Source organism: Bos grunniens, chromosome X, assembly GCF_055505025.1.
Source record: "Bos grunniens cultivar Pamir isolate PY7600 chromosome X, Bosgru_T2T1.0, whole genome shotgun sequence".
NCBI lineage: Eukaryota > Metazoa > Chordata > Mammalia > Artiodactyla > Bovidae > Bos > Bos grunniens.
The window spans coordinates 690,053-816,143 of NC_141194.1; the positions used below are offsets into that span (position 1 = coordinate 690,053).

At 54.1% G+C, this 126,091-nt stretch overlaps 4 protein-coding genes and 2 long non-coding RNA genes across 17 annotated transcripts; 3 read left to right on the top strand and 3 right to left on the bottom strand.

Annotated features, from left to right (window-relative positions):
* Positions 1–4,537: 4,537 nt before the first annotated feature.
* IL3RA (interleukin 3 receptor subunit alpha) lies at positions 4,538–24,457 on the top strand. 9 transcript variants are annotated; one of them, XM_086386041.1, is made up of 13 exons: positions 4,538–4,709; positions 5,533–5,654; positions 9,717–9,815; positions 15,028–15,155; positions 15,692–15,806; positions 16,517–16,646; positions 17,088–17,266; positions 18,009–18,127; positions 19,855–19,881; positions 20,454–20,574; positions 22,068–22,167; positions 23,710–23,791; positions 24,115–24,457. In XM_086386041.1, the coding sequence occupies exons 3-13, from the start codon at positions 9,752–9,754 to the stop codon at positions 24,187–24,189; spliced, it is 1,140 nt and encodes a 379-aa protein (XP_086242167.1). In that variant the 5' UTR covers positions 4,538–4,709; positions 5,533–5,654; positions 9,717–9,751; the 3' UTR covers positions 24,190–24,457. The 9 variants fall into 9 exon arrangements, with proteins under 9 accessions (XP_086242167.1, XP_086242174.1, XP_086242165.1 ...); XM_086386039.1 differs by lacking the exon at positions 4,538–4,709 and having other exon boundaries at positions 5,445–5,654; positions 22,014–22,167; XM_086386040.1 differs by lacking the exon at positions 4,538–4,709 and having other exon boundaries at positions 5,445–5,654.
* Positions 24,458–26,574: 2,117 nt separating this feature from the next.
* Positions 26,575–31,110, bottom strand: SLC25A6 (solute carrier family 25 member 6). Its single transcript, XM_086386049.1, has 4 exons — positions 30,901–31,110; positions 28,723–29,209; positions 27,594–27,734; positions 26,575–27,122 (listed from the first exon to the last, which is right to left on the bottom strand). Exons 1-4 carry the CDS (start codon positions 31,009–31,011, stop codon positions 26,965–26,967), a joined length of 897 nt encoding a protein of 298 aa, XP_086242175.1. The 5' UTR covers positions 31,012–31,110; the 3' UTR covers positions 26,575–26,964.
* Positions 31,111–36,516: 5,406 nt separating this feature from the next.
* Positions 36,517–54,609, bottom strand: ASMTL (acetylserotonin O-methyltransferase like). Of its 3 annotated transcripts, none has more exons than XM_086386010.1 (13): positions 54,442–54,609; positions 52,757–52,888; positions 51,464–51,511; positions 48,627–48,691; positions 47,950–48,011; positions 46,584–46,692; positions 45,074–45,455; positions 43,986–44,148; positions 41,452–41,615; positions 40,076–40,208; positions 38,931–39,074; positions 37,469–37,591; positions 36,517–36,838 (listed from the first exon to the last, which is right to left on the bottom strand). In XM_086386010.1, the coding sequence occupies exons 1-13, from the start codon at positions 54,532–54,534 to the stop codon at positions 36,618–36,620; spliced, it is 1,839 nt and encodes a 612-aa protein (XP_086242136.1). In that variant the 5' UTR covers positions 54,535–54,609; the 3' UTR covers positions 36,517–36,617. The 3 variants fall into 3 exon arrangements, 2 of the variants coding, with proteins under 2 accessions (XP_086242136.1, XP_086242135.1); XM_086386009.1 differs by having other exon boundaries at positions 43,986–44,322; XR_015158294.1 differs by lacking the exon at positions 40,076–40,208.
* Positions 39,074–40,719, top strand: LOC147339673 (uncharacterized). The gene is made up of 2 exons (XR_015158299.1): positions 39,074–39,268; positions 39,362–40,719. It is a non-coding gene; the product is annotated as an uncharacterized LOC147339673 (long non-coding RNA).
* Positions 54,610–55,141: 532 nt separating the features above from the next.
* Positions 55,142–58,015, top strand: LOC147339674 (uncharacterized). The gene is made up of 4 exons (XR_015158300.1): positions 55,142–55,242; positions 55,818–55,928; positions 56,399–56,467; positions 57,383–58,015. It is a non-coding gene; the product is annotated as an uncharacterized LOC147339674 (long non-coding RNA).
* P2RY8 (P2Y receptor family member 8) lies at positions 57,068–106,161 on the bottom strand. Of its 2 annotated transcripts, XM_086386050.1 has the most exons (3): positions 105,844–106,153; positions 80,189–80,530; positions 57,068–60,662 (listed from the first exon to the last, which is right to left on the bottom strand). In XM_086386050.1, the coding sequence occupies exon 3, from the start codon at positions 60,618–60,620 to the stop codon at positions 59,556–59,558; it is 1,065 nt and encodes a 354-aa protein (XP_086242176.1). In that variant the 5' UTR covers positions 60,621–60,662; positions 80,189–80,530; positions 105,844–106,153; the 3' UTR covers positions 57,068–59,555. The 2 variants fall into 2 exon arrangements, with proteins under 2 accessions (XP_086242176.1, XP_086242177.1); XM_086386051.1 differs by lacking the exon at positions 80,189–80,530 and having other exon boundaries at positions 105,844–106,161.
* Positions 106,162–126,091: the final 19,930 nt, after the last annotated feature.

Consider the following 126,091-nt stretch of genomic DNA (forward strand, 5'->3'; position numbering starts at 1 on the left):
GTCAGTTCTTTGCATCAGGTGGCCAAAGGATTGGAGCTTCAGCTTCAACATCAGTCCTTCCAGTGCAGCAGCAATGGGGTTTGCTGTAATGGGATTCATTGGCTTGGCTTTTTTTTCTGTGAAACTGATCCATATCCCTATGAATACCATCATTGTTGGTGGCCGAGTACCTTTTTAGAAAAGTTATCTTAAAAAAAAGAAAAGAAAAGAAGAGGTATCTTTGATCTTGCAGACTGGTGAACAAGTGAGGATTTGAGAAGCTCGGGGAGCAAAAACTGGTTGATGTGTTTTCTGTTTGTCTTTATTTTATTTGGTCTTCCAAGATGTTTTCTATTTGTAAATGAAAATAATTTCACAGTAGGGTTGGGGGAAAAATGCAGCAAAAATCTACCTCCTCAGACAGGGAGCTGGGGAATCATAAGTGCCTCGTGCCCAGAAGCCAGGCTTGGAGCCACTCTGGGGGTGGGGGTGGGGGGATAGGTATGCAAGTTCCCGGAGGTCACAGAGGGCAAACCTGGGGGATCTTAGAGCAAGGAGCCCCCCCCCCCCGCCACCCCCCCATCAACACACACGAGGAAGATGGCTTGGCCACTGTGGCGGGAAGTGTTATTTGCTGGATAATCAGGGAAGCCCCTTGTCTCGGGGGAACCCCCCGGGCGAAGGTTGGGGAGATACAAAATGAGAGTATCTCCTGCCATCTCAGTAAACAAGAAACGTCTCAGCCAGCAGCAAGTTCTGGGCTCCAGATGTGAAGGCGGGCTCCTGAAACTTTGTTCCGCCGCTCCCAGTAGTGATGGCCCTGGGGGCTGTGGGGCAGGGAATGCAAGAATCAGACATCTGTCACTCCTGAAGGCGAACAAGGGAACAGCCTTGGCCCCAGAGAGCTGAGATGCATGTGAAAGGAATGACCTCCGTGAGCCCAGAGGCCCGCACCTTCCCGAACGCAGAACCATCAGTTCGTCAAAGACATCTCATCTTGCATGTCTATGCTGCCTGCCCCCCAAACTTGGGTATCGCTTGGCTCCCCTCCCGCCTCCTCGGAGCAGTGTTCTCAGAGCTAAGTTTTCTAAGAGCGAAGTCTCAGAGCTAAGACTAAGATGCTGTCTCCCGGAGCTCCGAGTCCTAAACATGCCCGAATAGAAAGTACTGGCTACTTGCAGGTCGAGGCTGTATTATTATTTTTTTTTCAGTTGACAGAGAGCAGGCTGGCCTGACTCCCAAGGGCAAGGCCAGGGAGTGTCCTCTGGTCTGCGTTCTGGGCACGTCGTCCCCACCTGAGGCTGAGTGGGAGGGGGTTTTAGGGGCTGTGCTTCTGGGAATACAGAGGGAGACCCCTCCCCACCTCCCGTCTTGGAAACTGACCCACCGGTCCGGCATCTGCATGGACGCTCAGAACCGCCCGTCTGGCTGGGATCCCAGAGAGACAGCGAGCTGTCGTCCAGCCCCCGATGGACTTGTGGCCTTGGGATGATGTCCGTCAGCCGTGGGGTCACGGGCTTCCCAGGATCCGCCCATTAGAGGAAACACTGGAGCGAAACCTCGGGCCCTGACCGGGGCACCCTGGTGACCGTGCGCCTGCGTTATTTTTGTACGACGAGAGGTCCTGAGAAGGGACACGGAACTGACGGGCCACCACGCACTGGAAGAGTTCAAGAAAGGTCTCCTTCAGCCTTTCGGTGTCTCGCGGGCACCCTTCTGGGCTGCACGATGGGAAGGACCCCGATTCAGAGCGATTGGCCGGAGGTAACCTGCAAACGCGCGCTCTCGGCGGCTGCCCTCCCCGACGCGACGGACGCGAGTCTGAGAAAGCGCCGGGAGTCAGTGATGGACAGGGAGGCCCGGCGTGTGCGCGGTCCCCGGGGCCGCAGAGAGTCGGACAGGCCCGCGCGGCCGAACCACAAAGCTCGTCTGCATGAAAGCCGGGAGCGTGAGCCACGGCGCAGAGCAGTCGTCCTGGGTTCCCTTACCCCCGTGTTCCCCGCCCGGGGGACCCCCACCCTGGACCTGTGAAACCTCTTGCTTTCTCAGCACGCGTGTCTCCTCGGACGGTTCGTTCCTGAGCGTCGGAGGAGAGCCCGCTCTCGGCCCCGGGCAAGGCGTCCCCCCGCTCCCCACACCTGCTTCCTGTACCGTGGCTGCTCCGCCCTGCTGGCTGCACCCTCGGGAGGCAGGGGGTGAGGGGAGGCAGGGGCACAGCTGCCCAGCGCCGGGGCTTGAGAAGCCGCGATTCTGGCCTCCCTCCCGGCCCAGCTGCTCGGAGCCCCGGGCTCGCCCAGTCCCACTCGCGGTTCCCCGTTTCTGTTCCCTGCGGACCCCGCCCCACCTCGAGGGCCGGATCCCGGCCGCACGGTGAACACGCGCGTCCTTCTCTGGCGCTCCTGGTTCTGTGCCGGCTGTTTTGAAGGTGAGGATGGAGCCAGGGTCCCCGGAGTTGGGGACCAACGGGTCTGCGATGCCGGGGAGGCTCAGGCTCAGCGCACACGTGCCCACAGGCCTCTGCGCCGCAGACCCAGATGCTGAACCTCAGCACCCCCCACTCTGTGGGGACCTGGCGGGGCTGTGAGCAGATCTGGGTGTACAGTTCCTGAAACAGGCCTGGCACTGGCAGCTCCCAGCTCAGCACGTCCAGGCTTCGCTGGTGGCTCAGACGGTAAAGAATCCGCCTGCCATGCGGGAGACCCGGGGTCGATCCCTGGGTGGGGAAGATCCCCTGGAGGAGGGCATGGCAACCCACTCCAGTGTTCTTGCCTGGAGAATCCCCATGGACAGAGGAGCCTGGTGGGCTACAGTCCACCGGAAAACAAAGAGTCGGACACGACTGAGTGACTGAATGAGAATGCCAACACGGGGACTGTGCCCCCATCACATTGTCCAAATAAAACATGTCTTATTTAAAAAAAGAAGAAGAAAAGAAAAAGGGAAAGAAAGAAAACAAATGAAAAAAAATAAAGAAAAGACAGAATATAAAGATGGAAGGACAGAAAGGAAGAAAAAAGAAAGGGGAAAAAGAAAAAAGAAAGAAAGGGTGGAAAATAAAGAGAAATAGAAAAGAAAGATGGAAAGCCAGAAAGGAAGAAAGAAACGAATGTGGGAAAAAGAAAGGGGAAAAAACAGATTAAAAGAAATAAGACAGAAAAGAAAGATGGAAATGAAGAAAGGAAAGGGAAAAGGAACAAAGAAACAAAGGGAAAAAACAAATATAAATAAGACAGAAAAGAAAGAGAAATAAGACAGAAAAGAAAGAGAAATAAGACAGAAAAGAAAGTTGGAAAGACAGGAAATGAGAGAGAGAAATAAAGGAAGAAAGAAAAGAAAGGGGGAAAGAAAAAAGAGAGGGAAAAAAGAAATAAAGATAGATAAGACAGAAGAGAAAGAACAGAATGCCAGAAAGGAAGAAAGAAACGAATGTGGAAAAAAGAAAGAGAAATAAGAAAAGAAAAGATGGAAAGACAGAAAAGAAGCAAGAAAGAAAAGCAAAATAAAAAGAAAGCAAAGAGAAGGAAAGGAAAGAGGAAAAAAGGGGAGGGAAAAGAGGGTGAAGGTCGAAGCCGGGCAGTCCCCGCGAGGCCCTTCCCTTGGCCCCCTCGGTGGAGCTGACGCTGGAACTCGGGAATGTCCGTGTCTGCACGTCCAGCGCTCACCCCTGCTCCATGGCGGCCGCACCTCCTTGTCAGAGCCCGGGACAGTGGGAGGGCCAGCTGGCGTGTGTCATAACCGCGGGGCCAGCACAGAGGTCAGCGTGGCCTCCTTATCTCCGTGGGCCCCTGCTGCCCCCGCTTCTGCAGAAACCACCGGGTTCCTCCCCCCGCCCCAGCTCCGTGTCGGGGCGCAGAGCAGACACGCTGCCCGGAAAGGGGTCCACTCGGGGCTCAGCGCCGTGCGGGCCATGTCTGCTGTGGACTGACTGCGATCCCCTCACTTGGGTCATCTGTCCCCCTCCTCCGTCTCCCTGGAACCCCCCTCGCAGCTCCCCTTCATCCTACTTCCATCCTAGACCAAGTGGGGCCTGAGACAAGAGGTGTGCACCCCAGGTGGTCATTGTCCATTAGGCATTCTGGAATCGCCCCGGGCTTAGCAAGACGGTCATCATCCCCGAGGGGGACTAAGGGACCAAGGATCCGACCTTTTCCCTTGGGATGGGGGACAGTGGCTTTTGGGTACTCTGGAACCAAGACTCCTGCTCTGTGGCAGGTGGGTGGCTGTCACAGAGGACTCCACGCTGGACGGCTGCAATACACATGTGCAATCCACATGTCTGAGGTCCTCGGGTCCCAGGACAGTTCAAGGGGTCCCAGGACTGAGATCCCTCCAAAAAGTCTCCTGGGGAGGGTCCTCCCTGCCTCTTCCAGCTCCTGGGGGCTCCAAGCATCTGTCCCTGGGCGGGGGGCCGCCCCGCTCCCATCTCTGCCTCTATCTACAAGCGGCCGTGTCCTATCTACAGGCCCATGTACGAGCAGCCGTCTGCTCAGGACGGCGGCCCCATGGGACATGGGGACTGCCCTGTCTGAGCTGGACTCTGTGTTACCCTCATCCTTAGCCCTGCGAGAAAGCCCCGCTTCCACAAGAGGTCAGGCTCTGAGATTCCAGGTGGACGTGCAAGACCTAGGTGGGAGGAAAGGAGACAAGGAGGCAGACGGGAGGACCCGGCCCACGACATCAGACCCCGTCTGATGGGGTGGAGGCCCGTCAGACTCTGCTCTGCACCCCGGGTAAGACCCCCACACACAGCCCCACCCAAGAGGTGGGGAAGGCAGACGGCTGCCCCTGGAGACGCAGTCCTGAGCAGCACCTCCTGGGGGACTCCGGGATTTGGCACGCATCTCCTGGCCGCTGAGATGTGTCGTCCGGGGTCCATCATGAGGAGGGACAAGCGAGTGGGGCTGGAACCCAGAAGCTGTGACAGACACACAGGCAAGTGACCTGTGTTGAGCGGGGGCATGGAGGAGGCCCCGGGCACGGGGAAGTCAGAGACGGCGCCTGGGAGCATCTTGGTGGGTGTTCTCGGCTGAAAGGTAGACGTGGGGGACCGAGACTCAGGCATTCAGCGCGTAGGGGTACCCGGGGGCACCTCCTTGTCCCCGCGGGCACGAGCAGTCACTCCCACAGGGACCTTGACAAAGGGGGGTGGCATCCAGGCGACCAGGGCCCCCCAGACATTCGTTCTGGCCGGCTCCAGGAAATTGCCCAAGACTGAGGTGGAGCGGTGGGCAGCCACTGGGGTCCTGACAAAGCAGAAGCTGCAAACGAGAAGTGAGAACAGGAAAAGAAATACTTTGAAAGAGAAAGTGTTTCTTCCAGGAAAAACCCAGGGCTGTTGCCAGGGTCCTGACCCCCAGATTCTAATTCTGACTCGAGGGCAGGGGAGGAGGGGCCAGATGCCAGACTCGGTCACACCCTCATGGGGTTGATGATTCTTATTTTTTTTTCCTGATGAGGTGGAGCCGCCCCCTGCCCCACCCGGAGATTATAAAAAACACTGAATGGGGGAGAAAATACACACCCACACCCATAGAAGTTTTGTTTCTCCTTCAGGAAGCAGACCGCAGCACACGGCCGGGAAATCAAGCCCAGGGTCCACCCCCATGCCAGCAGGACAGGCACAAAGGAGCTGCTGCCTGTCTCCCACTGACGTCAGACTCTGCTCTGCATCCCAGGTAAGACCCCCACACGCACTCCTCACCCAGGAGGTGGGGAAGGCAGACAGCTGCCCCTGGAGACTCAGTCCTGAGCAGCACCTCCTGGGGGACACCGGGATTCGGAACGCATCTTGTGGCCGCTGAGATATGTCGTCTGAGGTCCATGGCAGGCTGGATCCAAAGGCTTTATGCCCGAGAAACAATGATAGAGGGTCTATCTAACCAACCCAAGTGATGCAGGTTCGATCCCTGGGTCAGGGAAGATCCCCTGGAGGGGCGCATGGCAACCCACTCCAGTATCCTTGCCTGGAGAATCCCATGGACGGAGGAGACCGGTGGGCTACAGTTCACGGGGTCGCAAGGAGTCAGACACGACTGAGTGACTAACACATACACATTTCAGAGAGCCGTTTCATATGTACGGAGTCACAAGTGGCTTCAGTGGGAAAGAACCCACCTGCCAAGGCAGGAGATGTGGGTACCATCCCCTGCTGGAGGAACTGGCAACCCACTCCAGTATCCTGGCCTGGAAAATCCCATGGACGGAGGAGCCTGGTGGGGCTACAGTCCAGGGGGTCGCAGAGAGTCGGACATGACTGAGCGCAGGACAGGACGCTGGTTTCAGCCTTGTACGAGCCTGGATGTGTGGTGTATTTTCACCGGTTCTGTGTTTCGTGCTGGGTCTTACGGTTGAACGAATGAGCTGGTCGGAGTGGCCTTCCCAGGACGAGAGGTGCCCGGTAATCACAGTGCCCACCAACGCTTTCTGGCTCAAATTCCTGCCACCTCCAACCCAAGCAAGGTGGGCTGCTAATGTCGAGAGCTCCACCGTCTCCCTCTTCCAATTCTGTGGACCCCAGCCCCCAGCCTCTGGGGGCCCAGGTCTGTCCAGACAGGCCCCGTCCCTTCGTCCTTTGGGGTCACCAGCATACGATGACCACGTTCATGCCGTTTGGGTCTTTAAAGATGTGAGCGCCTCCAAGTGAGGGTGGAAGCCTGTGGGTGGATACGGATGTCACGGGACTGGAGCCCGGTATATGCTGCAGCAGGGTGGGGAGGGGGGAGCAGGGAGCTTGGCTTACCTGAGCAGAAGCCAGGAGCCCACCGCCGTCCTTCCAGGGACATCCCCGAGGGCTGTCTGCATGGATGAAGACGAGCCCCACCCCCTCCTCGTCGGATCGTGATGAGTGAGAGTTGCCCAGTCGTGTCCGACTCTTTGTGGGCCATACAGCCCATGGGATTCTCCAGGCTGGAATACTGGAGTGGGTTGCCGTTCCCTTCTCCAGGGCATCTTCCTGACCCAGGGATGGAACCCAGGTCTCCCGCATTGCAGGCGAATTCTTTACCAGCTGAGCCATCAGGCAAGCCCAAGAATACTGGACTGGATAGCCGTTCCCTTCTCCAGCAGATCTTCCTGACCCAGGGATCAAAACCCAGGTCTCCCGCGTTGCAGGCGGATTCTTTACCAGCTGAGCCACCAGGGAAGCCCCCTCATCTGATACTTGTTCAGTGTTCAGAATTTTTTTTTCTCCCCATGAGCTTGCTACCTGAACCACTCGTCGTTCAGTCGTGTCCCACTCTTTGCGGTCCCATGGACGGTAGCCCCCCAGGCTCCTCTGTCCATGGGGATTCTCCCAGGCAAGAAGACTGGAGTGGGTTGCCGTTTTGTCCTCCAGGGGAATCTTCCCTACCCAGGGATTGAACCTGCCTCTCCTACACGGGCAGGCGGACTCTGTCACTGAGCCACCCGGGAAGCCAGAACTCTCGTGGGCAGGGCATGGATTGTGACGCTGGGCTTGTAGGCAGCCTCCTCTCAAACTTGGTGCCTCATGCGTCACTCTCCACACCCTGATCCTTGTTCTTTAACTGGATTGCCAAGCGTCCGTCCCTGTATACCTCCCTGTGATACCGAGTCTTGGGTCTTCCCTGTTGACCTGTCCTGAGAAGGAGTCTCTCCCGGCTTCACCCCGAGTTCAGGGAGAACCACAAGAGTCAGCCTCTGGGATTGAATGTGTGTGAAAGGTGGCACTTTGCGGGGGGGCACAGATCAGTCCTGGGGAGTCTCGTGGGAGCCTCGGACCAGGCTGGGGGAGCAGGCAAGGTCCTGGATGGCTGGAGTCTGGGCTGGGTGTTGTGATGGAGAAGCTGAGAAGGCCCTGAAGGATGTGGGGGAGAGTCATCACCCCTCCTCATCAGTTCCCAGGCTAGATTCTCAAGGTGAGGTGCCCTGGGAGGGGGGCACATTGGGGGAGCAATCCTGAGGCCCTGGGGAGGGGCGGCCCCCAGGCAGGGGAGCATCCGAGGCTCCATCTGTGTGGCCGCCGCCCACTGGCCTGCAGGGACCGATGGCGGTTGCGTGAATGACATAAGCAGGTGGGGAGGGGTGGGTGGGCTCCACCAGGAAACCCCGCGGCTGGGACCTGGGAGGTGCGGAATGCAGAGCCCCTGGGGAAGGTTCAGGAGAACCAGACTGCTGAGGTGGGGGGTGCTTCCTGGGGACTCCGGGGCAGAATTCTGGTGGGGGTGGTGAGACAGCATGGATTGCGTTACCGTAACTCATTCTGAGCAGGAAACTGAGTCAATGTGATTTCATGCGTTTAACTGCACTTCCTTCCACTGTTTGTGAGTCCAGCATTTCCCGGCACTGCCTGGAAGGTGCTTTCTGGGCTCCTGTATGGGGTGGTGCCAAGGGCGAGTGATAACCCAGGGCGGGAGCGCCGTAGAGACAGGCTGATACACACGCAGGCACGCAGACATACAGGTGCACACATGTGGACATGTATGCAGACATGCACACAGACATGCAAACACATGTGTGCACACAGATGCACAGACACATGAATGAGATGCTCACACAGATACATGTGTGTGCATGCAAGGCCCACAGAGAATGTGTATGCACACATGCACACCTGCATGTACACAGGCACACACAGTGTGCACACAGACGCAGACAGATACACACAGATACACACACGCCATGCATGCACATAAACACAGGTGATGTGTGCTCACATGTGTGCATATACAGAGACATGCAGTTTGCACAGATGTACACACAAGACACATACACAGATGCACACAGGCACCAGACACATAAACACAAGTAGTGTGTGTACACATGCGTACACAGGCACACACGTACAGTGCACACAGATGCACATATAAGACATGCACACACGTGCACTCATGCACACGCACACATGCACACAGATATGCACAGACACACACGGGCACATGTATGCACGCTCAGTGCACAAACACGTGAATGCATGCATGCACACATGCACACAGGCATGCACATACACACGTGCGTATAGACAGACACACACATGTGACATATATGTATACACACTCTGCACAGACACATGAACACATGCGCACACACAGACATGCGGAGCACACAGGTGCATGTATGCGACACATGTACACATGTGCACTCACACATATACACACTTGCACACAGAAATATACACAGATACACACGTGCACATATATGCACACTCAGTGCACAGACATAAACACATACATGCATACACGTGTGCACACAGACATATTCACAGAGATACACCCATGCACATATATGCATGCAGAGCCACGTAAACACAAGTAATGGGTACACACATCCATACACATGCACAGACATATACACAGATATCCATCCATGCCACACACACACATAGACACAGGTAATGTGTGGTCACATGTCTGGATATACATATAAAGAGACGTGTAGTTTTCACAGATGCATATACAAGACACATACACACATGTGCACACACAGACATATACACACATGTACACAGACATACACACGCACATATAGGCACAGTGAGCACATAAACACATGGATGCACATGCACACGTAGGCATGCGCTATACACAGATACACACAGGTACACACGTACACGCACATGCATACACACACATGTGCACACATGCACACACATGGGAGGCTCCCCTCCCGAAGCGGCTCCTTGCCCTTCCACCAGGACACCCCCGGGGGGTTCAGTCCCCTCCTGCCCCCTCCCCCAGCCGTCCCCGCAGCCACCCCACTGGTCACTGTATCTTCTCCTGCAGCTGACAACCGCCGTCCTGTGGGAACTGCCTCGCCCATGGCCCTCCCCTGGCTGGCCGTGCTCCTGACACTCATCTGCTGCTCGATGACCACGGACCACGGTAGGAAAAGCCGGAGGGAAAACGGCCCCGTGCGGTGTGCCGGGGTCCCTGGGGCTGTGCTGCTTTTCAGTTAAACGGCCGTCGCTGGGGTCACGGCCGCGCCGCTGGGCCGCCGTACGAGATAATCAGCCGCTTCCCGTTGTAGCCCTCTTCTCAGCCGCCTTGGCGGGTACATCTTGCAAGACTCGGACCTCAGAGCCAAGATGTTCATACTGATACGGTCACGAGGCTACGGCCAGAGCTGCTGGTGTAGCTGGGGCGCCGGGATCCGTCTCTTATCTTTGATTTCCTGTCATCCTCTTCCTGGGTCGGGAGATGTCCCTGGGAAAATGAGGGTGACGGGCTGAACCCTGTCCTCAGCAAGTCCATGGGCTCAAGTCTTAACCAACAGAACCCCAGAACGGGAGTTGTTTGGAAATAGAGTCTTGACACGCGCTGTTTTTTAAATATAATATTATGTATACATATTGGCTGTTTGGGGTCTTCGTTTCAGCATGCAGGCTTTTCTCTAATTTCGGTGAGCGGGGGGCCTTCTCTCTAGTTGCCGTGTGCAGGCTTCTCATTGCCGTGGCTTCTCTTCTTGTGGATCACGGGCTCTAGGGCGTGGGTTAAAGGACAGAGTTTGGGACTTCCCTGGCCAGCCAGTGGTTAAGGCTTTGCCTTCTGATGCAGAGGACGCGGGTTCCATCCCTGGTCGGGGAGGTAAGATTTTTGGCCTTTGTGGCCAAAAATCCAAAAAGTAAAATGTCACAATATTGTAACAAATTCAATAAAGACTTAAAAACTGGTCCACATGAAAAAAGAAAATGATTAAAAAAAATGATGCTTTGGGGGTAACTCCATCCTGTTCTTCTGAAGTTCCTCCTGGAGATTTAAGGGAGGTAGGGGGCAGACCAGGGTCAGTTCCCAGGATCCACTGATGGTGGATAGTGAGAATTTACGAAACCATCGTAAGACTCCTCGGGGGTAACAGTTGATCAAGACGTGAGAATGGGTGACGGAGATTGTCACGCTGCGTGCCCATCTCTGACAGTCTGGCTGATTTTGGGTGGCGGTTGTGGCTGAAGAGAACATTCAGAGTGGGGATTAGGGGGGCTAGCCAGATGCTGCAGGAGAGGTTCCCCTGGGGGATGCCCCCACCCTCAGCTTCCCCAGGTACAGAAATCGTACGTTGCTTCGGCACCCCACAGTAAGCACACCCGGCTCCAGCTGCAAACCCGGGGATGCTAGTGGAATTCAAGGACACATGGAGCCCACCAGGCAGGCGTGTGCCCTGGTGAGGGTCTGCACTGGAAGCCCCGCCCATGCGGACTTCTCTGGCTGACCAGCGGACCCCACACAGGGGCCAAGGGGGCGATGTACTCCTCGGGTTCCTGTCCGACTCCCCCTGCATGCAGATGGGGACCAGGCTTTGGGTGACAGAAGGGCGCGGAGCCGGGCCAGTTGCTCACCACAGACGCTCTGTGATTGCGTCAGACAGGGTGACCTGCCTGCGGTGACAGCCACAATGTTGCGTAACTGAGAGAGGTTTGTTCCTTCCGCAAAGGGTGGTGGAACGGAGGTGTGCGTGTGGCTGTGCATATGTGTGTGTGTGTGTCTCTGTGTGTTTGCACATATATGTGTGTATGTGTGTATACGTGTGTCTGTATCTGAGTATATGTGTGTGTATACATATACACCCACCCCACGCGTGCATGTGTATGCCGTGTGTATACATGTGTGTATGTGTACATGCCTGTGTATATGGATGTGTGTATATGCGTGTACACGCATGTTCACCTACCCCCATACACGCATGTGTGTATTGTGTGCATACATGTGTGGACATGGATGCACGTGTGTGTGTGTACATATACAGTCACCCCCATACATGCATGTGTGTGTTGTGTGTGTGTGTGTCTCTATGGGTCTTGTGTGTATGGCTGTGTGTGCATGTGTTAAGGTGTTCGTGTGTGTGTGTGTGCCTGCATGCATGTATGTGTATAGGTGTATCCGTGTGCATCTGTGTATTGTATGTGTGTGTGCATATGTGCATATGTGTCCATGTGCCTTTGTGTGTACATGTGTATGTGTGTGTATATATGTGTATATGTGTGTTGGGGGCGTATGTCTCCCTGGGGCCTACTGGCTTACGCAGCTTTGCATTGAGTTAATAAAATACCATAGTCTCGGGGATTAAGTGACAGATTTATTTATCATAGCCCTGGAGACCAGACATCTGAGGTCAAGGTGTCCCAGGGCTGAGCTCCCTGCAGAGTCTCCAGGGGAGGGTCCTTCCCGCCTCTTCCAGCTTCTGGGGGCTCCAGGCGTCCATCCCTGGGCTGATGGCCACCTCCCTCCCGTCTCTGCCTCCATGTGGCTTCTCCTCTGTGTCCGTGTCTCTGCTTTTCTGTCTCTTACAAGGACCCTGTCCTTGGGTTTAGGGCCACCCCCATCCAGGAGGACCTTAATTCAGACCCTTCACTCCATCACGTCTGCAAAGAACCTTGTTTCCAGAGAAGGTCCAATTCTCTGGTCCTCTGATGGTTTGTCGGGGAGGCTGGAGAGAGACCAGCGTTCATTCCACGCCAGCTGGCTCCATCATCTCCTCGGAGCAGTGTGTAGAGGCCTCCCAGGGCGGTTTTCAGGGGCCGCAACTGCAAGGACCGCAGGTTGCTTCCGTCCGTCTCTCCGTGTCGATATCAGTCCCATGACCACAGCTGGTGACCAGAGGGGCTGGGAGATGCGGGAGCTGTAGAAGGGGAGGGGGCTTCCTTCACATCTCAGGATGCTGCCCCGCCCCCCACGTCCTGCCTCTTGTCTGCCCCCACTGTCCTGGGGCCCAGGCTGCTGCCCACTCTGGGATCACATCAGGCCCTTTGTAAGGAGGGGTCACTGACCACAGGCAGGAAGTGACCTCCTCTCTAGGAGACACAGTGAAGGAAGCGGGCTGCAAGCTGCAACATTGTAACATGACCCACCCTTCAAGCCCTCCTAAAAATACAACCTTGGTGGAACTGCATCGGAGGGGCTTGTGGGTATAGGAGACAGTGGAAGAGAAGGAAGCACCAAGGCATATGGAGAAGTGGTTAGTCTTTCACCACTGAGTCTTAATTAGCGCATGGATTTTTCATAGCTTTATCAGGGGAAGGACGTGTTCTTCTATTTCTAGTTTGCTGAGAGCTGTTAATCTCCAGGGGTGTTAAAACGCTGTCAAAATATTCAGAAAGGAAAAACAAATGCTGTGACTTCCCTGAGGGTCCACTGGTTAAGACTCCGTGTTTTCAGTGTAGGAGACATGGGTTTGATCCCTGCTCTGGGTCCGAACATCCCGCATGCCATGTGGTATGCCCAGAAGAGAAAAAAGTAAATGAAACAAGGGGCAAAATATTTCCTGCTTCTGTTGAGGAGATCATCAGTTTTCTGTTTAAAAAGGGTGAATCAAAAAAAATTAAAAATAAAAGGGTGAATCATAGTGATGGTTAAAATAACCTTGCCTTCTTAGAGTAAGTGTCTGGGGTCAAGAGGTATTACCAGCTTTATATGTTGCCCTGTTTTATGTACTCGCATTGTGTAAAGGAATTTTGTATCTATGTGATATTGGTCTCTAGTTTAAGTTCAGTTCAGTTGCTCAGTCGTGTCTGACTCTTTGCAACCCCATGGACTGCAGCACACCAGGCTTCCCTGTCCATCACCAACTCCCGGAGCTTGCTCAATCTCATGATCATTAAGTTGGTGATGCCATCCAACCATCTCCTCCTCTGTCGTCCCCTTCTCCTCCCACCTTCAGTCTTTCCCAGAATCAGGGTCTTTTCCAGTGACTCAGCTCTTCGCATCAAGTGGCCAAAGGATTGGAGCCTGAGCTTCAGCTTCAGTCCTTCCAATGAATATTTGGGACTGATCTCCTTTAGGATGGACTGGTTGGATCTCCTTGCAGTCCAAGGGACTCTCAAGAGTCTTCTCCAACACCACAGTTCAAAAGCATCAATTCTTCAGCGCTCAGCTTTCTTCATAGCCCAACTCTCACATCCATACATGACTACTGGAAAAACCATAGCTTTGACTAGAGGGTCTCTAGTTTACTTATATTATTATTATTTATTTTGGGCTTCCTTGGTGGCTCAGACAGTAAAGAATCTGCCTGCAATACAGAAGACCTGGGTTCAATCCCTGGGTCAGTAAGATTTCCTGGAAAAGGGAACGGCAACCCGCTCCAGTATCCTTGCCTGGAGTATCCCATGGACAGAGAGAGGAGCCTGGCGGGCTACAGTCTATGGGGTCACAAAGATTCGGACACGACTGAGTGACTGAACCGAACTGACTGCCCTGAACGGCTGTTTTAACAGACTTCTCTATTACTTTCATCGTCTGCCATTTATGGCGCGACTTTTTTCTTTAACATTTATTTGGGTCTTGGTTGTGGCACTCGGGTTTCTCTATAGTTGTGCTGTGCGGGCTCCGTTGCCCCGAAGCATGTGAGATCTTAGTTCCGCGACCAGGGATAGAACTCACGTCCGCTGTACTGGAAGGTGGATTCTTAACCACTGGGCCACCAGGGAGGTCCCAACGGGACGGTTTCTAAGCCCTGATACTTCTGTTCAGAGACAACATATTCCCGCTTCTCTTGTGTGTCTAGGAACATTTTATCCAGTGCCATCCCGTAAACCCATCCTGTAAACCCATCCCGTAAACCCATCCCGTAAACCCATCCCGTAAACCCATCCCGTAAACCCATCCTGTAAACCCGTCAAAGCTGGAGATGTAAGAGACGTGGGTCCCATCCCTGGGGAAGGGCCCTGGAGGAGGGTATGGCAGCCCACTCTAGTACTCTGGCCTGGAGAATCCCATGGACAGAGGAGCCTGGCAGGCTGCAGTCCACGGGGTCGCTAAGAGCCGGACACGACTGAAGCAACTTACACGCACGCGTGCGGTGTTGCTTTCAGCTGTAGAGCAAAGTGGATCAGCCATATGAACACAGCTTTCTTCAACATGTGTGGCTGACAAAGGTACATTTCCCAACCACAAGGATGGGAGAGGTGACCTGCTTTCCTGTTGTTTCCCCCCACATCATTGGTGAGAAGCTGGGATCACTAAGATGCTACAAATTCCTGACTTTGAATTTGTACAAATTCGTGGTTGCTCCTGGCAATCACGTCTCCGCCTAGAACTCAGCTTCCCAAAGGCTGACTCCCCACACGCAGTTTATGCCTTGTGTGTCTCTCCCACTCTGTAGCCATCTCTGATCCAGACCCACCGATTAAGAACTTAAGGATAGATCCAGAAAGAAAAAGATTGGTCTGGGACCAGCACGAAAATGTTTCTGAAATTGGGTGTTACGTCAATTCGAAAATTTTAAGAAAGGTAAGCCGTCTTCCCTGTACTTAGCCTCACAGAGACATGGGTTCCACCCTTGGGCCCAAGGGTCATTTATGGGCACCACGGCTCAAGACATCCACAGTGGTACCTACTGGACAGGATTGGTGTGAAAAGGAGCTGAGATATTGCAGCTGGACAGACAAGCCCAGTTGAAAGTGGTGTTGTTGTTCAGTCGCTCAGTCGTGTCTGAGTCTTTGCAACCCCATGGACTGCATCACGCCAGGCTTCCCTGCCCATCACCAACTCCTGGGGCTTGCTCAAACTCATGTCCATCGAGGCAGTGATGCCATCCAACCATCTCATCCTCTGTCGTCCCCTTCTCCTCCTGCCCTCAACCTTTCCCGGCATCGGGGTCTTTGCCAATGAGTCAGTTCTTCACATCAGGTGGCCAAAGTATTGGAGTTTCATCTTCAGCCTCAGTCCTCCCAGTGAAAGTTCGGGGTTGATTTCCTTTAGGATGGATTGGTTGGATGTCCAGGTGACTTGATTTTATTGTGAATAAGTGGCTTCATCTCTCTCAGGCAATACAGAAGCCCTACTGCAGTCTTGGCGACTTGTCATGCGAAGTGAAAAACTATACTGTGAAGGTGATAAAAGGTCAACCGTTCTCTGCTTGGATTCAGTATCCAAAGCAAGGTGAGGGGTAGATGCTCTCTTGGGGTTCCGTTTGCTTTTGATCACCCGTTAGCATTCTGAATACCGAGGTAATGACTTTTAACTTGGATGGATGGGTCTGCAGTGACGTAGCTTTGTGGGAAAAAGGCCATTTCTTGAGAGTCCCTTGCACAGCAAGGAGATCCAACCAGTCCATCCTAAAGGAAATCAGTCCCCAGTGTTCACTGGAAGGACTGATGTTGAAGCTGAAGCTCCAATATTTTGACCACTTGATGCAAAGAACTGACTCATTTGAAACGACCCTGATGCTGGGAACGACTGAAGGCGGGAGGAGTAGGGAACGACAGAGGATGAGATGGTTGGATGGCATCACCGACTTGATGGACATGAGTTTATGATGGACAGGGAGCTGGTGATGGACAGGGAGGCCTGGCGTGCTGCAGTCCATGGGGTCGCAAAGAGTCAGACGCGACTGAGTGACTGAACTGCATTGAACTGAGGTTCAAATTCGTGTCCACTGAGTCCTTGAGGATTGACTGGTTCTCTCTCCTTGCCGTCCAAGTTAATGTCCGCTGACAGCTCAGTGACTCCGTGGTATATACGTGTATTCTTTCTCATATCCTTTTGCATGACGGTTTTTCCCGGAAGAGAGGGTAGGTGGTCTACAGAGCCGGACCCTGTATCGAGGAGCTCACTTTCCCTACCCCTCCCTCTTCTTTGCGAACCCCAAGGCAACCCCCTGGCGGCCGCGGACAACCTGACCTGCCGGGTGCACGACGTGGATCAGCTCAGCTGCAGCTGGGCGGTGGGCGAGGAGGCCCCGGCGAACGTTCAATACCATTTCTATCTGAAGCACCCCTTGTAGGTGTGACCTCGCGCTCCGCCGGGCTCCTACCCCAAGCCCACCCCCGCAAAAACCCAGGGGCGGGCTTCAGGACGGGGCTTTAGGGGGCGGGCCTTCGGGGCGGGGCTTCAGGGGCGAAGCTTCAGAGGCCAGGCTTTGGGGTTGGGGCGTGCTTTCAGGGCGGGTCTTCAGGGGCGAGGGTTTGGGGGCGGGTCTTCAGGGGCGGGCCTTTGGGGAGAAACTTCAGGGGCGAGGGTTTGGGGGCGGGGCTTCAGGGGCTTTGGGTTGGGGCGGGGCTTCAGGGCGGGGCGGGGCTTTGGGACGGGGTTTCAGGGGCGGGGCTTCATGATGGGGCTTTGGGGGCGGGCCTTCGGGGCGGGGCTTTGGGGCGGGGCTTTTAGGGGCGGGGCTTCAGGTTCGCCCCCTGACCCTGCCCCACGCGCCTGCTGCCCGGCCAGGAAGACGTGGCCATGTCCCAAGTACATGCAGAACCAGCAGGGCGTCAACGTCCAGTGCCATTTTGACGGCCTCTCCCTTCAACCTGAACGCCAAAGTCAGTTCCGTTTCCTGGTGAATGGTACCAGCGGTGGCTCCAAAATCCCCTGCCGCCAAATGACCCATAGATTGGAAGAAATTGGTGAGAAAACGTGAAAACCTCCCTCACGTGCCCCCCCACCCCCGAAGTTCCTTGGCTTTGCGATCCTGGCATCTTGTGGCGGAGAGTGGGGCAGGGTACCCCACCCTTGGAACCAAATGCCTCAAGCTGGGGGCTGTGTGTTACTCGCTCAGCCGTGTCCGGCTCTTTGCGACCCCATGGGCTGCAGCACGCCGGCCCTCCCTGTCCATCACCAACTCTCGAAGTTTACCCAAACTCATGTCCATTGAGTCCATGATGCCATCCAACCATCTCATCCTCTGTTGTCCCTTTCTCCTCCCGCCTTCAATCTTTCCCAGCATCAGGGTCTTTTCAAGTGAGTCAGTTCTTTGCATCAGGTGGCCCAAGGATTGGAGTTTCAGCTTCAGCATCAGTCCTACCAATGAATATTCAGGGTTGATTTCCACAGGCTCTAGGGCGCTCGGATTTCAGTCCTTGCCGCTCATGGGCTCACTGGTTCTGGCTCCCTGGCTCCAGAGCACAGTCTCAACAATTGTAGCCCATGGGTGTAGCTGCTCCAGGGCATGTGGGATCTTCCTGGACCAGGGATTGAACTCCTGTCTTCTGCACTGGCAGATGGATTTGTATCCACTGGATGGGTCCACAGGGAAGGAAGTCCTAGGAGGCCTGTTTTAAAAGTATCTCTGGGAAACAATTTTTGTTTGTTTACTTTTCCTGTGCTTTACTCATTGAAGTGTTGTTGTTTTTTTTTTCCCTCCTGTAGAAATATTAGCTGCCCCGAACATCACAAAAAAGTGGTGTAACGAAAACTACTCATTCATGGAATGGGAAGTAAGGAGTCTCTTTACTGAAGACATCAAGTATGAACTTGAGATACAGAAGGTAAGCATGCCGCCTCCCAGGTGGGCATCTCTTGTGGTTTGATGCCCAGGACTCTGGAGTTTTCGGGGTAGTCAAAGCGTCTGAAGAAAAGAGGAACCGTAAGATAAGTGACTGCGGTGAAACCCGAAGTGATTGGTTGTTTGGGACTCCCCCGGCCGTCTGTCGGTTAAGACGTCCCCTTCAGTGCTGGGGGTGTTAGTTCAAAGCCTGGTTGGGGACCTAAGATCCCACGTGCCCTGAGGCCAAAAAAACCCCCAAAAAACAGAACGTAAGAGAGAAGCAATATTGAAACAGATTCAATAAGGGCTTTAAGAATGGTCCACAAAAAAAAAAAAAAAATTGAGACAGCAACAACAAAAAAAGCGTTTGGGTGTTTGAAGGACAACGCTGACCTTGGAAAAGAAGTCAGAACGTGCAGGGAAGTTTTCTGTCGTGTTTGGGGTGGAGGACGCATGCTCAGCTGTCGTTCAGGAGACAAATGATGTGATAGACAAGGCTGAAACAGACACTGGAGAAACCCTCTGAGTGCATGTCACGTGCACGCGTCTGGGCTAACTCCCGGCAGTCATATCCGACACTTTGCGCCCCCACGGACTGCAGCCTGCCAGGCTCCTCTGTCCATGGGATGCTCCAGGCAAGAACACTGGAGTGGGTTTGCTCGTCCTCCTGTAAGGGATCTTTCTGACCCGGGATCGAACCCGAGTGTCTTACATCCCCTGCACTGGCAAGCAGCTTCTTTACCACTAGCACCACCTGGTCATATGTCACAGAGCTTGCAATTTCCGTGTGAGAAATGAAATCCCTCCTCCCCACCAAAGATGGTACCCAGGCGTTCATAGACCCTATGTGTATAATGGTCCCCAAGTTCGACACCACTTGAGGGATGGGATGACTGAAATATGGCCACAGAGTGGAATCCTATCCACCAAGAACCGGAGGGTCCTATTTTACAATAGCCTGGACATGGAAGCCACCTAGATGTCCATTGACAGAGGAATGGATAAAGAAGATGTGGTCCACATGTAGACGATGGACTGTTACTCAGTCACAAAGAGGAATGCATTTGAGTCAGGTCTAATGAGGCGCGCAAACCTAGAACTGCTCATACAGAGCAAAGTAAGTCAGAAAGAGAAAAGCAAATGTACATTAACGCCTGTGTAGGGGAGGAGTTTGTCTCAGATGGTACCGAATCAGCCTGCAATGCAGGAGACCTGGGTTCAGTCCCTGGGTCGGGAAGATCCCCTGGAGGAGGAAATGGCAACCCACTCCAGTATCCTTGCCTGGAGAATCCCACAGACAGAGGAGCCTGGTGGGCTACAGTCCATGGGGTCACAGAGTTGGACATGACCAAATGCACACACACGGCCATAGTGTGTGTATATAAATCCCAAACTCCTAATTTGTCCTTCCCCCAGGTACTTTTTCATCCATTGACACGTTATATGCAGTTACCTCTATTTATTATTTTCGTGGGCTTCCCTGGTGGCTCAGACGGTAAAGAATCCGCCTGCCAGAACAGGAGACCCAGCTTCGATCCCTGGGTCGGGAAGATCCCCTGGCAACGCACTCCAGTCTTGTTGCCTGGAGCGTCTCATACGTATGACATCTGTGATTTCTGTTCAGTGAGTGATTAGTGCCGACTTTTCTGTGACTGTGAAACCGCTCGGACCAATGAGAGCCTTTCTTGGGTCTGGATCAGACTCCCACGCCCTCCTGTTCTCTTACAGGGCGCGGACCTCGCCTACAAAGAGGAGGTGGGTATCCATCCCGTGCGGCCCCCGCAATCTGCCGTCCCAAGCACAGGCTCCTTATTTCCATCAGTGTCCAGACCCTCTGAGACGAAGCTCCCCAGTGCACAGACTGGGCGTTATCACCTACATACCCTCCTTCGCGGCTGCATCCCTCGGGACGTGGTGACAGCATCCTCACGCCCAACTGACCGAATCTAACCCGCAGAGGCGGCTGTTCCCACCGGCAGTCATGAGTACCGGTGCAGAACCCATCTCCCTTGTCTGTCTGTGTGCCTCCCTCCCGTCTCTGCCTCCGTCTCCACGTGGCTTCTTCTCTGTGCCCATGTCTCCCTTCTTGTGTGTCTTGTGAGGACCCTGTTGTGGAGTTTCCAGGAGGGCCTCATCTCAGACCCTTCACCCCATCACCTCTGCAGAGACCCTGTTCCGTAATAAAGGCGTCTTCTGAGACTCTGAGTGTTAGGATCCCCCACACATGAATCTGGAGAGGCCCCGCTGTACCCCTTCCCAAGCCCCCGTTCTGCAGCCCCAGACCTGCAGGGGTCTCTCCCTTTCGTCTGCTTGATTTTCAACTGCAGACAGAGCTCAAGGTTTTGGGGCTGAGGAATCCGGGACCCTACACAGTGAAGATCAAGGCCATGGACTCCCTGTTCTTCGGGAGCAGACCGGAAGGCCAGTGGAGCGCCCCGCAGCACCTCGGTGAGGGGGACACCCCTCGGGACTCTCCAGGGGTGGGTGTGTGTTGGGGGCGGGGGTCTCGGAGGCATGGATCCCTGGTGGGCAGCAGCCTGCCAGACACGCTGACCATCGCTGCCCCTTCATGCACCTGCTCCAGGTAGCGGGGACCATCCACCTGCCGCGACCTGGTGCCCCAGAGAGGGCTCCGGGGACCAAGGCTGAATCGTGGAGGGCGGGAGACAGCAGGTGGTCCCGGGGAAGCACCCTGTCCCCAATCCCACTCAGCCCTGCACCCCAGCCCAGCCCATCATACGGGAGGTGTGGGCTGGTATCCGGGCCGTTGTCTCCCACCCAAAGCCCCCCTGGGGATGGGCTGGTATCGGGGTCTGTGTCTCCCATCCAAAGTCCCCCTGGGGATGGGCTGGTATGGGGTCTTTGTCTCCCACCCGAAGTCCCCCTGGGGACGGGTTTTCCTCCCCAGTTAGAAGGCCTTACCCAGGTGAGAGCTGCTGGGTGTCTGTGAGCTCTGCTCCAAAGCCCCACCTCCTCTATGGCCCCAGGCCGCACAGCATTCCTGATGTGACCCAGCAGGAAACCTGGGGCTCCAGGCTGAGGCCGTGGCCTGAGTGTCCTGGCGGGAGGGGGAGTGGGGCGGCTGTAACAAATGACCACAGATGAGGGCTTAAGCATCAGACACCCACCCTCCCCGAGCCCTGGAGACCCGACGTCTGAGGTCAGGGGGTCCCAGGGCTGAGCTCCGTCCAGAGGCTCCAGGGGAGGCTCTTTCCCGCCTCTTCCAGCTTCCGGGGCCTCCTGGCGTCCATCCCTGGGCTGGTGGCCGCCTCCCTTCCATCCTTGGTAGACTTTGCGCCCAAGTTGTTCCATGGAGATACGCAAGGTGCACTGGAGACGGCCATTGCCAAAACTCTCAGAAGATAAACTTTTTAATGCATTAAAAAAAAAATCCAAAGGGATGTGAAAAATCCGTGATGACCACATATTAAATTCGAAGGCTGACGCAGGGGCGCACCCAGGTCGCTGCAAGCGAAGGAGGTGGTGATGGTTCCCCTGGGAAACAGACGAGCCCACGGGATCCCATGGCGTGTGCTGTGAAAGCGATAGTCACTCAGTCGTATTCGACTCTCTGTGACCCCATGGGCCGTAGCCTGCAGGCTCCTGTGTCCATGGGATTCTCCAGGCCAGAACACTGGAGTGGGTTCCCATTCCTTTCTCCAGGGGAATCTTCCCGGCCCAGGGACCCAACCCGGGTCTCCCGCATGGCAGGCACATTCTGTGCGCCAGGCTCCATCTGGTGGTCAGTGGCGGGGGCAGCGGGTGGGTACTGGTATTCTGGCGACTCGGGAAGGATTCCCGCGTGGCCCGGGCAGTGGGCGCAGGTGGCTCATGTCCGCGGGGTGCATCGCGCTCTTGGGCGCGCCCCTGAGTCCCCCGCCCCGCAGGGAGGCCGCGGCCCGGCCCCGCCCGACGTTTCCGGCCCGCCCCTTCTTCCGTAGACTGCGGCCGCAAGGACGCGTCCTTCCCGATCTGGCTGGTATACCTGCTGGCCCCGCTCGGGGCGCTGCTCCTGGTGGGGCTCGTCTTCCTGTGTCGCAGGTGAGCTCCGCGCGCCCGCCCCCCCGGGTTTGCGCTCCGGAGGTTTTTTTCTGGAGCGGGGCACGGGCAACCCACCCCAGTATCCGCTGTCTGGAGAATCCCCACGGACAGAGGAGCCCCCCTGAGCGGCTGACACTTTGTGGAGCGCGACCCGTAGGCCCGGCGGCGCGCGCTCCCGCCCGGACCCGTGCGCCCTGCGTCTTGGCCGCGGGACGCGCGCCCCCGTGGTCTCCGGCCGCCGCTTCCAGTCTCCCCAGCGGTCTTTTATCAACCGGACCCTGGTTCCCCCCGGCTGTTCTCTGCCTCCTGCAGAAGCCAAGGAGCCCAAAGTCCACAGTGCACCATCCGGGGAGCGCGGGGGTGTCCTGCCTCCCCGGGCCCCCAGTGCGCGTGGGGCGCGCTGTCTGCGGCCAGGCTCTGCGGCTGGTCCCCACACGCCCCCTGCACTGTGCTCCTCACAGCTCGCCGCGACGCTCTGGGCCCCCACCCCGCCGCCACCAGCAACCTCCGCACTGGCCTCAGGGAGGCCTCCCGAGCCCAGCAGACAGGCAGCAGGCGGACGCGGCGGCGTGCTGCCCTTTCACCCCTGACCGTGCCCTCGCGGTGCCTTCCAAACGCCTGCGCCCTCAGCCTCATCCGTGCGCCGCCCTCCGTCCACCCCTGGGGCTCGGTGCGGCTCCTGCCTCGTGAAGCTTCTGGTTTCACACGCGCGCACACACACACACATGGACAGACACACATAGACACACAGACACACACGGACAGGCATACACAAACACACACAGACACACACACACAGACATACCCAGAAACACACAGACACACACACGACCCCATACCTATACACATAGACACACACACATGGACACAGACGGACACACACAGATACACAGAGACGCAGACACAGAAACACACACACACAGAGACACACACGACCGCATACATAGAGACACAGACACACACAGATACACAGAAACAGAGACACACACGGACACACAGAGACACGCACATAGACACACAAGCACACAGAGACAGACCCGGACAGACACACAGGCGCACACACACACACAGACATACCCAGAAACACAGCCACACATGGCCCCATATATAGACACACACACACACACACACACACACACACACACACACACACACCGCCCAGCCAGGGGCTAGGATTGGGAGTGGATAGGCCGCAGCCCCAAAGGAGGGGGTCCACCCGCTCCGGGTAGACGCCACTGGGCGCGGGGAGGTTGCCATGGTGATGGGACACGGCGGCCGCCATGGTGATGGGATGGGGCGGCCGCCATCCTTACAGGATCGCGGGGGAGGTGCCGAGAGGGAGCTGACTGAGCCGCCGCCGCCCTGCTGAGGCTCTGATTTGTCTCCGGATGGTGTGGGGCGGGGGCTTGGGAACGAAGAGCCCCTCCCAACGGAGGGCGGAGTCCGAGTGCCTGCAGGCCTCGCTGGGGCCCTCTAGGGGGCGCCGCGGCACCGCAGTGCCGCGCGGGTTTCACACCCGCCGCGTTGCTCTTCTCCTCCGAGGTGGCCGTTGATGCAGAAGCTCTTCCCGCGTGTCCCTCACGTGAAAGACCCCGTCGGCGACAGCTTTCAGAACGAGAGGATGGTACGCGCTGCGCGGGAGCTGGGGGTCTGGGCCGCGCGCCCCGCCAGGGGGTCGGGGGCGGAGTGGGGCGCAATTCCCGCTGGCCGCGGCGGTGGCCGAGCAACGTGATGGGCAGGGGAGCTCGCCCCAGAGGCGCGGGCCTGGGAGCCCGTTCCCGAGGCGGGGGTGCACTGTCGGGGCCCCTGCGCTACCCGAGGCTTTCCGGGATGCACGTGCAGCCCCGCGCCCCCACCCACTCCCACCCACCCCCAACCCCTGCGCCCTGCAGATGGCGCCGCCCCGCGCCCCGCGCCCCCACTCACCCCCACCCCTGCGCCCTGCAGATGGCCTGGGACCCCGAGCAGCAGAGCCAGGAGGAGTGTCCGGTGGTCCGCGTGCAGGTGTTGGGGGAAACGTGAATCTCATGCAACCGGGGCTTCGTTTTTCCACCGGGAGCAGGGAGCACAGCCGGCCCGGTTGGACGCAGACGTTTGCGGCACAGTTGAGGATGGGAAGGCCTGGCGCACCTGACCGGGGGTTTGCCTTTGTGCTTATTTCTCAAATAAAGGGCTTTTTGACCTGCCACGGGCACCCTGGAGGTGGGGGTCACCCCGCAATGCCGCACAGCCCCCTGGACACCCCAAATGCCCACTGTGTTGACTGGCCTGTAAATGGTTGCATTTCCCATTTTGTGTGTGTTAGTCGTTCATTTCCCCTTTTAAGCCCTTTAAATCACTTAATTGAGGTAGGTACACACACACACGTCCCCACACCACCAGCTACAAGGTTGAATCTGTGGGACAGGGGGCAGGTAGACTTGGGTGCTGGCCTGCCTCCAGAGACAGCGGGTGGTGGCCCCGTAGGAAAACACCCACCCCCTTGAAAGCCCTGGCGCGCTGAGAAGGTAAGGACTCCACCTGCCTAACCCAGGGTGGGGAAGGGTCCCCTGGAGGAGGGCATAGCAACTCGTGTTCTTGCCTGCAGAATCCCATGGACAGAGGAGCCTGGTGGTCCATGGGGTTGCAGACATGACTGAAGGGACTCACACACAGACACTGAAAACCCAGGGGAAAGGACTCAGCCTGCCCCCTACAGGAACTCAGGGCTTCTCGGGAGGGACCTCAAACCTCTTTTGTCTTGTGTACACGCTTCAATTTCTGGCTGCAAAGAATTCACCCCAACAGCAGAGGCGGGCTTGCAAGCCTGAGGGAGGGAAGCCAGCTGGGCGTGCACCTGCGGTTATCCCACTCGAGGTGCTGAAGGCACCTGGTAACGTGTCCCGGGTCTGACCACTGGCCGTCAGTGCAGGTCTGGGCTGACAGGTTCCTGACTCAGTCCGCCCTAGCGGCCGGGTCGGAAGTGAGGACACCTCTGCCTGGCGGGTGCCAGGCTCAACCGCCTTTGGCGAGTGCTGGCTGATCCTTGGTCCCTGTTCCAGGTCAGCCAGTGTGGGCGGGGCGACCTTGGGGACAGCTGGCTCCAACTTCCTGTTCCCGGACTGACCTCACCCTGATCTGCAGATTATCAAAGCCCTGCCTTTTAAGCCAGCCTGGGGGTGGGGAGCTGTGGCTCGGCTGTGACCAGCAGACCACCCCCACCAGACCTCGCCAATGTCACCAGGTGCTGGCAGCTGCAAGTGGAGCCAAGGGACACCAGTGTGCACCCTCCTGAGGGCGCAGGCTGGTGAGGACCCCACAGACATGCTCCGACCCATGACACCCTGAGGAGGCCACATCCCAGACACTGACATGGAGCCAAGGGACACCTCTGTGTGCACCCTCCTGAGGGCGCAGGCTGGTCCCCGACCCCTAAGGACACCCCAAGGAGGCCTCAGATCCCATCCCACGTCCCCCACGACCCTGACATCACAGTATTAGGGCTCGGGTTTCTGGAGAAATGCTTAGCTGCATGAGGCTGGGGGGAGGGGTGTGTGTGTGTGTGTGTTCTATCAGTCCTGTCTGACACCCCGTGGACTGTGGCCCTCCAGGCTCCCTGTCCGTGGGATCCTCCAGGCAGGAATACTGGAGTGGGTGGCCATTTTCATCTCCATGGGCTCTTCCCCACCCAGGGATGGAACCCAGGTCCCTGACATTGCAAGGGTGATAGGTGAGAGCCTAAAAGTTGGTGAAGAATCCACCTGCAATGCAGGAGACCTGGGTTGGGGAGATCCCTTGGAGAAGGAATTGGCAACCCGCGCCAGTCTTCTTGCCTGGAGACTCTCAGGCACAGACGAGCTTCTCAGGCTTCAACCCACGTGGTCATACAGCTCAGCAACTACACCAGCACCAGGGAAGCCACAGGATACCCACCTTAGAGGGGGTTCCCCAGTGAGCCCCGGGCATGGGGGGGCCACACAGCTGCCACCACCCTGGGATCCTGTGTGGTTAAACCCCAGCTGCAGTTGAGAAGGCTGAGTGCCCAAGGATTGATGCTTCTGAACTGTGCTGGAGAAGACTCTTGGGAGTGCCTTGGACTGCAAGGAGACCCAACCAGGCCATCCTATAGGAGATCAGTCCTGGGTGTTCATTGGAAGGACTGATGCTAAAGCTGCAGCTCCAATCCTTTGGCCACTTGATGCGGAGAACTGACTCTTTGGAAAAGACCCTGATGCTGGGGAAGATTGAAGGCAGGAGAAGGGGACGACAGAGATGGTTGGATGGCATCACTGACTTGATGGACCTGACTTTGAGCAAACTCTGGGAGTTGGTGATGGACAGGGAGGCCTGGTCTCCCACCTGGAGACCCCATGGTCTGCTCGCTGACCGCCCCTCAAGGCCTCTCTGCTGAGAAATGAGACCAGCGCCTCTGTGTCCTGATTTTATTGTCCGCAGCGGAAATGCCCGACGGAGAAACATAATCGCGCGTATTCGGCTGTGCAAAAGAGAGGATAGTGCTTAAGTACAAATGGAGACATGATTTTCTTAAATAAATACTTAAACACGGGTCGGTCCTACAAGCACCTGGAGTCTAGGTCTGGTGTGCGGAGCTGCCTCGACTGTGGACCCATGGAGACCCCCCCGATTGCCCTCTCCCCCCACCCCAATCAACGCGTGGACCCAGGGCCGATGGTCCGCCGGCGAGGAGCCCCCGGCGCGGGGTGGCCCGGCCCCGGCGGGGACGCTGGAATTTCTCGAAGTCGGTGGTCCGTCACAGTGAGGGATGGCGCTAGGCGGTCGCGGCGGGCGGACGGGCGCCTAGATGACCTTCTTGAGCTCGTCGTAGAGGACCAGCACGAAGGCGCCGCCCATGCCGCGCAGAACGTTGGACCAGGCGCCCTTGAAGAAGGCCTTGCCGCCCTCGTCCTTGAGGATCTTCCGCCAGCAGTCCACGGTGCCCTTGTACATGATGTCGGCTGTGGGGAGACGGCGGGGTCACGGTGCGCTCGGACACGGCCCCGGGGAGACCCGGCACAGCTGCTGAGCCCCGGGCTGCCATCTGCGCGCCAGGAGGAGCTCTGAGCCGTCTGGACGTGGCTCTGGGCACGCGCTCTCGGGAGGGGATCAAGCCCAGGTCGCCACCCGCCACGAGGCCCAGGGACGCCAGGTCAAAGACCGAGGGAGCTGCGGGCACGGACGGGCGCCCACGGGGGACCCCCATATCAGATCACAGGGTACCGGAAGGGCCCTGTGCCTGCCCCGCCCCATCCGCCCCCATGAGGCCCGGCTGCTTCTCTCTGGGACCAGACGCTGGCCCCCGCCTCTGCAGGAAGACACATGGCCGCCGCCGGGGCCCCAGCACCTCCCTGAGCCCGTCAGCGCTCCCTGAGCGGACCGGCATGTCCTTCGCGCACCACCCCCCACCCCGAGCCGAGCGGAGCCGATACCTCCTTTGCGCCCCGACTGCATCATCATGCGCCGCCGCACGGTGTCGAAGGGGTAGGAGACCACGCCCGCCACGGCCGTGACGGTCTGCGCGATCATCCAGCTCACCACGATGTGCGTGTTCTTGGGGTCGGGGAGCATGCCTGCGGGGGCGGGGGGACACGGGGTGAGGCCCCGGGGCCGCCCACACCTCCACATGCAGTTCCCAGCTCCACGGGGGACACTAGCCGGATCGGACTGGGGTCAGCACACGCCCCGCCAGCCGGTGGGACGGGCCCAGCTGCCAAGGAGGGGACGCTCTGACACCTGCTCCACTGCAGAGGGTACCAGCCGGCCAGGCCTCCGGGGCGGCTCACCTATAGGGACTGAGATCATGGTGGAGCCCCACACCCCAACCAGAGGATGGAACTGCACGATTCAGAACGCTACCGTCTCTAACTGTAGGTATGTACAGGAAATCAAATCAAACATTTTACAGATAAAACCTAGGTCAGAGAGAAACACTCTAACTCACTACAACTGGGGTCCCTTTAAGAACAGGTCAGGGCAGAGACACACACAGGGACGGGCACGTGAGGACTCGGGACAGCAGGCCGTCCACACGCCCAGGAGAGAGGTCTCAGGAGGAACCCGCCCCGCCCACACCTGGGTCAGACTCCAGCCTCCAGGACTGGGAGCAATAAAGCTGGGCTGCTTAAGCTGCTTTCTGCGCCATCTGCCCAGGCCAACCAGGAATTCCTCCTATCAACGGTGATGAATTTACATGTTGTATTCCTAACTCTCAGGAGCTTAGAATGTAGCTGTCTTTGGAGACCCGCCCGAGGCCAGGGTCTTTCAAGAGAGAATGAAGGTGAAATGAGGTCACCGGGCGTGTCCTCAGCCGCCTGGGTTCTGGGGTCAGACAGACACATCCAGAGGGAGGAGCTCAGGACTCACGGAGTCCTCAGGCCCAGGAGAGAGCCCCGCCCACACCTGGGTCTCAGCCTCCAGCTGCCAGGGCTGGGAGCCCACAGCTATCAGCAGCTGAGGTGCCTACGCCCTCCCCCAGGACTAGGCCCCTGCCCCCAGGGAGCAGAAGGCCCCGGCCCTCCCGGGTGCCACCCCCGCCGCAGCCTCCAGCAGGGAGCTCACCCTTGGCGGTGTCGTAGATGCCGAAGTAGGCGGCGCGGTAGATGATGATGCCCTGCACCGACACGTTGAAGCCCTGGTACAGCCCGCGGATGCCGTCGGACTTGGTGATCTTCACCAGACAGTCTCCCAGGCCCCTGAACTCGCGCTCATTGCCCGACTTGCCCACGTCGGCCGCCAGGCGGGTTCGGGCGAAATCCAGCGGGTAGACGAAGCACAGGGAGGTGGCCCCGGCCGCCCCGCCGGAGGCCAGGTTGCCCGCAAAGTACCTCCAGAACTGCGTGCGCTTGTCCACGCCCCCCAGGAAGATCTGCTTGTACTTGTCTTTGAAAGCGAAGTTGAGCGCTTGCGTGGGGAAATAGCGGATGACGTTGGCCAGGTTGCCCCGCCAGAAGGACAGCACGCCCTGCTCCTTGGGGATACGCACGATGCAGTCCACGATGCCCTTGTACTGCTTGTCGGCCGCGATCTGCTTGCTCGCGTGCTGCACCTGGGGGGCGGCGGAGGGAGACACAGGGCTTTACCGGGGGCCTGGGCACACCGCCAAGACTTAGAGGAGATTCTGGTGAAGCTCAGACAGCTCTGAGCCACTGCTCCAAAGAGGTGAGGGAAAGGTCGGTATGGATGAGATTCTGGTCAACAGAAGTTCACACGAGCTAGCACGTATTTTCGCAGAGCGTTTCTTAGTCTCAAGGAGCATTTGTCACCGTGAAGGCTTTTAATGCTTTTTCAAACATGACAGACAGGGAAGCTTGGCGTGCTGCAGCTTGGGGCGGGGGTGAGGGGGAACAGGGCTTCTTCACCCAGGGCCTCAAGCAGGCCTCCATGACCACTTATAAAAAATACACAACCTGAGAGCGGCGAGTTAAGATCTGGGGCAAAACGAGGACTGCACCCCCGGGGGAGAGCACTTCGGATAGCTGAGATTGCTCCAAAGAGCAGAGACTGGATGGGACTCTGGTCAATGGGAAGTTCACAGCGCAAGCACAAATTTTCGCAGAGCCTGTCTCATAGCCTCAAGGAGCATTCGTCACCGTAAAGGTTTTTAGGCTTTTCTAAACATGATGGACAGGGAAGCCTGGCGTGCTACAGTCCATGGGGTCGGCAATGATGCGACACGACTGACCGACTGAACTGAAACATGAGGTGGGCAAGCAAAAAGTGGGCTCACCATCAGCCACTGGAAACATCTGTCTGATGACCTGGCCTGTCACTTTTTCCCAGAACCCGCATGCCTCACTCCTGCTCTCCACCCTGAAGTCCTTTCACGGGGTTTGAAGGTCAGCAGCACCTGATTTAATACTCATAGAGACGGCTCAGACGGTCAAGAATCACCCTGCAATGCAGGAGACCCGGGTTTAATCCCCGAGTCAGGAAGATCCGCTAGAGGAGGGCATGGCAACCCACTGCAGTATCCTTGCCTGGAGAATCCCATGGACAGAGGAGCCTGGAGGGCCTACAGTCCATGGGGTCGCAAAAGTCGGCAGACACGACTGACCTACTACCGCTTCCAAAGGTAGACAGCAGGTGCCCACAAGAGCCAATTTGCACTTGACACCTGCAGAGGTCACCAACGACAGACGTCTCCTTAACAAGACATTTACACGGGGCCTTTAAGCTATCCTAACATCCTTCCTGAGGAATCCTATTTTCTTTAGGGGTTGCAATCACATCGCAACGCTAATTCCACTGGCTCCCCATTTGTAAACAGACCAGCGCAGTTTATTCTGCGTCAGACCCGCGCAAACAAGTGCGAACAGTGGGCAAGAGGGCCAGTACAACTACGAGAACTAAAGATCTTCCCCCGTCCACGGCCCAAGGGCACGGGACCCCACCCACAGCCTCGCAGGGTCCGTCCACGCGGCTCTCCCCCCGCACATGCGCACCCCAACTCTGCAGGCCCCAGGGCGCACGCGCGGAGGCCGCCCCCGCCGGCCGCCCGACGCGCATGCGGCCCCTCGCGCCCCAATGCGGACGTACGGACATCCCCGCCGGCCGCCCCCCGCGCATGCGCTCCCTCGCGGCGGTGCCCACGTGACGCGACCCCCCGGAAGCCAGCCGGGTCGGCCGCGCGCCGACAAAGCGGCGCGGCCTCCCCGCTTCCGGTCCTGGGGTCGCGCGCGCCCCCGAGCTCCCCGGGGCCTGGCGTCGGCGGCTGCGCGCCAGCAGCCTGACACGCACCTGCAGCAGCAGCTTGACGCGCTCGATCGGGGCAACGGCCGTCTTGGAGATGGCGGCGGCGATGCCCCCGGCCAGGAAATCCTTGGCGAAGGAGATGGCCTGTTCCGTCATGGCGGCGGGCGGAGAGCGGAGCGGAGGCGCAGAGAAGCAGAGAGAGAGCCGGAGGGTGGGCACCGTTGGCTCAGCCCTGCCGCCGCCGGGACCGAAAGGACGGGGCGGCCACCGCGCAGCCGCTAAGGAGCCCGCGCCCCGCCTCGCGGCCCCCGCGCGCCGCGCCCATTGGCTGCGCCGCCGCTCGGGCCCCGCCCCCTAGACGCGCGCCCCGCCCCCGCGCGGGCTGCCGGGAGCGGCGCGGCTCCCCGCCCCGTGGGTCCGTACGGCCGCGCCCATTGGCTGCGCCACCGCCCCGGCCCCGCCCCCTGAGCGCGCGCCGCGCCCCCCCCGCGGGCTGCCGGGAACTGCGCCTCGCCCCGCCCCGCGGCCTCCTGTGCGCCTCGCCTATTGGCTGCGCCTCCACGCAGGCCCTGCCCCCTGGCCCGCGCGTCTCACCGACGGGCATATCGGGAGCCGCGCCCCGCCCCTGCGCCAAGCGTTCCCGGGGCGGGTCGCAGTGGGGTGCGTGGCGGCCACTTTGACCTTTTCAAGGTCATGCTTGGCCTGGCGGCGGCGACGAACAACAACGTCGTAGGGGACCGGCCGGGCTTTGCGGAGCCCCGCGCCCTCTCTTCTCCCAATCGTAGCACCGTACTCTCGGGTCCCCAGGCTCGTCCAGTCTGGCCGGTCCGATCGTTGGGGCCCCGGCTCCGCGCCGCAGACCCCCGAGTCCCGCCCGCGACCCCCACCCCTCAACCCAGCCCCCCCGAGAGGCCCTGATGACCCCTGGCGGCCTCCAGGCCCCGCCTCTCCCCGAGGGACGAGCGATGCAGTCTGTGGGTTCTGACCCAGCATACGAGATCGCCCCGAACCCCGGCCGGCCCGGCTTCAGAGCAGGGTTTGCCTGTGCCCAGCCCGGGAGACCCGGGTCCGCCCACAAGAGTGTCCCCGGAGGACCCGGCGCCCCTCCGTGGGGTCCCCCAATCCTGACGACTCTGGGTACATTTGGGGGTCCCGGGATGGAGGAGGTCCGGCTGTCTTTCCAGGGCCCAGTGGGGCCCAGACTCGGGGTGTCCCTGTCAAGCCGGGCACTGCGACTTGGCGGCGGGGTGGGGGGGGGTGTCTCCTAGAAGAACAGAGGCATGTGTGCTGGTTTCACAAGCTCACTGACAGGTGCACTCACATATGTGAATACGTGTGTCTATAGACATGCACACGTATGCAGCCATTGCACATGCCCACGCGCAGACATGTGTGCACACATACCACACGCGGCAGTATAGGCCCCCTGCCTCCAAGGGCGTGTCCGGAGACCTTGATGTTTGGAAGGCCTGAACGCCTTATGCATGTGGTGTTCGCTCAGTCGTGTCCGACCCTTTGTGACTGTGGAATAAAAAAAAAAAGTATAACTTGAGACTTGTGAGTTAAGTTTTATTTGGGGCAAGATGAGGACTGCAGCCCTGGGAGGCAGCATCACAGATAGCTCTGAGAGACTGCTCCAGAGCCGCAGTGGGGGAAAGTCAATATATGAGGTTTTGGTGAAGGGGGAGTTCAATGCCACGAAACAGTTTACAAACGGTTTTTGTTAGTCATGAAGATCTGATGTCACCGTGAATGGATTTAGTGCTTCTCTAGGTATGAAGGACTGATGTTGAAGCTGAAAGTCCAACCCTTTGGCCATCTGATGGGAAGAGCTGACTTCATTTGAAAAGACCCTGATGCTGGGAAAGATTGAAGGCCGGAGGAGAAGGGGATGACAGAGGATGAGATGGATGGCATCACTGACTCAATGGGCATGAGTTTGAGTAAACTCCAAGACTTGGTGATGGACACGGAGGCCTGGCATGCTGCAGTCCATGGGGTCGCAAAGAGTCAGACACTGACCTGAACTGGACTAGATATGAGGAGTTGCAAGGATTGAGATCATAAAATCTGTTCCTAAAAACATCCAACTAACTAAAGACCTGTCCCACCACATTCCCTGGAGCACAGAGTGCCTCACTCCACCCTGAACTCCCTCAGGGATTGTTGCAGGTCCACAGTGATAGCAGCATGGGGTTCGATCTCCGTAGAGGCAGATGGCAAATTGCCTTTGTTGTTCAGTTGTCAGCAATGCTATTTAAGTGCCAATTTGTAGTTGACACGACCTTGTAGACTTTAGCCCTCCAGGTTCCTCTGTCCATGGGATTCTCCACGCAAGAATACTGGAGTGGGTTGCCATTTCCTTCTCCAGGGGATCTTGCCCACCCAGGGAGTGAACCCAGATCTCCCGCATTGCAGGCATGTTCTTTTCCCGTCTGAACCACCAAAGGAAAACCCTGTGAGCTCTTTGAGTTCAGTTCAGTCGCTCAGTTGTGTCCGACTCTTTGCGACCCCATGAATCGCAGGACACCAGGCCTCCCTGTCCATCATCAACCCCCAGAGTTCACCCAGACCCATGTCCATCGAGTCAGTGATGCCATCCAGCCATCTCATCCTCTGTCGTCCCCTTCTCCTCCTGCCCCCAATCCCTCCCAGCATCAGTCTTTTCCAATGAGTCAACTTTATTGAATTATAAAGAACTAAACAGCACAAATCCTAAGGGTACTGTCCTGTGAATTTTCACAAAGCGAATGCCGAGGTGTGTCAGCAGCCAGGTCCAGAAAACAAATTCTTTGTAGCAACGCAGGTGCAAGAATTATTTCTTTATTTGCCTCTCTCTGCCCTGTTGCTCTTTTCGCTTTCTATCCCCTTCCTCTTTTTCTTTATGCCCCTCCCCCCACGTTGGCTCGGATGGTCAAGAACCTGCCTGCAGCCAGGTTTCGATGGCGGGGTGGGGAAGATCCCCTGGAGGAGGGCATGGCAACCCAAGTCTGGTATTGTTGCCCCGGGAAAGCCATGGACAGAGGAGCCTGGTGGGCTACAGTCCGTGGGGTCGGCAAGAGTCGGACATGACTGAGTGGCGCTTTCTTTGCTGTTTCTGTTGCTTCTTTCTTTCTCATCCCTGCCTCTCTGTCCTTTCTGCCGCCCCGCCCTCTTTCTCATGAGGGGGGCTCCTCCAAGTGCCACTGGACGGATGGATGCTAGGACTACTGGCCCACGAGAGCCGAGGCACCCCCCTTCGCCCCACCCCAGCCGGTCATTCATTTCTCCAGCCCCCGGTGTCCTGGCAGGAGGGCCTTCCTGAGTCCTCTTCCTGGGAGAGGCAGGTAAGAGGTGAGGCCGAGAATGGTTGGGCCCCAGAAGGGTGGGGACGGATCAGGTCGCTGTCAGCGGATGAGGATCTCAGCGCGGGGTAGGGCCTTGGTGTTCTGGCATTTTCTGAGGCTTCACTGGGGCTGGTCTGGGGCCGGTCTGGGGCCTGGAGGACGGAGCTGGCTGGTGGCCCAGCCCGGTTCCGGCCGGCCGGGACCACACGGCGCTAGAAGAGAGGGCGAGGCCGGCCCAGGTTCTGGGCGGGGACGCGTCGCTGGCTCCGGGGCACGCCCGGGTGAGGGAGGCATCCCTTCCGTGTGGGCGGGGCGGGACCCGGCGATGCTCATCACTGCCCGCTGGGCCAACGAGGACTTTCCAGCCGGAGCTGGTCCTTCAGGCTGCCAGGCCCTGGCACTCCGCACTTTGCTTTCAGAACCGGCGTTGGGCACCCCAGGACGGCTCTCTGCAGCCTCGGTGGTGGAGGCGGTTAACTCTACGCCACCCTGTCCCCTCCCCTATATTACGGACCTCCCCCTCCCTGGGGCCCTGCGTACATCCCAGGGGTCACCCCACCCCCGCCCCGACTCCTTTCCCCCAAGTCAGCAGCTTGCTGCCTGCGGGAAGGACTGAGTGAATATGAAATCTGTCCTCGTTGCTAACTAGGGCGCAGAACGCGTTTCTCCTTTAAAAGCACTTCACGTGGGCCTTAGATGGGTGTGTACTCCCTCTGCGTGTTCTGGGAGGACGGGTGGGGGGCATCGGTGGCCCAGGCCGTGTGCTCCCCTAACGGCTGACCTGGGAGGGCGGCAGGACCACAGACACCCCGGGTATTGGGGGAAAGACTGCACCCGTGGGATTTTCGATGGGGATGGTTAAGGGAGGTGGGATGGTGGATGGGGGTGGGGGAAGAAGGGCTTCTATTCCGGGACTCCGGGGGGCACGGGTGCATCGCCCTGAGCTGTAATTACGACGTGCACAGCGTTAGACGTTAGAGACGTTAGAGATGGTTTTTGTCGTCTGGCTGCTAAGTCATGTCCGACTCCGCGACCCCATGGACTGTAGCCAGACTGCTGGAGCCGGTTGCCATTTCCTCCTCCAGGGGATCTTCCCGACCCCGGGATCGAACCCGGGTCTCCTGCATTGCAGGCAGATTCTTTACTGTTTGAGCTACCAGGGAAGGTCCAGTAGTCTTGCCTGAGAAATCTCAAGGACAGAGAAGCCTGGCAGGCTACAGTCCGTGTGGGTTGCAAAAAAAAAGCCAGACAGGACTCTTAGCGACTCAGCGACACCTGAAAGATGGGTGGGTTAACTAAAAGAAAAGAGGTGGTTGATGATCGGCTGAGTCACGGAAGGGCTGAGGGGCGCATTTGGGGCGGGTGGAGGGGGGGCAGTGCACGAGCCAGGCTCTGTGAGTCAGTCCTCGGTGTCGGCCAGAGACGGGATTGCGCTATGCTAAGTGGCTTCAGTTGTGTCTGACTCTTTGAGACTCCGTGGACTATAGCCCACCAAGCTCCTCTGTCCGTGGGATTCTCCAGGCAAGGATACTGCAGTGGGTTGCCATTTTCTCCTCCAGGGGATCTTCCCCACCCAGGGACCGAGCCTGCCTCTCAGGTCTCCTGCATTAGCAGGCGGGTTCTTTGCCCCTAGCACCGCCCGCTTGTTTGTGTTCTAAGCAATGAAGAGACAGGTTGTATGTCCGTCAGTCATATTTCCACCTCTCGCCTTTTAATGTTTTTTTTTTTTTTTAACTGCAAAGAGCCCCAACACGAAAAGGAGAGTGAGGCGAATAAGGCCCCCACGGGCCGGCGTTCCTCGCTTCCGCAGACATTAGCTGCCGTCAGCCTCCACCTGGGGGGTCTCGCTCGGGCGTGTCCTTGGCTCGCGGGCCTGCTCGTGGGTGTGGGACCCCTGAGTCCCGCCTGCATTAGGCGCACTGCTGCAACGACCCTTGGGGTGGGTGGGGAGGGGAGCTCGGGTACCCGCCTCCCCGCGGGCTGGTGTTCGGACCCTTCTGGATAGAAAGGAAAGTTTCTTCTAGGGAACCTGGTGTCACGAGGGGCCGCGCCCCCCATGCGCCCCCGGGGCTGGCTTTGCACGTCACTTGTTCTCACTGGGGGCCCAGCCTGGCTGCCACCAGGTGCCCTCGGGGGGGAGGACCGCACCCCCTGGCTTTCCCGGGGGGTCCCCTCTGTCGGTTGCCTCCAGCCCCGGGGCACCCCAGGCCCCTCTCCGAGTCCCCGCGACGCTCTCCCACCAAGCATTCCCAGACCGCGTAGCCTTCCCCTCCAGGGTTAGAGGTCGCGTCTCCTGGGTCCAGGGCGCCCCCTACAGACGCGCGCGGAGACGGCCTGCTTTCCGCCTTCTTTAATAATCGTTGTCCCGCGAGACCCCTCTTCTCTGGCAATCAACCCAGCCAGGCTCGCGCTGTGACCCTCAGGGCAGGGCGACCCTCAGGGTGGGGCCCGGGTCCCCAGGACCACGTGCAGCAGGCCTGCCGCGCACGACGCCTGCACGTCCTGGAAGCCGAGCCGCTGCAGGAGGCGCTGGTACTGCCCGGGGTTCCGGGGGGGCCGCCCCACCCCCAGGGCCCGCAGCCCGGGGGGCCTCCGCGCCGCCCCGCTGGCATCCTCCTCCTCCGCGGGCGCCAGTTCGGCCAGCAGGAGGCCAGCGCCTGGGGAGACAGACACAGAGATAAGGGGAAGGGATGGGCAGGCGTCCCAGGACCCAGCCTGCGGGTGCCCCGGGGGCTCCCCGCGGGAGGACTTCCCTGTGGGGAAGGTGGGAGGAATTCTGTCTGCAGGCCCAGAGCCGCAGCCTCTGCAATGCCCGCTGTGCTCAGTCCCTCAGTCATGTCCGACTCTGCGACCCCGTGGACTGTAGCCCGCCAGGCTCCTCTGTCCATGGCATTCTCCAGGCAGGAATACTGGAGTGGGTAGCCTTTCCCTTCTCCAGGGGATCTTCCCAACCCAGGGATCGAACCTAGATCTCCCGTATTGCAGGCAGATTCTTTACCATCTGAGCCACCAGGGGGAGCCCATGAGACCCCTCCCATACGCATACTGCAGCTGGAAAGCTGAGAAATGAATGACCGACAACTGGGAATCAGCTATGTCCCGGGCAGACGGTAAAGTGGGCACCGGACCGTGGGCTGGACGGGTGGCGAGGCCACGGACTGTGGGCTGGACGGGTGGGGAGGCTGACTGTGTAACACTCATTCGGTTTCTTCTTTTTTGGATGGGAAATTGTCTTTAAGTGTGAAGAAAGGCAAGTGCAGGAAGAAAAGGCAAGTCCAGGGTCTCACCTGGTTTGCAGCAGCCGGAGACCCGGCTCAGGAGCCCGTGGAGTCGGTCGTCCGGCCAGTCGTGCAGGAGGCTGCAGACAATGTACAGGTCTGCGGGCGGGAGGCTGTCGCTGGAAAGGTCACCTGGGTTAAACACAGAAGGGGTGGAGGCGTGGAGGCCACAGGGACCGCTTCTGCAGCCCGCGTCCTACACACAGATGTAACAGACAGCCACACAGCCACACACAGCTACACACAGACACACACAGTGACAGACACACAGCCACACACAGACACACACAGTGACAGACACACAGCTACACACAGAGAGACAGCTACACACAAGCACACACAGTGACAGACACACAACTACACACAGTGACACACAGATGTAACACAGACACAGCTACACACACACAGCTACACACAGACACACACAGCTACACACAGACACACACAGTGACACAGATGTAACACACAGACAGACAAACTACACACAGACACACAGCTATACAGACAGTGACACACAGACATAGCTACACACAGCTACACACAGACACACAGCCACACACAGCCACAGCTGCACACAGACACACACAGCTATACACACAGCTATACAGACACAGCTACACACAGGCAGAATTATACACAGACACACAGCTACACACACATACAGATGCACCGACACACAGAAACATAGATGTACACAGACCACAGATAGATACACACTGACACACACGCACGTGGAAGCATGCATGTGTACACATACACACCCGCACACACAACACCCTGGTGGCCCAGACAGGAAGGAATCCAGCCCCAGTGCAGGAGACCTGGGTTCAGTCCCTGGGTCGCGAAGGCCCCCTGGAGGAGGGCACGGCAACCCCCTCCAGTCTCCTTGCCTGGGGAATCCCATGGACAGAGGAGCGTGGCGGGCTGCAGTCCATGGGGAAGCCAAGAATGAACAGCTAACACTTTTTCACTTTACACACACAGACACAGAAACACACAGACACACACACACAGAGACACAAAGACACACAGAAAAGTACACATATAGACACACAGACATACATATTTAGACACACAAACACACACACAGACCACATATGTGTGCACACAGACACACGTGCACACACTCACAGGCACGTGCACTCAGACACACACAATACACACTCAGATACGAGACAGAAATGCAGAGATAAAGACACACAGGCTGTATACATGTGCTCAGTGGCATCCAGCTCTCTGACACCCTATGGGCTGTAGCCCAGCAAACTCCTCTGTCTGTTGGATTTCCCAGGGAAGAATACTGGACGGGTGCCATTTCCTCCTACAGGGGATCTTCCCGACCCAGGGACCGAACCCACATCTCTTGCTTTGGCAGGCTGGCTCCTTACCACTGCGGCACACTCACCCCGTACAGGAGATAAATAAGGGCACCCAAAGAGGGAGAGCTGGCACACAAGGACGCCGCACTGACCTGGCACAAAGTGGACCCGCTCTGACGGCCGTGCGTCGGTCTCAAAGTCCCCGGCAAGCTTGATGACCTCTGGGAGGGCAAAGATGGTCACCTGCAGACGCGGGTACTCCTGGACAAGCTTGTGGGCCAGGGCGCCCGTGCAACCTGTGGGAAGAAACGAGGGCTCTGGACCATCCTGGCCTGTCTCCAGAGGTGCAGCTGTGGCAGGACCAAATCAGGGCTGTCGGACATGATCTGAGCCTGTGCCCTCACAGGAGGTCAGCCAGTGGGGAGATCTCTGCTGTCTCACACTCAGGACCTTGGAGAGTGGTGCTGGACCAAGCGCTGGCCCAAGCCAGGTGAGCAGGGCGGAGAGAGAGCCACGGGGGATCCTAGAGCAGAGTTCTAGAGAGTTATACTCTTTCCTTCTCTGTTCTGTTGCGGGAATGCAGATGTGATGGCTAGTGCCACAGCAGCCACTCTGGGCCACCTGGAGGAAAGCTCTGCAGAGGATGGGAAAATGCAAGCTGGCAGCTCAGGAGCCCTCCCAGGACCCCAATCCCACTACACCGCTTGGGAAGGCATTTGCTCCTCCTCCGTCCAATGTCCGGGGGGAAGGACTGGCTGGGAGGAATAGAGGGTGTGTGTGTGTGGCATAATTAGACCTCGATAGATGGCAGCAGACAGGTTCCACGGTCCCCTCCTCTGCTTGGCAGCCCCCAGGAAGGAGCTGATAGGACTGAGCCATCCCTGGGACCTCCGAACACTTGGGAATATCACCCCAAGCCCCGCATCCACCCTGGATACATTTAGATCCTTGGGTGGTTTGTAGAGATAAACCCATTTTCCAAGTCTTATTAGTAGGTATTGTGTGTTAGTCGCTCAGTCATGTCCGATTCCGCAACCCTGTGGACCTGTAGCCCCGCCAGGCTCCTCTGTCCCTGGGGATTCTCCAGGCAAGAATACTGGAGCGGGTTGCCATTCCCTTCTCGAGGAGATCTTCCCGACCTAGGGATTACACTTGGGTGTCCTGCCTTGCAGGCGGATTCTTTCCCATCTGAGCCACTGGGTGAGCCTATCTGCAGGTAAGGCCCCTGCAGCTTCGAACAAGAGAAGGAGCGCTCGCAGCCGTTTGCCCCTGACTCCTGTCGGGCAGAGGGATGTACCTCCCAGGTGGCAGGCGGAGGTGAAAGGGGACAGGTCAAAGGCCGTGGCCACGTGCTGGGCGGTCAGCTTGCTGAGGCCGTGCGAGGCCCTCATGAACTGCAGGGTCGCCTCCGTGCTGCACTTGTGGGGGGCCTGAAACGGAACAGGATCTCAGGAGAGACCCCCCGGGGGCCCAGGCGGTGGGCACCCGGGATGACGTTCTGCATGGCATCTCTTGAGGGCAGGGGGCTTTTTGGGCTTCCCTGGTGGGTCAGACGGTAAAGAGTCCATGTGCCGTGCAGGAGACCTGGGCTCTACCTCTGCGTCGGGAAGATCCCCTGGAGGAGATGGCAACCCACTCCAGCACTCTTGCCTGGAGAATCCCATGGACAGAGGAGCCTGGTGGGCTACAGTCCATGGGGTCGCAAACAGTCAGACACGACTGAGCGACTAAGCAAGGGGGGCTTGGTAGGCAGGATGGGGGCAGACTAGATGGGGAGGGGTCCGGGGGACACAGCGAGGGAGGCAGGGGAGGGCAAGAAGACATCTATCGAGGAGCCAGGAACTGCGTCCTCACTGGACACTAAACCCACCCTTGCCAGGGTCTCAGACGTCCAGCTTCTACAACCACAGGGAATAAATGTCTTTCGTTTCTAAGTGAAAAGCTGAGAGTTCCTGAGTCTTGTCCAGCTCTTTGTGACCCATGGACTATACAGTCCATGGGATTCTCCAGGCCAGAACCGTGGAGTGGGTTGCTATGCCCTCCTCCAGGGGATTTTCCCGACCCAGGGATTGAACCCAGGTCTCCCGCATTGCAGGCAGACGCTTTACCATCTGAGACACCAGGAAAGCAACTTGCTCGGTCGTGTCCGACTCTCTGCAACCCCATGGACTGTACAGCCCATGCAGTGCTCCAGGCCAGAATACTGGAGTGGGTTGCCATTTCCTCCTCCAGGGGATCTCCGAAACCCAGGGATCAAACCCAGGTCTCTTGCATTGCAGGCGGCTTCTTCACCAGCTGAGCCACCAGGGAAGTCCCCCTGCCCCCAGACCCACTGAACACCCCCCAGGGCTCTCTCTGGAGGGTCGGGAGCCAGGAAGCAGGGCAGGGAGGGATTTGCAGACTCTGAGCTCAGAAGGCACAATCTCTACACAATCTAACCTCACATAGGAAACAGGGGGCACTGGCTTGCGGCAGCCCCTTCGTGGAGACACCCTCTTTGGGAGCTGTGGGCGGCCAGCTGCCCCCCACGCCGTCCCTAAGAGCCCACATCCGCAGCCTCCCGCCGGGATAATGGGTTCTGACGGTCCCCGGGTCTGGGATGCTTTCGGGGCCGTGGCCAGTCCGTCAGCGGCAGAGATGGCACGTGAGAAGCAGCGTCAGATTCTGGGGTACCTGCGGCAGGGGCTCTGGGGTCCACGCTGCCCCCTCTCGCACGGCCCGGCCCAGGTGCGTGAAGGCGCCCCAGACGGGCCCGTCGTGGTAGGCGGCCAGGCCGTGGAGAGACTGCTCGCCGTCCGACGCCAGGTGCAGGCTGGCCATCTCCGTGTTGCTGTAACCTGAAAGGAAGGAGCATCGTGGGACCCCTGTAAGGGCTCCCTGGACATCAGAGGGACGGAGGGAGCCACTGCTCGGGGTCCCTGTGGTGGTAGCGCAAGCATCGTCCGGCCGAAGGCGTGATGCCCTCGCACACGCCCGACTCTTTGCGACCACGTAGACTGCAGCCCGCCAGGCTCCTCTGTCCATGGCATTCTCCCGGGAAGAATACTGGAGTGGGTTGCCATTTCCTCCTCCAGGGGATCCTCCCGACTCAGGGACCGAACCCGCGTCTCTTGCACTGGCAGGCAGGTTCTTTACCATGGAGCCACCTGGGAAGCCCTTCTATGTATCCACCTGTCTGTTTATATCTGTCAATGGCCTCCATCTCTCTCTCATCTGTTAACCATCTATCTGTCAATCTGTGTATGTGTCATCTACCTGTTTGCTTACTAGCTGTCATCTGTGTGTGAATAAATCCATTTACCTGTCACTTGTCATCTCAGCTCATCTATCGTTTACCCATCGACACATCTGTTGCCTATCCATCAATCCCCCCACCTATCACCTATTTATCCATCGTTTATCTATCTACCCTGGAGAAGGAAAGGGCAGCCCACTCCAGTACTCTTGCCTGGAGAATCCCATGGACGGAGGAGCCTGGTAAGCTACAGTCCACGGGGTCGCAAACAGTCGGACTCGACTGAGCGACTTCACTTTCCCTTTTCCCTTTATCGACCTACCTATCTAGCTATCATCTCTGTCATCAGTTTTTATCTATTGATCTATCAATTTATCTACTGTTTACCCACCTGTCCACCCATCAGCCTGTATTCATCACCTGTCTTTCTGTCATCTGTCCATCCACTTACCCTATTTTCTGTTTATCCGTCTGTCTGTTCTCTATTTATTCATCAGCTATCTGTCTGGTGACCTTTCTATCAACCATCTATTCATCCATCTACTTATCTATTTACAGGCCTATTACATTCACCTATGAATCAACCAAGCAATTTATCATTTATCCATCCACCCATCTATCTATTGGGCTTCCCAGGGGTCTCAGCAGTAAAGAATCTTGTGGCCAATGCAGGAGACACAGAAGACACAAGTTCGATCCCTGGGTGGCGAAGATCCCCTGGAGAAGGGCGTCTTGCAGTATTCTTGCCTGGAGAATCCCACGGACAGAGGAGCCTGGTGGGCTACAGTCCACGGGGTCGCAAAAAAGCTGGCCACGACTGAGGCGCCTGAGCAAGCAGCATCTGTCTGTTATCTGTTTGCTCATCCATGAATCATCTATGTATCCACCATCCATCCATCCACCGATCTGAGCATCATTCTACTATGAATCACTCTCTAGGCATTCACCTCACCTGGCTGCCTACCTGAACAGATAAGTAAGTACGCAGGTACGTTCGCTGTGCACACGCACACACCCTAGGAGCTGTTTCCTTGGGGAACCTTGGCTGATACAACCCCTCTGAGTCCGTAAGGAAGTCTCTCTCTTGAACATCACACACACACACACACACCCTCCTAGTTCCTCCTAAACATCCACACACACACCTGTTTCCTCCTAAACATCTGTTTCTCACACACAGACACACGTTTCCTCCTAAATATCACACACAGACACACACACCTCTTTCCTCCTAACATCACACACACACATACGTTTCTTCCTAAACATCTCTCACACACACACACCTGTTTCCTAACATCACACACACACACCTGTTTCCTCCTAAACATCACACACACAACACAGACGGCTTTCCAACTAAACATCACACACACACCTTTCCTCCTAAACATCAAGTACACAGAAAGACACAGAACTGTTTCCTCCTAAACATCTCTCTCTGACATACACACACAGCTGTTTTCTCCTAACATCTCACACACACACACACACACACACACACACACAGCTGTTTTCTCCTAACATCACACACACACACACACACACACACACACAGAGCTGTTTTCTCCTAACATCTCTCTCACACACACAAACACACACACACACACACAGCTGTTTTCTCCTAACATCACACACACACACACACACACACACACACACAGAGCTGTTTTCTCCTAACATCTCTCTCACACACACACACACACACACACACATACACACACAGCTGTTTTCTCCTAACATCTCACACACACACACACACACAGCTGTTTTCTCCTAACATCACACACACACCCCTGTTTCCTCTTTGCCCCCTCACCCCCACCCCGCAGCTCCCCGCCCTCTGGGAGCCGCCCCGCGTCCGGCACACAGGGCCGGCCGGTCTGCCCATCTCTGCTCAGGAGCCACCGTCAGCTGGCGGCCGGGCCCCGCCTGCGGAGCTGCCGCGACGACACCCGGGACGCCCCCTCACCTCTGTCCGACTTGTCCAGCAAGCCCAGGGCCGCACAGACGTCAAGCAGGCGCGCGGTGCCGCCCACCGAGGCGTCGATTTCGCGGGCGACGTCCGCGGCCGCCAGGGGGCCTCGCTCTTTCAGCACATCGAACACTTGGAGCTTGCAAGCCGCGAGCAGGGCCTGACCGTGACGGAGGGCCGCAGTCAGGCTACGATGCGAGTGACCGATCGCTCGTGACCCCCACGGCGGCGAGGCGGGGGCAGGGGGCCCGGGACTGTCAGAATCGCCGCGCCCATCAGGGACCCTTCTTCTGCAGGGGGAGTTGGGTTTGGGCTCCAGCTTGCACAACGTTTGCTCCAGGGAAGAACACGTCAGTGAGGGTTACGCAGAAAAGCTCTCTCGGCAGAGAAAACCCAACGTGCTTCGGTCAAGGGCTGTGTGGTAGCTCCCCACGGTGCCCACGTCGAGGCCACAAACCCTGGGACCTTGAGGGCAGGCTGTGTGTGCACTTGGGCGCTCTCTGCAGGGCACAGACTCTCCACCGCTCACCACACACCTCACGGGACAGCCTAACCTCCCCGCGGCTCGCCTAACAAAGGAACCTTCCCCGGACGTGGGGCACAGGGTGGTGTGAGCCCCGTCACCCTCAGACACCCACACGGACCCCGCCCCCGCCCTGCCAGTCTTCAGGAACGATGACGTTCACGTCCTGACCCCCAGAATATGCGAGCAAGGCCTTCCGTGCAAATACAATGTCTTCGTAGGCGTGACAGAGTGACGGGTCTGAGATGACGCCCTCCTGGATGGGGGTGGCCCTAAACCCCAGGGACAGGGTCCTTATAAGACACGGAAGAGGAGAGACATGGACACAGAGAAGCCACGTAGAGACGGGAGGGAGGCGGCCACCAGCCCAGGGACGGATGCCTGGAGCCCCCAGAAGCCGGAAGAGGCGGGAAGGACCCTCCCCTGGAGCCTCTGCAGGAAGCTCAGCCCTGGGACCCCTTGATCTCAGACGTCTGGTCCCCAGGGCTGGGGTGGGGGGTGTGTGATGGTCTGAAGCGCCCCCCGTGCTGGGGGTCACCTGATCGCGAAGGCACAGAGGTACCTTGGATGCTTTGAAGCCGTCCATCAGCTCCAGGAGGCCCACGGGGAGCGGGGGCTGGCTGTCCGTCACGCCATTCAGATCCGCCTCCCGGGGGCGGGGAGCCTGCGGCTGCGCCCCACACGCCTCCAGGCCCTCGTTGGCCCGAGCAGGGTCAGAGCCGCCTCCCTCTGCGTCGCTGAGATCCTCGAATGTGTCGACGGCCGGGATGGAGTCGTGCTGGACCGGCCGCGGGGCGCCGGGGGCACGGGGTGCGTGGTACAGGCGCGCCAGCTCCTTGCAGAAGCGGTTCAGCGGGAAGCCCACCACGCTGAGGAAGTCGCCGCGCACGTACTCCACCAGCATCCCACCCAGCGCCTGGATCCCGTAGCCGCCGGCCTTGTCCCTGCGCGGCGGGCAGGACCACAGCGCGGCGGGAAGGAGGAAAGAGATGGACATGGCGATGCTGAGCTTTGCTGGGTGCGCACACCCGGCCGGCCCTGGGCGGCCGTGTGCCGGGGGTGGCCGGCTCCAGGACCAGCCCCCAGGAGCATCCCTCGGTCCCACCCCCAGGACGGGATGAAGGCTCCACAGTGGCTTCTGGGGATGCGCGAGGGGGCACCTGCCCCCACACCAGGCCTGGGTCTCCTGAGGGGGTGAGCTTTGCCCACAAGAGACTGGGGCCCCCCAATGGGGTTTTCCCACATGTCTCTGACTGGAGCCTCAAGAGGAGGACTCCTCGCAGGGGTCCACAGCCCGGGTCTTCCCAGGAAGCTCTGCTGAGACCTCCTTGCAGGGGAAAAGGGGCCCATCCTTTTCCGTTCATACTGACTGAGCCCCCAGCCCTTCTCAACTCTAACCAGCAACCCCCCTCAACAGACCAGGGTGCACAGAACAGCGGGAGCTGGGATATGGGGCAGGTGGAGGGGTGGGTTCCCCCAAAAGACCAGGCTGCACAGAACGGCGGGAGCTGGGATATGGGGCGGGTGGAGGGGTGGGTTCCCCCAAAACCGCACAGGGTTTCCCAGGTGGCGCTAGTGGTGAAGAATCTGCCTGCAACGCAGGAGACACGGGTTTGATCCCTGGGTTGGGAAGATATCCTGGAGAAGGGTCTGGCAGCCCACTCCAGTATTCTTGCCCGGAGAATCCCATGGACAGAGGAGCGTGGTGGGCTACAGTCCACGGGGTCACAGAGAGTCGGACACGGCTGAGCGACTATCACTGATACTGGGTGGGGAGACCAGCCCCACGGCAGCATCTGCCTTACCTGCCCGACCCATATGGGTGCCCTTTGCTGGGGGAGACAGCAGTGCTGTAGGGACGGGGGGCGGGGTAAGGTATCTTTCCATCCTTCCTAAGCACGCTGCCCGGCCCTGGGCACGTGGCGGGCACAGGCCCCCAGTGCGGGCTCAGCCCCGGCCTGTCTCCTGCCCACGGCGGGCATTCAGCACCACTGTTCCAGACAGAGACTGGGTCCAGCACCGTGGCTCCGGACAGACTGGGTTCAGCACCGCGGCTGCAGACAGAGACTCACATGGGCTCCCCGCTGTCGATGTACTCCCACAGCATCTCCTCTGACAGCTCCGAGAATTTCACCGTGGTCTCCTCGTAGAACTCGGACACCTCAGTGTCCAGCTGACCATCTGCAAGGAAGTGTGCACTGTGGTGAGGGGACGCAGCCGATGCCCGTGGGGGCCCGCGGGTCTAACCGTATGAGCCCAGGAGGAGGCAAGCCTGATGCTGAAGCTGAAGCTCCAGTGCTTTGGCCACCTGTTGAGATGAACTGACTCACTGGGAAAGACCCTGATGCTGGGAAAGATTGAAGGTGGGAGGAGAAGGGGATGACAGACGATGAGATGGTTGGAGGGCATCACTGACTCCATGGACACGAGTTTGAGCAAGCTCCAGGAGTTGGTGATGGACAGGGAGGCCTGGCGTGCTGCAGTCCGTGGGGTCGCAAAGAGTCAGACACAACTGAGCGACTGAACAGCAACAAAGCCTGAGCTTTGCATGCGATTCATACACACACACACAAATACACACACAATCATTAATGGGGCATAAAGGATTCTCCACTGTAGACAAGGGAAACAGAGAATAAAACAGAAAGTGAAGTAAAAGTGTTAGTTGCTCAGTCGTGTCCGACTCTTTCCGACCCCATGGACTGTAGCTCTCCAGGCTCCTCCGTCCATGGGATTCTCCAGGCAAGAACACTGGAGTGGGTTGCCATTCCCTTCTCCAGGGCATCTTCCTGACCCAGGGATCGAAATCCCGTCTCTTGTGTCTCCTGCATTGCCAGGTGGGTTCTTTACCGCTGAGCCACCTGGGAAGCCCCCAGCAGGCTCCACGGTGCTCCTTAAACTTCACACCCACCTAGAACCTCAGAACAGGACTTATATGGAAATAGGGTCTCTGCAGACGTGATGAAGTGAAGGGTCCGAGATAAGGTTCCTCCTGGATGAGGACGCCCTAAACCCCATGACAGGGTCCTTCCTGGGGCTCAAATCTCTTTTAAGAAGCTTTAAAAGTTATTCCTCAGGCTTTTTGTGCTTTAAAAAAAAAAAAACCTTTTCATCACGGTATGTCTTAATGCCCGCCAACGGGAGCCAAACTTCTCCACCGTTCAGACCAGAGAGCTCAAAGGCAGGCTCCGGGTGGGTCGTGTTGGACAAGGCGGACTGTCCCCCACACCCTACACGGGGTCTACTGGATGCTCACGATGAACCCCCATATTTCCACGTGGGACCCCAACGTTCCCAGGCCAGGTGGGAGGGCGGGCCCGCGTGGTAGCAAAGACAGGGATGCCCCAGGGCGCCCGGGTCCTCCACCGAGGAGCCCCGGCTGCTCCCACGGTGGCCCTGACTCCCAGGGGAGGTGGGGGATGCGGGCCGCCCAGGTACCTTTGGTGTAGCAGTGGACGATGGCCACGCCCGTGAACACGCTGTGCTCCTTCCCACTGAGCCTGCAAGACACAGCCAGGCCGGACGTGTGACTGTCCGGAGTATCTCTGGAATCCAGGGTGACCCCTGCCCACCAGCCCCACCCTCCTATCACCCGGGCTGCGCAATCACTGAGGAAACCATCCCAGGGGGACTGTGAAGCTTCCCTGCGAGACTGGTCACTGCGCTCAGAGAGGGGCTGGGGGGGTGGTCAGGCCACCTCACAGGACAAAACACAGGACCACGTGGACCCTGATGGGAGTGGCCGGCACCGCACAGAGGACCCGGATCCCGGCCACTCTAGGCCACCCCTTTCCTGGATCCCTGTGTGGTCCTGGGCGTGGACACTCAGCATGACTGAGCCAGGAGGAGACCCTGAATGTGGCGGGGTGGTGTGGGGAGTCGGAGCCCTGTTAAGTCGAGGTCGGTTCAAGGGCACGGCCTGGTCCTCTGACCTGAACCAGGAGGGGCGTCTATGGGAGACAGCGGACATGATGCCCGTGGCAGACACGGGGACGTGATGGGTGATGGGGGGTGGACAGACGGCTGATGAGCAGATGCTGATGGTGAGTGGACAGATGGCGAACGGCCCAGCCTCTGTCCCACGCGTCCCTGGAGGACCGCTGGGACCCACCCACCTCGACAGCATGCGGTAGGCGTCTTGCTTGTCCACCGGCTTCTCCAGGATCAGCCCCCCGACCGCCTGCGAGAGAAACGCCACGGAGAGAGTTGCTTCTGCTCCCCGAGCTGCTCTGCGCCAGCTGCGCCGTCCACCGTTTTAGACTCATGTATTTTTTTTTTTAATTTAGGCGAGATTCGTATAACGTGACACTCATCATGTTAAATGAAACCGTGTGGTACGTTTCCACTGTTGGGTGAGAGTTCCCGAAGTCTTTCATCTGGAACACCCCTCCCCACAAGCTGCTCTCCCCACCTCGTTCCCTAGCCCGTGACAACTGCTGATCTGATTCCTTCCTCAGTGGACTTCCCTATTCTGGATATTTCATACAAATACAGTAATATGTACCCTTCTGCGTCCGGCTTCTCTCACTGAGCACTGTGTGTTCGAGGTCCATCCACGTAGCCTGTGTCAGGGCTTCCCTCCTTTTCATGACTGCGTCATATTCCACTGTGCGGATGGACCCCCATGCTGCTTATCCATCCATCCACCTATCATTCTATTCATCCAAGCATCTACCCATCCATGCATCATCCATCCATCCATCCACCCATCCCTTTATCCATCCAACCATCTATCTAGCCAACCATCCATCAGTCCATCCAACCATCTACCCAACCATCCATCCATGCATCTTCTATCCATCTATCCATCCATCCATTATCCACGCATCTATCCATCTATCCATCCAACCATCTACAAAACCATTCACCCATTCATCCATCATCTATCCACCATCCATCATCCATCCACTCATCCATCTATCCATCCAACCAGTTAACCCAACCATCCATCCATGCATCATCCACCCATCTATCCATCCAACCTTCTAACCATCATCCATCCACCCATCCATCCACTCATCCTTCCATCAACCCATCTATCCATCATCAATCCATCATCTATTCATCATCCATCCAACCATCCATTTATCCATCTAACCATCTACCCAACTATCCATCTATCCATCCATCCATTATCCAACCATCCATCCATCCATCTATCTATCCAACCATCTACCCAACCATCCATCCACCCATCCATCAACCATCCACCAATTTATCCTTCCATCCATCATCCATCCACCCATCCATTTATCCATCCACCCATCCATCTAGCCAACCACCTGTCAATCCATCCAACCATCTACCCAACCATCCATCCATGCATCTTCTATCCATCCATCCATTATCTACCCATCTATCCATCCAACCATCTACACAATCATCCACCCATTCATCCATCATCCATCCACCCATCCATCAACCATCCATCCATCCATCATCCATCCACTCATCCATTTATCCATCCAACCAGTTAACCCAACCATCCATCCATGCATCATCCATCCATCCATCTATCCATCCAACCTTCTACCCATCATCCATCCACCCATCCACGCACTCATCCTTCCATCCACCCATCCATCCATCATCAATCCATCATCTATTCATCATCCATCCAACCATCCATTTTTCCATCCAACCATCTATCCAACTATCCATCCATCCATCTATCCATCCAACCATCTACCCAACCATCCATCCATCCACCCATGCATCAACCATCCACCAATTTATCCTTCCATCAACCCAGCCATCCACCCATCAACTCAACCATCCATCCATCTATCCATCCATCATCCATCCACCCACCCACCCATCATTTATCCATCCAGCCATCTATCCATCAATCCATCTATCTATCCATCCAACCATCTACCCATCCATCCATCCATGCATCTTCTATCCATCTATCCATCCATCCATTATCCAACCATCCATCCATCCATCTACCCATCCATCCATCCACCCACCCACCCATCCATTCACCCTTCCATCATCCATCCATCCATCCACCCAACCATCCATCCATCCATCTACCCATCCATCATCCATCCACCCACCCACCCATCCATCCACCCATCTATCGTCCATCCACCCACCCATCCATCCATCCATCCACCCATCCATCGTCCATCCACCCACCCACCCAACCATCCATCATCCATCCATCCATCAACCCAACCATCCAACCATCCATCCATCCATCTACCCATCCATCGTCCATCCACCCACCCACCCACCCATCCATCCATCTACCCATCCATCGTCCATCCACCCACCCACCCATCCATCCATCCACCCATCCATCCACCCACCCACCCATCCATCATCCATCCACCCACCCACCCATCCATCCATCCATCCACCCACCCATCCATCGTCCGTCGACACACACATCCAGGAACACTGCTGCCATGAACACCTCAGCAACGAGGCCCAGCATCCCTGGGCGATGCTCACCATCAGGCCAGCCGGGGTCTCAGACAGACGGCCATGACCAGCGAGACAGAGCTGCTCTATGGATCACTGTGATGACCCATCCAAAAGCCCGATTCTCGGCGGCCAAAACCCCTATCTTGGGGAGATTCTTTTCCCCAGGTCCCGACCCCCCCAGCCCTGTGAACAGGACATTATTGATACTAGGATCTTTGCAGATGTAACAAAATTTACGAGGAGGTCATACTGGAACCAGGTGCGTCCTAATCCATGATGGATGGTGTTCTCGTAATAGGAGAGACACAGAGCAGAAGCCGTGTGGAGACGGAGGCAGAGATGGGAGGGAGGCGGCCACCAGCCCAGGGACGCCCAGGAATTAGCAAAAAAAGCATCAGAAGCCGGGAGAGAGAGGAGCCTGGGGTGGATTCTCCCCCAGGTCTTACAGAAAGAACCTGCCTTCCCGAGGCCTGGATTTCAGTCGCCAGTGACATGGAAAGCCGGAAAGCAGACTCACCACGATGGTGTCGGCTCCGATGACCACGTCTGGGGCCCGCAGGTCCTTCTGCAAGAAACGCAGACTCGGCTTTAGGCGGGACGAACCTGTGTGTCTTAAACATTTTCACATCACAACGCACGGCACACAGCATCACAGCTTATTTATGGATCCAGTCTTGCTTTAGAAATCGAGACTGGAGTGTCCTCAAGACAACGATCAAAGGAGACAGTGAAAGTGAAAATGAGTCACTCAGTCGTGTCTGACTCTTTGCGACCCCATGGACTGTAGCCCGCCAGGCTCCTCTGTCCATGGGATTCTCCAGGCAAGAGTACTGGAGTGGGTTGCCATCTCCTTCTCCAAGGGATGTTTCCCACCCAGGGATCGAACCTGCATCTCCAGCATTAGTGTGTGGATTCTTTACCACTGAGCCACCACGGGGGCCCCAGTTATATATTACTATATATAATTATGACTTCCCAGGTGGCTCAGATGGCAAAGAACCTGCTTGCAATGCAGGAGACCTGGGTTTGATCCCTGGGTCGGGATGATCCCCTGGAGGAGGAAATGGCAACCCACTGTAGTATTCTTGCCTAGAAAATCCCATGGACAGAGGAGCCTGGTGGGCTACATTCCATGGGGTCACAAAGCAGAGTCGGAAATGACTGAGCAAATAACACTTCACACTTTCATGCTGCTGCTGCTGCTAAGTCACTTCAGTCGTGTCTGACTCTGTGCGACCCCACAGACGGGAGCCCACCAGGCTTCCCTATCCCTGGGATTCTCCAGGCAAGAACACTGGAGTGGGTTGCCACTTCTTCTCCAATGCAAGAAAATGAAAAGTGAAAGTGAAGTCACTCAGTCGTGTCCCACTCTTCGAGACCCCATGGACTGTAGCCTGCCAGGCTCCTGTGTCCATGGGATTCTCCAGGCAAGAATAATGGAGCGGGTTGCCATTTCCTCCTCTAGTATTCTATCCAGAATCCAGGGAATTCTGTATCATAAATTATTCTATTTTATTAGTTACAGTAGCACACAGCATGGTAACACCTCGTGATAGACTAGGTAGGTTGCTTCTTTATCCTGAATGACACTCTGATATGAATTGCCACAGCAGGTTACATACTAGCTAAGTGACAGATAACGTTGTATAAACGATACCATCCCATGAATTACACGTGTCCACAACACAAGGACACTCAGTCGCAGAGAAGTTACACCTATTGCCTGCTGTGAAGGGCACTGATTTACAACAGGTGTGATTAAAACCTGAGGACACCCCGCTAGCAGGAGACCCAGGAAAGGAGCACTTACCTGGTACATCCGGTCGGCCACCTCCAGGGCCTTCTGCTTGGCCGTTTCCACGGCGTACGCCTGCGGGGTGGCGAATGAGGCCTTGTGCAGCTTCTCCTTGAACCTGGACGGGACCACCTCGAACCTGAGGCCCTGGAACAGGATAGAAGAGGGGTATGGGCGGGGAGCCCCAGGACGCTGACAGGTGGGCAGTAACTGAAGGAACCCGCCCAGCCCCCCTTCCCTGACTATGGACACTGACCAAGGGCCGACTCCCGGCCGCTGCGTGAGTGTGACTGGTGTGTGTAGGGGGTCGGGGGGGGGGGTGCTCAGGGACCCTGGTGGGAAGACCTCTGTGCACGCAGAGGCCAGCAGGGCGCTATTGATTGGGGTGCAGCCCCGAGGGGTCAAAGGGCTCCTGGAGAGTCCCAAAGGCCGGCATTTCGCCCTTACAGCGGTCAAACTACTGAGATGATAGAGCCTGCAGGAAAGGCCACAAAAAAGCCACAAATACGGCGGCTGTGTGCAGGGGAACAACTAGGCTGCTTTGACTTGGTGCCCAACACAGGTGACCTGGCAGTGCCTGCGGAAGGCAGGTCACAGACCCGCTGCCTCCAGAGTGGGGGATGGGGTCTTGACCACAGAGGGTCAAACTCCCCCTCCCACACTCGCAGGGACCTCTGTGAGCAGCCAGCTGCCTCTTACTTTTCTGCACACCAGCCCCCTCCCCACCTCCATCGTGGACCTCCCGGATCCCCAGTTAACCCCTGGGTCACACTATGAGACACCCCCGCCTACGGTTCTGTATCCTCGCTGGGAGGTACATAAAGCACTTCTCATTCTGTACCTACCCCCCATCCAGCCCAGCTCACGCCCCCAACCCAGGCAAGAATTTCTGGCTCTATCTGTCCCCCTAGCTGGTATCCTCGCTTCTCTAAACCACCCCCCGCCCAAATAGGGCCGCCCCATGCAGACCAAGCCCTGTCCAGTGGCTCTGTCCCCCTCCCCACCGCCACCCCCCCCCAACACCTGGACAAATCCAGCTCAGGCACACAGACCTGGCCTTGGCCCGGCAACCCCACACTCCCTGGCCAGCAGATCGCCAGGTCACTGAGCCCTGGCTGGAAGACCCTGGCCCGCCCCCGATCACAGAGACCACAGATCTAGACCCTGGTCACTAGGGTCCTACCCTCTGCCTACCTCAGCCCCCAGTCCTGCAGACTCCGGATACCCAGTCACTTAGGCCCCCAGCAGATTCCCACCCCCCTTCCTCGCTCACCAGACCCTCAGTCACAAGGCCTCTGTCCCGACACCCTGCATCTTTGACCCCGTCAGTCGGTCCCACTGCTGACCCCGGGCCTGCAAACACCCACCACCTCTTACATCCCCCCTCCCAAGTCAGTACGATCCCCAATAACTAGGTACTGGCCCTGCAGATCCACCAAGGCCCCTGTCATCTCCCCCGGCGCGCCCCGCCCACGAAGCCTAGGTCATCAGGACCCTCGGGCACTCGTCTCCGACCACCGGACACTGGCCAAAGCCCTCCGCTAACTACTAAGACACCCCCAGTTTCTAGGCCCCGGACCCGCAACTCTGGGGTCCATCCGGGAGACCCGGGTCACGACGCCGGGGATCCCGAGGCCTCGGGTCACTAGGCCCGGGTCCGCAGGCCCGGCACCCCCAGACCCTGGGCCCGGGCCGCTCACAGCATTGCTGAGGATCTCCCGGCGGCGCGGAGAGGAGCTGGCCAACACCACGCGCTTGTGCTGCAGCTTCCCGATCACCGGGCACAGGAGCATGGCGCAACGCGCCCGCGCCGGGCGCCCGGAGACCGGCGGCGGGAGACCAGTGCCGGGGAGACCCGCGTTGCGCGCGCGCGCGCGGCCCAGGTCCCGCCCCACCAGGCCCCGCCCCCTTCTAGGCCCCGCGCCCGGTCTCTGGAGCCACGCCCAGGCCTCATCACCAATGAAACCTCGCCTCACCCCGCACAGGCCCCGCCCCAGGCCCCTGCCCACCATGAACTTCTTCCCCGTCCGTTGGAGCCACGCCCAAGCCTCGCCACCAACGAAGCCCCGCCCCAGGCCAGCCCACGGCCGGACCTCACCACCAATGAAGACCTCGCCCAGGCCGCACCACCAACGAAACCCCGCCTCTGCCCGCCCACGGCCCGGCCTCACTACCAATGAAAGCTCGCTCCAGGCCGGCCACCAGCGAAGCCCCGCCCCGGCCGTTGGAGCCACGCCCAGGCCTCTCTGCGCAAGGCCCCGCCCTCCCCCGAGGCAGGTGGGGCTCCGGCGGCGCTTCCGGGCAGCCCGAGAACGAAGCTCCGCCCCATCCTGGAAGCCCCGCCTCCAGCTCGCCCCGCCCCCAGCAGCTGGGGATTCCTGCCAGGCTCGGGCGGGGGGCGGGGCCCAGAGCCCGCAAGGCATCTTGGGAACGCAGAGATGAGGGTCCCGGTGGCTTGATGGAGGCAGAGATGGGGGTCCCCGGGGCTTGATGGGGGGAAGGTGGGGGTCCCCGGGGCTCGATGGAGGGGAGGTGGGGGGGTCCCCGGGGCTCTATGGGTGCGGAGACGGGGGTCTCTAGGACTTGATGGGGGCGGAGATGGGGGTCCCCGGGGCTCGATGGGTGCGGAGACGGGGGTCCCCGGGGCTCGATGGGTGCGGAGTTGGGGGTCTCTAGGACTTGATGGGGGCGGAGATGGGGGTCCCAGGGGCTCGATGGGTGCGGAGACGGGTGTCCCCGGGGCTTGATGGGGGCGGAGATGAGGTCCCCGGAATGCAGTGCGGGTGTGTGGAGATGGGGGGGTCTCGGGGCGCGGTGGTCTGTGCAGATGGAGCTCCCGGGAAAGCAGTGTGGGTGTGTGGAGATGAGGGTTTTCGGGGCGCGGTGGTCGGTGCAGATGGTGGTCCCCAGAGTGCAGTGGGGGTCTGTGGAGATAAAGGTCCCCGGCCTGCGCTGGGGGTGCGGGCCCTTCTCAGCCTAAGCACTACTGACCCTCGGGGCCGGATCATGCATCTTCGTGGGGCTGCCCTGGGCGGCTGCAGCGCATTCATTAGCGGCTCTGGTCTGTGTCCACTAGATGGCAGTAGGTGCCCACTAATGGTGAGAATCCGGACGTCCGCACGCGTCCTGTCCACCGGGGAACTGAATCACCCCTCACTGAGTGCCCCGGCTAGACAGGGCTGGAGAGGTGGGTGATGGACGGATGGATAGATATGATGGATGGATGGATAGATGGATGGATGAATGGATAGATAGATATGGATGAATGGATGGATGGATAGATAGATATGATGGATACATGGATGGATGGATAGATAAGATGGATGGATGGATAGATATGATGGATGGATGGATAGATATGGATGGATAGATAAATAGATGATGGATAGATATGATGGATGGATGGATTGGATGGATGGATGGATAGATATGGATGGATGGATGGATGATGGATGGATGGATATGATGGATGGGTGGATATGATGTATGGATAGATAAATAGATGATAGATATGATGGATGAATGGATAAATAGATCATAGATAGATATGATGGATGGATGAATGGATAGATATGATGGATGGATGGATGGATAGATAGACTGGATGGATGGATGGATGGATGGATACTACACTTTATTTATTTATTTATACTATAGAAACCAACAGATCTGACTGACGGATGGATGGATGCATACGTAGATAATGAGAGATAACAGATTAAATAGGTAAGAGCCATGTCTGGTCAGGGTCTCTGCCCTACCGCCGTCTGGGGCTGGACGAGTCTCTATGGGGGGTGTCCTGTGCACTGTGGGGTGTGGAGCAGCTCTGTTCTCCCCCTACCACATGCCAGGGGCAGCCCCTGCCCCCAGTGCTGAGAAGCAAGATGACCCCTGACTAATTCATACCACGTATATTTAAACTAATACATATCTTTGTGTTCATGTGACTGTATATAAGAACCCGGGTCTCTTGCCTTGCAGGCAGATTCTTTACCACTGCACCCCCAGGGAAGCCCATATATATATATATGGTATATCATGGAATATGCTATATATTGGGCTTCCCTGGTGGTTCAGATGGTAAAGAATCCGCCAGCAATGTGGGAGACCTGGGTTCAATCCCTCGGTTGGGAAGATCCCCTGGAGGAGGACATGGCCACCCACTCCAGTATTCTTGCCCCGAGAATCCAATGGTCAGAGGAGCCTGGCGGGCTGTAGTCCACGGGGTCGCCAAGAGTCAGACACGGCTGAGCGACTTAGCACATGTGCACCCCTGTGTGGAGTTAGGATAAACTCTTCATTGCTAGGTTAAAACAAACATCTTGCTTAGAAAAAAAAAAAAAGATGGTTTATTTTGAAGAAGTTCTAGATTTCAAGAGCAGTTGTCAACATAGCATCGAGACCCTAAGCAGTCATTCCATCGGACATATTCCGTCCCCCTCAGGGACTCCAATGCAGTTCCTTCATTTACACGCATTCCTGCTCTTGAGGCTTTTTAACAGCACTGAGAAATGTCAGTGAAATGGCAGGATCACAGGTTTCCAAAGACACAGCAGACACTGGGAAAAAACAATAAATCAATGTCTTCGTCTGACGATTTCCAGCAAACCGCATGCCTTCAGTGTGGGTGTTTTAAAACAGGTTCGAGAAAAGAGATGTCATACTCTAACCACCTGACGCGAAGAGCTGACTTTTTTGGGAAAGACCTTGATGCTGGGAAAGAGTGAAGGCGGGAGGAGAAGGGGATGACAGAGGAGGAGATGCTTGGATGGTGTCACCGACTCGATGGACATGAGTTTCAGCAGACTCCGGGAGATGGTGAAGGACAGGGAAGCCTGGTGTGCTGCAGGCAATGGGGTCGTAAAGAGTCGGACACGACTGAGCGACTGAATAAGAACAATATTATTAACCTGCTGAAACAGAAGGAAATCCAGCCCTGGGATTTTCAGTGATCCGACAGGCACCCCTCGGAAAGGCCGACGGGTCCCTGAAGATGCTGTTGGATACTGGGCAACTTCAGTGGAACTGGGGGTCCTTGGGACGCAGAAATCAGGGAGATGTCGGTGGCCCAGAGGGGCTGGACAACGAACTGTTGGTGACGATGGTGACGAAATGTGACCTGAGCTCTCTGGGACCCAAAGGCTGGATGGACGTCACACCCATTGAGGGCTGGGGGGTGGGGGTGGTGAGGGGCAGTGTTATTGCTTAGACCGGCTTCCTCCGAATTCAAATGGTGATGCTTGTTCTCAGCTCAGCAAGAAGACGGTTCCCTGAGGGTGGTTTGAGGTTTTTCACAGCTTTTTAGAGTCAGACGCTGGAAGCCCACGCCCAGGACGTGGCTGCCACTGTCTTGCTGGGTCAGGGTTTTTCTGCTTCCGGACTGTTGTCGTGGCGACCTGACTTTCTAGGGGCTTGGCTCTGGGAACAGTTGGGAAGAGCGGGTGGACCACACACCTTCCTGGGGCGATCCGAGTCCTTGAAGCCGGCCCTTCTCCAGCCACCCGTGGGCGCACGTCCTTTCTCGGGCAGGGGGCGTGTCTGGTCGGCATTCTGAAAGCAGCAGACGGTGGGTCTCTGCCCTGTGCAAACACTGCGGACTGGCTTGGACGCTGTCCCCTGTGTGGCCTCCCCTGGTGGGGATGGGGATGGATGGGACCCCCAGGCGAGTCCTTCTCCCCGGCAAGAGCATGGACTGCCCTATGCAGGTCCCGCCCCAGGAGCCAGCACCAGGCACTGCGACCCCTAGAACCACCCGGCCAGTGGCCAGAGGCCCAGTCTCAGAATTGCAGACTGCAGGGGTCTCCTAGGGCAGCTGTGACAGTTCTATAAATGAGGGGCTTAACGCCCCAGACAGGCATCCATCCTCCCCGAGTCCTGGGGACCACACGTCTGAGGTCTGTGTGTCCCAGGGCTGAGCTCCCTGCAGAGTCTCCAGGGGAGGGTCCTCCCCGCCTCTTCCGGCTTCTGGGGGCTCCGGGCGTCCATCTCTGGGCTGGTGGCCGCCTCCCTCCCGTCTCTGCCTCCATCTCCACGTGGCTTCTCCTCTGTGTCCGTGTCTCTCCTCTTTGGTGTCTTTTAAGGACCCTGTCACGGGGTCTAGGGCCACCCTGATCCTGTAGGTCACACTCTGATATTCCGGGCAGACGTGGATTTGCAGGGTTGGGACACCATCCACTCCGCCACACGTGTGTGTGGTTCTCATTCCCAAGCAATGACGTCGGGGGACCAACTGCTCCGGTAACATCGGCTCACAATCCCACCAACATCTCTGAGGTCTGATGGGGGGATGTCACCTGCTTTGCAGCCACCCTGCCCTGGGGGTCTCCCCGAGCCCCTCCCCACTGGCCCCTGCCAGGTGTCACCTTACAGGCTTCAGAGATGTTTTCTTCTCCACCCCCCACCCCACCCCGCTGAGGGAACCCTGAACTTATCCTATGCTTCTCCCTGTGATGCACAGAGGTTATTTCAGGCAGACCCTGACGACCTGCTGTCTCAGCATCCCCGGCGCTCCAGGAACTGTGGTCCATCATCTTTTCAAAACCTCACAGCTGCGGGGGGCTGCTGCGGGCTCGTGTGCTCGCTGGTCTCGCCCGGTCCTCAAAGGATCGCAGGGGTCAGGCCAGGAAGCACCGCAGACCCCAGGAGGACCTGCTGTGGCTGGGGGCGGTCGGCGGGGAGGCGGCAGGCAGAGAAGGGGCCCCTCCAGCGTGGTCCGGCTGAATCCCAGCGCACCCGGAGTGACCGAAAAGAGGCCCCAAAGACCCCTGCCGTCCCTCAACGCCCCCCGCTCCACTCGCGATGAGGGGTGCCTGTCTCAGAACACGCTCTCCTGCCGTTTCACGCTGGGCCTCTCGGGCGCCTCCTGCCCGTCCACGGAGCGCGCGGACAGGGTCCGCCCGGAGAAGAGGCTCTCGTGGCGGCTGTCGGGGCTGTCGGCGGCGGGCAGCGGGCCGTAGCCCAGGTAGTCGCGGAGGCGCAGCTGGAACTCGCTGGACGCGAAGTAGTAGACGAAGGGGTCCAGGCAGTTGTTGAGGCAGCTGAGGCAGAGCGTGAGCTTGTAGATGTGGTAGTAGCTGCGGCCCAGGAAGAGGCGGCTGACCATGTGCACCAGGAGCACGAAGTTGTTGGGGGCGAAGCAGGCGACGAAGGCGAGCAGCACCACGGCGGCCAGGGAGACGGCGCGGCGCCGCTGCGCGCGGCCGTGGCGGTCGGCGGAGCGCAGCAGCGTCAGGATGGTGGCGGTGTAGCAGGCCACGGTGACCACGAAGGGGATGAGGAAGAGCACGACGAAGAGCGTGAAGAGGAAGGCGGCCCACATGGCCACGCTGGGCAGCATGTTGGACTTGAGCACGTCGAAGCAGGTGACGATGCCCAGCGCGTCCACCGCGTAGGTGAGGTCGGTGCGCGCCAGCGGGGACAGCGCCGCCAGCAGCAGCAGCCACGTGGCGGCGCAGGCCGCCAGCGCGTAGCGGCGGCGGCGCCACCGTGCGGACGCCAGCGGGTACACGACGCCCAGGAAGCGGTCCACGCTGATGCAGGTCATGGTGAGGATGGACGAGTACATGTTGGCGTAGAAGGCCACGGTGACGGCGTTGCAGAGCAGCACGCCGAACACCCAGTGGTTGCCGTTGCAGTGGTAGTAGATCTGGAACGGCAGCACGCAGGCCAGCATGAGGTCCGTGACGCTCAGGTTGATCATGAAGATGACCGACGGCGTCTTGGGCCCGATGTGCCGGCAGAGCACCCACAGCGAGAACAGGTTGCCCGGGATGCTCACCAGCGCCACCAGCGAGTACACCACCGGCAGCACCACGGCGATGGCCGGGTCGCGCAGCATCAGGATGGTGGCGTTGTCCGGGCGCGTCATGTTCACGTCCATGCTGCAGCCGTTGGGGGTGGCCTCGGGATACGGGGTGCCGATCTGCAAGACAAGGAGGGAAAGGGGGGTACCGGGCAGGTGAGAGGCGCCGGAGGACGGGGTGTCCTGGGAGAGGGGCGGACACACGGGAGCGTCACGGGTGCACACACACGTTCGCGGGAGCGCTGATGTCCTATGGTATATGCACGTGTGATATAGACACACACATTACATATACATATGTGACACACACACCATATTGTATGTGTATATGTGTATATATGTGATATACACACACACACCATATTGCATGTATATATTATATATGTGATACACACCATATTGCATGTATATATCTATATATGTGATATATATACACACACACCATATTGTATGTGTATATGTGTATATGTGTGATATATACACACACACCATATTGCATGTATATATGTATATATGTGTGACACACACACCATATTGCATGTATATATGTATATATGTGACATATATATACACATGCCATATTGTATATGTATATATATATATGTGTGTGGTACATACACACACACCATATTGCATGTATAGATCATGACAAAGGCAGGAGAGTTCCAGAAAAACATCTGTTTCTGCTTTATTGACTATGCCAAAGCCTTTGACTGGGTGGATCACAATAAACTGTGGAAAATTCTGAAAGAGATGGGAATAGCAGACCACCTGACCTGCCTCTTGAGAAACCTATATGCAGGTCAGGAAGCAACAGTTACAACTGGACATGGAACAACAGACTGGTTCCAAATACGAAAAGGAGTACGTCAAGGCTGTATATTGTCACCCTGCTTATTTAACTTCTATGCAGAGTACATCATGAGAAACACTGGGCTGGAAGAAGCACAAGCTGGAATCAAGACTGCCAGGAGAAATATCAATAACCTCAGATATGCAGATGACACCACCCTTATGGCAGAAAGTGAAGAGGAACTAAAGAGCCTCTTGATGAAAGTGAAAGAGGAGAGTGAAACAGTTGGCTTAAAGCTCAACATTCAGAAAACAAAGATCATGGCATCTGGTCCCATCACTTCATGGTAAATAGATGAGGAAACAGTGGAAACACTGTCAGACCTTACTTTGGGGGGCTCCAAAATCACTGCAGATGGTGATTGCAATGAAATTAAAAGACACTTACTCCTTGGAAGGAAAGTTATGACCAACCTAGATAGCATATTTAAAAGCAGAGACATTACTTTGCCAACAAAGGTCCATCTAGTCAAGGCTATGGTTTTTCCTGTGGTCATGTATGGATGTGAGAGTTGGACTGTGAAGAAAGCTGAGCACCGAAGAATTGATGCTTTTGAACTGTGGTGTTGGAGAAGATGCTTGAGAGTCCCTTGGACTGCAAGGAGATGCAACCAGTCCATTCTGAAGAAGATCAGCCCTGGGATTTCTTTGGAAGGAATGATGCTAAAGCTGAAACTCCAGTACTTTGGCCACCTCATGTGAAGAGTTGACTCATTGGAAAAGACTCTGATGCTGGGAGGGATAGGGGGCAGGAAGAGAAGGGGATGAAAGAGGATGAGATGGCTGGCTAGCATCACCGACTCGATGGACATGAGTTTGAGTGAACTCCGGGAGATGGTGATGGACAGGGAGGCCTGGTGTGCTGTGATTCATGGGGTCGCAGAGAGTTGGACACAACTGAGCGACTGAACTGAATTGAACTGAATGTATATATATGTGACACACACACCATATTACATGTATATATGTATATATATCTGTGATATATACACTCACCATATTGCATGTATATATCTATATATGTGATATATATACACACACCACTTACCATGTACATGTGTGTATATATATACTTGACACACACCATATTACAGTCATATATGTGATATATTACCCACACCATGTTGCATGTATATATATGTGTGTGTGTGTGACACACACACCATATTGTCTGTATATATGTATATATATGTGATATAGACACACACACCATATTGCATGTAAATTTGTATATATATGTGTGTGTGACACACACCCCATATTGTATGTATATACATATTTATATGTGTGATACACACACACACCATATTGCATGTATACATGTATATATATATGACACACACCATATTGCATGTATATATGTGTGATACACACACATACCATTTGCATGTATACATGTATATATGTGTGACATGTATACATATATGTGTGACATATATACACACACACCATGTTGCATGTATGTGAAAAAAGTGAAAGTCACTCAGGCGTGTCTGACTCTTTGGGACCCTATGGACTATACAGTCCATGGAATTCTCTAGGCCAGAATACTGGAGTGGGTAGCCTTTCCCTTCTCCAGGGGATCATCCCAATCCAGGGGTGGAACCCAGATCTCCCGCACTGCAGGTGGAGTCTTTGTCTGCAGAATATTCTTTACCTGAGCCAGCAGGGAAGCCCATTGCATGTATATATGTATGTGTGTGTGTGTGTGTGTGACATATACACACACACCATACTGCATGTATGCATTCTTAGTCACTGCACTGGTGTCTGACTTTTTTGTGACCCTCTGGACCATAGCCCACCAGGCTCCTCTGTCCGTGGGATTCTCCAGGCAAGAGTACTGGAGAGAGTTGCCGTGCCCTCCTCCAGGGGATCTTCCTGACCCAGGGATCGCACTCAGGTCTCCTAAGTTGGCACCTGCGTTCTCTACCACTGGTGCCACCAGGGAAGCCCACTGCATGTATATATGTGTGTGTGTCTATACATAACACACAGATATAAATCTGGTATATACATGCGTGTGTATGTATATATATAAACACATGTGTATTCAGTTGTGGGCTTTTCTCGTGGCTTAGATGCCAGAAAGTCTGCCTGCAGTGCGGGAGGGCCCAGTCCGATCCCTGGGTTGGGAAAATCCCCTGGAGGAGGAAATGGCAACCCACTCCAGTATTCTTGCCTGGGGAATCCCATGGACAGAGAAGCCTGGTGGGCTACAGTCCATGGGGTCGCAAAGCATCAGACACGACTGAATGACTTAGCATGGGCTGGTAAGACGCCCTGCAGCCTGACTGGAAGTGCCAGCCTGCTGGAGACGGTGAGTTCTGTGCTGACTCCTCCTGCTGCTGGAACCTGAAACTTGCACTCTTGAACTTCTGTTTTTTCCTGCTGACCTTCCTCCCCGCTCAAAACAGACAAGTCCCCGGAGCACCTTGCTCGTGACTGGCTGGCCCCTCAAACTCACACAGAGAAAGGGGCCCAGGGCCCAGGGGAGAAGCAATTCCTGGGGCTGCCTGCCCTCCGCCTTCTGGACACAGTGGGTTCCCAGGGTCACTTTCTTTGTAACTAATTATGTAAATGCAACCCAAAGGCAGCTCGCAGTTCATTTCTGTTGGTTTTTTCAAAGTCTGGGGGATGGTTTTGTTATCTCTTTGCTCAGTCCATTCAGTCGCATCCGACTCTGCAACCCCATGGACTGTACCCTGCCAGCCTTCTCTGTCGACAGGGTTTTTGCAGGCAAGCCATGCCCTCCTCCGGGGGATCTTCCCAACCCAGGGATCAAACCCGGGTCTCCTGCATTGCAGGTGGATTCTTCACTGTCTCAGCCACCTGATGAAGTTGCTATTTTTCCTGTGGCTGAAGCTATCACTTCTGTTTTTCACCGTGTCTGTGTGTGTGTGTGCGCGCCTGATATCGGGGCTCCAGAAATCAGGGTGTGGGGCTCAGCTGGGCAACCGGGTGCCACCCCCGTTATAGCTCAGGCCCGGAAGACGCCCCCTGGCTCACGTGCGCCTTGCAGTGGGACACCTGCTGGTGCGTTCCGGGGAGGGTGTGCATCCCCAGGGTGTCTGTTGGCAGGAATCATGGCCCGTGAGTCGCCGGGCCCTTCAACGCTCATGGCATTGCAGCTCCCCTCTCGGACCCTGGCACCCCGGGGCATCTGTCTGTTCCTCCGCAGGAGATGTAACATCTGCGGTGGGGGTGTGCCGAATGAGGTTCCTCAAACCCATTTAAAAATGACCCTGGTTTCGCTTTGAGTAGGAAACTTTCCGCACCACTAGCTCATGGCCAGGTGCGATCGTACAGTTGTGATGGTGTGTGTGGGGTGCAACCCCCCACCTCACGGCCCCCAACCTCCATCCATCTTTGGGGTTCAGGAGCAAAATGTCCCCAACGTCTCAGGATCACACGTGGAGGCCACATGGTGGGGGACAGTGGAGAGGACAGAGGTCTCTGATCTGTAGGGGAAAGGGGAACTCGGGGAGGGGATGGGGCTGAGGGGACTAGGAGACTACTGCGTGTCCACAGTCGGGGGGGTGGGGGGAATCTGAGAAGATGGGGGGGTGCACAGAGCTGGAGACAGAAAGCCCAGCCTCCCCCATCGAGTGGCACTGGGGGGCGGGGAGCCTGCTGGGGGCTCCCCTGGGGGCTCAGATGGTCAGGAATCTGCCTGCAGTGCAGGAGACCTGGGTTTGATCCCAGGTTGGGGAAGATCCCCTAGAGGAGGGCATGGCAACCCACTCCAGTATTCTTGTCCAGAGCATCCCACGGACACAAGAGCCTGGCGGGGCTACAGTCCACGGGGTCGCAGAGTCGGGCTACAAGTCAGCGGCTAACACACTTTTCCACTTCTGCCCGGTGATGACCCCCCCCTTCCTTCCCCCGGATCTGTCATAACCTCCTGGTGGGAGCTTCAAAAGAGACTTCATTTGCATAACACAGCGGCTGGCCCCCGCAGAGAAGCCACGTGGGCGTCCAGGAGGCCTCCGTCTGCACCCCGAAGCTGCCGCCTCCCCCCACCACACCACCACCACCAGCCCCCCGGGGGCCCCCCCAAGCTTTCACCTGTGCCTGTCTCGGAGACCGGGCAGGCAGCCCCCTCCCCTGCAGCACGGCGACGCACGGCTGATTCATAAAGAAATCACATCTAACAGATGCGGCCGGCTCCCAAAGCCGCGGGCGGGGCGGAGGCCCAGGGGGTGAGGGATGGAAGTGGCGTGAAATGAGCCAGAAACAGTTGCTGGCGACCACAAGACGGTCCCCGGGGTGCTGGGCAGGCAGAGGTGACTCTTTGCCAGAGGCACGGGGCAGCCTGCAGGCTTGGGGGCCGCAGGGTGCGGTGTGGGGCGGAGGTTCTGCAGGAAGCTACATGCAGGCATCACACACAAGCTTGCACAGAGCTGCAGCCCGTGCGCCCTTGGCTCCTGGGAACCCCCCATGCCCGTCGACCTCTCTTCTTAACGGCTTTACAGAGCCACCAGGAAAACATCATCAAGGTCACCTCTGCAAAGTCGACGTAGCGCTGCGGGCGTTAGCCCCTCAGTCGTGTCCGACTCTCTGTGACTCCATGGACTGTAGCCCGCCAGGCTCCTCCGTCCATGGGATTCTCCAGGCAAGAAAACCGGAGTGGGCAGCCATGCCCTCCTCCAGGGGGTCTTCCTGACCCAGGGATCAAACCTGCATCTTCTGCATTGCAGACCGATTCTTGACCATCTGAGCCACCAGAGACACTACAGTGGTTTTTCGTATATTTGCAAAGAGAAGCAACCAGCCCCATCACGCAATCCCAGAACGTTCTCATTGTCTTGAAAAGAAGCCCTGCACGCCATGGCCATCACCCCTGCATCCCTTCCCCAGATACACATTTAAAAACTGGAGCTCAGATTCACCTATCATGCCATGCTGAAAGTGGAGGGTTCTGTGGTACAGAGCAGGGCTCACAAGCCTTCACGACCATCATCTCTGTCTGGCTCCAGACATGTCCATCCCCCTCAAAAGGAGACGCTGTACCCTTAAGAGTTCCCACGTCTTCCCAGCCCCTGGTGTGCCTTCTGAGTCTGCGGATTTGCCTGTTCAGGATGTTTCATATCAGTGGAATCACACACTGTGTGTCCTTCTGTGTCTGCTTTTCTCACTGAGCAGTGTGTGTTCAGGGTCCAGCCACGCTGTAGCCTGTGTCAGAGCTTCACTCTTTTTTCACAACTGTGTCATATTCCACTGTGTGAATAGACCACATGCTGTTTATCCACCCATCATCCATCCATCTACCCACTCACTTATCTACCCATCCATCCAACCATCCATCCACTCATTTATCAGTCCATGCATCCATCCACCCATCTATCCATCCATCATCCATCCATCCATCCACTCACTTATCCATCCACCCATCCATCCATCCACCTATCCCCCATCCATCTATCCATACATCATCCATCCATCCATCCATCCATGCGCTCACTTATCCATCCATCCATCCATCATCCATCCACCCACCCATCCATAAATCATCCGTCTATCCATCCATCCATCCACTCACTTATCCATTAATCCACCCATCCATCCATCCATCTATCCACTCACTTATCCATTCATCCACACATCCATCCATCCATCCATCCACTCACTTATCCATCCATTCACCCATCCATCCATCCATCCATCCATCCGCTCACTTATCCATCCATTCACCCATCCATCCATCCATCCATCCGCTCACTTATCCATCCATTCACCCATCCATCCATCCATCTATCCATCCAGTCACTTATCCATCTATCCATCCATCCATGCATACCTAGCTGCTAACACTTAAAGCAAGCCCATGACTCCATTCCCCACCATCTGAAGGTCAGAGATACTCAGGACAGTGGTCCTTCTCTCTCTTCTGAGGTGGGTCTTACTCAGGTGGGGTGGGTTAAAAACAGCCCAGAGTCAAAGGGACGACTGCTCTTTAAGGACCTCCTGTGAGTCTTTGCAACAACAACAGCCCAAACTTCCCAAGCGCTGGGGGGTTCTCCTGGGGCTGAGCTCACACAGGGACTGGAGGGTCTGGACCAAGAGGAAAGCATGACCCAGCCCTGCGCCAGTGTGGGCTGGCATCTTTTCTGGGTTTCTTAGGGTCTTATGCCACCCAAGTCGTGGTGCTTTGTGGGGGCAGCTCTGGGACCCTCAGCCCCAAAGCACTCAAAGGCCACGGCTTCAGAGAGCTGGTGACATCACAGAGTCCACATGGGTGCTGCCGTGCGGTCCACAGAGTATTCACTCCTGGCATGTTGCTGTTTACTCGCTCAGTCACGTCCGACTCTTTGCGACCCCACGGACTGTAGCCCACCAGGCTCCTCTGTCCATGGGATTCTCCAGGCAAGAACACTGCAGTGGGTTGCCATGCCCTCCTCCAGGGGATCTTCCTGGCCCAGGAGGCCCAGGTTTGAATCCTGGGTCGAGAATCCTGGGATGACTTAACCACACAGAGCTCACAGCTGCCGGGTGCAGGAAGGGTTGGGAAGAGGCAGGCTGTGAGGTCCTGTCCACCCAGACCCTCAAAGTCCTCATCGGTCATATCGCGGATAGAGACTCACCCTCTGAGGGTGGTCGTGGGGCCAAGGGACTCAGCGACGGCAAACCACGCTGTCAGCCTGGGTGTGTCCACAAATACTAGCTAGACCAGTAACTGGGGGGTGTCCTGGACTGTCCTAACAGAGGGCCACAAACTGGGGAGCTGGTGAACATAGACATCTATCCTTTAAGGTCAAGGAGTCCCAGGGCTGAGCTCCCTGCAGAGGCCCCAGGGGAGGGTCCTTCCAACTCTTCCAGCTTCTGGGGGCTCCAGGCATCCGTCCCTGAGCTGGTGGCCGCCTCCCTCCCGTCTCTGCCTCCGTCTGCACGTGGCTTCTCCTCTGCATCTGTGTCTCTCCTCTTTGCTGTCTTATAAGGACACTGTCCCTGGGTTTAGGGCCACCCCCATCCAGGAGGACCTCATCTCAGACCCTTCATTCTGTCACCTCTGCAGAGACCCTATTTTCTAATAATGCCCGGCCTGAGTTTCTGAGTGGGCATGAATCTTAGGGGGGCAGCCTTCAACCCACTACACCACCCCACTGAGCTACAGCCCTATAAATAACTCAGCAAACAACAGGTGGATTTCTTCTGAAATTCGATCATGATAGTTAATGCACTCATCTTTAGAGAATCTTTTTTTGGGCATTGCTTTTTTAATTAATTTTATTGGAGGCTAATTATTTTATAATATCCAGAATCTTTATGTAGGTGCCCATCATCTATTGGCAGGATTTCAAAAAATATCTTAGAGTCACTGACTGATGAACTTTGTGGAAGGTTACTTGTCATTGCGTTTAGGGCCACCCCCATCCAGGAGGGGGCTTCCCTGGTGGCTCAGCTGGTAAAGAATCTGCCTACATTGAGGGAGGCCTGGGTTCAATTCCTGGGTGGGGAACATCCCCTGGGAAGGGAATGGCAACCCACTCCAGTTATTCTTGGGTTTCCCTGCTGACTCAGGTGGTAAAGAATTTGCCTGCAGTAGGAGAGACCTGGGTTCTATCCCTGGGTCGGGAAGATCCCCTGGAGGAGGGCATGGCAACCCACTCTGGTATTCTGGCCTGGAGAATCCCATGGACAGAGGAGCCTGGTGGGCTACAGTCCATGGGGTCACAGAGAGTTGGACACGCCTGAGCGACTGAGCACAGCACAGCTCAGAATCCAGGAGGGCCTCATCTCAGGCCCTTCCCTTCATGACATCCGCAGAGACCACATTGTTCTCCCCACTCGTGGGTTCCAGGGGGTCAGGATGTGGGTACATCTTTGCTGGCCCCCGCTTTAGGCATCAAGGAGAAGACCTCTAAGAGCTGTTCAGACCTCAGTACATCCCGGAGGGGAGGGTTCTAGCTGAGTCCAGCCGGGTCCCCGCCAGCATCAGGGCTAAGTCACGAGCGTGGACAGAAGACTTTACAAGTGGCAAATCATGGAGAGCTGGCAGCTACACAAGGCCGCTTTGGAATCTGACCATCACGCCCAGACATTCCGGCCACTGCCTGCCAGGGAAGGGGTGAGTCGTCGGCCTCGTGTGGGAGATCCTGCCCTCTTGCCCTTGATCCGAGGCCCTGGGCAATGTTTGTGAACCTGCCCAGGAGAGGAAGCTGTGATGGGTTTTCTGGTTGACCATGGGGGTGACACAGAAAAGATGCCGGAAACTCTGTGGCTGTCACGGGTGAATTGTGTCTCCCCCTTTCAAGTTCAGGCTGAAGCTCTAACTCGCTGTATGTAAAAGGGTCGCCTTCGTTCCAAGGCGGGGAGAGGGGGTGTGTCTTTGCAGATGTAATTCTTTTAGGTTCACGTGAGGTCCGTCTGGACTTCCGAGTTGGCTCAGTGGGTAAAGAACCTGCCTGCAAATGCAAGAGATGCGGGTTCGATCCCTGGGATGGTAAGATCTCCTGGAGGAGGGCATGGAAACCCACTCCAGTGTCATTGCCTGGAGAATCCCATGGACAGAGGAGCCTGGCAGGCTGCAGTCCATGGGACTGCAGACAGTCGGACACAACTGAAGCGACTGACCACGCATGAGGTCTTATTGGAGCGAGAGGAGAAACGTGTCTGCTATGACCGGTGTCCTTATAAAAAGGGGATGTTTAGGGGGATTTCCCTGGTGGTACAAGGGTTGGGAATCTGCCTTCCGAGGTAGGAGACACAGGTTTGATACCTGGTAGGGGAATTAAGATTTCACGTGCCTTGGGGCATCTCGACCTGCGAGCCACAGGACTGAGCCTTCAGATGTCAGCTGGAGTCTGAGCAGCCTGGACCCTGTGAGCTGCAATGGAGACCCTGAGTACCACAGCTAACATGCAATGCAGCAAGAAGGATATAAATATTAAAAATGCAGGCAGGCATTGGGCAGAAGGAGGGAGACGGCTGGGCAGAAATGGAGGCAGAGGTGGAGAAGATGCTTCAATAAGCCAAGGAACGCCAAGGATGGGCCAGGAAACACCAGAAGCCGAGACGAAGTGACAAGTGAAAGTTTGAGTCGCTTCAGTCGTGTCTGACCCTTTGCGACCCCGTGGACCATAGCCCCGCCAGGCTCCTCTGTCCATGGGATTCTCCAGGCCAGAACACTGGAGTGGGCTGCTCTTCCCTTCTCCAGGGGATCTTCTTGACTCGGGGATCGAACCTGTGTCTCCTGCATTGGCAGGCGGGTTCGTTACCATCCGAGCCACCAGGGAAGCCCAGAGGCTGGGATGGAGGCGTGGGAAAGATTCCCAGCCACAGCCTTCAGAAGGAACCCACCCTCCCACACACACCTTGACTTCAGGTCTGCAGGCACTGAATCTGAGTTGTTCAAGCTCTGCTCCCAGTTGGGTGGGGGGGAGACGGTTTCCTTCCAGCAGCCCCAGGAAACAGACACACAAGCAAAAAGAGGCAGAGTTGAGCCGATGGAGTACAGAAAGCCAGAGCAATCATCCTGCGAAACGAAAGAGGGGGAGGAATCTTTCGGAAAACGTAGGGCGTGAAGGGATGAGATTGCAGGAAAGACAGAGACGTGAGGATATGGGCAACAGCCTCGCGGGTCGTTCGGTGGACGCTGACCAAGGTGAAGATGGGGAAACTGCCGTCAGCGTGACGTGAACGCACACCGAGGGACTTCCTTGGTGTTTCGGGGTGAAGAATCCACCTGGCAGACCCGCCTTCACCGTTGGCTGTACATGGCTGCCGCCGCTGCGCAGAACAGAATGGAGGTTCCTTAGAAAACTAAACGGAGACCTACTGTGTGATCCAGCCATCTCACCCCTGGCAGGCATGCAGAGAAAAACACGCTCTGAAATGACCCACGCACCCCAGCAGGGCCGTTTACAACAGCCAGGACATGGAAGCAACCAAGATGTCCACCAACAGAGGAGTGGAGAAAGACGATGCGCTGTGCATACACAATGGAGTATGACTCAGCCACAGAAAGGAACGGAATACAGCCATCCGCACCAACAGGGTGGACCCAGAGATTCTCCTGCTGAGTGAAGTAAGTCACACAGAGAAGGGCAGCCGTCTTGGACGTCAGTTACACGGGGACTCCAAAAAGACATGATACAAATGAATTTACTTACAAAATAGAAAGAGGCTCACAGACTTGGAAAATGAACTTATGGTCACCAGGGAGAAGGATGGGGGAAGGGATAGCCAGGGAGTCTGGGATGGACATGGACACACTGCTGTCTTTAACATGGAGAAGCAGCAACGATCTGCTGGACAGCACAGGGAAATCTGCTCAATACTCTGTAATAACCTTATGATCACCAGGGGGAAGGATGGGGGAAGGGATAGCCAGGGAGTTTGGGATGGACATGGACACACTGCTGTGTTTAACATGGAGAACCAGCAAGGAGCTGCTGGACAGCACAGGGAGCTCTGCTCAGTGTCGTGTGGCAGCCGGGATGGAGGGGAGTTTTGGGGAGAATGCATACATGTATATGTAAGCCTGAGTCCCTTTGCTGTCCGCCTGAAACCATCACAACATTGTTAATTGTCTACACACCAATAATAAAAACTTTACAGTTTCAAAAACAAATAAATAAAGGAATCCGCCTTACAGTGCAGGAGACGTGGGTTCGACCCCTGGTTGGGAAACTGAGGTCGCGTGTGCCTCCGGGCAACTCAGCCACGAGCCCTAAGTACTGAGCCCGAGCGTCACAGCTAAGGCCCGACTCAGCCAAACAAATAAACATTAGAAAGAAACAGCGTTGGAACTTATTTTCCCTCGAGGGCCCTGGCCCACCCCGTAGCTGGTCAGTGGGAGGCGTCTGCTCTGTAGCATCCTTCCAGGCACGTCTCGGTGTGCCTGAAACACACATTTCACATACATACACTGTGAAATGAGAGTATCTCCTCGCATACCAGTAAACTAGAAAGGTCAAGGCCATCAGCAAGTTCTGCCCTCTGCATGAGCTATGGTTTTCCCAGTGGTCATGTATGGATGTGAGAGTTGGACCATAAAGAAAGCTGAGGGCCAAAGAATTGATGCTTTTGAACTGTGGTGTTGGAGAAGACTCTTGAGAGTCCCTTGGACTGCGAGGAGATCCAACCAGTCCATCCTAAAGGAGATCAGTCCTGGGTGTTCATTGGAAGGACTGATGCTGAAGCTGAAACTCCAGTCCTTTGGTCACCTGATGCGAAGAACTGACTCACTGGAAAAGACCCTGATGCTGGGAAAGATTGAAGGCAGGAGGAGAAGGGGACGACAGACGATGGGACGGTTGGATGGCATCACCGACTTGATGGACATGAGTTTGTGCAAGCTCCAGGAGTTGGTGACGGACAGGGAGGCCTGGCGTGCTGCGGTCCATGGGGTCGCAAAGAATCGGACACGACTGAGCGACTGGACAACAGCAAGGTAAACAAGGAACAGGATTTGCCAAGACAGCTGAGGTGCATATGGACAGCATGAATGAATTCAGTGACCCACAGGCCTGCATCCTCCCATACGCAGAATGCCCAATTCCTTCCCTGATACCTGATCTTTGCTATTCAGACCGCCTGCTCCCTTTGTTGCAAACTTGTAAACAGCCTGACCCCCGTCTCCCCGCCTCCTTGGAGCAGTTTTCTCAGAGCTACCAAGATGCTGTCCCCCACCAGGCTCGGAGTCCTCAACATGCCCAGCAAATAAAATACCTCCCTTATTAATTTCCGGTCGTGACTCTATGTTTTAGTCAACGACACTCACCCACACAGGCAGACGTTTTACCGTGCATGCTGTACACATCGCCTGCCATGACCTTCTCACTTTGGGCGTTTATGAACGCCTCAGTCACGTATACACAGTGTCTCTCTGCCATTTTCTACACTTGAATACCCAGCGGGTGTATGTCCTCTTGCTCCCCAGGCTGTGGGCACTCGGACGCATTGCCTGAACTCTGTACTCTGTAGACACACATCTGTGCAAGCATTTCTCTACATGGCTGCAATAACGTCTTTCAAAGCCCAAATTGTGGTTCAAATGGTGCAGAATCTGCCTGCAGTGCAGGACAGCCGGGTTCGATCCCTGGGTCGGGAAGATCCCCTGGAGGAGGGCATAGCAACCCACTCCAGTGTTCTTGCCTGCAGAATCCCATGGACAGAGCAGCCCGGCAGGGCTACAGTCCACGGGGTGTCAAAGACTCACGTTTACTACGGAGCAACGAACACACACACAGGATTCCGATACAAAGGCTACGCTCATGTTAAATTGAATGCGTTACGTTAGTTAGCAAGGAGAATAGATGTAAAACCAACCCTGGAGACTTCCACCTTAGAAATTAGAACAGGAGGATCCGTTTAAATCCCAAGGGAGTAAAACACAGGAAGTGATAAAAGTGAGAGCAGAAAGCGCAGAAACTGAAAACAGAAAATCAAGAGAGGAAAGAGAAAGACATCAAGAGCTGGGTCTTGGAAGAGATGGAGAAAGTCAATAAACTGCCAGTCAGGCAAAGGAAAAACAAAGAGACTCAGAGAATAAATATATGGACACCACCTGGGGAAGGGTTGGTAGGATGAATTGGGAGATGGAACTGACACTTATATACAACTGATGTTCTGTATAAAGTAGATAACTAATGAGAAGCTACTGTCTAACACAGGGAACGGTACTCACTGCCGTGTGGTGAGCCAAACGGAAAGAAAAATCCACAAAGGAGGGGACACAGGTATGCGTACGGCCGATTCACTTGGCCGTACCCTGGAAACTGAGGCAGCATTGCAAAGAAGCTGTCCTCCAATAAAAACAATAAAAGAGACACAGACACACATCACAAAAATCGGAAACCAGAGACAGGCTGCCACTACAGACCGCTTGCTTACTCACTCAGTCGTGTCCGCCTCTCTGCGACCCCGTGGACTGTAGCCCGCCAGGCTCCTCTGTCCGTGGGATTCTCCAGGCAAGAAAAGCGGAGTGGGGAGGGAGGTTCAAGAGGGGAGGAAGGTATGTATTCCTGTGGCTGATTCATCTTGCCATATGGCAGAAACCAAGACAATATTGTAAAACAATTATCCTTTCATTAAAACTAAATTAATTAGAATTAAAAAAAACACTGGAGTGGGTTGCCCTTTCCAAAGACATTGAAGGAACAATCAAGCAATACTATGACGAGTTCTGTGCCCACAGATTTTGTTACCTAGATGATTGGACCACATCCTTGACACGACCTGCTGAGACACACCCAAGGGTAAACAGGCCATTAGAATCGGTCTGTGTTTATTAAAGAACAGAATCAATAATCATTAACGTCCGCCCCCCCCAAAAAAAAAGCACCATGTGCAGAAGGACTTACTGGTGATTTCTACCAGACTCTTGAAGGATGGAATGATAGCAATTCTCTACATTTTCCCGCCAAAAAAAATAGAGCCACCATCACCCCAGATCCTTCCCACACACGGCGCCAACCTGAAGTTGCAGAAAAGAAAACAAGGGTGGGATGGGGGAAGGGGGCACTCATTCGTCACGCTGTCAACAACCACAGTCCGCCAGCAGCCTGCGTCATCGTTTCCATCTGAGGGGTGAGATTTGCCATGTCACCCAAGGTTCAAGTCACACCTCACACGAGGGCCGAAGAGGTCGACAGTCTCTGCTTCTATTTTCTGGGGTTGACTGTCTTTCTCGAGTTCTCCACTGGCACTTCCTCCGTGAAATGGCTTTGCCAAACCAAGCCAGACCCACCGTTGGGTCACTCAACTCTGTCTTATCAGCGTGATGGTAGCAGCTGTTTCCACACAATCGAGTGGATCATATTCGTGCGGATATATTTCTGGGATCGCTATTGTGTTTCCATTGATCTGTGCGTCTCTCTTTCACCAAATTACACTGCCTTTTTTAAAAAATTATTTTTTATTGCAATCTAGTTGCTTTCTATTGCAGTACTTGACTTTCCTGGTGGCTCAGCTGGTAAAGAATCCACCTGCAATGCCGAAAACCTGGGTTCAATCCCTGGGTCAGGAAAACCCCCTGGAGAAGGGATAGGCTACCCACTGCAGTATTCTTGGGCTTCCCTGGTGGCTCAGATGGTAAAGAATCTGCCTGCAACGCAGGAGACCTGGGTTGGGAAGATCCCCTGGAGAAGGAAATGGCGACACACTCCAGTCTTCTTGCCTGGAGAATCCCATGGACAGAGGAGCCTGGCGGGCTACAGTCCATGGGGTTGTAAAGAGTCGGACACGACTGAGTGACTAAGCACAGCCCCTGGGTTGCTTCAGAATGTTAGGTTAGTTTCTGCTGTACGGCAAAGTGAATCAGCTATACATATACATATATCCCCTCTTTTTTTTGGATTTCCTTCCCGTTTAGGTCAACACAGAGTATGATTCTTTTTGCTCTCCAACTTACTTGGGTATGTAACAATATAAAAAAACAGATCAAAACTCTGCACAATCGTCAACAAGTTAAGTATAAGGCTTTTGCATTCACAGAATAACATGTGTGCTTTAGTTTTTAGGCTACTGATTCTTTTTTTTTTTTTTCCAAACTTTAAACTTTTTATTTTATATTGGGGTCTGGCCGATGAGCAAGGTGCCACAGAGGCCTGGGTGGAGTTCCCTGTGTTGTACAGTAGGTTCTCATTGCTCATCTATTTTATGCATAATTTCAATGGTGCATATTTGTCAATCCCAATCTCCCATTTTTTGTTGTTGTTAAAAAATTTTTTTTATAAACTTTTTTTTTCTGAAACATAGTTGATTTACAATGTTGAGCTCATTTCTGTTGTAAAGTGAATCAGTTTTACATATATATATATGTAAGATTTTTAAGATTCTTAAAAGATTTTTTTTTAAGATTTTAAGATTCTTTTCCCATACAGGTTATTAAGATTCTTTTTAAGGTTCTTTCAGCATATACGTTATTACAGAATATTGAGTAGAGTTCCCTGTGCTGTACAGCAGGTCTTTCTTGACTGTCTGTCTATATATAGTGCTCTGTATTTGTCTGTCCCAATCTCCCGACTGATGCCTCTCCGTCCTCACAAGTTTTAGTATTTTTCCTATTCTGAATGGTTTATGTTCGTATTCACGGAAGAACTTCAGTCGCTAGAAAGGAAAGAAAAGACTATATGTGCTTCACACGCATATTTATAATTAATATATGTATTTGCCTTGATTACAAATATGATCACAAGCTCAGAAATTTGCAGCTGCTTTTTAACCAGTTTTATAAGAGTATATAGTTGATGTACAATGTCGGACTAGCCCTCAGGTACACAGCAAAGTGAATCAGCTACACATGGACACGTACCTCCCCTCTTTTTCAGATTCTTTTTTTCGCTTAGGCCGTTACCGAGTATTGGGTAGAGTTCTTTGTGTTATACAGTAGAGTGACATTAGGTATCTCCTTTACATACAGTCGTGCGTATTTGCAAACCACACAGTCCTGTTCGGGTCTTGAACTGGCCACACCGGAACTCTGCTTTGCTCTCTGTGTGCTGTGCTGATGACCCTGAATCACATCACTTTTTCTGGCCCGTGTGCTGCCAGCAGTTCTCTGTACACAATGTGCAACTTTTACTTCTGTTGGTGGCGTCTGATAGATGCACTCGCATTTTGCATCTTTAAAGATGTGTTTCATATGGATCATTTTGTCAAGTGGAGCATTTTTTTTAAAGTGGTTTGCTTTATGGAATTTGCTCCAATACTCCCTCTGTTTTACGTCTTGGCTTTTTGGCCAAAAGGCATGTGGGAATTCAGCTCCCTGACCAGGAATTGAACCTACTCCCCCTGCACTGGGAGGCAAAGTCTTAACCTCTGAACCACCAGGGAAGTCTCAATATTTTCTATCTTTCAGTTCAGTTCAGTTCAGTCACTCAGTCGTGTCTGACTCTCTTCGACCCCATGGACTGCAGCACGCCAGGCCTCCCTGTCCATCACCAACTCCTGGAGTTTGCTCAGACTCATGTCCATCGAGTCGGTGATGCCATCCAATCATCTCATCCCCTTTTTATCTTTATCATTATCTTTAGGTTACAAAATCTTGCCACTATGTCATGTATATTTCATACCTAGCTCAGGAGTATCTTCTCTAACCAGTATCTAAAGTTTTTCCTCCCTTTTTTTTTTTTTTTAAGTTCCTTCTACTTTTACAATTTTTCTTATTTGGAAAAGAAATAAAACAGCTGCTCCATGAGGAAGGTGGGATGTCAGTTCCCCAACCAGGGATGGAACCCGCTCGCCCTGCCATGGAAGCACATGGTCTCACACACTGGGCCTCTGGGGGACTCCGACATTTTGCTAGTTTTGTGTTGCCCAGGCCATGCTGTAACTGTGCCATCACCCACAGGGACAGTCACCACGCCTGCCCTTGACCGAGGCTCCGTGTCTGCTGAGCAATTGCAAGATGGGATCTGAGAGAACACGCTGGAAGGAAAATGTCAAACTCTCGGGAAGCAGGGGTATCTGAGACATCCGCAAGTTCGCTCACCCATCTGAACTCTGCTGTCTTCCCAGATGGGGCTGTCAGCCTTGCCTGAAGGGGCCTATGTGGGGGCACTGGAGATATCCCTGCAATTCTAACACCTTTTATGAGACGCGGATACTGACCAAGTGATTTTAGACTCTATGTGCATGTGCTAAGTCCCTTCAGTGGTGTCCGACTCTTTGCGACCCCGTGGACAGCAGCCCACTGGGCTCCTCTGTCCATGGGATTCTCCAGGCAAGAAGACTGGAGTGGGTTGCCATTCCCCTCTCCAGGGGATCTTCCGGACCCAGGGACTGAACCTCGGTCTCCTGCATTGCAGGCAGATTCTTTACCATCTGAGCCACCAGGGAAGCCCTTAGCGAGAGGCAAAAAGTCCAGAATAGCCAACACACAACTTAAGGAGAAGGAGAAAATGGGCTCATTGACACCACCTGACTTCAAGACTTATTACAGTAATAAGCTGTAGTAATTACAGTAGTAATTACAGTCATCAAGATGGTGGGGTGGGAGGGAAGCGAGGTAGGGAAATTCAGAGGTAGGGGAATACGAGGCACAAGCTCTCATCTATAAAATAAGCTACAAGGATATTATGTATAAAATAGATTAACTAATGAGAAACCCTGAGGAGGGGATGGCAACCCACCCCAGTGTTCCTGCCTGGAGAATCCCATGGACAGAGGAGCCTGGAGGGCTACAGTCCATGGGGTTGTAGAGAGTCAGACACGACCGAGCAGCTAACACTTTCATAGCTGATTCAGTTTGCCGTTCAGCAGACAAACTAACACCATATTGTAAACCCACTAGGCTCCAGTGAGAAATCGGTCCCGAATATTCATTGGAAGGACTGACGCTGAAGCTGAAAAACACCAATCCTTTGGCCACCTGATGCAAAGAACTGACTCACTGGGAAAGACCCTGATGCTGGGAAAGATTGAAGGCCGGAGGAGAAGGGGGCGACAGAGGATGAGATGGTTGGATGGCATTACGGACTCGATGGACATGAGTTTGAGCAAAGTCTGGGAGCTGGTGATGGACAGGCAGGCCTGGCGTGCTGCAGTCCACGGGGTCGCAAAGAGTCAGACACGACTGAGCGACTGAACTGAAGACATAATTTTACAAGTGTTGGGGAAGATACAAAAAAAAAAAAAAGCTACAAACACATATTGTACAACACAGTTAATACAGCCAATATTTTACGATAGCTGTCAAGGGAGTATTGTCTTTAAAAACTGTGAATCACTAGATTGTACACCTGTAACTTAAACACTATTTTACACCAACCATAGTGAAGTGGAAAAAAAAAAAGAATCATGATCTTTTAGGAATATTTTTGGTAAAAATGTTTTTTTAAGACAGTGCGGCATTGGTGATACGATAGAGAAATGGATCAATGCAACAGAACAGGGCCTACAGAGGCAGACACTCTCCATGAGCTTAACTGATCTTTGACCAAAAAGCATTATAATGGAGCAAAGAAAAAAAAAAGGCAAAAACGAGCAAAGATCTTTGACAAAAAGGAGCGAAGACAGTCCCTTTAAAAAACGATATTGGAGCAACTCATCCATATGCAGGAAAGAAAAATAATCTAGACACAGACCTCACTCCCTTCGTAGTAATGAACTCAAAATGGATCACAGTCCAGATGTGAACAGAAAACAGTAAGACTTCTACACAATAATGCTGAAGAAAAACCCAGATTACCCTGTGTGTGGTGATACCTTTTTTCTTGGCTCGGCCGAAACCGTCACTGGGATTTCTCTAACATCTTAGACACAGCCCCAGAAGCACAATCCATGAAAGAAATCACAGATAAGCTGGACTTTGTCAAAATTAAAAATATGTGCCCTGCCAACAACTCTGTCCATAAAATAAGACAAGCCATAGACTGGGGGGAAATAGTTGCAAAAGACGTATCTGGGGGAGAAAAAAAAAAGACCAGAATCCACAATATGTAAAGAGCTCTTAAAATATCAGTAGGAAAATAAACAACCCAAGTGAAAAAGGGGTGGCCAAAGACCCAAGAGCTTCATCGAAGAAGTTGTCCAGACAGCACAGAGGCGCAGGAAAAGAAGCTACAGGTCGTAAGCCCGTCAGGGAATTGTAAAGTAACACCCCACTGAGGACAAGCTGCCACCTGATGGGTATCAGAATGACTGAGCTCTGAAAACACCGACATCCACCGCCCGCCGGCGAGGAAACGGGAACTCTACTCCACGCCGGGCGTGGGCGCTTGCAAGATATCTTCCACGGCCCTCCGGCCACTCTGAGGCCAGAACCACACTCTAAGTGGGACCTGATGACCTCCAGAGTCCACGTTCTCCAGGGTCCCTCCCCTGTCTCTGTCACCCCGGGACGGTACCTCTGGTGTGGCGTCCCCTCAGGGACTCTGCTCTGCAGGCGGAGCGGTGGAGACGGGGTGGCGGATGGAGACTGCACCGGGCGGCCGTCCCTCTGTGCTCTGAGTGGAGCTCTCGGATCGCAGGACGGCTGAGCACACAGGCACGAGCAGGGCTCTTATCTCTGTCCCCCGTTTACATGTCCCACAGTTGCACAATCGGGGCGCAGAGAATCACAGATCATTTGCATGCCCACACGTGTGTGATTTCCATCTGTCTTCTCCACGACCCAGCCTAGGGTTCTCAGACTCCCGTGTGTTTCTCTCTGCTCTCCAGACTTCGCCAAACGAGCCAGAGTCCACTTTCTACCCAAAGGGGGAAGAAAAAAAAAAAAAAAACCTCTGCAATTCTTTTGCATGACAATGTTTTGTTCTTTAATTTTTTTTTTCCATTGGCAAGCTGCACTCCTCAGCCGTCGGGTCTGAATCACACCTGCAAATTTAGCCTCTGTCTCTAAGGCAGGAAGCCACTCAAAGTTGATGCATTAATTAAGCATTAATTAACGTGAAGCGCCACTGTGTAAAGAAAAAAAAAAAGAGAGAGAGCTGGCCTGGGCTAGGGGGGTTGGGCGGCGGACCTGCCGGGAAATAGGACTTTGCAGGTTGCACCTATTGTGAGAGTCACAAGGGCTTGCTTCGTGGGTGAACCAGAACGCCAGCTGTGTGAAGAAGTGGGAGAGATTTGCTTAGCAGATCAGTAGACAGAGAAAGTCACAGAGACGAAGAGATAGAGGCAGCGATATATAGATAGTTCTGCCCACCCTTGATTCCCCAGTGTATGCGTGCTATGTCGCTTCATTTGCGTCCTACTCTTTGCGACCCTATGGGCACCTCTGTCTACGGGATTTCCCCCAGCAGGAATACTGGAGTGGCTTGCCATGCCCTCCTCCAGGGGATCTTCCTGACCCACGGATAGAACCTGTGTCTTCTGCCTTGCAGGCAGATTCTTTACCACCTGAGCCACCAGGGAAGCCCTGGCAACATGGAAAAGCTCGCTCGCATGCCACTGAACACAGACCCAGTTGCGCGTCTTGGCGATTTCTCAGGAGGTGCTTGGCGTTCCCCCAGAAAAAGATATTTTAAGCGAAGGTGCCACAGTGAGCCCTCTTGGGCACTAGTCTGTATTAGACATAAAACTCCACAGACACGTCTCCTGCCTGGATCCCCCCCCCGACCCCCGCAAGCTCAGCTGGAGAAGGTCAGAGACGAGGGTCTCCCAGTCTGGGCAGACCACACACCACAACCTATGGGGAAAACCTGGTGAATCTGACCTGGCCCGGAGGAAGGGTCTCCAAAGAGCCCGTCCCCCGGAGAGGGTCCCAGATGACCCGGGGGGAGGGGAGCCCAGAAGGACATTTCAGGGCTTGCCAACTTAATTCTGGTTTTCATCTGGAGCCTGGGAAAGACACGGCGCTTTGCTGAGAGTTAGCTGATGGTCTGACCATCAGCCTGTATCTGGGTTACGAGCGAAATGAATACAGATGTTTGGAGATACACGGTCAGACACTGACCACCCGCCCCCCAGTCGGTAAGAGTCAGGTCTGGAAATGAGTAAATGCGAAATGGGCAGAGCTTGGAAGCTGTTTAATGAGGAAGAGGAGATGTCAGTGGACTTCCATAGGAAGTCTTGTTTGCCACCAACCTCAGAGGGAGCTGCAGGGCCAGAGGGCTGCAATATGAGGTCAGAAAACGGCTAATTCTCTTGGGAAACAAAGCTACAATAAACCTAGACAGTCTATTAAAAAGCAGAGACATCACTTTGCTGACAAAGGTCCGTCTACTCAAAGCTATGGTTTTTCATGTACGGATGTGAGAGTTGGTTGGACCGTAAGGAAGGTTGAGCGCCGAAGAATGGATGCTTTTGAACTGTGGTGTTGGAGAAGACTCTTGAGAGTCCCTTGGACTGCAAGGAGATCCAACCAGTCCATCCTAAAGGAGATCAGCCCTAAATATTCACTGGAAGGACTGATGGTGAAGCTGAAACTCCAATACTTTGGATGCCTGATTTGAAGAACTGACTCATTGGAAAAGACCACGATGCTGGGAAAGATTGGGGACAGGAGGAGAAGGGGACGACAGAGGATGAGATGGTTGGATGACATCACTGCCTCGATGGACATGAGTTTGAACAACCTCTGGGAGATGGTGATGGACAGGGAGGCCTGGTGTGCTGCAGCCCATGGGGTCGCAAAGAGTCAGACACGACTGAGCAAGTGAGTGACGGTTCCACAGTGGGTGGGAGGAGGGGCTGCCCACACGCTTGGGCTTCTCTGCGGGGCCAGAAAGGAAGCAGAGACGAACCAATAAAGAGGTGTGGAAGGCTGGGCTCTGGTTTATAGTAGAAAGTGCCAACTGGTGACCGTGGCTTCCCAGTGCCCACAGAGAGAGTGGAAACTTGCCAGTATTGGTCAGTCTCCTGGGGCTGCCAGAACCCAACACTGGGGGGTTAAAACCACAGACATCCATCCTCCCGGAGTCCTAGGGACCAGACTTCTGAGCTCAAGGGGTCCCAGGGCTGAGCTCCATCCAGAGGCTCCAGAGCAGGGTCCTTCCCGCCTCTTCCAGCTTCTGGGGGCTTCCAGGCTACAGCGTCGGAGAAGGCAATGGCACCCCACTCCAGTACTCTTGCCTGGAAAATCCCATGGATGGAGGAGCCTGGTAGGCTGCAGTCCACGGGGTCGCTAAGAGTCGGACACGACTGAGTGACTTCACTTTCACTTTGCACTCTCATGCATTGGAGAAGGAAATGGCAACCCAGTCCAGTGTTCTTGCCTGGAGAATCCCAGGGACGGGGGAGCCTGGTGGGCTGCTGTCTATGGGGTCGCACAGAGTCGGACACAACTGAAGCGACTTAGCAGTAGTAGTGGTGTATATCCTAAATGCTCCTGTATTGTTTTGGGACTTCCCTGGTGCCTCAAATGGTTGAGAATCCACCTGCCAATGCAGGAGACCGGGTTGCGATCCCTGGGTCGGGAAGATCCCCTGGAGGAGGAAATGGCAACCCACTCCAGTATCCTTGCCGGGAGAATCCCATGGACCGAGGAGCCTGGCGGAGCTGCAGTCCACGGGGTCGCAAGAATCAGACACGACTGAGCGACTTACACACACACATGTATTGCTTACTTTGAAGGGTTAACTGCATATGATGCAAATGCTGGCTTCGTTTTGAAAAAAAGCCTCGTGAACACCAGGGGAAACGTAAGGCTGGGTCTGGGGTGCTTTGCTGTATCTCACTGACCTGCTGCCCCGCGAACTCCCTGGCTCCCTGTTCACCCCTCATTTGGAGACCGTCCCTCCCTTGATTCCATCGTCCGCACCCCTTCGGTCAGTGCCGGGTGTCTCGAGCTGACCGCCCACCCACGTGTCTGGGTCTGCGGTCCCCGAGGCTCCTTGAATGCCCGCCAGGACTTGAACAGAAGGAAGAGATGGCCTGGGCGTCCTCACTGTTCACACGAAGCACGTTCCCAGATGCCTCCGTGGACCAGGAGAGCTGGCCGGTGGCTACGGTTCTCATTCCCTTCTTTGCGAAGGTCACAGATGACTCCTTCCTGACCCTGCGTCCCAGAGGGAAGAGCATGAAGGGTCGGGCCCCGGTTCCTGGAGCCCTCGGGCCACATCGTCTGGTGTTTAGGGGGCATCGTCCTATGGGTGTGCGTGCTAAGTCACTTCAGTCGTGTCCGACTCCTTGCCTCCCTGTGGACTGCAGCCAGCCATGCACCTCTGTCCACGGGGCTCTCTGGGGACCCTGAGGTGCAGAGGGGTGAAGGGCCTGGTGTGGGACATGGTCAGCTCTGTGCTGAGTTCAGAGCCGGACACGAGGGTGTGGTAATGACGGAACGCAGGGAGGGAGCCGGTGAGAGGTCGAGGGATGCTGGATGCTCTCTGTGATCTCACAGGCAGAGGGCAGAGAAATGCATGGGGAGCAACAGATGGAGGGACGCTGGGGATGGGGACCGGCCCCGGGGCTGGGGCTCTGGACAAGCTACTCAGCCATCACCTCGTGTCTCCTGCTGAATGGGACCTGCTGTCCAGGCCCCTCGTGTCCCCTGAGGTGACCTGGCATCCAGGCCCCTCGTGTCCCCTGAGGTGACCTGATGTCCAGGCCCTTCGTGTCCCCTGAGGTGACCTGGCGTCCAGGCCCCTTGTGTCCCCTGAGGTGACCTGATGTCCAGGCCCCTCGTGTTCCCTGCCCTGACCTGGCATCCAGGCCCCTGTGTGCCCTGCACTGAGCCCCTGTCCAGGCCCCTCGTGTCCCCTGCCCTGACCTGGCGTCCAGGCCCCTCGTGTCCCCTGCCCTGACCTGGCGTCCAGGCCCCTCGTGTCCCCTGAAGTGACCTGGCGTCCAGTCTCCTCGTGTCCCCTGCACTGACCTGGCGTCCAGGCCCCTCGTGTCCCCTGCCCTGACTTGGTGTCCAGGCCCCTCGTGTCCCCTGCACTGACTTGGTGTCCAGGCCCCTTGTGTCCCCTGCACTGACCTGGCGTCCAGGCCCCTCATGTCCCCTGCACTGACCTGTATCCAGTCCCCTGGTGTCCCCCTGCTCAGAGAATACAGGAACGGACAGGGCATAAATGATGACTTCAGCCCCTGGATCAAGCCATTCCTGAAGCTGCCCCGACATTTCTGATGACCCAGCTAGTCGGTTTCTGCATTGACCTCTGCTTCTCATGAGCCAAGTTTCTATCGTTTCCCACCAAAACCGTTATGACTCATCCACCAGGAGCCAGTGTGCCCCGCCCTTCCAGTGGGAAGACAGAAGTCCACAGAGCCCTCATCTCCTCCTTTGACCAAGGCTTGGACACCACGGTAGCCATGTGCCCTCAGCCATGGGCGCCCACCTTCTCCCCTCCCTGCCTCTGGATCTTAGGCAGATTTCTCAACTCAGAGCCACTGTTTCCATCTCAGCCAGGCATGACAAGAGCACCTTAGGGTGTGGAAGGATGGGGGATGTTTCCCCGTACGCCTTAGGCATCATTAGAGCCCCCATCTCATAACCCGTTCACATCCTTTGTCCTCTCTCTGCAAACCCCATGAGTAACCCTTATGGCTCTGGGGTGCCCGCGTTACACTCACACAGTCTTGAGAAGAGCTGATGTGATGTGAGCCCTCTCGGCACAAAATCGGTCGTGCGTGAGTCTTTGCGACCCCATGGCCCGTAGCCCACCAGGCAAGAATACTGGAATGGGTTGCCATGCCCTCCTCCAGGGCATATTCCCGACCCAGGGATCGCCCCAGCGTCTCTTATATCTCCTGCGTTGGCAGCCGGGTTCTTTACCAGTAGCGCCCCCTGGGAACCCCATTAATAAACGTCGTTAAAATGGACACTTTGTGTCCCCAGGCCTCCGTGGGAGACACTGTCCCCTTCGTGGTCCCCCTGCCCCATCCCGGGTCCCGTGACTCACGTGGCTGCAAGGAGGGTGGCCGTCCTAGGTGAGCAGACTTGAGCCGGGCGGTGGGGAGACCCTCCCGGCCCCCTTCAGAGGGGGAAAGCCCAGATCACAGATGCCAGATCACAGACGCCAGATCACAGAAATGGGGCCGAAGGACAGCTTTCCTGCGTCTTCTGGGGACCCTACCGCCCGTCCGCCCACCAGCCCTTCAACCGACAGGGTCCGCAACCTTCTGGGGACACAGTGGGCCTCCTTTTAACGGTAATCTGTCAGCTGAACGCTTTAATTAAATGCGCAAACGTTACGAAACTCTGCCCGGGGGCAGAACCCTTTGCGATGGAAAAGCTTCCTCTTTTTCACGGTGGGGTCCCTGCAGGGGGACAGGGTAGGGGGGGAGCCAGTGGCACTGGATCAGGTCACCAGAGGGGATTTTACGCATTTTCATAGTACCTCTTTTAAAAACAAGGGTAAAACAAAGTAAGTCTCACCGAAACAGATTCAGGAATCACTTCCTAAAACTTGCTAGTTGATGATGAGAAACTGTAGTAACTTGAAATGAGGTTTCATTGGAATATATTTAATATTAGTTTGTTTTGGAAAAGCTGCTAATTAGGAACTATTTAGGAAATCATACGAAGAAAGCTGAGTGCCAAAGAATTGATGCTTTTGAACTGTGGTGTTGGAGAAGACTCTTGAGAGTCCCTTGGACTGCAGGGAGATCCAACCAGTGCATCCTAAAGGAGATCAGTCCTGGGTGTTCATTGGAAGGACTGATGCTGAAGCTGAAACTCCAATCCTTTGGCCACTTGATGCGAAGAACTGACTCATTTGAAAAGACCCTGATTCTGGGAGGGATTGGGGGCAGGAGGAGAAGAGGAGGACAGAGGATGAGATGGTTGGATGGCATCACCGACTCGATGGACATGGGTTTGGATGGACTCTGGCAGTTGGTGATGGACAGGGAGGCCTGGCGTGCTGCAGTTCATGGGGTCACAAAGAGTCGGACGCAACGTAGCGACTGAACGATGGCAACAACATAGATCCAGACCTGGGATGGCTAGATCATACGGTAGCTCTATTTTTAATTGTATGAGGAATAGATTTACACAGAGTGAGGGCCATCTGTACCGTGGAATATTATACAACCGTGAAAAAGGAAGGACACTGTGACACAGGCAGCAACAGAGAGGAACCCTCAGGACGTGATGCCCAGTGAGAGAAACTCACAAAAACACGGATCCTGTGTGATCACACTCACAGGCGGTCCGACCTGCCTGAGCCATTGTGCCCACTGAGAACGGTTTTGTATTACGCACTTAGAAATCTGTTCTTAAACATCGCACTTAAAAACAAAATAAAGTGAGATAAAGTAACACGAAAAATATTTTCAATAAGGTAAAATATGCATTTGGTGTTATTGTTTAGTAGCTGAAGTGAAAGAAAGCAAAAGTGTTAGTCGCTCGCTCGTGTCTGACTCTTTGTGACCCCGTGGATGGTAGCCCTCCAGGCTCCTCTCTCCATGGGATTTCCAGGCAAGGATCCTGGAGTGGGGTGCCATGGCCTCCTCCAGGGGATCTTCCTGACCCACGGATCAAATGCATGTCTCCTGCACTGGCAGGCATATTCTTTACCACTGAGCCACCAGGAAAGCCAAGAGGGGGAATAAATCAGGAGTTTGGGATTAGCAGACGGACCCAGTGGCAACTCACTCCAGTAGTCTTGCCTGGAAAATCCCATGGACGGAGGAGCCTGGTAGGCTGCAGTCCATGGGGTCGCTAAGAGTCGGACACGACTGAGCGACTTCACTTTCACTTTTCACTTTCATGCATTGGAGGAGGAAATGGCAACCCACTCCAGTGTTCTTGCCTGGAGAATCCCAGGAACAGGGGAGCCTGGTGGGCTGCCGTCTGTGGGGTCTCACAGAGTCGGACACGACTGAATCGACTTAGCAGCAGCAGCAGCCACCACATATAAAGCAGATAAACACTGAGTTCCTGCCCAAGGAATTACATTCAGTGTCTTGTAATAATGTGTAATGTAAAAGAATCTGAAGCAAAATCAAATCACATAAGATAAAAAAAATCATCAAGCTAAAATATAAAAAAGCTTCTTAGATTGGGTAGGGGGGAAAAAAAGGAAATTTCTACACTGATTCTGGTGTGAGCTTTTGGTGTCCTATGCAGAGCATGGAGACTCCACGTGGCTACCTAACCCTTGTTGTTGGGGCTGCCCTGGGCTGGGAGATGACCATGGGTAGCCCAGGTCGCCTGCAGTCACCTCAGGGTCCTTCTAAGTGGTGCAGAGGCAAGACTGTTAGGTGCTTGGTCGTGTCTGACTCTTTGTGACCCCATGGTCTGCAGCACGCCAGGCTTCCGTGTCCATGACCAACTGCCAGAGTTTACTGAATGGAGTCGGTAATGCCATCCAACCATCTCATCCTCTGTCGTCCCCTTCTGCTCCTGCCACGACCAGAGATGAAATCCACGTCCCGTGTGTGGGGAAAGTCCAAGAAAATCCAAGGCAGGGACTTTTCTAACCTTGACCTTCTCCGGTGACCACAGAACAGCGTGCCAGGGTGTGAGACCATCCCCGGAGTGTCCGGGCCTGGGCCCAGCTCTGTCTGTGTCGGGAGATGACTCCCAACAAGCACGAAGTGTCAGGCCTGCGAGCCATCGGCAGCGTGACTGGCCGGGACCTGCAGGGTTTCCCGTGTCTCTGAGTTTCTGTCCGTCTTTCGCTTCCGGACTTGGGAAAACAAAGCGCTTTCCAGGTGTGCGGTGGGTGGAAAGAGACCCCCAGGAGCACGCTGAGAACAGAGTGGATTTCTTTATGCTCCTGCGGAGACATCCCAGGCCCCCTCCCCAGCCCGCCCCGTCCCTCTGCCTCTGCGAAGATGAGTTTGACGGATGCCTGTGGTTTTAAGCTCCCTTCCCTCCTCCCTGACCCAGTTCATGGTCCTTTGTAGCAGCCCGCAGGGGACACGAGCAATAATAACTTTCTCTGTGCACGAGAAAAGACTTTCAAGGTTGACAGCTAACACGTTAAGTTTCAAAGGAGGCATGTGCTTTCCCGACACGCCGTGAACCACACGCCATTTAAAGGTACAACTGCTGGTTGACCTTTGTGAGGGTTTTCAGGGCGGGCTAACTCTTTCTGGTGAAATACGCTCCATGATTCATTGAAACAGCCCGTGGAGAAGCTGTATGTATAAAGACTGCGGAGGGATGTCCCTGGTGTCCAGCGGTTCAGACCTCGCCTTCCGAGGTGATACAGGTTCCATCCCCCGGTCTGGGAGCTCGGATCCCACGTGACTTTCGGCCAAAAAAACCCAAAACATTAAAACAAAAGCAAGACTGGAACAAATTCAATAAAGCTTTTAAAAATGGTCCATATAAAAAAAAACTTTCAAAAAACGATTGGAAAAATGTCGCAATATTCCTGTCCTTTTTCCTTTAAATCTTTTTCTTAAAGTTCACTTTACTGCTTGCTCTCTGCGAACTTGTCTTTCATTTTGATCATTTTTGCAGAGTCTAAATTTAACGTCGTCCAAATCTACCTTGGCACATTTTTTATCACCTCGTCCAACTCAAGACGACAAAAAACAGGTGTTAGCATCGACACATCGAGATGGTTTTTACTTCCTGTAGCAGCACAGGGCCGACGTGCTAAAAGCTTTCCTCCGAGTGAGTGGTCCTCGGGTGAAAACTGATCAGAGCAGCATAAATATATTGTGCAGCCTCATACACAATAGTTTTGTTGCTGTTCAGTCGCCCAGTCGTGTCTGACTCTTTGCGACCCCGTGGACCACAGCACGCCAGGCCTCCATGTCCATCACCAACTCCCGGACTTCACTCAAACTCACGTCCATCGAGTCGGTGATGCCATCCAGCCATCTCATCCTCTGTCGTCCCCTTCTCCTCCTGCCCCCGATCCCTCCCAGCACCAGAGTCTTTTCCAGTGAGTCAGCTCTTCGCACGAGGTGGCCAAAACATTGGAACTTCAGCTTCAACATCAGTCCTTCCAGAGAATATTCAGGGTTGATTTCCTTTGTTTAAAACAATGTATTGGATGTTATTTATTGCCTGGAGGAGGTGAATCCCGGTACAGATCTTCCAATGCATTTAATGAAAAGGAAGATTTGCACAGCTAAAGGTTTATAAAACCCTGTACCTGGCTTCCCAGGAGACTCAGTGGTAAAGAACCCATGTGCCAATGCAGGAGACACAAGAGACCTGGGTTCCATCCCTGGGTTGGGAAGATCCCCTGGAGGAGGAAATGGCAACCCACTCCAATATTCTTGCCTGGAGAATCCCATGGACAGAGGAGCCTGGCAGGCTACAGTCCACAGGGTCACGAAAGAGTCGGACACGACTGAGTCACACACACACACATAGACACATATGCAGCTAGTATGTCAGTTAAGCTTCTATTAATTTCTTTATTATTTATTATTATATTATTTATATTATTATCCTTATTGTTTATTATTTATTTATTCATTTTTTTGAAGTATACTTGATTTACAATGTTGTGTTAATTTCTGTTGTGCAACAAAGTGACTCATTGATACACATGGATACATTCTTGTTCATATGCTTTTCCACTGTGGTTTATGACAGGGTATTGAATATAGTCCCCACGCTATAGAGTAGGACATTGTTAATGGCCCATCATGTACATAATGGTTTGTATCTGCTCAGCTCAAACAAGAATACTGGAGTGCATTGCCATTTCCTGCTTCACGGTTCATTCCTATGGCATTGTAACTGCGTGTTGAAATGTTAAAAACATTAAAATGAGGAAGCGTGACTTTGTGGGCATTTTTCGCAAGGAAATCTGAGTCGTAGGGGGCTTCCCTGGCAGCTCAGATGGTAAATATGATGCTACATCTATTCCGTCCCCACGAAAAGACTCAAGGACACCACCCCTCTTGTGCTAAGTGAAATGATTCAGAGAAAGACAAATACATTATTTTTGTATGTATGTAGAACTTAAAAAAATAATATGAATGAGTTTACAAAACAGTCAAGACATGGAAGCAACCTAAATGTTCATTGACACAGGAGTAGTTGCAGAGTGCTACACATTCAGAGTGGAATATTACTCAGCCATGAAAAAGAATGAAATAATGCCATTGGCAGGACCATGGGCAGACTTAGAGATTGTCACGGGTTTCCCTGATGGCTCAGTCAGTAAAGAATCCGCCTGCCCATGCAGGAGATGGGGGTTCGAGCCCTGGTTCAGAAAGACCCCACGGAGGAGGACATGGCAACCCACTCCGGTATTCTTGCCTGGAGAATGCCATGGGCAGAGGAGGCCGGCGGGGCTACAGTCCACAGGGTTGCAAAGAGTTAGACACCACTGAATACGCAACCTCAGCTTATTCTGCTCACCGTGTCATTCGTGAAAAATCTCATCTGTTTCTCTCACGATTCCTTCTCTCACCCTCGGGTTATTTGGAATCGTCCAGCCCTTGAAGGATCGTTGGCCCTGTTTTAGTTGCTGGCTTGCAGCCTAATTCCATGAGGGTCAGACTGTGTGTCCCGAATGCGTCTCATCCTTTGGAATGTGTGAGGTTTGCTGGAGGCCCAGGAGATGCTCCGTTTGGGAACTGCGTGGACATTATCATTATGTCTGCCGTGTCCGGACGTAGCTAAGGAAATCTGGGGTGAATGACACTCCGTGTACTGGCTTTCATGGTCTCTGACCCTTGTGGTGCATACATGCATTCTCAGCTGCTCTGTTATGTGTGACTATTCTGCGACCCTGTGGACTGTAGCCCCCTGGCTCCTCTTTCCATGGAATTCTCCAGGCAAGAATGCTGGAGTGGGTTGCCATGTCCTCCTCCAGGGGATCTTCCCGACCCGGGGCTTGAACCCCCATCTCCTGCATGGGCAGGCGGCTTCTTTACCACTCAGCTGCCTGGAGGATCCTTGGATTAGGGACCACACCTCAGAGGACTCTGCTGCAAAAAGGATCTTAAAAGACTGTCCTCTGTAAGGACCTTATTTCAAAAAAAAAAAAAAGAGGGGGGGTCATATTTTGAGGTCTTGGGGGTGATGACGTTCCCCAGCTGAACTTCCGAGGTGCCCATTTCAGCCCCTAACGGTCCCACGTCTAAGTCAGCAGTATTTTGGCGTTCCCAGGTCGGCAAGATGTGTGACGGACTAGGCATCAGGTCATTCTGCTGCTTTCCCGCCGAGTGAATGAACACGAGAACTTTCTCTGTGCTCTGACCATTCAGCTGCGCTGTGGGCTACAAGCCACTGAACACTTGTGCTCTGCACACTTCGAATCTGAGGCCCCATCTCCAGCAACCCAGAGGCAGGGCCCCTGGGTGGAGAAGGGCTGGGTTTCCTGGGTGACAACAGGAGACCAGGGGCTGATGCTTGAGAAGGTGATAAGATCGTAGGAAGCAGATGTTTATCTTTCCGTGAAGGGCATGACAAACATCACGTAACACCTCGGGGCACTGACGACCAAGGACCCTGGGTTTCCCACTGTGGTGGGGAATCAAAAAAAAAAATTGACTCTGTCTGTCCTGATACATCTGCTGAATCTCCGAAGACATAACAAAAGATGTCTCCACTTGGGCTCTGACCACAGCATTCAGAATCTGCTCGCTTAGATTAGGGGGAAAAAAATAAATGGTTCAGACGGGAAAGCATCTGCCTGCAATGCAGGAGACCTGAATTTGATCCCTGGGTTGGAAAGATCCCCTGCAGGAGGAAACAGCAACCCACGACAGTATATCTGCCTGGAGAAATCCCCATGGACAGAGGAGCCTTGCAGGGCTACAGTCCATGGGGTCACAAAGAGTCGGACAGGACTGAGAGAGTTAGGGTGCATTTCTAAACTTCGTAACAGAAATATATGCTGATCGATACTAACCAAAGCATCTTTGTTTTTCCTTCTTAAACCCTGCTCCACGTAGTGGTAACCACACTGCCATGCCGCAGACTTTGCACTCAACACAGTGTTCTGATCACTTAGGTCTCAATAAAAGTCGAGGGAACTGGACTTCCCTGGTGGGCTGGTGGTGAAGACTCTGCCTGCCAGTGCAGGGGACACGGGTTCAATCCCCTGTCCGGGGCGGCTAAGCCCGTGCACCGAAGCTACTGATCCCGTGTTCTAGAGCCTGGGCTTTGCAACAAGAAAAGCCCCCGTGATGAGAAGCCTGCACCATAACCAGAGAGAAGCCCCTTCCCGCTGCAACTAGAGAAAGCCCACGCACAGCAAATGAACACCCAGCACAGCCACAAATAAACAAATATGTCATTTTCTTTTTTTTTTTTTAATTTGGGGAGGATAAAGAAAGGAAAAAAAAAACACGTCCACACAAAGACTCGTACGAGAGAAGAAAACACGTTCTCTCATGCTCTTAGCCCCTGTAGGATGAGCCTGGAGGTTTGCCATCCAGGGAGGAGAAACAGGCTCACGCTCTTGGCAAGGCAAGAGGTCTGTTGGATGAAGGGGTAGGGGGGCGGTTCCTGCCCACCCCAGATCCCCAAGGACTCTTGAGAGATTCCCTGCTCCGTGGTTGCCATGGTGACTAGAAGCTGAGGCATATCACCGCATCCCAGGGACTCAGGAGCATCACGCTGGAGTCCTGGCTGCTTCCATTCTCTGGACACACGTGGTTCCCTGGGACAGTGGATACGCCTTTCGAGTGTAGACACCCACAGGAGTGGATACAGGGAGTGTTGGGGGAGTGGCCGAGACCCCAGGGGCCCCAGTGTGAGGACTAAGGGGCTGGTCACAGAAACCAAGGGGTGTGATCAGGTCCGGGGGCCCGATGTAGGGCACAGTGGAGACTTGAGGGAGCTGATCGGGTCCTTGGGAGCCAGGCCAGGCCATGATAGGCAGGGTCAGCCTTAAGTCAGGCCTTGGGGACCTGACTTAGTCTTTTAAGTCAGGCCTTGGGGACCTGACTTAGTCCAGGCGAGCTGCTATCAAACCACTACAGTGAATTTTGTCTACAGTATCCGTGTGTGTGTGTGTGTGCGCGTGCACACTCAGTCATGTCTGACTCTTTGTGACCCCATGGACTGTAGCCCAGCAGGCTCCTCTGTCCGTGGGGTTCTCCAGGCAAGAACACTGGAGTGGGTCACCATTTCCTTCTCCATACAATATCTGTATATGTGGTCAGTTACCTGTCTAGATATTGCTGTGCAGATGTTTTTTTTTAAAGCCATGATTCACATTTAAAGCATTGAACTCTGAGCAAAACAAATGACCTGTCATAATATGGGTGGGCCTCGTCTAATCAGCTGAAAGCTTTTGGAGAAAAGAAACTGAGGTCCTCCAAGGAAGATTGTATTCTGCCTCCAGACAGACTTCAGATGCAACCTACAAAGTCATTGTTTCCGTGGGCCTCCAGACTACTGGTCTACCCAGCAGAACTGGGACTTATCACGATCCACCATGAACATGAGTTTGAACAAACTCTGGGGGATGGTGAAGGACAGCGAAGCCTGGCATGCTGCACTCCGTGGGGTCACAAAGAGTTGGGCACGACTGATCTTCCACACTCTTAGGCATTTTCCTTAATCATCTCTATGTATCTATGTATCTAGTTAATCCATAGATAAGTATATACATCCATCTATCATGTATCTATCATCTATCTTGTGTTTCTATTCTTCCCCATTCAACCATTCATGATCTATCTATCTATCATCTATAAATAAATATGGATCTATCTATCTAATCATCCATCCTTTTAATACTTGTGTTAGCTTTGAGGCTTCCCTGGTAAAAAAATCCACCTGCCAATGCAGGGTTCTATCCCTGGGTCAGGAAGATCCCTTGGAGGAGGGCATGGCAACCCACCCACTCCAGTATTCTCACCTGGAGAATCCCATGGACAGAGGAGCCTGGAGGGCTACAGTCCATGGGGTTGCACAGAGTCGAAGATGACTGAGTGACTGAGCACACCACAGCACATTAGCATTCTCCAGAGAATCAGAGCCAATAGTGTATATATTATAAGGAAACAACTCCTGTGATCACAGAGACTGAGAAGTCCCAGGATATTCTGTCTCTCATCTAGAGACCCAACGGGGCAATGTTGGGAGCCCACCAATCCTCAAGACCAGAAAATCATCACTGAGCCCACAACCAACGTGTCCTTAATTTACCCCACGTCCCGTGACGGAGTCACAGAGCCGGTTTAACGTTAAAGACCAAGGACTGCTGATATACCCATTGAATGGATTTCTAGACTGAGGCTCGGGAGAGATAAGGACACCCTCTCAAGAGCCAGTTAGACCCGTTTTGCTGGTGGACACCTCTCGCCTATGTAGTTTTATATTTATAGAAGCTCTCTTTTTTTTTAAGTGCAGCATCATTGTGATGAGAAAGTGGTGTTTTTCTCGTTTGATGGAAGAGGAAATTGAGGTTTAGTCATTAGGTCACGGGGTGGCCATGGTCAGAAACACAGCTAGGGGTGTATCTCAATCTGTGGGAAGAAGCAGACTCCCAGTGGCCTCACCAGACAGACGCACACACCTTCTCACGGTGAGGCCAGACCGTGATGGCCCACTCCGTGATGCTACGGGTGGCCCTGTGGTCTTCCCCTCCGGCCTTCACAGCTTCCCAGAGGATTGGGGCCTGTCTACAGATCCATCCTCACGACGGAGCCCCAGCTGGACACGCAGAAGCAGCTTTGGGCCAAGAGTCAAGGGCGGCCCTTGGTCACACTGCACTGGACGCCAGCCAGCTAACACTGATGTTCTGGCCGCTGTCTCAAGTATCAGCGTCCCTCAAAACCATGGGCGGTCTGTCCACCAGCTGCAGCTATTTAAACTGGGCCCTGCAGCGGTCAAGGGCTTTCTACCTTGGGTGATCAGGCCGCCCCCACCCACTGGGGACACTCAGCGGTGTGTGTAGCTGTTTCTGGTTGTCATCACCTCCAGAAGGGTGTCCTGGCACGTGCTGGGTGGAGACCAGGGATGCCGTGGGGTGCCGGACTCACCACATCAGAGAGTCGTGCATCCCCAGGTGTCAATAGTGGTGAGTCTGAGACATCCTGACCTAGCTCGAGAGACTTCATCGACTTATGCATGTATCCATCATCACTGATCATCTACCTGTCACTCATCCGTGTAGGAATCATCTAAGTATCTGAAGACCTATCATCTATCTCCCATCCATTCACCCATCCATCTACCTGCTAACATGTATCATTTAACCATCACTCATCCATCTAGGAATCATCTACGTATCTAAAGACCCATCATCTATCTCCCATCCATCCATCCATCCATCCATCCATCTATTATGATCTATCATTTAACCATCATCCATCCATCTATCCGTCTTCCTATCCATCCATATCTATCTATCATCATCTATCATCCACCCATCCATTATCATCTATCATTGAGCATCACTCATCCATCTAAGTATCATCTAGTATCTATATCCACCTATCATCTATCTGTAATCTATCCATGCACCTACCCATCTGTCTTTTCATCCATCTGTCTATCTGTCCATCCATCAAGTATGTATCTATCCATCCATCCACCATCTCTCTTCACCCATTCATCCATCCACCTATCCATCTTTCTATTCGTCCATGTCCATCTATCTTCTCTGCTCTTCAGTAAGCTTCCTGAGCCCTACCCTTCACTCCTGTCTCTATCAGCCTCTCAGGTCCCTGGTATCCTGTCTGGTTCCCCATCCTCTCTCTTGCATGGTCCATTTTAATCAACGTGGACAGTGGAGGAGGAAATGGCAACCCACTCCAGGATTCTTGCCTGGAGAATCCCATGGACAGAGGAGCCTGGCCGGTTACAGTCCATGGGGTCGCAAAAGAGTCGGACACGGCAGAGTGACTAAACAAGGACAAAAAACGTGGACAAAGAGTTATGTTTTCACAGATCAGCTCGGTTGTAAGGCACCTCGTGGTCTGAACCAGGGGGACTCCCCTGGTGGTTCTGTGGCTAAGACTCCATGCTCCCACTGCAGGGGGCCTGGGTGCAATCCTTGGCTGGGGAACTAGAGCCCTCGTGTTTCAGGGAAAGCTCCCATATGCTACAGTTAAGACCTAGTGCAGCAAATAAATAAAGGAATATTAATTTTAAAAGAAAGCCACAGACGGGAGGGAGGCTGTACAAAGCCAGCAGCCCCGGTCCCGCTCTGGTGCCCAGACCTGGCCGTCCATCATTTGCATGGCTGTTTAGAAATGGCGACGGCGGTGTTTATTTAGAAGGGAGCTGAGCTTGGAAAGGAAATCGGCCACCCGTGGCGGGGACAGGCAGCTTGTGGTGGCGGGACCTCAGCAACACCCGCGCCATTGGCTTCCTGTGAGCGTGACTCAGAACCTGCAGGAGCCGGCCAGGCTCAGCAAACGCTCGGGCAGACAGTGTTTATAGCCCGGGATGAGGAAGTCAAGCGTGGGGGTGTGGCGGCCGGCAGCTGCCTCTTTCCTCTCTCTTTTTAAAACAGAGGTACAGCTCACGGTTTGAAAGCACGGGCTCCACTGGCGTTCAGGGCATTCACCGCGTGCTGCCAGCTCCGCTCCCGCCTAGTTCTAGAACACTTCCACCATCTCCACGTGGGCTCGTATTTTAGCATCAAGAACAGCCGTCAGAGAGAGGGTTCAGATTCCCCGTGCACCAAGCAGTCCTTATCATCATCACCATCAATCACCATCATTATCGCCACCACCATCACCACCACCATCACCATTATTAGCGTCACCACTACCACCATCAATCACCACCATTATCACCACCACCATTATTATCACCACCACCATCATCACCATAAATCAATCACCACCATCATCACCATCAATCAATCACCATCATTATCACCATCAATCACCATCAATCAATCACCATCATTATCACCATCAATCAATCACCATCATTATCACCACCACCATCATCACCATCAATCAATCACCATCATTATCACCATCAACCAATCACCATCAATCAATCACCATCATTATCACCACCACCATCATCACCATCAATCAATCACCATCAATCAATCACCATCATTATCACCACCACCATCACCATTACTATCACCACACCATCATCACCATCAATCAATCACCATCATTATCACCATCAATCAATCACCATCATCACCACCACCCATCATTATCACCACCACCATCACCATTATCATCATCGCCGTAATAATAAGGCAGTGTAGACCATCAGCTGGCTGGATGACTTTGAGAAGGTAACAGAGTCACTTGCTGCCTCAGTCTCCCCATGTGTAAAGGGATGTCAACAACATTCTCAGAGGGACATCATGACAGTTCCAGGAATCCACCTGAACACCTACAATGACAGCCCTACAGAGAATCCTGCAAGATGCGGGATGAACCCCTGAGCATGAAATCAATCAAGGACTTGCTTGCCACCAGTGTTGAACAGACAGGTGGATCTTCCTCAGTCTTTAAAACGACCCTTTTAGGCGATACTGTTCTTATGGAACTTGTTCTTGTGCTTTGCAGCAGGGTTCTGTGAGCAAGTGAGGGGCTCAGAGTGGGGGCATTTGGGCAAGGTCCCAGGTCGCGACTTCTCCAGAGCACCTTCTCTCTCCCTCTGACTAGGATGAAGACAGCAAGACTTCAAGGAGAATTTATTAAGATGTATTCAACCCTGGTGCCTGCGAATGTGGCCTTATGTGGAAAGACAGTCTATGAAGATGTGATTAAGATATAAGTTAACGTTAGCCCATTAGGGTGGATCCTAAGCCGGTGTGACCGGTGTCCTTGTGAAAACAGAAGACGCACAGATTGATGCAGAAACACACAGACAGAAGACGTCTGTGCAAAGATGGAAGCCGAGGCTGGAGGGAGGCGGCCACAAGCCCGGGACACCTGGAGCCCCGAGAAACTGGAAGAGGCAGGAAGGACCCTCCCTTGGAGCCATTAGAGGGAGCACCGCTCTGTAGAAACTTTGACTGTGGAGTTCTGGCCTACAAAATGTCAGAGGAAAAAATTATGGTGTTTTAATCCACTCAGTATGTGCTCGTTTGTTATGACTGTCCCAGGAAGCTAATTCAAAGGAACTGACTGGGAACCAGCCTCCTCTTTTGTTTTGCTGTCCATACATTCATTCATTCATCTATCCATCACAATTCACCCACTCATCCATCCATCAGTCCAACAAAGTATCCATCCATCCACCCATCCATCCAGTCACTCACCCAACCATCCATCCATCCATCTACCCACCCATCCATCCATTCATCCATCCATCATCCATCCACCCATCCATCCATTCACTCACCCAACCATCCACCTATTCATCTATCCATCCATCATCCACCTATCCATCCATCCATCTATCATCCATCCATGCATCATCCATCCACCCATCCATCCATCCATCACCCACCCATCCATCTATCCATCCATCCACCCATCCATCCATCCATCACCCACCCATCCATCTATCCATCCATCCACCCATCCATCTATCCATCCATCCACTTATTCATCTATCCATCCATCATCCATCCATCCATCCATCACCCACCCATCCATCTATCCATCCATCCACCCATCCATCTATCCATCCATCCACCTATTCATCTATCCATCCATCATGCATCCATCCATAACCCACCCATCCATCTATCATCCATCCATCCATTCATCCATCCACTCACCCACCCACCCACCCATTCATCCATCGATCCACTTACCCATCTGCTCGTCCACCCAACTATCCATCCGTCCATTTATCCACCGACATATCTGCCCATCCATCCGTCCATCCATCCATCCATCCACCCATCCATCCATCATCCAACAAACGTCAGCTGAGCCCACGCTGACTGATTCTGGCCCCTCGTTTACAAGGCCGCAGCCCACACATGCTTCCCGCCCATTCATTCTCGGTGGCTGTGACTGAGGAGTTGTCTCTGCTTCTACTCCATCCACCTGCCGGCCTGCTGGTCCAGCCCTGCTCCGACTGCTCAGGTGCCTGTGAGATAAACACTTGGAGACCCATGCCTCCAGCTGCAGGGTAACTCGGAGGAGCCCGCAACCCTGGCTGATGGGCCTGGCCCATGGCGGTGACTGGCCGGGAGGCTGGGATGCACGTCTCCTAATCCGCCCACTCCCTCCGTTCCCTTTATAGCACAGGATATTACAAAAGACGCTTCCTACACTTCCCGTTTTTTCAGTAACAATGCCACTTGTTGGAGCCCATGCTTGGTTCATCCTTGAGTGGGTAATCCCATGGTATGGCGAAGATGCAAAGGGCGCACGCTGGGGCTCTTTGTATGGACAGTTCAGTTCAGTTCAGTCACTCAGTCGTGTCTGACTCTTTGCGACCCCGTGGACTGCAGCACACCAGGCCTCCCTGTCCATCACCAACTCCCTGAGTTTACTCAAACTCATGTCGATTGAGCCGGTGATGCCATCCAACCATCTCATCCTCTGTCGCCCCCTTCTCCTCCCACCTTCCATCTTTCCCTGCATCAGGGTCTTTTCCAATGAGCCAGTTCTTTGCATCAGGTGGCCAAAGGACTGGAGTTTCAGCTTCAGTATCAGTCCTTCCAGTGAATATTCAGGAGTGATTTCCTTTGGGATGGACTGGTTTGTGTGGACAATGGGGTCTAAATCTTGGTCCATTTGGAACGGAGCAGGATGCTATGGTCATTGCCCACCACCCCCATGTCATCTGCCTGCCTTTTAATCAGAGAAGTAGGAGATGCAGAAACAAAGGAAAATAGTCAAAGGAGACTAAATAATAATAATGTAGTCTTTAAGCTGGAGAAAGCTGAGCCCCGAAGAATTGACACTTTGGAACCGTGGTGTTGGAGAAGACTCTCGAGAGTCCCTTGGACTGCAAGGAGATCCAACCAGTCCATCCTAAAGTAGATCAGTCCTGAGTGTTCATCGGAAGAACTGATGTTGAAGCTGAAACTCCAATACTTTGACCACTGGATTCGAAGAACTGAGACTCATTGGAAAAGACCCTGATGCTGGGAAAGACTGAAGGCAGGAGGAGAAGGCGACGACAGAGGATGAGATGCTTGGATGGCATCATCGACTTGATGGATATGGGTTTGAGTAAGCTCCGGGAGTTGGTGAAGGACAAGGAGGCCTGGCGTGCTGCAGTCCATGGGGTCGCAAAGAGTTGAACGTGAGTGAGCGAGTGAACTGAACTGAGTCATTAAACATAGACAGGGACCTTTACCTCTTTCTCAAGGACTCTATATTCTGAGCCATATCCTGTGAGCTGTCTTATACATACTAGAACATCAGGTAGAGAGGATAACTACATGATGACCAGATTGTACCGAGGACGTGAGCTGCCACTGTCCCGAGAGTTGGTCACAAAGAAATGGAAACAAGTGCATCCCTGGAACTGAAGACGAACTGTAGCTTAAACAACCAAGATGACGCTGGTGAGATCACTGATGTCCGATGTGAAGGTGACTGTTCAGGATGACTGTTCTGTTTCAGCATATAGTGCTCCCTCCTTCTGTCTATAAAAGCTCTCACCCCTTGCTTGTTGGAGCGGGGGTGGTGGTGGTGGGGGTGGGTAGTCGGCCTCTGGACAGATGTCCACCACTCTCCGCCACCCCCCACCCCCCACCCCCAGCCAGTTGCCAGCATCTGAAATAAAGCAAACTTTCCTTTCCACCAGCCTGGCCCGTCTATTGGCTTTTAAACAGCCAGCAGCCAGATTCCACACCCTCTTTCAGTAACACATTGCCCCGCCCAAAGCGTGCTCGTGTATCCCGTACCCGTGATCTCAGCATAGCACAGGGTCTTCTCCCATTTCATTATTGTATTACAGAAACAGGAGCATGTGGCTAAGCTTGAGACATGGCAGAAAGTGGCCCAGCAGGCCCTGAAGCGGTGGGTTGCCACCCTGAGACCTGGGGCGGGCGGGGCGGTAGGGAGATGTGAGGTGGTCTTGCTTCTCCTCGAGCCCCGTGGCTGCACTCGTCCCTCCACCACTTCCTTGTCCTTTCCCTGGTGGTCATGAACTGGGGCGGGGGGGGGGGTGATTCTGCCCCCCAGAGGAGGCTTTGCTGATGTCTGGGGACAATTTTGCAGGTGACGATCTCCGGGGATGCTAGAGGCCTCTGGTCGGTGAAGACCAGAGATACTGTTTAATAGCCTACAGTGCAGAGCAGGGCCAAGAATTATCCCATCTAAAAGGCCAGTATCAGTGGTGTGAGTAGAGAAACCCTGTCTAACCACAAGAGCCGTCTATCTCAGGATCTCTGTACCTACCTTGCTTTCATCTATCGCTCTCTCTATATACATCTCCATTCCTACATCCTATCATCTATATCTATCCATCTATCCATCCATCTATCCATCTATCTGTACACCTATCCATCTATCCATCATCTATCCATCTATCCGTACATCTATCCATCCAGCCATCTATCCGTCCACACATCCATCCTCTATCCATCCATCCATCTATCCATCCATCCATCCTTCTATCCATCTATCCATTGATCTAGCCAGCCAGCCATCTATCCATCCATCCATCTATCCATCCTTCTATCTATCCATCCACCCATCTATCCATCCTTCTATCCATCCATGCATCCATCTATCCATCCATCCACCCATCCATCTATCTATCCACCCATCCAGCCAGCCAGCCAGCCATCTATCCATCATCCATCCACCCATCTATCCATCCATCTACCCACCCATCTATCCATCCATCCATCCATCCATCTATCCATCTATCCAGCCAGCCAGCCAGCCATCTATCCATCCATCCCTCCACCCATCCATCCATCCATCCATCCATCTATCCATCCATCTAGCCAGCCAGCCATCTATCCATCCATCCACCCATCCATCCATCTATCCATCTATCCATCCATCTAGCCAGCCAGACATCTATCCATCCATCCATCCATCCTTCTATCCATCCATCTATCCATCCTTCCATCCATCTATCCATCTATCTGTCCATCCACCCATCCATCCATCCATCCATCTATCCATCTATCCAGCCAGCCAGCCAGCCATCTATCCATCCATCCATCCACCTATCCATCCATCCATCCATCTATCCATCTATCCATTGATCTAGCCAGCCAGCCATCTATCCATCTATCCATCCATCCATCCATCCATCCATCCATCCATCTATCCATCCATCCATCCACCTATCCATCCATCCATCCATCCATCTATCCATCTATCCATTGATCTAGCCAGCTAGCCATCTATCCATCCATCCGTCCATCCATCCGTCCATCCATCTATCCATCCATCCATCTATCCATCCATCCATCCATCCATCCATCTATCCCTCCATCCATCCATCCATCTATCCCTCCATCCATTCATCCATCCATCCATCTATCCATCCATCCATCTATCCCTCCATCCATCCATCCATCTATCCCTCCATCCATTCATCCATCCATCCATCTATCCATCTATCCATCCAACCATCCATCCATCTATCCATCCATCCATCCATCTATCCATCTATCTATCTGTACATCTATCCATCTATCAATCCATCCATCCATCTCTCTATCCCGCCATCTATCTGTCTCCATACTTACCTATCATTTATACCTCTCTCTGTCTTCTATCTATCCATCTATCCTCCATCAGTCACCCAAACTATCATCTATTTATCCATCTATCATCCATCATTTATCTATATTTTTCTTTATGTGCGTGCTATATATGTTTACCTATCTATGTGTGCATGAATGCTAAGTCACTTCGATCATGTCTGACTCTTGGTGACCCCATGGACTGTATGTAGCCCCCCAGGCTGCTCTGTCTTTGGAATTCTCCAGGCAAGCATACTGGAGTGGGTTGCCATTCCCTCCTCCAGGGGATCTTCCTGACCCAGAGATTGCATCCAAGTCTCATGCATTGGTAGGCAGATTCATCTACTATTTTTTTTTTAATCCCTCTGTCTGTCAGTCTATCGTCTATGCATCTATCTCTGTCATTTATTATCTCTGTATCTGTCTACAAATCAAAAAATTCACCTCCTTGTCTGTCTATCCAACTCTCAGTTGTCAATCTGTCTACCATCTATGAATCATCTATCTAATTTATTTGCAATCTGCTTGTCTATCTGCCTAGCATCTACTCATCTTCCAGACCCAGGGATCGAACCCACATCTCCTGTGTCTCCTGCAATGGCAGGCAGAACCTTTACTGTGGAGCCACCAGCAAAGCCCTGAGTTCCCTGCCAGGCTCAAAAGCAAACCCGGTCACCAGTTGCCTGTCAAAGCATGGCTTTCCCTAAGAGAAGGCAGACCCTGCATCCACGTGTCCGTCTGTCCAGCCAGGAGCGGGTGGTGGACACGGCTGCAGGACTCTCCCCGGGGGCTCCCAGCGCTGACCCCAGGGGACGTTCCAGGGGACACCACCCTGCAGGCCATGTGTGTGCTCATCTGCTGGGTCAAGGCTCCCTGAGATGTGGTGTTGGCCCTGAGGAGGGTCTGTGGTGGGCATGGGTCATCTCCTGGGGGAGCAGATGGGGGGCCTGGACAATTTCCCACAGTCAGGGACCAGGATAAGGTACCAGAGGGGCATGGGATTCCTGGTGTCTTGTCCACTCCTGACTCCTCCCAGACAGGAAAGGGCCCTTGGGCAGGAGCCCAGGTGGTGGACACACCCATGGAGGGAGGGACAGAGAGGCTGGGCCAGCGAGGAGGGGCACCCTGGGGAACTCCCAACGGCCCACCCCCCCAATCCCTGTTACTAACCCATCACTCCCGGCCTTCCCGCCTTCATCCCTAAGATGAGAACACAGGCCTCAATAGGTTTGGAGGGGGTCCCAGGTGACCTCTCAGGGGTGGTATTGCCCCTTCGCCCGCCTGTGTCCGTTCAGCTGAGTGGGGATGTTTCAGAAACCACGGCTGATGTCCGGAGGGTCGGCCCAGCCTCCAGACTCGTCCCACGGCCCGGTTCCTCCTCCTAGAGCGAGCAGGGGTCTCCAGGATGCGGGGACCACATACAGGGGGTGCGCCCCCTCCGGCCGCGAACCCTGGCCATGGCAACGCAAGGCTCCCCCTCACCGCCGCCCCCCACCGCTCCCGAAAACGAAACTGCGATTCTTTCAGCTCCTGGAGGTGTTTTAAAAAGGAAAGTCCGCGCTCACGTTCGGCCCAGGTGCCCATTCCAACCCAACCACTCACCGCACTTCTAAAGGGGCTGACGGAGCGCGCGGGCCCCGCCTGGCCCCGGTTCCTCTGCGCTCCTGCCCCGGGAGCGGGGTAGGGGGGCCCCTTCTGACCCCCACGCAGAAGACACACGACAACCTAACAGAGAGCAGAGAAGAAGAAGGGGAGGGGAAAAAAAAAAAAAAAAAAACCTCCTTGGTTTGGAATCAGAACCATTACGCTGCGTTAATGCCTCCTCGCCAGGCGTGACCCTAAGCGCACAGACTCCCGGTTTGCACCGCCAGGAATTCCCAGGGCGGAGACCAGTGTGCACGTGGGGCTTCACTGCTCCCCAAACTGGGGGTGGTTTATAAAATACAGCTTTCCAAGGAAAGAACCTGCCTGCCAAGGCAGGAGACACAAGAGACTGCGGGGTTCGATCCCCAGGTGGGAAAGATTTGCCTGGAGAAGGAAACAGCAACCCACTCCAGTATTCCTGCCTAGGAGATTCCGTGGACAGCGGAGCCAGGTGGGCTACAGTCTGGATTCGCAGTTTCTGGGTGAATCGGGGCCAGTGAGGTGATCTCAGGGCTCACGGGGGCCCCCCAGTGGCTGGAACCCTCCCCGACCCAGGAGGCCCCCACCCCCACCCCACCCGGCCCTGTCTCCGTCCCCTAGTCGTGCCTGGCCACCTTCAGCGCTCATCTGCTCTTCCCAGGTGAGTTTTCCTGAAGTTTGCACCAGTAGACTGTGTTCAAACCATCTCCCCGCCAAGCGGTCGCACCTGCAATGCAGGAGCCGCAGCAGACCCGGGTTCGATCCCTGGGTCGGGAAGATCCCCTGGAGACAGGCATGGCAATCCACTCCTATTCTTGCCTGGAGAATCTCCACGGACAGGAGGGGCCTGGCGGCTGCTGTCCGTGGGGTCGCAGAGAGTCGGACACCACTGACTGAGCGCGCACCAAGGCCCTGTCTGAAGCTTTTCCTGTCTTGTCCACGCCCCCCACCCCCGAGAGAGGAGGACGCACGCAGCCCTCCTTCCCAGGCTCTCACCCCCGTAAGTCCCTTCCCGGGCGGCGCCCCGGGTTCCACACAACGCGCGTAAAAGCGGAAACTGGACGCACCTGGAAAGGCCGATGCGCGTCCGCGGTGCAGACGCAGCCCGGGGCTGGATCCGAACGCGCGGCAGCCGGGCGTCAGACCGAGCCTGGCGTCAGGAAGCCGCCGTCCCGCCGCCCCCGAAGGAGCCCGGGGTGGGTGTCAGGGCGTGGCGCGGACTCCAGCATCGCCGCCCTGTCGGGCGCGCACATTGCGCGCGGGCTTGCACCCTCGCCGGATTCAGAGCCTCGAAAGGTATCCCCTCGCCGGCTCCGGGCGGCCTCCGAGGAGACCCAGGGTCGGTGCAGAAGAAACCCGTTTTGAAATTTCCTGTATAACCGTCTGACGGAATGCAGTCTCCTGGCGTCCAAGCCCGCCGGGGCCCCTCCTATCAGCGCGCGCCCTGCCCCGGGGGCGGGGTGCAGGGGCGGGGAGCGGGGTGCGGCCCACGGCTGGGACCTCGTGGTGGCTCGTGCCGGCCCCCGCGGCGACTGCTTCGGGGACACGCAGCCTCTCCGAGAAGGTCTGCAGCTTGCAGACGCACACCAGACCCTGCAGACCAGGAGGGGAGGTCGCCGGCCCTACGGTGCGGCCAGCACTGACCTGCGGTGAATCCTAGACCAAACAACGCCTGACGATTTTTATTTAAAAAAAAAAAAAAAAAAAACTGTGCTAAGCCAAGAGACTTCCTCTTGCAGGCGAACCTGAGTGCCTGGCGACCTCTTTTGGTTCTGAAGCCAGAAGGTGACCTGCGCAGGTGACCCACGCCCCTGGGGACTCCCAGGAAACCCCTTCCCTCTTCCATCTGGACCGACCCCGATTCATGCCCCACCCTCACCCCGACCCACCCACCCCTGCCCCAGACCCCCGGCCGCTCGGTCGATGGGGCACTCCAGAGCAGAGGGGGAGCTGGGCCGGTTGGCGTGGCCCACGTGGAGAGGTGAGGAAGGGGACTTCACAGCAGGTGCGCTGTGATCAGAAGGAGGCAGCTGCTGGGAAAAGGCCCTCCGAGAGCCAAAGTCCAGCTCTGGGGCCCAGGGTCATGCGGAAGAGGGGATGAGGCTGCTGATTCTGGGCGGCTGTCTTCTGGGAAGTCACAGGGGTGCTGAATGAGCGAATGTGGAACCGCAGTTTGGGAAAACCCGGGGTCATCCGTCTACTTATGGGGTATGGAGGACATAAGTACTTCTATGTGCTTCCCTGGTGGCTCAGACGGTAAAGAATCCACCTGCAATGCGGGAGACCTGGGTTTGATCCCTGTTGGGAAGATCCCCTAAAAGAGGGCATGGCAACCCTCTTCAGTATTCTGGCCTGGAGAATCCCATGGACAGAGGAGCCTGGTGGGTTACACTCCACTGGATCTCAAAGAGTTGGACATGACTTAGCAACTAACTTCTTCTTTCTATCTATGTATCTAGTCATGTCCAACTCTTTGTGACTCCATGGACTTTAGCCCACCAGGCTCCTCTGTCCATGGGATTCTCCAGGCCAGAATACTGGAGTGGGTTGCCATTCCCTTCTCCAAGGGATGTTCTGGACCCAGGGACTGAACCTCAATCTTCTGCGTTGAAGGCAGATTCTTTACCATCTGAGCCACCGGGGAAGTATGTCGATTTTTATTTTGTCTTGCTTGATTGCTTTTCTTTGTTCCTGTGTTTTCTTGGTTCTCTGATTGAATGTATTCTTTGGAACTCAGGGAGGCCTGGGGACAAAGCTTTGCTACAAACTAGAAGGCAGGCTGGGGACATTGCAGGCAGGTCTGTCCTGGGAAGGCCTCGTAGGCACCTGCCCAGTTACAGTGGGGAGGGACACGTCCATTCTCCACGTGGTATGAGATTATTTAGTTGTTGAAAAGCACTTTCGGATGACAAGATGGCAATCTGGCAGCCAACCCAGCTCCACTCTCATGCAAACGGCAAAATTTGTCCACTTGGTGTCTTTCCAGCAGCTGGGGGGTCTACTCTCCATCCTGGCTCTCAGGGGTCCCGGCTCTAGCAAATGTGAAAGTAGAAGGTAAGAGAAGCCTGATCTGCTACTGAGCAGGGTCAGGCCACACCCCTGGGTGGATGCTGAAGACATCTGGGGTGAGCCTGTGGAGGGGAAATCCAGTTGCCCACATTTCCTCTTCCTCCCCATGGAGACCAGACCCATGGGTGGATGGATGGATGCATGAACGATGGATAGATGGATGATGGATGGATGGATGATGGATGGATGGATGATGGATGGATGATGGATGAATGGATGGATGGATGATAGTGGATGACAGATGGATGAATGGATGGATGGATTATGGATGGATGATGGATGAATGGATGGATGGATGATGGTGGATGACAGATGGATGATGGATGGATGGATGATAGATGTATGGATGGATGATGGATGTATGGATGGATGATGGATGGATGGATGGATGATGGATGTTTGGATGGATGATGGATTGTGGATGGATGGATGAATGGATGATGGATGGATCGATGATGGGTGGAAGATGGATGATGGATGGATGGTGGATGATGGATGGATGGATGAATTGATGAGAGGATGGATGGATGAGTAGATGGATGATGGATGGATGATGGATGATGGATGGATGGATGGATGGATGCATGCATGCATGGATGGATGATGGGTGGAAGATGGATGATGGATGGATGGATGAATTGATGGGAGGATGGATGGATGAGTAGATGGATGATGGATGGATGATGGATGATGGATGGATGGACGATGGATGAAGAATGGATGATGGATGAAGAATGGATGATGGTGATGGATGGATGATGGATGGATGGATGAGTAGATGGATGTTTGGATGGATGATGGATGGGTTGATGGATAAGTGGCTGGATGGGCTAGGTCATGGTCCTGAGCCTGCACTTTGGTTTCCATCACACCTTTCAGAGCAAAGTGGACCCCAAGAGGCAATGAAGCCAGCCGCTAGTTTTGCAGGAACCACAACTGGCCTCTCAGAAAGGCGGGTCCCTGTACCACGGCCTCCGGGTTCCTGTGCAGCCCTGGGTGGACCACTTGGTACGGAGAATCAGGTGAACACACGGGAAGAGGAAGGGACACACCCTTCAGCTCACCTATCAGCGCTCTCCATCAGGTCTGGCGGTTTCTCTTGAGAGGCTGGCACTGACAAAACCTCAAGAGGAAAAACAAGGTCATGGGTACAGGAGGCTCAGGGGGAAGGTTTCAGTTCCCCATAGCCCTGGCACGAGGCCAGGCTGTGAGGTCTCAGTGTATGAGTGCTAACAGAGTCAAGGGGATCAGAAAGGGCTCTTGGTCCCACTAAGTGGGACCCAGGAGGAGATGAGTCTGCATTGTTCAAGTGGCATGAGTTACAACAGCCCAAAGCTGGAAACAACCGGTGTCCATGCATGGATGGATGGTTGATAAATGGATGAGGGATGGGTGGATGGATGGATGGGTGGATTGGTGGGTGGATGGATGGAGGATGGATGATTGATAAGTGGATGAAGGATGGATGATGGATGGATGAGTGGATGGATGGAGGATGAATGGATGATGGATGGGAGGGTGGGTGGATGGATGATGGGTGGGTGGGTGGGTGGATGGATGATGGGCGGGTGGGTGGGTGGATGGATGGATGGTTATGTGGGTGATGGATAAGTAGGTGAATTAAAGGATAGATGGATGGATGGATGATGGATAAACAGCACGGGGTCCATCCACTCAGTGGAATATTACGCAGCCATGAAAAGGAGTGAGGCTCTGACACAGGCTGCAGTGTGGCCGGACCCTGAACACACACTGCTCAGTGAGACAAGCAGACACATCAGGACGCACAGTGTGTGATTCCACCTGTAGGAAACGTCCAGAACAGGCAGATCCACAGAGGGGGGAAGTGGGTTTGTGGTGCCAGGGGCCTGGGGGAAGGGGGATGACTTATTGGGTGGTGTGTCTTTGTGGGGGGATGGAGACGTTCGAAACCTCGATAAAGACGACAGTTACACAACACTGTGAATTTTGAAATGATTCATTGAATGCTATGTGGATTTCACCGACATTAAAAAAGAATCAGACAGACTCTGTCCTTGAGAGTGTCAACTGCCCCAGGGCTTTTGAGTCTCCTGCTGGGTCCCTGCTGGCCCACCAACCAAGAGCCCAGAGCCCAGGGAACAGATGGGATGTGTGACGTGGAAATAGGGTCCCTGTGTCACCTGTATGATCCTGGCAAGCAGAACGTGGCTGGCTGCATACAAAACCGACGAGACCCAGGAGATGGTTGTCCGCAAGCAAAAACAAAAAGTGAAACTGACAAATGGTACCAAATCAGTAACCTGCACTTGGCTCACCGTGGTTTCAGATTTGAAAGCCCCTCAGCGTGAGTTCCTCATGATGGTTTGTGTCCTGGCAACGCTGATCCTGTAACTGAAAGCAAGCCCTGCGCTCCTTGAGACGCTCGAGAACCCAGCTCAACATGGCTGGGCCATACAGAGGTGTGCAGGCTCCTGGCCAAGGACGCAGCCCCCCGAGAACAAACCCTCTGCTGCCAGCTCTGTCTCTGTCCTCTGGGTCTCCTGGCCCAGGGTGTCCAGAACCCCGATTTCTCTCCACCCCCAAAAGACTCGAAATCTTGCATGTCTTAAATAATACCACTGTGGTGGTCTCTGGGGGGGGGTGTGTCTGTGCTAAGTCACTTCAGTCGTGTCCGACTCTTTGCGACCCCATGGACTGCAGCCTACCAGGCTCCTCTGTCCATGGGATTCTCCAGGCAGCAACACTGGAGTGGGTTGCCATGCCCTCCTCCAGGGGATCTTTCAGACCCAGGGATCAAACCCACATCTCTTTTCTCTCCTGCATTGGCATATAGGTTCTTCACCTCTAGAGCCACCTGGGAAGCGCAACCAGCTGCTACAAATGACCATAAGCTGGACATATTAAAATAATTGGAATCTATCATCCCCGAGTCCTGGAAACCACACGTGTGAGGTCAAGGGGTCCCAGGGCTGAGCTCCATCCAAAGGCTCCAAGGGAGGGTCCTTCCCACCTCTTCCAGCTTCTGGGGGCTCCAGGCATCCGTCCCTGGGCTGGTGGCTGCCTCCCTCCCATCTCTGCCTGTGTCTCCACGTGGCTTCTCCTCTGTGTCCATGTGTCTCCTCTTCTGTGTCTTATAAGGACCCTGTCCTTGGGTTTAGGGCCATCGTTCTCCAGAAGGAACCTCACCTGGATTATTGCATGAATTAACCTCTGCAGAGAGTGTTTTCACTTCAGTCACAAGGGTGGCGTAAGTCTTCAGGCCCCAGGGCTCAGCCACAGAGAGAAGGGAGCCCCAAGGCTACCCCCAGACTCTCCGTGGGAGCATGGCTTGCTTTGTGGTGGGGAGTGGGTTAATTCTGAGACAACCTGGGGGTTGTGGGCCCACCCGCAGACAACACCCACCTCTGTGTGGTTTCAGGGTTTTCCTCTGGGGCAGGTCTTGGCCCACCCCACATCCAATCTCCTCTCATCAAGGCGAAGACAGAACGGCTCAGAGAGAGGGACCCCCTCCCTTCTTCCTTCTTGTCAAGATTTCCTGGCTTTCGACAGCTCAGAACCGAGTCTGGAGGGGCAGGGAGATGAGGAGACAAAGTAGGGAGGGCATCCGTCTGGCAAACGTGTCCTGGAACGGCATGCCTCGGGCAGGGGGATGTGTTCATTTCTTCCCTCGTGCCATCCACAGGTGGATGGGGTTCGGAACAAAGTGCTTTATTTTGTGCCCCAGGCAGAGGGGCAGGGTTCTCTGAGGTGGGCCATTGTGTGTGATTATAATAACAGATGCAACAGAGAGCAAGTCCAATAAACAGTTCCAACGTGGAACCAGAGGGGCCTTTTCCAAGCAACACATCCCAGCAGGTACTGTCGCGGGCTGATCTTAGCCGAACTGCTTTCCACGTGCAAAACAAAGAACCGTAAAGCTTGTGTGCATCTCTGCATCTGCAGAGAGGCACAGTGAATGCTAGGGAACTGGTTCATTTACGGAAAGACCCAGCTGTGAGGGCCCTGGCCACGATGGGTGCTGAAACCCTCTGCACAGAGGGAGAAGGGCCCCATGGCACCCTAAACACTGTTTCCAGCTCTAAAGTGAAAAGTGAAAGTGTGAGTCTCTCAGTCGTGTCTGACTCTTTGCGACCCCAAGGACGGTAGCCCGCCAGGCTCCTCTGTCCATGGGATTCTGCAGGCAAGGATACTGGAGTGGGTTGCCATTTCCTCCTCCAGGGGATCTTCCTGACTCAGGGCTCGAACCCTGCATTGTGAGTAGACTCTTTAACATCTGAGCCACCAGGGAAGCCCTATCCAGCCCCTAAATATCCCTGCAATTCCGCATGTCGGCCATTGTCACAGCAGCTGTAAGATGCCTGGTGAGCAAAGAGGTGAAAAAGAGAACCAAGAGAAGGCAGGAAGTGAAGAGCCAGCCCCACCCAGCCCCTCGCCGTAGGAAGCAGCAAGTTTACCTGTGAGCCAGGCTGGGTGATTGAGATGGGCTGCAAAGCTAGCTACTGTCTTGGGGGGAGGGAAATGCCAGGAAAAACTGGTGAGGGTTTCCCTGAGTTTGCTGATCATACGTCCTTGGGGAAGCTGTAAAACTAGCAGCCCCAAATTCACTGATCAGCAGAGCGATGCTCGTGGCATGTGATCTTTGAGAAGAGCGAAACTTGTTGCAAAAATGCACAAGGAACCAAGCAGTATCGTTTTAAACAAGGATGGGACGCACGAGGTGAAGTTCATGAAACATGAAGCGCAGAGACTGGTGGTCCCTTGATCAAGAGAATTTTGTTCAAAGTGGCAATTCTCGCAACTGAGGATGAGATGTGTGGAGAAGGAGAGTTTGAGAAGGGTGATGGATGGACGGATGGACGGGTGAGTGGATGGATGGGTGGATGGATGGATGAGTGGGTGGATGGTTGGGTGGGTAGGTTGATGGATGGATGGATAAGTGGATGGATGGATGATGGATGGATGGGTGGATGGATGGATGAGTGGATAGATGGATGGGTGGATGGATAGATGAGTGGGTGGATGGATGGATGGATGAGTGGACGGATGGTTGGGTGGGCAGGTTGATGGATGGATGGATAAGTGGATGGATGGATGATGGATGGATGGGTGGATGGGTGGATGGATGGATGGGTGGGTAGATGGATGGGTGGATGGATAGATGAGTGGGTGGATGGATGGATGGATGGATGGTTGATGGATGGATGGGTGGATGGATGGATGGGTGGGTAGATGGATGGGTGGATGGATAGATGAGTGGGTGGATGGATGGTAGGTTGATGGATGGATGGATGGGTGAGTGGATGAACGAGTGGCTGGGTACGTTGATGGATGGATGGGTGGATGGATGGATGGATGAGTGGATGGATGGATCGATGGATGATGGATGGATGGATGAGTGGATGGATGGGTGTGTGGATGATGGATGGATGGATGAGTGGATGGATGGGTGTGTGGGTGGCCGGATGACTGGGTGGGAGGATGGATAGATGACAGATAGAAGGTTTATGGGTAGGTAGATGGTGGGTGGATGAATGGATGTATGTGTGCATGATGAATGGATAAAGAGGACAAAGGCGGCCAGTGCTGTGAATTCTCAGACCCTAGTTCATTTCACTTGGCACTGGGATTCTCAGTCCTTGCAACTGTGAATGAGAAATATTGACTTCCGTGTCACAAAACAAAGACGATTGCAGCCATTCAGCCCCTACTGTCACCTGGCCGTGAGTCCTGAGGGAACTCAGGACTGAAATAAACGGAATGCACACACCATCCCGCCCCGACACAGTCCTCAGCCACCGTGGCCGCTCCCAACAGAGCACCCTGAGAGGATGTAGGGGAAAAACAGGATACTGGCCCCAGATTACTGAGGTGTGCACGGAACAAATGACTTCAGTGAGCTCAGACGCCTGCACAGAGATTCCCAGGTGGGACTGTGGTAAAGAATCCACCTGCCAATGCAGGAGACAGAAGAGACGCAGGTTCGATCCCTGGGCCAGGAAGATCCCCTGGAGGAGGAAATGGCAGCCCACTCCAGTCTTCTTGCTTAGAGAATCCCATGGACAGAGGAGCCTGGTGGGCTACAGTCCATGGGGTCGCAAAAGAGTCGGACACAACTGAGTGACTGAGAATGCACGCCACATGCATGGATTCAGGTGAGAGACCCAAAGACATCATTTCTTCGAAGGGAAGAACTCTTGTTTATCTTGGTTTTGTATCTTTCTCTCCTGTTCCAAAGCCTCTGTCTGATCCTCACAACATCTCATTGTCTACTTCTCACAAAAGAAATAAGCCAAACCCTCTGCATCCTTCACACCACATCTATAACACCACTCACAGACCAACATCTAATGAATTCCCAGGATCTGTAGCACAGGCTGTGCTGTCAGTGAAATGTCCTCCCCGATCCCCAGTTGCTTAGCAACCTTAAACAGCCCAGAGTGGTACCCTGGGTCCTTTCTCACAGAATCTTTTTGATTCTTGCAAGCTCACCATGAAGGGCTGGACACAGATCACCCCTCCTTGTCCAATCAGCCCCTGGACAATTTCCAGGGACTTGGGGCGGCTTCTGTCTGCCTCGCACCAGCCCTCAAGGGTCTGTGTCTGCAAACCCCAAAATCAGAGATGACGCACGTGTCGTACCGTCGGCGGGAGAGAAAGGGAGGTGGGCAGAAAGACTCCAAGAGAACCATACACATCTCAGCTTTCCTTTCAGGAAGGAGAAAGGGAGAGCTCGGGCTGGTGTCATTTATTAAATAGGAAGACTTTCTCGTGGGGATTTTCTCAAGGCAAGAAAAAGAGTCGGACACGACTGAGCGACTGGAGCACGATGAAGTCGTTGTGGACACAGCGGGTGGAGGAGAAGGCAGGAAAAACGGAGAGAGTGGCGTTGACACATACACGTGTGTGTGCGTGCTGAGTCGTGTCCAATGCTTTGAGGCCCTATGGAGCCCCCCAGGCTCCTGTATCAAAGGGGGTTTCTCCAGGCAAGAACACTGGAGTGGGTGACCATGCCCTCCTCCAGGGGATCTTCTCCACCCAGGGATCGAATCGGCGTCTCTTATGTCTCCTGCGTTGGCAGGCGGGTCCTTTACCCACTGAGACATCTGAGAAGATCCGACGCATGTACACGACCGTGTGTGAAACAGACAGCTGGTGAGAAGCTGCTCTATAGCACAGGGAGCTCAGCTTGATGCTCTTGATGACCTAGAGAGGTGGGTGGGGGGAGGGTCAAGACGGAGGAGACATGAGCATATGTATAGGTGGTTCACGTTGCTGTTCAGCAGAAACTAACACAACATCATAAAGTGATTCTCCTCCAATTGAAAAAGATCTTATGATAAACCTCAATGGAAAAGAATATTAAGAAGAGAATGCACATAATACGTATAGCCAAATCGCTTTGCTGTACAACAGGAATTAACAATATTGTGAATCAAATTCTTAAGGAGCTGGGAATACCAGACCACCTGACCTGCCTCCTGAGAAATCTGTACGCAGGTCAAGAAGCAACAGTTAGAATCGGACACGGAACAATGGACTGATTCCGAATCGGGAAAGGAGTATGTCAAGGCTGTATATTGTCACCCTGCTTATTTAACTTCTATGCAGAGTACATCATGAGAAATGCTGGGCTGCAGGAAGCACAAGCTGGAATCAAGTTTGCCGGGAGAAATATTGATAACCTCAGATATGCAGATGACACCACCCTTATGACAGAAAGCGAAGAAAAACTAAAGAGCCTTTTGATGAAAGTGAAAGAGTAGAGTGAAAAAGCTGGCTTGAAACTCAGCATTAAAAAAATGAAGATCATGGCATCCGGTCCCATCACTTCATGGCAAATAGATGGGGAAACAATGGAAACAGTGAGAAAAAACTGTTTTTTTCTTGGACTCCAAACTTGGACAAAAACTTTTTCTTGGACTCCAAAGTCACTGCAGATGGTGACTGCACCCATGACATTAACAGACACTTGCTCCTGGAAGACAAGTTATGACGAACTTCGACAGCATATTAAAAAGCAGAGACATTACTTTGCCAACAAAGGTCCATCTAGTCAAAGCTATAGTTTTCCCAGTGGTCATGTATGGATGTGAGAGTTGGACTATAAAGAAAGCTGAGCCCTGAAGAATTGATGGCTTTGAACTGTGATGTTGGAGAAGACTCTTGAGAGTCCCTTGGACTGCAAGGAGATCCAACCAGTCCATATGAAAGGAAGTCAGTCTTGAATATTCATTGGAAGGACTAATGCTGACATTGAAGATCCAATACTTTCGCCACCTAATGGGAAGAACTGACTCTTTGGAAAAGACCCTGATGCTGGGAAAGATTGAGGGCGGGAGGAGAAGGGGACGACAGAGGATAAGATGGTTGGATGGCATCACCGACTCGATGGACATGAGTTTGAGTAGGCTCCAGGAGTTAGTGATGAACAGGGAGGCCTGGTGTACCACAGTCATGGGGTCACAAAGAGTTGGACATGACTGAGCGACTGAACTGAACTGAAATCAGCAACACTTCAATACAAATCGATATGGAAAACATGGTGATTCCGGCGCTCACTGTGTAGATCTGGAGTAGAAAGACTGTGGAGATGCGAGGAGCTTCTGAGAAATGATGGAGGAGACTGCAAAGCCTGAAGACACTTGACTCACGTCTGCAAAGCAGCAACAACCACCCTGAAAATACAGCTCAGCTTTGAATGCCTGGAGCGGGGAGGGCCCTTGCTAAAGCGACCTCCTGCTCCAGGAAACACCGTGTGTGTCTGTCTACAATCTTGTGATGGGCCACATAGGCGAAGGGAAGTATGAGATGAAGGTGGACTTATCGCAGCGAGCTCTAACCACAGCCTCCACCTGGAAGCTGCCGGCAGGGGTATGGTTTGGCTTCGTGTCAATCGGCCAGGATCTTGTTCTCCGGGGGAACTCCACCGGAGGGCTCTGAGCTCCTGGCCCCCAGGGAAAGTCCTCATAAGGACCTTGGGCTACTGCCGCCTGGGCTCCGTGCAGAGGAACCCTGTTTGCAGCAGGAGGCCAGGTTCACCTCAGCTTCCTTCAACGAGCCCTGTGGTCCCTCCCGCCTTTGAAGCTCTCGTCCTGTTCTCCTCTGGGGACTCCGCCTTCACCTCCGCAGGCCATCACCCTGTGTCATCTTCCTTCAAAGCCCTGCTGTAAATCGTAGCTCTTCTGTGCTTTGCTCGTGCGTAGTGAAGATGCTGTTGTTGTTCAGCTGCTCAGTCGTGTCCCAATCGCGGCGACCCTGTGGATGGTAGCCCGCCAGGCTCCTCTGTCCATGGGATTCTTCAGGCAAGAATACAGGAATGGGTTGCCATTCCCTTCTCCAGGGGATCTTCCCCGCCCAGGGATCAAACCCGAGTGTCTTGCATTGGCAGGTGGATTCTTTATTGTTGAGCTACCAGGGAAGCCCCTGGCTTGTATGCAGTGAAGACTTGACCTGACTCAAAGACAGGTCCAAAGCTCCAATCCTTTGGCCACCTGATGCGAAGAGCTGACTCAGTGGAAAAGGCCCTGATGTTGGGAAAGATTGAGGGCAGGAGGAAAAGGGGATGACAGAGGATGAGATGGTTGGATGGCGTCACCGACTCGATGCACATGAGTTTGAGCGACTGGACAACAACGAGGACAGGTCTGTCTTTACCTCCAGGCCCCGGAGTCTCCTTCTCAGAGGCGTGCCTTTGTCTGCCTGGGGGAGTTAGGAACTGGACCGTTTGATAATGCAATTTATGATGGGGACTTTGGGACACACCATGTCAGATCCAAACTCCAGGGGAAGACAGAGACTGCAAATGTTAGTTTCCTGAACTTCTGGGAGGGGCTGGAGACCAAAGAACAGACACGTGGCTGGTATGTGTTTGAGTATCAATAAATATTGGATGCTGAGGTTCAGGGGAGCTTCCCTGGTGAACAATATTCCATGCATATTGTGACACATTGATGCTGGCATGAATGGATGGATGGATAATTGAACTGGTGGATGGGTGGATGGATAATTGAACTGGCAGTTGGATGGATGAATTTAGGAATGGGTAATTGAATTGGTGGATGGATGGATGGATGGGTGGATGGATAATTGAATTGATGGATGGATGGATGGATGGGTGGGTGGATAACTGAATTGGTGGATGGATGGATGGGTGGACGATGGATAATTGAATTGGTAGATGGATGGATGGGTGGATGGATGGATGGATGATGGATAATCGAATTGGTGGATGGATGGACGGATAACTGAGTTAGTGGATGGATGGATGGAGGGGTGGATGGGTGGATGATGGATAATTAAATTGGTGGATGGATGGATGGATGGGTGAATGGGTGGATGATGGATAATTGAATTGGTGGATATATGGATAACTGAATTGGTGGATGGATGGATGGATAATTGAATTGGTGGATGGATGGATGGGTGGATGGATAATTGAACTAGTGGATAGATGGATAACTGAGTTGGTGGATGGATGGATGGATGGGTGGATGATGAATAACTGAATTGGTGGATGATGGATAACTGAGTTGGTGGATAGATGGATAAATGAACTGGTGGATGAATCAATGGACAGATGGATGAATTGAGGGACAGACATGTGGACTAATGGATTGTGCCCAGTTTTTCTCCTGTCCTGGGGAAGCTTCTCCTATATCATGACCTTTTTCTGATGTAGGCTCACTCTGGACTCCTAACATTATGGGACAGCTCCATTAAAGCTGCAGGTGTCTCGGAACTAACTCAACCCAACTGGACCCTCTTGCCTCCTTCCTGCTCCAGAGTGTCCCTTCCCCTGTGGGTTTCCCCCTCAGCTCATGTCATTGACCTCACCCGGTGGCCAGAGCCTGGGACCTCAGGTGCACTCTTACCCCCGTAATCCAACCAGACACCCCTGATCAAGCTGTGAGTCCTTCATCCCATCCTCACCCTCCTCTCGGCTCCTTCGACCCGGCAGCCGCTATCCACCCCCCTCACCCCACCCTACACTGCCGATCCTGGTGTGGAGCCACCTGGGAACGCCGAGTCATGACAACAGTGGGGGATGTCACAGATCTGCAGCGTAAGGTCTTCCCGTGAGCGCGTGGGTGGGTGAGGACATCCGAGCCTGACTCAGCATAGCCGTTACTGTAAGAGCTTACTCGGCATCCTGTGTGTGCCCGAGGGCTGTCTACAGTTTCAGGTCTCCTGCAGCCAGAGCCTTCACTTCACACACCCTTTTACACCTACAGGGACTGTGTGTGCGTGCGCATGCTCAGTCATACGGTCACGTCTGTCTATTTGCGATTCCATGGACTGTAGCCCGCCAGGCTCCTCTGTTCATGGGGTTTTCCAAGCAAGAGTACTGGAGTGGGTTGCCATGCCCTCCTCCAGGGGATCTTCCCCACTCAGGGATTGAACCTCCATCTCCTGGATTGGCAGGCAGATTCTTTTCCAACTGACCCACCAGGGAAGCCTCTTGCTTGTGTGTAGTGAAGAGTTAACCTGAATCAAAGACAGGTCTCTTTTTGCCTCTACGATTGAGTTTCAACTTTGAGGATGCGTGCATGCTTGGTCTGTCAGTTGCGTCTGACTCTTTGCAACCCCATTTGCGTCTGACTCTTTGCAACCGCATGGACTGTAGCCCCGCCAGGCTCCTCTGTCCGTGGGATTCTCCAGGCAAGAATACCGGAGTGGGCTGCTCTCCTCCAGGGGATCTTCCCGACCCAGGGATTGAACTTGCATCTCCTGCTTTGACAGGTGCGTTCTTTACCACTTGCGGCACCTTGGGGAGCTGCCACACAAGCGTATGGAATACAGCTTACACATACGCTTTTGTGTATCTGTGGGGAAATCATTCCATAGGACAAATTACCAACTTCGAGATGGCAGACTCAAAGAGAATGCGGGCACGTTGAAAATGGCATGTAATAGAATTTGTCCAACCTCCTTTGGAGAATCAGACGAATTTGTGCACGCAGCACCAGCAGAGCAGAGACTGGATTCTCTGCTCTGTCTTCCATTCTCAGGGTGACTTTTTCTTGTGCCGCGTAGTAGTCATGTACGGATGTGAGAGCTGGACCACAAAGGAGGCTGAGCACTGAAGAATGGATGCTTTCGAACTGTGGTGCTGGAGAAGACTCTTGAGAGGCCCTAGGACAGCAGGGAGATCAAACCAGTCCATCCTAAAGGAAATCAGTCCTGAATATTCATGGGAAGGACTGATGCTGAAGCTGAAACTCCAATCCTTTGGCCACCTGATGCGAAGAGCCGACTCATTGGAAAAGACCCTGATGCTGGGAAAGATTGAAGGCAGGAGGAGAAGGGGACGACAGAGGATGAGATGGTTGGATGGCATTACTGACTCAATGGACAAGAGTTTGAGCAAGATCTGTGAGACAGTAAAGGACAGGGAGGCCTGGTGTGCTGTAGTCCATGGGGTCGCAAAGAGTCAGACACCACTTTCAACTGAACAGCAGAGGGCACGAGAAATTGCATTAAAAGTTCTGGACTAAATAAAGAATGATCGAAGAGACTGAGCATGAATGAACAACATACTGAGTTGCAGAAGACAGACGGATTCCATAAACTAGGTAACATTCATGGGAAATGACCAGGCTGATGCCTTTGCTAAGGATGGATAATTTTTTAGACACGTTGGCTTCAAAACCAGACCAAAGGATCAATCTAAGGGAGCTCTCTCCAGTTCATTAAGGAGGTGTATGCGCCATCTGGTGGAAAGGAGTGGTTCTGAGTGAAGTCTTTAGATTTCCTGGTGACTCAGTGGTAAAGAGTCCACCTGCAAAGCAGGAGACACAGGTTTGATCCCTGGGTCAGGAAGATCCCCTGGAGGAGGGCATGGCAACCCACTCCAGTATTCTTGCCTGGAGAATCCCACGGACAGAGAAGCCTGGGGGGCTACTGTCCTCGAGGTTGCAAAGAGTTGGACGTGACTTAGTGAGTGAAACAACAACAACAGACTCGAGAGTCATGGATCCGTGAGGTGGATGGACAGAGGCATGGCCTGATGGGCAGACAGAGAGGTGGGTGAGTGAGGGCACATACAGATTCCCAGGTGGATGGATGCATGGACAGGTGAATGGACACAGATGCATAGGTGGATGGATGGATAGTCAGACCAATGGATGGCTGGATGCATGAGTGACTGATCGGGTGGATAGATAGATGGATGGATAGATGGATGGATGGGTGGATGATGGATGGGTGGATAGATGGATAGATGGGTGGATGGATGGATGGATATGATGGATGGATGAATGGATGGATAGATGAATGGATGGATGGATGGATGCATGAGTGAATGATTGGATGGATGGATAGATGGATAGGTTGATAGATGGACAGATGGATGGGTGGATAGATGGACGGATGGATGGATAGATAGATGGGTGGATAGATGGATGATGGATGGATGGATGAATGTATGGGTGGATAGATGGATAGATGGGTGGATGGATGGATGGATATGATGGACGGATGAATGGATGGATAGATGAATGGATGGATGGATGGATGCATGAGTGAATGATTGGATGGATGGATAGATGGATAGGTTGATAGATGGACAGATGGATGGGTGGATAGATGGACGGATGGATGGATAGATAGATGGGTGGATAGATGGATGATGGATGGATGGATGAATGTATGGGTGGATGGATGATGCATGGATGGATGGTTGGATAAATGCATGAATGGGTGGATGACTGGATGGATAGATGGATGGATGAATGGATGGATGGATGGATGGTGGGTGGATGGTGGATGCATAAATGGATGGATGAATAGATGGATAGATGGATGGATGCTTACATGGATGGGCGAGTGGATGATGTATGTATGGATGGATGATGGATGGTGAGGTGGATGGATGGATAGATGGATGGATGGATGGATAGATGGGTGGATGATGGATAGACGGATGGATGGATGGATGATGGATAGATAGATGGATGTTGGATGATGGATGATAGATGGGTAAATGGATGGATGGATATATGGATGATGGTTAGATGGATGGGTGGATGGATGGATGATGCATGGATGATGGATGGATGGATGATGGATGGTGGATGAATTGATGGTGAATGGATGGATAGATGGATGAATTGAGTGGATGGATGGATGAATGGATGCGTTGTTGGATAAGTGGATGGATGGATGGATGGAGAGGTGGATGGATGGATTGCTGGATGAGTGGATGGATGAGTCAATGGATGTTTGGACAGATGGGTAGATGAATAGATGGATGAACAGATGGATACATAGGCAGACAGATGTTGGATGGAGGCTACGTGTAGAAACAGCACAGTCAGCTCTGCCAGTCATCCTCAGGTCGGTCATCAGTGGTCTGACCAGCACCATCTTGGCTGTTTTAGGTACAATTAATCTTCCGTTGCATGGTCGGTTTGTTCCCATTCTTTGAGGCCAGTCCTCAGATCTGTGACAGCTTATGTCATGCCTACAGCCTGGCCATGAAGTTGTTAACTTCTCCCCCTGGTAGGGGGTGTCAGTATCTACAAAGCAGCTCACAGGACGTGGCTCAGAACTTCTATAGCTCTCGCGTGCATGCTCAGTCGTTAAGTCGAGTCCAACTCTTTGCGACCCCATGGACTGTAGCCCACCAGGCTCCTCTGTCCATGGGATTTTTCCAGGCAAGAACACTGGAGTGGGTTGCTGTTTCCAACTTCACTACAGCCCTTCAGGAGGAACTAAAGGTACTTGACTATGCTTTATGAGTCAACTGTTATAATTTAGTCTTGCTTGACTGATTTGGTGTGGTTCTGCCATGTTCTTACTTCTCTGATTAAACTTCTGCTTCAGCTAAAGCAGAAGTTCAAGTTTATTTTTTACAGACAGAAGGCAGGCGGAGGGCATGGGAGACAAGGACCATAGGTTGTTGCTTCGTTTAAAGGGACACTGGAGATTGTCGGCAAACCGCAGAAAGCCTGCTGACAGACCCGGAGCAGATCCTTCCTGGGAGCACTCGGAAGGAACCGAAATGCACCCATGCGTTGGTTGGTTTCAGACTTTCTGGTCTCCAGAACAGTGAGGGTATACATTTCTGTTCTCTTTGGGGTAACAGCTTACAGCAGCCCTTGGAAATGAATACAGCGATAAGATTTAAGCACAGAACGCACACCATTGTCTGCATGGGGTAGCGAGGCACACTTTCCTGTGGTTGGTTGTTGTTTGGTCGCTAAATCGTGCCCAACTCTCTGCGATCCCATGAACTGCAGCACGCCAGGCTTCCCTGACCTTCACCATCTCCTGAAGCTTGCTCAAACTCATGTTCATGAAGTCCGTGATGCCATCCAACCATCGCATCCTCTGTTGCCCCATTCTCCTCCTGCCCTCAATCTTTCCCAGCATCAGGGTCTTTTCCAATGATTTGACTCTTCACATCAGGTGGCCAGAGTATTGGAGCTTCAGCTTCAGTCCTTCCAATGAATATTCAGGGTTGATTTCCTTTAACATGGATTGGTTTGATCTCCTTGCTGTACAAGGAACTCTCAAGATAGTTCGAACGTATCAATTCTTCAGTGTTCAACCTTCTTTACGGTTCAACTCTCATAACCATACGTGACTATAGCTTTGAATACAGACCTTTGTCTGTAAAGTGATGTCTTTGCTTTTTAATATGCTGTCTAGGTTGGTCATAACTTTTCTTCCGAGGAGTAAATGTGTTTTAATTTCATGGCTGCAATCACTGTCTGCATTGATTACGGAGCCCAAGAAAATAAAACCTGTCAGTGTTTCCACTTTTCCCCATCTATTCGCCATGAAGTGATGGGGCTAGATCCATGATCTTAGTGTGTTCTGTGGTTCCCGATGACTTAATGTCCATATGTTTATTCTGGATGTGTTCATCATGTATGGCTGTGTAACAAACGACTTCAGACCTAGAAGCTTCTAAACAACAGACATCTGTCATCTCCCAGTTTCCCTCAGTTGGAATCCAAGCACGTATTCCTAACAGGGTCTTCTCCTCAAGGGCTCAAAAGCCTGAGATCAAGCTAATAGCCAGGGCTGGAAGGGGGATGTCTTTCCTTGGGGGTGTGGGTCTCCCTTCCAAGCTCAGTGATTGTTGGAAGAATCTCAGTTTCTTGTATCAGAACATTAAGAACCTCATCACCCAGAAGCCACCTGCCAATCCCTGGCAAGTGATCTCTTTCCACTTTGCTTCCTCGAAGGCAACCAGGCTGTGTTTCTGTCATTTCAACGCTCGCTGACCCCGACAGCTGATTAGGTCAGGTCCACCTAGAACACTCTCTCATTTCATTAGACTGACAGCATCGATACCTTCACCACTCAGAAGCCACATGCCAATTCCTGCCAAATGGCTTCTTTTTTCCACCAGGCAACTGGCTTCCTCGAAGCCAACCAGGCTGCGTTTCCGCTGTTTCAAATGGTGTGGATCCTGACACCTGATTAGGGCAGGGCCACCTGGAATAACTTCTCATTTCATTAGCCTGACTCTACAGATGATAGACTGTAATTTCAATTGTAGAATTCCTTCAGCTGTGCAACATCACCCTGGAAATGACAGCGTATCCTACTCCCGTTCCCCGTCATGCTCAATGGGAGTGAAATTTACATACCTGGTATTTATCACTCCTCAACAGAGGATTAAAGCTACAGGTCCCTGGGAACTTTGTTTCTGTGTTTCTGGGGGAACATTCCATGGAGGGATATTTTGCTGAAAAATGTAAAAGGACTTTCTTTGACTATTTCCCAGATTATTGCAATCGTCTCTGAGTCTTGCTGGTCCCAAAGAAGTGAGTATCTCACGTCTTAATTCGCTTTGCTTGGTTATTGGCAGTTTCCAAATTTAACAGGTCCCCAGGGATATATTTTTGCCTGGAAAACCTCACGAACAGAGGAGCCTGGTGGGGACTACAGTCCAAAGGGCCACAAAGAGCTGGACACGACTGAGCAGTGGGTTGCCATTTCCTTCTCCAGGGGATCTTTCTGACCCAGGAATTGAACCCAGGTCTCCTGTATTGCAGGCAGATTCTTTACCAACTGAGTTATGAGGGAAGCCATTTTATTTATACCATAAAATGACCTAAATGTACGGAGAAGGCAATGGCAGCCCACTCCAGTACTCTTTTGCCTGGAAAATCCCATGGACGGAGGAGCCTGGTAGGCTTCAGTCCATCGGGTGGCTAAGAGTTGGACACGACTGAGCGACTTCACTTTCACTTTTCACTTTCATGCATTGGAGAAGGAAATAGAAATCCACTCCAGTGTTCTTGCCTGGAGAATCCAGGCAAGGACGCGGGAGCGTGGTGGGCTGCCGTCTATGGGGTCGCACAGAGTTGGACACGACTGAAGCGACTTAGCAGCAGCAGCCCTAAATGTATTATTATGCATAAGATACATATTACAGGTAAAGTTATACAGAAGTTCATTATTTTTGAAATGGGTTATAAATAACATGGGTTTCCCACGTGGCACAGTGGTAAAGAACCCACCTGCCAATGCAGGAGACACAAGAGACACAGGTTTCACCCCTGGGTCAACAAGATCTCCTAGAGAAGACAATGGCAACCCACTCCAGTACTCTTGCCTGAAGAATCCCAGGGACAGAAGAGCTTGGCACGCTACAGTCTATGGAGTCACAAAGAGTCAGACACAGCTGAGTGACTGAGCACACACATATATAACACATAAAGTATATTATGTATTTATATTTAAATTTTATATATTAAGTGATTTAAAATAATAAAATGCATAGATGTATGACAAAAATATAAAATAATAATGATGCAATATGTGTTATTTTCAGATATCCTTAAAACTAAACATGAAACATAAATGTTAAAATGTAAAATTTTTCAATATTAAAATACTAGATATTTACACTAGCACTATATTACCTAAGTGTGTGTAGTTACATTATGGGAAGTGAAAGTCGCTCAGTTGTGTCTGACTCTTTGTGATGCCTATAGTCCACGGAATTCTCCAGGCCAGAATACTGCAGTGGGTTTTCATGCCCTTCTCCAGGGGATCTTCCCAACCCAGGGATTGAACCCAGGTGTCTGGCATTGCAGGCGGACTCTCTATCAGTGGAGCCACCAGGGAAGCCCCGTTACATTATATGTATGCTACGTTATAGCATAATATAACAATGTCATACAAGCAATCCATACTTCTAAGGAATTAAATCAGTAATTAATAAATATGCATTTGTCATAGTTCATAATGAAGTGATATTATATCTTATGTGCGACGCATAACTATAACAGCAGTGTACCCCAC

Bases quoted from the DNA above. Each gene is read 5' to 3' on its own strand.
- SLC25A6 (XM_086386049.1), bottom strand. From the start codon at position 31,011: ATGACGGAACAGGCCATCTCCTTCGCCAAGGATTTCCTGGCCGGGGGC. The intron at 27,735-28,722 runs GTGAGCTCCCTG...CCGCCCCCGCAG, and splicing joins CATCTACGACACCGCCAAGG to GCATGCTCCCCGACCCCAAG. The intron at 27,123-27,593 runs GTATCGGCTCCG...GTCTCCCCACAG, and splicing joins GCAGTCGGGGCGCAAAGGAG to CCGACATCATGTACAAGGGC.
- IL3RA (XM_086386039.1), top strand. From the start codon at position 9,752: ATGGCCCTCCCCTGGCTGGCCGTGCTCCTGACACTCATCTGCTGCTCG. The intron at 19,882-20,453 runs GTGGGTATCCAT...TTTCAACTGCAG, and splicing joins ACCTCGCCTACAAAGAGGAG to ACAGAGCTCAAGGTTTTGGG. The intron at 20,575-22,013 runs GTGAGGGGGACA...CCCGCCCCGCAG, and splicing joins GAGCGCCCCGCAGCACCTCG to GGAGGCCGCGGCCCGGCCCC.
- P2RY8 (XM_086386051.1), bottom strand. From the start codon at position 60,620: ATGGACGTGAACATGACGCGCCCGGACAACGCCACCATCCTGATGCTG.
- ASMTL (XM_086386009.1), bottom strand. From the start codon at position 54,534: ATGCTCCTGTGCCCGGTGATCGGGAAGCTGCAGCACAAGCGCGTGGTG. The intron at 48,692-51,463 runs GTGAGTCTGCTT...TTTCTCTCGCAG, and splicing joins TCGGAGCCGACACCATCGTG to GCGGTCGGGGGGCTGATCCT. The intron at 48,012-48,626 runs GTGGGTGGGTCC...TGTGTCTTGCAG, and splicing joins GCCTACCGCATGCTGTCGAG to GCTCAGTGGGAAGGAGCACA.